Raw genomic sequence first — 144,179 nt, 5'->3', positions numbered from 1 at the left:
GGAAGAAGGGGTGGATGAGAGCAACTTGTTCCAACAGCCATGAAGATGGTAGAAAAAGGCACTGTGGAGAGCTTAGGATTTGATTAGACAATGAAGAAGCCAAGGTCATCCACTGCATCCTGAGCCATCACTAATCATCTTGACCTTTGTGTTGTCACTGGACTTCAATGACTTTAGAAGAAGGAGTGAGGGCAACAGTTTTGTAAAACTCTGCCTCACTTAAATCCAATTCAAACCCGAGTCAATGTGTACTCAGTTGTGGGGATATGATGGAGAATTCCAAAGAAGTCCAAAAAATCAGTCTAGTTGGTGAATAATGTGGAGAACAACGAACTATACCAAGCCCCCTCCTTCAATAGAAAATGTGTTTTCTCTCCCTAAATCAATGTAAGCTCCATGAGGACAGCCACTGTTTCTGCATTTATATTCCCAAGATTTAGCACAGTGCCTGGCAAATAGTAGGTGCTTAATAAATGAGATTCCATCCACTTGTGAGTTAAGGAAATATTTTTCTGGTAGCCTTCTTGGTAGCTAGGGGCAGGTAGGTGGTGCAGTGGACAGAACACTGGGCCTTGGAGTCATGAAGAACTAAGTTCAAATCTGGCCTCAGACACTTATTGGCTGTGTAGTCCTAGACAAAACCCTTAACTTCTGTTTGCCTCAGTTTCCTCATCTATAAAATAGGGATAATAATGGCATCCACCCTCCAGATTTGTGAGGATATAATGAGGTAATATTTGCAAAATATTATTGCAAAAATTGCAAAAATCCTCTAGCGGGTCACTCCTTTCTAGTCATCATCTTTTAATATAGTCTTCAGAAAATGTAATATATGAAGTCCATAACGTTGAGTATGGCTGAGTTTATTTTCCCTGATAGATTTTGGAGCTAGTGAGCACCACAGGAGGTCTGGAAGTGCTTTTCTTTATGTAATAGAGCAGAATGGCTTATAAGGGGCTAGTCCTTAGAGCATGTTAGGATCTGCCCTTCATGATAGGCTATATAGAGCATGTGCATTATTCCCAACATGGATTGAACCCAACTCCTAGAGATGTGAGGAGCCTCCTTCTGGCCATTAGAGATGGATGATCTTGTACAAGGTAGTGAAGAGTTCTAAAAACCCACAATTCCATACCTTATAATACTAATTGGGACAATGATTTGTGTTACTCAAACCTCAGCTGTTTGACCTTGAACACGCCATTTAATTTCTTTGCCTCGGTTTCCTAATTTATAAAATAGGATAATAATAGTACCTATCTCCCAGGGTTGTTACAAGAATCAAATGAGTACTATTTATAAAGTGCTTAGCACAGTGCCTGGCATACAGTAAGTGCCATACAAATGTTAACTATTGTTATTATTATTACAAAAGAATTCGTGTGCTCCTATGTGAGCTCTTTTGGTACAAATGAGAAAAGTCACAGTGAGCCCTAAAGTTGAGGAGAGAGGCTGACCACTTCTCCCCCATATCCAGGTGCCAGGTATCCCTGAGTGCATGGTGCCCGTGTTTCTGTTGTATTCATTCTTTCCTGACCATAGGTGAATGAGATTCTTGAGATGGGAGAACATAGATGACCCATGAGACCAAGAAATTCATCAAAGCCATCCGAGGTTCTAACAGCAGCTGATGCCAAGCCCATTGAGGAGCCTGGGTAGCAGCTGAGTGACCCACTTGACCCAGCTCAGCAGTCGACTGACCCATCAGCTGAGATATCTCACCCCATAAGGAGGCAGCCCAGCTGAGCAAGGGAGTGACTCATCCATCACAAATGCCTCACCCCAAGTTGACTCAGTGGAGATTCTCTGAAGGGAGAAAGGGCTTCACAGGCCAGGAGTCATGAGTTATCCTGAGCTATGAAGTACCTCCATATTTTAAATATGAGCCTACTCTCTCCAGGAACTTTGTGTATGTACAGAGGGAGAATGTATTCTCTGCTCTGGGAGATTTTTGGTAACTTCTATTCTTGCTATATCTTCTAAGTGAATATCCTTTTGTAAAAGCTAAATGATGGCAACCAGTCTCTTGATACTATATGGTGGCTTGTGAACATCCTCCCAGGTTTATCCATACAGCCCTGAGGGGAGCTTTGGTTAGTCAACTCTGGGAACCCAACCTGCAAGTATGAGTGGTCATTGGAAGAGGGAGCCATGAGGGCATGTGTATGTATGTGACATTTACCATAACCCTGTGAGTTAGACAGTTTGGGTATTTGTTCCTATTTTAAAAAGGATGAAACTGATTGAAGAACTGACTGTCTATGTTTTGCCTCTCAAGAAGTGGGGGCAGCTGGGTGACTCAGTGGATTGAGAGTTAGGTCTAGAGGTGGGAGGTTCTGGGTTCAAATTTGACTCAGACATTTCCTAGCTGTGTGATCCTGCACATGTCACAACCCCCATTGCTTAGTCCTTACTGCTCTTCTGCCTTAGAATCAATAAAGTATTGATTCTAAGACAGAAGGTAAGGGTTTAAAAAGAAGATGTGGGACATCGACAGGGAGAAAGTAAAGTCATAATTAATACTTGATAAATGAGGCTTTGTCCTAAGGTGTTGATATAGGATGGAGACTGCTAGGGTGGAAATGCACTTTTCCCTCTAAAATAACTGTTTTACCTTTACCCTATAGTTTTCCGCTGTCCAGTGCTGACATTCTGTATAACTAACCCTGATCTCTACACTTTCCCAAAAAGGTTCTGTCACTGTAACAGCATGGTTTATCTCTCCTCCTAATCCCTGGGGTGAGAGTTCTCCTGTCCAGTGGTCGAAGGGGCCTTTCTCTGAGCTGCTTGTTCCTCCCTCAGGCCTCCTCATTTAATTGTTTCAGTCCCATGTAAAATATTCCTAATTAAGACTGATGGGAAAAGGTCCCTGAAAAGATGGATTAAACCCATGAAACATGGGAGAAGTTTTCTGACAGCAAAACCCACTTCCAGCATCCTAACCTTAAGCTTTGAATGGTTTTAGACCCTTCCCTTTCCCTAGCATGGATTCAAGCAAACCCTTCTTGCTTGAATCCAACTGAGTCAAGGCCAGGATTAAAAGCATTAAGGAAGAAAGAATAAAAGAAAACAAAATCAGGTACAAAGCTGAAGCCTTCTTCTTTAGACCTTGAGGTGATGTCTTGGGTAATCCTGTTTGGCTGTCTGTGTGCTTTAGGCCCCTGCTCCTTCCCCTTCCCCATTTACAACCTTCTAACCTAGAAAGTGAGAGGAACCTTCTTCCCTGCCTCCTATCACCTTTTTCAAGAGCAAAGGAGTATGGGGGCCACTAGGTAGCTCAGTGGATTGGGAGCCAGGCCCAAAGATGGGAGGTGCTGAGTTCAAATGTGACTTCAAATGTGACACTTCCTAGCTGGGTGACCCTGGACAAGTGACAACCCCCATTGCCTAGCCCTTACCATTCTTCTACCTTGGAACCAATAAACGGTATTAATTCTAAGATGAACAATAAGTTTTTTTTTTTTCAAAAGAACAAAGGAGTGAGTTAGAAAGTACCAGAAACCTTTATACCCATGAAGGAGTTGGTTTATATGTCCATCACTCCTGCAGACATATCCAGTCTCTTTTGGGGCAGAAAAAGGAAAAGAGAAGAACCAGAAAAAAGCTGCATTTTCTTCCAGAGGTGAATACCCCTAATTTCCCAATCTTATTGGTGTACTTAGTCTGGATTCTTTCATTTGACCTTGATTTCCAAGGTAAGAAAATATTTTTTCTTTGTTTTCTTTCTTTAAAAAATTGGCTGTTTGTTTCCTTTTCTAACAGGACTTTTGCCTAAACAAGGTCTGCCAAATCCAGTCCTGGTTATTTTTAGTCCTCTTGGCCTATGCGCACTGGAGAAGTGTGATCTTCATATGCACCCTTGCTACAGATGAACGTTTGATTGGCAAGCTCAGAAATGTTCATTGTGTTTAAATTATAAACTCCCTGCAAGCACAAGGAACCTTTTGTGGGCTTTTAAACTGCATGTCAATATGTGTTCTGGTAGAGCTCTAATTGCCTATTATTTCATAGGTTTCTGAATTAAATATTCATTCAACAAAAGCTGAAAATGGTATTAAATCTAAATATATAATACCTTAATATGCAAAAATTACTAACCAGTGTGTTAATGGACCTTTATCAATGTTCAGCTTATGAAAGCAGAGAGGATAATGAATCTTATGGCAGCTCTTTGTTTTTAGGCCATTTAAAAAAGATAGAATGATCCATATTTCCATAGAATAATGAATTTTTATGTAACAGAGGTAGTCAGTAACTGATAATGCAAAATTGAATAAAATCACTTTAATTCTGAGCATGGCTATGACTTTCCTAGGAAAGATGAGACTTTCCCCCATTTTTGTCAAGAATTAGGAGTAACCAGATATCTTGGAGTGTTTGGAGGGGGGTATTCCACTAAGCAGATTCTAGAAACAAAGCTGCTTGGTGCTCTTGGTGGAGAGGTTATGGTGGGGTGAAGACTAGATAAATCTCATCTGAGAGGCAGAATAGCTACTGATTCATTGAGCTACCCATTTCTGCTGTTGATTCTCAAGTAGAGAAGGATGAGTACAAATGAGAGGATCATAGGTTTTTTCCCCCAGTGAACAAATACTTATTTTTTTCTCACTTATACTTTTCTCTCTGCATTGGTAAAAAATTCTTCTAAGAAATATGCATAATCGAGAGAAATTCCCATGTTGATTATATATTTCTGTTGTTCATAACAATAGCCATTTCCCTATTGCCTTCCCATACTCCCTCTCCCCATCTTCAAAAAACCTTCACTAGATCCTTTCATCCCCACTAATTATTGTCCTATATCTCTCCTCCTTTTGGTGGTGGTGAACATTATTGTTGTTCATTTTATTTTTTTTTCTTATTCTTATTTCATTTTCTTATTCTTTCATCTTAGAATCAATACTGTGTATTGGTTCCAAGGCAGAACAGTGGTAAGGGCTAGGAAATGGGGGTTAAATGACTTGCCCAGGGTCACACAGCTAGGAAGTGTCTGATGTCAATTCTGAACCCAGGACCTCCCATCTCTAGCCCTGGCTCTCAATTCACTGAACTACCCACCATTCCTTTGTTTTTGAAGGGGAGTAATGACATTGTAAGTGATATCTTGACTTGCTCTTAAGTTGGATATATATTTACATCCATACACACTCTCTCACACACATATACACACAGGCATATATCAGCCTTTATCTTGAACCTTCTACTTTTCTGCCAAGAGGGAGGTAACCCTGTTTTATCACAGGTGCTCTAGAAAAGTGGCTGGTTCACAGTGGCTCTAGAAAATGGGCAAAGTTCTTAAGTCTTTAAGAATTACCTGGTTCCACTCACTTCTGTTCACATAGAATGTTTCTGTAGGTTCATACATTTTGAACTAGTAGGGATCTTAGTCACTTATTCACAGAAAAGGGAGATGAAACTGAGTTGAAGTGGCTAGTATATCCCAGAGCTGGGATTTGACTGACATAGATCATGTCAATGTCACCATTATCAACAATTTGGGTTTGGATTGTGAAATTTTGGAACTTAAAAAAGACCTTAGTGATTACCTAGTCCACCTTGCCTCCCCTTTAACAGTTTGGAAAACTGAAGCCCAGAGAGAGGGTTAATTGACTGGACTAAGGTTTTCAAGGGGCACTGGACAGAGTATTGAGCTTGGAGCCAAGAAAACTCAACTTTCTGAGTTTAAATACAGCCCCAGACATGTTCTAGCTGTGTGACCCTGGGCTGGTCACTTAACTCTATTCACCTCAGTTTCCTCACCTATAAAAAGAGCTGGAGAAGGAAATGGCAAACCACTCTAGTATTTCTGCTAAAAAAACTCCAAATGGGGTCATGAAGAGTCAGACATGACTGAAACAATGGAATATAAGGTCTTTAATGCCTCCCTTTCTTCACCCACCCCCTACCAATTGGTCTTTAAATACATGAGTTAACACTTTAAAAAATGGTTTCTTGAGGCTAAGAATTTATTTCCTTGGTGTGTGTGCCATGTGGGCTCATCTGTCTGTCCTTCTGCCTCTCTCTCTCTCTGGCCTATATTTACATTTCTATTCTCAAAGCACCTACTTATCAGGCATGAATTTTCTAGACAGTTTTTACCCAATTCCTTTCTCTTTCACTTCTATACTTATTCTGTACTAAGTCATGTGTATGTGGTGGCCAATACTTTAGGGAAGAAGCCCAGTGCCCTTTTAAATATATAGCTGACCCCTCCATTTTCTCATCTAAATTCCTTTTTTTAAGGTTCCAAGAAATTATGGTGATTAAATGCCAAAGAAGTCTAGAGCTAAATGATTGACTGGGAATCCATCAACCCCTTAGAATCTAAATTTCCTCTAACATTTATAGCAAAAAATTCCCATCACAGCAGAGGACCTCATTATACTTCCATTTTCTTTCTTTTTTCTTTTTGAACAGACCTGTGATTTTATTGGAGCAGGGAGTTCATAATGAGGGATTTCCTTTTCTGATGCAAGTAGTCACCTTCTGTGTCTGAGAGTGCTGGGCTAGATTAGTGGTGTCACACTCAAATAGAAATGGGGCCACTAAACCAGGCCACACGTGGGCGTGTTGCAGCCTCATGTTTGACAACTTTGGCCCAGAGTACTGAGAGGTGAAATGATTTACCCAGGGTCACACAGCCTATGTGTGTCAGAATGGGGGTCTCTTTGATTCCAAGCCCAGCCCTCTATCTACCACCTGGTCCCATTAGATTTCTATTTTCCAAATATCAATATTCTTGTCTTCATTCAAGGCAGATTCCTAGTGTGAAGTCATCAGCTAGCAAACTGATTTTCTCTGGTTTGGTAGGCAAAGGTAGATGGATTTAGCTCTTTTGTTTCTTAGACATTTTTGGTTTGTCAGAAAATCCAGGAAAGAAAGAGAAGTAGAAATAAATCTTCCATTTAGAAAGTAATTATCATTCTTCAGTTCCCTCTTTAAGAAAAAAGCTGTTTCTCTTGCTTTTCTTTTTTAAACCTTACATTTTTGTCTTAGTCTAAGGCAGAAGAGTGGTAAGGGCTAGGCAATGGGGGACAAGTGACTTGCCCAGGGTCACACAGCTGGGACGTATCTGAGACCAGCTTTGAACCTAGGACCTCCTGTCTCTAGGCCTGGATCTCAATCCACTGAACCACCTCACTGTTTCTGGGATTGAGTAATTTAAAAAATGATTCTGAGCTTCTCCCTATAACAAAGACCTTTCTTTGTATTCTTGTATTTTTGTATTCTTCTAGTGATTCATAGCAGAATTAATCTTGAGCTGAAAGGAACCTTGGAGGTTTTCAAATCTAACAACTTCATTTTATACACATGAGGAATCTGAGATCCAGAGAGATTAGGCAATTTGCCCCAGGTTACACAGGCAGTCAGTCAGTTGGTAGCAGATCTAGGAACCAAACCAAGATCATCTGACTCGAAATGCAGTATTTTTTCCCCTCAGGGTACTATTCTGCTGTTGTATGGTTCCAAGGTTTTCATGTAGTGCTGCAAAAGTCTGTACAATTACTTTCTCATTTCATCCTCAAAATAAACCAGGGAGGTAGATGCTATTATTAACCCTATTTACAGATGAAGAAACTGAGGCAAGAGCAGTTTAAGTGGCTTGTAAGATAGCTTATAAATATTAAGTCAGGGATTTTGACTCATCTTTTTGACTGTAAGTTCAATACTCTATTGTACTACCTAGATCCCCTTTCAGGAAGAATTTTGTAAGAGCTTAAATGATACTGAGCCATGCTGGGAAAAGAAGGCTAGTCAGGAAAAAAAACTGAACTCTATTGCTATCTTCTCCCTCAGGCAGTCTACTAGTATGTATTAAGCACTTATGTGCCAGGAGAAGTAGCTAGGTGACCTGGAATTGTTCAAATGAGTCCAAATCTGGCCGCAGACAGTTACAAGTTCTGTGATCCTGGATAAGTCACTTAGCTTTGCCTCAGTTTCCTCATCTGTAAAATGAGCTGGAGAAGGAAATGGCAAACCACTCCACTGTCTTTGCCAAGAAAACCCCAAAGAGGGGTCATGAAAAGTTGTACATGAGTAAAAAAATGACTAAATATTAAACAATAACAATAAATACATACATACTTATAAATAAATATATATACATACATATGTATATACATATACATATATATCTTTTGCCAAGAAAAATCCCAAAAGAGGTCATGAAGAATCAGTCATGATCCAAACAATCAAACAATGGCAGATAGACAGTGTCACCCGAGGAGCTTGTGCAAGGAATAGCAAGCTGGCCAATATCACTAGATTGCAGAGTATATATAGGACAATCAGGTATCAGAAGCCTGGAAGGGACCATGTTATAAAGGGCTTTGAAAGTCAAACAGAGGGTTTTTAATTTGATTCTAGAAGTAATAGGGAACCACTGAAATTTACTGAATAGAAGGATTAGGTTAGTCAGACAGACTCCTGCTTCAGGAAAATCATTTTGTTGGCTGAATGGAGGAGGATGGATTGGAGTGGGGAAAGATTTGAGATGGGGAGGCTAAGTAGCCAGCAATTGCAATAGTCCAGGCATGGGTTGATGGCAGTATCAGAAAAGAAAAAGGAGTATATATGAGATGCTATGAAGGTAAAATTGGCAGAACTTGACAAGAGATTGGAGATGGGGTGGTGAGGTGGTGGTAGTGAGGAAGAATGTGAATTGAGGATGATACCTAGGGTTAGGAGACTGGGAAGATAGGGGTGTCCTCAATAGAACCAAGGAAGTTAGGAAAAGGAGAGGGTTTGGGGGTAAGGGGAAGATTATGAGTTTAGTTTTGGACATATTCAGTTTAAGATACCTATGGGACTTTCTGTTTGGTTAATCTAATAAGTCACTGGGAGACTGTAGGTCAAGTTAGAGGGCAGGGCTGGATAAATAGGCATAAGAATCATCAGCTAGAGATGATGATCCATGAGAGCTGATGAAATCACAAGGAGAAGTAATGTTGAAGGAAAGAGAAGAGGTCTGAGGTCATAGCCTTGGGTGAATCTAGAGGAAGGACTGCAGCACTCTGGGTGGATTCTCTGTGAAGAAGGGCACCGATTGATGTTGAACTAATTCAGTCTTACAGGGAGAAGTCACTTTGATTAGTTTTGATATTCCAAATGTAGGGAATTCGACCAAATGCCCACTCATTTTGGCCCAATAAGGAGATAAATAGAAATGTTCTTTTTTAATGAGTTATTTTGAAGCATTCTTAGAACAGTGGTACCCCAACTTTTAAATTTTGAACACCCAATCAGTAAAACATGTGTGAGCAAGGCCTCTCCTATTTATAATTGTCATATATATATACATATACAAGTATGGACTTATGTATTTACATGTATGACATGTATATATGTCATAGATACACATGTGTATATTTTTTCTAGGAGGCAGCTAGGTGGCTCAATGGATAAAGCACTGAATTTGGAGTCAGGAAGTTATTCATCTGTTTCATTTGTGTCCCACTCTTTGTGAATCCATTCAGGTTTTTTTTTTTCAAAGATACTGGAGTGGGTTTCCATTGCCTTTTCTAGCTCATTTAACAGATAAAGAAAATGAAGCAAACAAGGTAAAATGACCTGCTCACACGGTAAGAGTCTTTGGCCAGATTTGAACTCATAAAAAGGAGTCTTCCTGACTCTAGATCTGGTACTCTATCCATTGTACCACCTAGCTGTCCGCAGAGTTGGGGAGAACTGAGTTTGAATCCAGCCTCAGGCACATTAATTATGTGACCCTGGGTAAGTCACTTAACCTCTGTTTGCCTTAATATACTGGAGAAGGAAATGGTAAACCACTCCAGTATCTTTGCCAAGGAAACCCATGCTTTTTATGTCTTCGCTTGGACTGTTCCCCACGTTGGAATGCCCTTCCTCCTCATTTCCATCTTTTGGAATCTGGTTTCCTTCAATGAGTACTTTCCATGAATTTTTCCTGATTCTCTAAGGTACTAGTACATTTTCCCTTAAATTATCTTATATAAGTTTTGTATGTAAAAGTGGGCATACATGTTATGTCTCCTGCCTAGATTGTAAGCTTCTTGAGGGCAGGAGCTGGTCCATTTTTGGATCTCTAGTGCTGAAAACAGTGCCTGGCACATGATAGGGTCATTGTGGATTGTCAGCTTTCATCAGACTAGACACTTGGTCTCTTCCCTTCTTCCTTCCTTCTCCTACCAGCCATCCTTGCTCCAGCATTAGGCTACTGCTACTGCCTCTGCCATCTCTGTTACTGAAAGCACTCAAAGTCAATACTTGTGGATGTCCTGGTCCCAGTTGTGCTACCTCATTCTAGAGCTGTCCTAGCTCTCCCCTCAGTTTTTTTAAGCCCTTACCTTCTGTCATAGAATCAATACTGTGTGTTCCTCAAGGTCACACAGCTAGGAAGTATATGAGGTTAGATTTGAACCTAGAAGCTCCTATCTCTGATCCTGGCTCTCAAGCCACTGAGTTACCCAGCTGTCCCCTTCCTTCAGCTTTTCCCTGCCCCTCTGAAGTCTGCCATAGCCCTCTCTCTTATTTCTAAAGAGGCCATAGCTTCTGGGGCCAAAATGTGACTTTCTTTGGAAATTTCTCCTTAAAAGGTCTTTGAGGATTCATACTGTTATTTTGTCTCAGAGGTATAAAATTGAATTTTATAACCAAGAGAGAACTAGATGGTACAATGGGTTGAACACTGAGTCTGGAGTCAGGAAGTCCTGAGTTCAAATTCAATCTCAGATATTTACTAGTTAGGTGACCCTGGGGAAATCACTTAACCTGCCTCACTTTCCTCAACTGTAAATCAGAGATAATAATACTCAAGTTTGTTGTGAGTATCAAATCACTCAGCACAGTGCTTGGCACATAGATATTTTCCCCCTTCCCAATCGATAAATATTTGTTAGTATATATGTTATATGTATATTTTTTACATGTTGATATAATTTTTGTTTTGTTTTGTTTTTTAAACCTTACCTTCTGTCTTAGAATTGATATTAAGAATCAATCCCAAGGTCAAAGAGTTGCAAGGGCTAGGCAATAGGGGTTAAGTGATTTGTCCAGGATCACATAGCTAGGAAGTTTGTGAGGCCAGAATTTCCACCTCCAGGTCTGGTTCTCTATCTACTGAGCCACCTAGCTGCCCTTGGTACATTTTAAAACTATCTTTTTCTGACATTTTTTGATCTCATATTTTCTCCTTCCCTCCCACCCCTCCAGTAGGTGTATAATAATTATTTCTTTCCCTCCTTCTTTCCTTCTCTCCCTCAAAGGAGTTTCATAGGGAAGGAAAAGCAGGTGGACTTCCCTGAGGGGCACCAGAAGCTGTTGCCTCTTTAAGTGATGGGAGGGAGGACTATAGCAATAGCTATCCATCTTAGAACAGTCTCTGCAAAAAATCAACATGCCCAATCCAGGTGGCTAGGAGCTCTTATTTTCTTTCCACATTGAGGGGAGGCAGGGAAGGGGATCATCTTTCATATCTCTGGGATGGGAACAGCCCACTCTGGAGGCCATCATTCTAGTCTAAACAAAGCTGTTTATCTTCATCTTTGGGGGCTATCACTGTCTTCTCCTTACCTTGCAAGAAGGTGATATAAGGTAAAGCCTGTAGACTATCCAGAGAAATACTACAGAAATAGATGTTATTTTTGTTTTGGAGCTATATAACTTTATCTGAAGGGTCCAGTCCTTTATAATCGCTCATTTAAAAAGGAAATTTGTGATTGCCATGACTACCATAGAGTGATGGGAAAAATATAACAAAACAAAATGTAAAAAAGCTCTTCAGTTGGAACATTTCAAAGAATATTGCTTAATGCAAGATTCAGATATTTAGAAGAAAGCAAATATTTCTTCACATGGTAGGCAAAAGCTGGTACATTTTATGTCTCACTAATTAGAGAATCTGGAAAAATGGGGTTTCAGTGAGGATGAGAAGGGTGTGAGTGGAGAGGAAGTGTGAAAACCTTGCACCCCTCCTTTTTGGTACCCTGGGACAGAGCCTCTGTTGGTTCTGAACTAGTGAAAGCAGTTTTTTTATATCATGACTGGGAGGATATGGAAAACCCTAAGATAATAGGTTATGAAGCACTTGACAAACAGATAAAGAGATAATTTGGAATATAGACAAAATTCAAATGGAATGGGATGTGGTTTATTTAAATGGATTTTTAGGGAAGATTCTGAAGTCCAGTGGCTAAATGAATGGTTTTCCTCACTGTCCTAATGGGTCTGAGTACCATGGTGGGTTGACTATTCAGTAGCTATAAAGTTTAAGTTCTGGGTCTAAGAAAAGATTTCAGGAAGGACCACTTTGTTTGATGATCTTTTCCCATCCTCTCTATTATCTACAGTGCAGGAGCTAAGGGTCTATATTTCAGCTTTCTAGCCTAAAGAGGCTGCAGAAAAAAGAACCTCGCATCCTTTTCATAAACTACAGCAAATTCTGTGAAATAGCTTCCTGAGAAACTCTTATACTCAAATATGAGTCAAGTGATGAATACTGGAATTGGAGAGAGCAAAAGGTGGACTTCTGACAAAATCATTTAACCTCTCAAGTCTTCATTTTCCAGATCCACAGAATTATGATATGTTATAGTCAAATGTTCTCTACCTCTAAAAGTCTTTAAAAACTCCTGGGAAAACTGGGTCAGGTTTTTTTTTAGTAATTTTTTGTTTTGGTGACGTTAAAAAGTGCAGAGATCCAAGTTTGCAAATACAGTCAGCATAGTTTGATGGGTCACTAGGGGCTAGGGTCAGCAAATTCTGACTGGGAGTTCAGATGCTAAGTGTACTGACTCTCAGAAGATGGGATGGGGGGTATAGTGATGTCAGATGTAGGTACCTCAATTACCTCAATTATTTGGGCTTGATGGACCAGGTCAGGACTAATGCTTCTTCAGCTTTGACTCCAGAACAGTTTGCCAAGTTAGGAGAAAGGGTCAGACTCTCAGTATTAGTAGGACCCTTCCACATCCCCTATTAAATTGTCCCTTTCTACCTTCATGAAATCAACTATTTTCAGGTTCTCTTTTTTTCCATTCTGTTCCCATACCTATTCCTCTCAGCTGTCTGTTAACTTTTATTATTGTTGAATTCTTTAAACATTGTGTCCAATCCTCCATGAAATCATTTTGGGGCTTTCTTGGCATAGATACCAGAGTGGTTTGCCATTTTCTTTTTAAGCTTATTTTACAGAGGAGTCTCTGAGGCAACAGTCAAGTGATTTACCCAGGGTCACACAGCTAATTTCTGAGGATGGATTTGAACTCATGAAGATGAATCTTCCTGATTCCAAGCCCAGTGTTCTATCCATTATGCCACCTAGCTGCCTTGGTTGTTAACTACTCCCTGATAATTGATAACTGAAATACTAGTTGATAACTAAAATGTTATCTGGTAACTGGTGCCTGCTTATAAAGACTTAAGTTATGCATCTTCCCATTAGTGTCTTCATTTAAAAGGGGACTTTTGAAGACCAAAAGGCTTTAAATGTAAAGGAATATATTTTTCATGGTAGAATGACAAGCATAAAGGTTGGCACTTTTGGGTCCTTCAGATAAATCATGTAGGTGGCCACCTACTCTGCCTACTTGTAAGACTAAGTATATGGTGTTCCATTACCAGAAGAAAGTGATTGATGTGGTGGCTTCCTGGAGGGGGGAAAATCATCCTTGACTCATCCCCATTTACCAGCCTAATGCATTTGGAGTTTATGGTGAAATCATTAGAGCTGGGGGAGGGGGGAGGCTGGGGGAAGGACTTGGCTCTGTTCCATCTGTCTCATTGGTCCACCTTTCTCACCCAGGAATGTTATCTAAAGGGATGCTATTGCCATTGTGTTTACAGCTGCAGCTGCTGCTTTCACTCCTCGTTCTTCCACACCCGCCCACTTTCATCCTGTTCTTTAAGGGAAGCATTTGCTTCCTTTTGGTGGTGGCTGCTCCCTTTCCTCTGCCATTACCTAAGCTGTACTTAGGGGGAGAGGTGGGGAAACTTCAGCACTGGGGCTGCATTTCAAGAATGCACTAACAGCAGATTCTTTTTTCCCCAGAGAAAATTTAACTGCGTCGATTTGGTGGGCAGAGAAGGGGACAGAAGGAGAACTAACTGCTTTTGATCGCTTTGGTCCTCTTTGTTGATGGGAGAAAGGTAACCTCTTCCTTGGGAGAGAGACAGCTGGTCAGAGCTTCCTGGTGCAGCTCAGCAGATGAGTGACAAGCCACTGACACGTATAGGGCACACTGCCCTCCCTAGGAACATTAGGACAGACGTGAAATTCTACCAAGGGGTTCTGAAGGTGGTTTGGGGTGACGGGCCACAGGGATGACGAATGAAACTTATGACAAAAAGCTTTTGTTTTATGAAAAAAAGTTTTAAAATTTTATTTTATTCGTGTATCTATTTTTTATCAAAAATATATTTTATTGAGACCTTTGGTGTTTACGTCTCAGTCGTTTCTCATCCACTTCTTCCATATTGAATCTTCTCTTAAGATAAAAAAAAATCCAATACAAAGATCATATCTGAGGGTAGTTAGGTGGCACACTGGATAGAGCACCAGACCTGGAGTCAGGAGGATCTGGATTCAAATAAGTTCCTGGCTGTGTGACCTTAGGCAAGCCACTTAACCCTCACTGTCTAGCTTTTGCTTTTTCGTCTTAGAGTTGTTACTAAAGCAGAAAGTAAAAGTTTTAAAAATCATATAGATAATATTCCATTCTAGCTATAATCCATTTTTATTCCATAAGGAAGTATGTTTCATTATCTCTTTTCCAAGGCATTTACTGGTTCTCCCTTTCAATTAGAATTCAAGTTCACTTTAAGGATCTGTTCATTTTCATTGTCATGGTCATGGTATAAATTGTTCTCTTCGTTTTCTTAGTTCTGATTTCTTTCAAGTCTCATATAAATTCCTACCTTCTGTAAGAAGTCTTTCCCAATCTGCCTTAATGCTACTACCTGCCCTCTGTTAATTATCTCCACTTTATCCTGTATAGAATTTGCTTGTGCCTAGTTTGCCTGTTGTCGCCCTCTTTAGATTGTAGACTCTTTTGATGGCAGGGACTGCCTTTTTGCCTTTCCTTGTACCCTCAGTGGTTAACATAATGTCTGACATAGAGTAGATGCTCAATACTTGACCTGACATAAAATCTTTTGATAGATCTCTGGATTTTTCACTATCATCATTTCTTATTGTATGATAATATTCCATTATTTTGATTTTCAATTGTAATTGTTGTTCAATTGTTTCAGTCATGTCTGATTCTTTGTGACCCCATTTAGAGTTTTCTTGGTAAAGATAATGGAGTGATTTGTTATTTCTTTCTCCAGGTCATTTGACAAATAAGGAAACTGAGGCAAACCAGATAAAGGGACTTGCCCAGGGTCACATAGCTAAGAAGAGTCTGAGGTTAGATTTGAACTCAGACAGATGAGTTTATTTATTTATCCATTTTTTATGAAAATGTTTTATTGAGACTTTTGATGCTTAGGTCTCAGTCACGAGTCTTCCTGAGTCTAAGTCCAGCACTCTATCTACCACATCACTTAGCTGCCCTCATTACTTTGATATATTAGTATATTTTTTCGTCACTCCCCTATTGATGTTTTGTTGCTATGAATATTTTGGTGCATATTTAACCTTTGTTTCTGTCTGTATGACCAGTTGTGAAATTGCTGGGTCAGAGTGTATAACAGTTTAGTTGTTCTTTTTGCATAATTCTGAATAGATACCCAGGATCCTTTGTCCCCTTCCCCCAGCAGGTCATGGTGAGTGTGAACTTCTTGTCAAGGATAGAGGTCTTTAGGTGGAGGAGTATGTGTGTGTATCAGGAAGAGTCTCTCATGAATTTTACATCTAGTCTTTCAGTGACCTCTTCTGCAAGGTTTCTGGAGAACAAAAGAATAAAGGAGTAGAAAGAAAATGATATCTCTCTCCCTCCCTCTCTCTCTCTCTCTCTCTCTCTCTCTCTCTCTCTCTCTCTCTCTCTCTCTGTGTATGTGTGGTGATGGTGATGGTGGCAAGGCATTTTGAATCCCTGAGGTTTTTCCCTTTTGATTTGGAAGGGAGAAAATAGGGAAAAGAGGGAGGATGGATCAATGAAGATGATAGGATCATGGATTTTCAGCTGAAAGAGACCTTTGGGACCATCTAATTCAACACTTGGAGAAGCTGAAAAAAATTAGAGAAAGATATTTATGTGAAGAAAGGAAAGGGATGAGGAGAAAACTCAATCACTGAATTAATAAGATTAATTCATTAACATAATAACCATAGAGGTTATCTACTCCACCTTCCTCCACTCATTTTATAGATGAGAAGATCGAGACACACAGAGTGGGAAAGAGAAACACTAGAGGGAGAAGAAAGAAGGAAGGGAGAGATGAAAAACAGCAATAGAGAGTCAGAGTCAGACAGCACTTCCACCATCTCTCAAGATCTGAGAAGCAGGGAACCATGGACCCCCCTGATAAGACAGAGAGGATCTCTTTCAGGGGAGTCCTCTCACTTGAAACTGATTAAAAAAATATACATCTGGGTGCTAACAGTTGCTCATCAAAGTATTTCTATTTTGCTTCCTTTCTAAAAAAAAAGTAATTCTGTAAGAGATGAATGGACCTCAGTGTACTAATGGTTATTCCCTGTGTTTCCTGGGTGGCTGTGATGACTCCAAAGAACAAAAGAATTCCCCAAAGAGTACTTGAGCCCACTATAGCATGAGAGTGTCTCTGACACAAGCATTACATCAAGGGGAGTATGAGGAAATAGAAGGAAAGGATTTACTCATCATATTTCTTTTCCTAAATTCCCCTAAATTCCTAAATTCCTAAATCTCCCCCCAAGTTGGCTGCTTGCTGTTCAGAAATCCCACATGGGAACTGTCGCTCAGTAAAAATAAGCAGATGCTGGGCCTAGAGAGTATTCCTCCTGAAAGCATCCAGAGGTCAAAAGCTTATAAAGAGGCTCAGAGAGAAAATGCATCCCTGAGTGCAGAGGGAGACCCTGCTGGGCTCTGAGACCCATCCCATCCTGGCAAGGGGGTGTCTCTGTCCTGTGTGTCTAGCCAGGTCCTCTCAGGGCAGTGGGGTTCTCACAGGGTCCTGAGTGCCTCTGGGCTGAAGGACACAAGTAGCCTTTGTCTCAGCGGGAGCCTGCCCGGCAGCAGGAGCAAGAAAGGAACCGTGTGACACATTGAGCTAAAATTATCTTGCCCTAATTTCTGCAGCTGAAAGAGACACACCAATGAAGGCCATGGGTATTAGCCTGTCATTCTACTGCTGCCCCTTGTCTGAGCCATTGTTTAGTCTTGGGCAGGATAGCCCAAGAGGGCCACTGCAGAGCCAGCAGCCTAGTTCCCAAATGCTGCAGGGACATTGACTTCTTACTCCATTGTGCCTTTTACCTGTCCTTCAGAACCCACATGGCCCTAGGTTCTGCCCTCCTATCCCATTGTTAGGTGGCGGGGATGAGCCACAAGGAGATGGGTGATGGCTGGGATGGAGAAGATATTCAGAAGGGACACAGGTGACCATTATCCCACTACTCTATATAGGTAAAGACAATGGAAGGAAATAGTCTGATGAGTAAAAGTTGAGGGGAAGAAATTGGGGCTAGTTTAGACTATCCTAGAGTATTGGGCATTTTTCTAGGCTAACCTGAATTTCTGGCTGTGAGTTCCTTGAGGGCAGGGAATGACTTTTGTCTCTTTTTGTATCTCAAGCACCTACCGTGGTATCTGGCATATAGTAGGCAATTAATAAATGTTTATTGATTGACTTTTTTTTTTGGTTGGCAAGGGAAAAGTACTAGCAGTGGGCAATGTGGTCAGTGGTCTAGCCACATAGAGCAGGCCAGAGAAATCCTCTGGATTTACTCTATGGAGGACAACTGACCCTGATTTAGAAGGATAGTGGTGCATCACTTCAAGAGAGTGAGGAGAAGAGTAGGATTGATAGGTCAAGTCCTCCAGGTTTCCTGCAAAAGGAGACTTCTGGCCGCACATAGGATTGTTGCACCTGTGGATCTTAACAGTTGGCTTTTAAATCCCAGTTCCAATTGGCACCAACCATACATTTTCATCTTTTTAGAAGCCTGGGAGAATCAAAATTTGGCTTTAGTGTCCAATGAGCAGGAGGCTGTGTCTCTTGGTATGGGGCCAGACCTAAATAAAATTGCAAAGTAGTTGAAGTTTGTCTTTGGTGCGTTAGACAACCTATTTTGCACCTTTTCCACTGCAGATATCCAGGTTCCTCATATTTTCCTTCCCCCCATCCAAATTATTTTCTGGAAAGAATATAAAACTTATTCATATTGAAGGGTAAACAGATGACAAGTTTCTAAGAGCAATTTGCATTTTAACCTGAAATTAAAAAAAAATACTTGGAATAGGGGCAGCTAAGTTGCTCAGTGGGTAGAGAGCCAGGTCTAGAGATGGGACATCTAAGGTTCAAATTTGGCCTCAGCCACTTCCTAGCTGTATGACCTTGGGCAAATCACTTAACTGCAATTGCCTAGCCCTTATCCTTAGTATTGATTCTAAGACAGAAGCTAAGTATAAAATAAATGAACTGGAATGAAAGAAATAAAACTCAGTCCTTCCTTGAGTTCCTGAAATATTACTTCCCCTGGCTTTCAGATTCATTCATTCATTCATTCATTCATTCAAGAAAGCAGTTTTTGTTCCTTCATTTTCAAAGTGGATTAATGTAAGAAGATAAAAAAAAAACCTGGAAAGATCTGTATGAACTGATGCAGAGTGAAGTAAGCAGAACTGGGAAAACATTATAGCTAGTAACGGAAATTTGATATGATGATCAACTATGAAAACTCTCAGCAATGCAATGGGACAATTCTGAAAGATTTATGATGGGAAATGCTTTCTTCCTCCAGAGGAAGAACTATTGAGTTGAATGGATGCATGTCAAAGCAGATTATCTTTCATATCAGTGTATTTGTGTTTTTATTTTGGGATTTTGGTTTTGTATGAGTGTGCTCTTAGAACAAAGACCAACATGGACATTTTTTTGGTAGGATAGTACATGCATGGCCCAGATCAAATTGCTTACCACTTCTGAATGGGAGGAGGGAAGGAGACAGTTTGGTTCTTATAATTTTGGAAAACATGTTGGAAATGATTATTACAGGTAAGTGGGATGATAAAGTATCTTTGAATCAGAGAGGACCAATGACATCATGGGGTGATATCTTGACATGCATGTGATTTGAATTTAAGTGAGGCAGAATTGCACAAAGTTTTCAGTCATATGGTGTCATGGAAAGAGCACTGAACGGGAGTTAGGAAGTTCTAGGTTTGAGATCCCATTTTGACTTAATAGTTGTGGGACATACTCTGGGCGAGTCATATAATATGGATAAGCTTCAATTGCCCTAATAGTAAAATAAAGACAACAAAAATTCACTTTCTACTGCATAGGGCATATTGTTGTATGAGTTAGATGAGATAATGTATGGAAAATGTTTTGCAAGTCTTAAGGTGCTATAGAAATGTCAGCAGTGGGTATTATTCATTAATATATTTGAAGCCATTAATTTGACACCTGCTTTATGTAAGGCACTGTGGAGGCAGTGAGTTTGCCCTTGCTGGAGCTCTCCCCAGGTTGGATGCTCATTTGGCAGGGATGTTGTAGGAGGAAATCTTTTCCAGGTTTGGGTTAGACTACATGGCCATCGATATCCATTCCTGCTCTAAATCAAGGATTCCATGAGCTCTGAAATTTTTTGATTCTACTTGGCAATGTGAAGGATTCATATATGAAGAAAATGCCTTGCTTTCAAGGACCTTATAATCTAATTAGGGAGATGACATGAACACAAGTTGCTGTAGTCTACTCTAGAAGATGATAAAAGAGAGATGATAATAGTAATAGACAGCATTTGGTAGTCAAAGGTCAAGTGACTTGCTCAGGGTCAAACATCTAGTAATTGTCTAAGGTTTGATTTGAATTCAAGGCTTTCTGACTCTAGGTTTGATGTTCTATCCATTACACCATCAAAATTATGTGAGAATTCAGAGAAGAAGTTATTTTAGTTTGAAAAATGTGTTCAGAGAAGGCTTCGTGGAGAAGAAGTTTAGTGTTGGAACCTGAAGGATGGATATGATTTTGATAAGTAAAAATGGATGGGCAGAACATTTCAGGAAGAGGGAAGCACATTAAAAAAAGGCAAGAAAGTACAGGGAATTCTTGGAAAAAAGCCTTGAAAGAGTAAATATTTAATTAGCAGCAGAAATGAATTTCAACGGAACATAAACAACATCATCCATGTGTTGGAATGAGAATAATATCTTTCCAAATCCCCTATAGGATAGCTCAGGGTTCAAACTCCTAACTCACTACTCTAGTAGGGAAGGCAGGCATTCCACTTTCTCTGTAGCTGGAGGGTGCTCCTGAATGGTTCTATAGTAGAAGACACCATTGAACAGCCTGATCTGGGTCTAGGATTGCCTGCCTCCATGGCTGCTATTCTCCCACTCCACATGGTTCCCAACTACCCCATCTCCATTCAGACTTCCACTTGATTTGCTTTGTTATCCATCCTTTGCCAAGTGGCTCTGAGTCACAATTTCTCAGTCTTCTTGGAAGAACCCTCCTAAATCTTCTCTGTCAATCTTATTTAGCTCCTCATACTTGGGAGTGAAGCTCCCTCCCCAAATCCCACAATTGCCCAAGGAGACTCTGTCTTTCCCTTTGGGAGAGGACAAGAAAGGGGGCAGCTAGGGAGCACAGTGGATAGAGCACCGGACTAGGAGTTGGAAGAACCTGGTTCAAATCTGGTCTCAGGCATTTCCTAGGTATGGGACCCTGGGCAAGACACTTAACCTCAGCTGCCTAGTCCTTATTGCTCTTCTACTTATTATTGATTCAAAGACAGAATTAAGGGTTTGAAAAAGAACACACACACACACACACACACACACACACACACACACACACACACACACACAGAGATCAATTCTGAACTCTGCCCGAAGAGCCTCTAGTGATAGGATAGCATGGTAGTAGATAAAGTATTTATTAAATGATTACTTTGTGCCAGCACTGAACTGAGTAATAATAGCATAATAATTGGAGTAAATTAACTTGTCCATGGCCTTGTCCTCAAGGAGCTTATATTCTAAGAAGGGAAAACAACACATAAAACAGCTGATGGAAAGGGTGGGGAATGGGCCTGAGCAAGGTCATAGTGAGGAAGTAGGAGGAGGGGGAGCCAAGATGGAGTTCAAATTTGGGGGGGTCTTGATGGTTGGAGAGTAGGGCTTTGGGGAGGAAACTTCCAGAAGGGACTTGGAGGCCTGACTCCAGGCAAGATGAAGCAAAAATCTCATCTTATTACAACCTAGAGATCTCCACGGTAGAATCACAGATTTTCAGAGCTAGAGGAAACTTTAGAGGTCAGGTAGCCCAGCTTCCTCATTTTACAGATGAAGAACTGAAGTCTAGAGAATTTAAGTGAATTTTCCAAGATAACACAGGTTACAGTAGAAAGTTTTAATCAGTGGGAGTAGAAACCAGTTGGCCTTACGCCCAGCTCAGTTCTTTTTCTGGAGTACCATCAATCATGGCTTGACTAAAGAGGTTGAACTTAATTGGTAGGCATTGGGGAACCACTGAAAACCTTTTTTTAAAAAAATAAATAGCTTATATTAATTTTTTATATTGCTTAGATTTCCCCCTCTATCTAGCCTCCTCCTCTCTCCCAGAGAGTCACTCCTTACAAAAAAAAATAATTTTAAAAAAAATCAGTAAAACTGACTAAAACAAGTCTACAGTTATATTCCATACCCATGAACAACAACTTTTGCAATGGTGGGTGGGGAGGTGGAGGGCATGTCTATATTTTCATATCATCATTGAAGATCTTTGATCAGAAAAGAAGGTTGTGATCAGCGCTATGAGTTAGGGAGACTGATCTGGCAAGAATGTGTGGGATGGTTTGGAGGATGAGCAGGGCAGATTGGAGATGGAGAGTCCAGTTAGGAAGTTGTTGCAGATCCCAGTTGTCCAGGCAAGACATAATGAAGGCTTAAAGTAGATGGTGGTAGGAATGGAAAACAAGGGATAGATCTGAGATGGCTTAGTTAGGACTGAGGATGGATCTGGAAAACCAAGTTATATGTTTTGTAGCTTCACTCTCATATCCCCGGGGTGGCGTGGGGTCAAGAGGTCAGGTGGTGTGCTGTTTGGGGGAATGTTGAATTTGGGAGAGTGGTCAGTGTCTGTGCACTCTGATTTATATTGTCTTGACTCTATGGTGCCTGTCTGACTTTCTAAAAGGACCATTCATTTTCATTTAAAGGTAATGAAACTATCAGCCTGTTGCATCTCTTTCTGAGTCAGGGGAAGGAGGAGTTATTTCTGGGAATGTGGAAAATCATTAGCTTAATTGGAAGGGCTTTAATCACTTCTTCAAATTCTACATTGTCTAAATGGGAAGTTCCAGGAACACACACACTACTGCTGCATACATTACTTGATTTTTTTCTTGTGTCCTCTACTTTCACAAGGAATAAGTATTTTTAATTCAAATTTTATTATTTCAATAAGCAAGCATTTGTCTTTTCTCCTTCCCTCTCATCTCCCCCCCCACCCCCAAAGAAAACCCTTGTAACAAATATGCATAGTCAAGCATAAAAAATTCCCATGCTGGCCATGTCCAAAAAAGAGTATTTAGGGCAGCTATATAGGCCATTGGATAGAGTTATAGGTCTAGAATTGGGAGAACCTGGGTTCAAATCTGGTCTCAGACACTTCCTAGCTGTTTAATTCTGGGCAAGTCATTTAATTCCAATTGCCTAGCCCTTACTGATTTTCTTCCTTGAAACTGATATTTGTCTTGATTCTAAAATAGAAGGCAAGGATTTAACCTGGTCTGCCCCCTCCCTAAACCACCTCAAATCCTAGAAATGTGTGTTCAGTTCTTCATGTTATATTACCTCTCATTCACCCACATTCCTTTGGAATCATGATGGGCCATTGCATTGAACAGTGTTCTTGAGTCTTTGAAGTTTTTTTTCTCATACAAACTAATGAAAAATGAAGTAAGCAGAACCGGGATAATATTCATTGTCTTTTGTACTATTGTAAAGATCATCAACTGTGAAAGACTTGGCTACTCTCATCAAGATGATGATCCAAGACAATTCCAAATAACTCATAATGAAAATGCCTATTTACCTCCAGAGATAGAACCGATGAACTCCTACAGATTGAAGTACATTTTTAAACTTTCTTTAATATTTTTCTTTTTATCTGTGCTTTCTTTTGCAAAATGGCTAATATGGAAATATGTTTTGCATGATTTCCCATGTACAACTGATAAGAAATTGCTTAACTTCTCCAAGAGGGAGTAGGGATGGAGAGAATTTGGAACTCAAAATGAAAAAAATTATTAAAAAATTTTAATGTAACTAGGAAATTATTTAATGAAATAAAGAAAATATATTAAAATAAAAAATAAGAAAAAATTGTCTGTCTTTATGATATTGCCACTGTATTGATTATTCTCATTCTGCTCACTTTATTCTGCAGGAGTACATGCAAGTATTCCCAGGTTTCTCTGCAACTCTCTCCTTTATCTTTTCTCATGCCATATTATAATCCTATGATGCAATTTATTTACCCATTCCCCAAGTGATGAGAAACCTCTTAGTTTCCAATTCTTTTCGTGACTTGAGTATTTAGAATCATACCATACCAAGTGCTGGGAGGACCTTCATTTGGTTCAATTCAATTTGATTCAATTCAATTTGATTCAACAAACATTTATTTTTCTCCATATGTCTATTAATTCTAATTTTTCTAAGATTTCATTCACTTCTTTTACCTCTTTCTTATTTATTTTTTGATTTGATTTATCTAAATTTGATAATGGTTGGTTTAAGTCTCCCACTAGTATGGTTTTATTGTCTATTTCTTCCTTCAATTCTCCTAGTTTCTCCATTAGAAATTTGGGTGCTATATTATTTGGTGCATACATGTTGATTAATGATATTTCCTCATTGTCTAGAGTCCCTTTTAACAAAATATAATTACCTTCCCTATCCCTTTTGATCAGGTCTATTTTTGCTTTGGCTTTATCAGATATCATGATTACCACTCCTGCCTTCTTTCTATCAGTTGAGGCCCAGAAGGTCTTACTCCATCCTTTAATTCTGACCTTGTGGGTGTCAACCCGCCTCATGTGTGTTTCTTGAAGACAACATATGGTAGGGTTTTGGATTCTAATCCATTCTGCTATTCGTCTACGTTTTATGGGTGAGTTCATCCCATTCACGTTCAAAGTTATGATTATCATTTGTGGACTCCCTGGCATTTTGATAGCCTTCCCTAATTCTAACCTTTTCTTCTTCGGCTCTACCTTTTAGTCCAGTGATTTACTTTGAATCAGTCCCCCTTGTCCCCTCCCTTGATGTTTCCCTTTTTAGTCCCTCCCTTTTTGTTCCCTCCCCCTCCCCCCTCTCTTTCCCTCCCTTTTTGTTCTCCCTCTCCCCCTCCCCCCCTTGGTTTTCCCTTCTCCCTACCCTTGTTGGGTAAGATAGAATTCAAGATCCCAATGGATCTGGATGTTTTTCCCTCTCAGAGTTGATTTCCCTGAGATTAAGGTTTAAGTAAAAAAAAAAACAAACCCTCTCTTCCTCTCCTTCTTATAGGAGTTTTCTTCCCCTCCCCTTCCCATGTGAATCTTTGTGTGAGAAAGATTATTCTATTTGGTCTTTCTTTACCCCCTATTTATACATTACATTTCCCCCACATATTAGTATACATAGATTGATATAAATGTAGTCCTTATAGAAGAGAGTTTGAGTAAAAGAAGAAGATAACATTTTCCCCCTTTCCTTAATATTTACCTTTTCAGGTATTCCTTGCTCTTTGATTTTCGGTATCAAACTTTCCACAGAGCTCTGGTCTTTTCTTTGCAAAAAGTTGGAAATCTTCTATATTGTTGAATGCCCATACTTTCCCTTGGAAGTATATAGTCAGTTTTGCTGGGTAGTTGATTCTTGGTTGGAGACCCAGCTCTCTTGCCTTTCTGAAGATCATGTTCCATGCCTTACGATCATTCAGAGTAGAACTTGCAAGGTCTTGTGTGACCCTGATTGGCATTCCTTTATATCTAAATTGTCTTTTTCTGGCTTCCTGTAGGATTTTTTCTTTTGTTTGATAGCTTTGGAATTTGGCAATTACATTCCTGGGAGTTGTCTTTTGAGGGTTTAGTGTAGAAGGTGTTCTGTGAGCTCTGTCAGTGGCTGTATTGCCCCCTTGTTCTAGAATCTCTGGGCAATTTTCTTTGATTATATCTTGTATCACCATGTCCAGTTTGGTGTTTATTTCTGGCTTTTCTGGGAGTCCAATTATTCTTAAATTATCTCTTCTCCCTCTATTTTCCAGATCTGTCACTTTGTCGGTGAGATATTTTATGTTCTCTTCTAATTTCTTGGCATTTTGGCTTTGCTTTATTAATTCTTGCTCTTTTACACGATCGTTGTCTTCCAGCTGCCTGATTCTGGCCTTTAAAGCCTGGTTTTCCTTTTCAGTTTCATCACACCGGTTTTGTAGATGCGTGAATTTCTTTTGCATTATTTCCAACTTTTCCTCCCAGAAGGCTTCCATCTTTTTGGTCATTTCTGATTCAAATTCTTCATAGGTTTGTGGAGAGTTTCCATTTCCTTTGGAAGATTTTGGAGCATTTTCTTGTGTATCATCTTCTATCTCCTCTGTATTTTGTATTTTGGCTCCATAGAATGTGTCCAAAGTTGCCCCTTTCTTCTTATTTTTCTTGGTATTTTGGGGCTTCTGTGCTTCTGTGGAGTTTGCCATCTCTGAATGTGGAGGATTAGCTTTTCTTATCTCTGTCTGGTGTTCAGAGGCTTTAGTCCTGGGCAGATTGTCGGTTCTATGAGGTTTCCCTGGGTTAAATTGAGTATGCCTCACTGGAACTGGAGTGGAAGGGTCGGACCAGGAGGCCACACTCTCCCCCAGCTCTCTGGGTCGGGTTGCTTTCCGGAAGTTGCCTTCAGAATAGCTGGCCGTGAGGCTGTTTCGTCGGCCTGCGGGGGGATGGGCTGCGGCTTCCCCGAGCTCCGAGGGCAGTGACTTTCACTGAGACTTGGATAGCAGGATCCAGCCCGTGAGGCTGTCTTGCCCGCCCTGAGGGTTGCTGTTGTTTCAGGTGACCCTGCTCTCTGCGGGGGGAGCTCCGAGGGCAGTGACTTTCACTGGGACTCGGATAGAAGGCCCTGAGGGTTGTTGTTCGGACGACCCTGCTCTCTGAGCGGTGCGGGGCTGCGGCTTCCTGGAGCCTTGGACTCTGCGCTCCTACCCCTTAGGTCCGAGTGATCACGGGTTCTGGCTTTTGAGGGGGGCCGTACCTTTTGATCTGGGTCCAGGTCCAGGAGGAGGGTTCCCAGGGTCTGTGCTGTTGATCGATTTGAATTTCGGCGCCGTAGGAGCTTATAGTTTGAGATCGGTAGGGAAGGGTTTTCTGGAGATCTGAACTTTAGCTTTCTCTAAGCCGCCATCTTGACCGGAAGTCTCAACAAACATTTATTAAGCACTTAGTACATTCAAGGCACTGTGCTAGGCATTGAGGTTCTGTAGACCAATCTTTATCCAATTTGTGGATCATATCCATGATATTTAGTAAAGATTGCCAGTGATGGGAAACTCACTAAGTTCTAAAGCTGCTGATTTGATTTTTGGGTAGCTCTTATTGTAAAGATGTTTTATCTTTCATTGGATGGTAAGGTTTAGTGAAGGTTTTTCAAGGTTGAAATCCAGTCCACATCTGTTGATCTTTTCCATAATGATTATGTGAAAAAAAATTTATCAAATACCTTGCTAAAATCTAAGTATCTATGGCATTCCCCAGTCTACCTGTCTTGTAAATAACCCTACCAAAAGAGGAAATTACTGTGATAGTTCAAGGTAGCTTGGGAGCAGTGAATATAGTAATGGACCTAGAGAATCAGGAAGATCTGAATTCAAATTTGACCTTGGACACTTAGCAGCATTTGACTCAGGGTCAGTCATTTGACGGCTGTCTGTCTCAGTTTCCTCATCTGAAAAATGGAGACAATAATAAAACCTATCTCCCAGGGTTGTTGTGAGGATCAAATGAGATAATTTTTAAGGCTTTTCTATGCTGTAAAGTGCTATCTCAATGCCAAACTAGTATTATTATATTATTATTAATGAATTCAGGGTGACTCTTCTTTCTTCTTAAATATTCATGAAATTTCCTTTAATAATCCTTTCTAAATTTTTGCCAGGATTAAATATTAAACCTACCTACCTATAATTTGAAGTATCCATTTCCTTTACCCTTTTGAAATTCAAGGTTATTTGCTCATCTTCATTCTTAAGGCATCTTTCTGTATTCCTCAAAGATTATCTATTCGGTGTCCATCAGTAACTTTTGCAAATTCTTTTAGTACCTTGGGATGTACAATTTGCAATATAAGTTTTAGGACAGTGCCACTGAGTAACAATCACTCAACATGCTTAAAAAAGAAAAGATAATTAAGGTCCCATTTGTATATGAGACTTATAATATAGATATTTTACTCATCTCCGATCTTTCATTTGTGAGCAAATCAAAAAGCCCTGGATTCCTGGCCATCTGTGACTTGGTTTGAGTCCTTCCAGTTCGAATATTCTGATGGTTGTGTTTCTTGCCTGTTAGGAACTGGTACTGTTTTGGGAATGATCTTCAATGTTAGTGTCTGACTAAGAAACTCTCCTGAGTTCACGATATTACTACTAAGATTGGAAGCATCCATTTCTACGTTGTTAGCTACTGGATTGTGCTCAGGAAAGAAAATAGAAAGCAGAAAGAGGTGGCTAAGGATTTAGTCTTGTGTAGGCAGCACATGTTTTCATTGCTATGCCCTTGTGGCCATCACTGATGTCAGAGGGGGTGGGAAGGAGAGAAACTCCTGCTTACCTTACTGGCAATCTGAAGGAGAAAGAAGTGTTGGAAGAATCTCAACAGAAATCAGATTGTTTCTCAGTCTCTCTGAGTAGATAGTTATACTCCACTCAGTGGACAGCTCTTTCTGGCTCCAACCAGTAATCTTTGATGCGATTCTTACAACATTGGTGGTCACCAGTAGCCCATTAGGACTTGCTGGATCATGTCAACAAAGAGTATGTATTTCCCTGGAATACACAGTTCACAAAGGGGAGTAGTATGAGATATGGCTGACAAATGAGGCTGGTGGGAACTAGGTTTTATTTCAACCTTTAGTTAATCAACAAGGGATTTTGAGTAGAAAAGATTGGGTCATCAAACCTGTGCCCGAGGAAGGTTACTTTGTCAGATGTGTAGTACAGGGATTAAAGAGAATACAGACTGGAAATTGGAAGATCAATTAGCAAACTATTATAGTAGTCTAGTCCAAACCAGCAAAGGAAATTAGAACTATGATAAGTGTCATAGATAAGTAAAAAGAATAAAAGGGAAGCATATAAGAGAGGTGATGGAGACTGAATTGTCAATACCTGCCAATTGATTGGATATGGATGATTAGAGAGGGGGAAGTGTCATGGATGTTGCCAAGGTTATGAATCTGAATTGTTTCTTGACCCTCCTTTCCTCCAGAGAGCTAAACAATAATAAAGTATTTCAGGGAACTAAACATTACTATTATTGCTCTGGCTATCTTCTATCTCTCTCCACCTTTCCTTCTCAATTCCTTTCCAGTTGTGGAACCATAATCAAAGTGCCTTGGTCTACACTCTGTGTCTCCACTCACTATCCCTGTGATATTCCTCCCCCCCCCCCCCACTCCTCTTTCTTGGTCACCACTTCCCTAAGATGCTATCTCTCTCAGAATAAAAGTTCTTTGAAAGGGAATGCTATTTTTGCTTTTGTTTTTTTTTATTTCCAGCATATTTTTGTAGTCTATTCTTTGTGATGTTCTAATTCTCTCCTCATTTTGAGTGCCATCATGTTCCTATCATAACCTTAGACCAAAGACAGAGAAGTAGGAAGTTGTGATAGTTTGAGAGAAGATGCTAAGCATAAGGAAAGCTTTGGCCTTCGTGATAAATCAGATCCAAGAAGATATGTACTTACTATGATATTACCACTTCTTTTGAAAAATTTAAAGTTTTTTTAGGTAATTGAGGTTGAGTGACCTGCTCAGGGTCACACAGGTAGGAAGTGTCTGAGGCCATACTTGAACTTGAATCTTCTCGAATCTAGGTAGGGTGCTCTGTCCAGTGTGCTTTCTAGTTGCCCCAGATATCACTATTTCTCAGTATCCAGGAAATGGCAAAAAGAGGATGAGAAGGGACTAATTATAAAGTAAGCACAGGGGTAAAAGGATAGTGTTATGGGAATCTCCTAGCTGTGTTCCATGTGCTAGCTTTGACCTTTTGACAATACTTTGGAGTTGCATCCCTTTTACTGACTTTTCTCAAATTAAAACCCTGTTCATCAACTTGAGAAGGTTAAAAATCCAGGATGAATCTCTAATGGCCTGAGGTGTTAAGGCAATGGACACCCATACTAAGTAGAGTGGATTGAAATGAAATATAACATTTCTCTTGGGTAGGCTGGGGGCACAGGGGTGGGGGCCTATTGACTGAAGAGAGCCTGGTACATTTTAAGTTATTTTCATTCTCCAATGATTAATGCTGTGATAAATTCAAACCAACACTATTAAGATGAAAGCCTTTCCATTCCATTACCATGAATTATTGAGTCCCCTGGGATATGGTTACACTAGATTTTATTTTCTAAAATGGAAACCTGTGAGGAGAATTCTGGGTACCAAGGTTATATTTACTGTTGTAGCAAGAAAGAAGCTTCTATTTTATGAGACTCTTTGGATCAAATGTTATCTGGGACACCAATCAAATCATAGATTTTTATTCTCTAGGAAAAGCCCAACATGTAAGCCTCACTTCCTCTAAACAATACTCTTGGTGCTCACCATAGTTGTGAGGTGGGTCCTAGTGTATGATCAAAGGATAGTAGTCACTAACCTTGTAGAACTCTAGGTTCCTCATTGGTAAAATGGTGATAAAAATACTTATATGGTCTTCTTCATAGGATTATTTTAGAGACATTTCTGGAGTTTGAGAAAATTGCAAGATGTAGGTAGGGTTGAGGATAGACTTATCTGAAATATGGCTGTCTAGGACATGGCTGTAAGAGCAAGGCAGAAGGAAAGAATGCTACTGTGCATGAGAGGAGGAAGCCATGAGGACTATCCCTACCACTCCTGCCATGGGAAGAGGTAACTTGAAAGCAAATCCAGAATAAGACCTCTGCCCTCACCGTTGCATTCAGGGGTGGGTTAGAGGAGGAGGAAGAATTCCAGGTTGTCACCATGAGGATAAGACAGTTTAGAAGGAGGGAAAGGGGGAAGAAGCACTTTGGGGACAGATGAAAACATACCTCGAGCATGGCACCATCCCACCTTGTGAAAAAGCTCTGGTTGCCCCAGTTTAGTTATGATTATGTTTTTTAAGTTTGATCTAAATTCATAGACATGTTATACTTGGTGCCTTTGATTAGTCATGTGGAAGATGTGTCTCAACTTGGTCACCTTGGGTTACAAATCCTCTGGGGAGAAAATAATGTCTACAGGCACCAGGGATACAAAGGAAAACTCTGGCAATTCTAGGGGCATCAAACACCTCTAAATTTGCTCTCTCCATCTGATATCCCAGACGGCAGTTGTAGATGCCAAGGAACAGGCTGAATGTTTTGACACATGTGCTTTTCATGTTTTTTTTCCTCTTGGCAGTTGGAGAAGCTAGTGTCCTTACCCAACAAAGGTCTCTCCTTTGGGTAAAAATGAATTAGCAAGTGATAGCTAAGTAGCACAGTGGACAGAGTTCTAGGTCTGGTGTCAGGAGGACCTGGGTTCAAATTTGACCTCAGACACTTCCTAACTGTATGACTCTGGGCAAGTCACTTAACCCCCATTGCCTAGTCCTGGTTGTACTTCTGCCTTAGAATTGATACTAAGACAGAAGGTAAGAGTTTGGAAAAAAAGATGAATTAGCATCCTCTTGTGAATAGATTCTTGACCACAGCAGCATTTCCTAAACAAATTTGGCAATAGAACATTCTGGGACTTGAAATCTCTCTCTCTCTCTCTCTCTCTCTCTCTCTCTCTCTCTCTCTCTCTCTATATATATATATATATATATATATATATATATACATATATATATATATATATATAAATACTTTGAATAGTAGGTATTGATTTGAATTTGATAGAAGGAATTTCCTAACCTGGGGGCTCTCTACTATTTTGTTGTTTAGTTGTTTTCAGTTGTTTCAAACTCCTTGTGACCCCCTTTGAGGTTTTCTTGACAAAAATACTTTAAGTGGCTTGTTATTTCCTTCTCCCAATGAGGAAACTGAGGCAAACAGGGGTAAGTAACTTGTCTCTGACAAGGGTCTGAGGTCAGATTGAACTCAGATCTTCCTGATTCCAGACCTGGCTATCTACTGTGCAACTTAGCTCTTTATTATACTCATGAAATAAGAGATTCAGTTTAGAAAAAAAGTGGGGGGAGGAGGTCATTGGAGAAAATTTGGAGGTTATTAGAGACAGAACAGAGGCAGAATAGAGGGTATTTTCATACCTCCCCAAATCACTGCATGTTTATACATATAAAATTTTATATTTAATAATTTAGAGGGAAAATATTAAAACTTTCTTATATGAGGCAGAACTCTAGAAGAGAATTTAGGAAGTCCTAGGCTATGGATTTCCTTTAGCCAAGCAGTTTTCAAACCTGAAATTAATGTGTGGAGGTAAATTAGGACATTAATTTATTTCCCTGACCTTGAGAAACAGATTAGCATATTAGAGTACTGGATTTGATTTCCAAAGACCTAGACTTGAAGTTTGCCTCAGGTGGGTCCAAGCTTTGTGATCAAAGGCTAGTCATTAACCTTGCAAAACTCCAGGTTCCTTATTGGTAAAATGGGGATAACAATACTTACATGATCTTCTTCATAGGATTGTTTTAGAGAAAATGCAAATTTTAATAAACACTTAATATGTGTGAGTAATTAGTATTCCTCTGTTTTTATCCTATTCTAGCTTTTTACATTTAAAATTGTATTTTTTTCAGTTTACAATCATTTATTTTTTTCTCTCTTACTCCTCCCCACTCTTCCCCTCCTCCCCAAGGGAAAACAACAAACACCCAAACTTTCATAACTGCATTGTCAAGAAAAAAATTTTTTTTCTAATTTCCCAAGTGACTCTTCCAAATCTTTTCATCTTTCCTCACACTCCCCATTGCATCTTCCTCAACTCTTTCAACTAATATAGTTACTTATTTAAGCAAAAACAAAACAAAACAAAACTAGGCTATTCACTGAGAACTTCCCCTTTCCTTCTCTGTCTCATTTCACATTATTCAGATGCCTTTCATCACTATCTCTTCCTTCACTCTTGTCTCACATGAAAACCTTTCTACTTGCAGAAATGATCCCATTCCATCCCACATTCTTCAGTAGATTTCTACCTCTATCACCCCTGTTTTCTCACTAATCTTCACTCTTTTTCTTTTTAAGGGTTGCTTTCTTTGCCCTTAAAATCATGTATATGGACAGTTCCAAAGGACTCATGATGAAAAATGCCAACTCCCTCCAGAGAAAGAAAACTGATGAAGTCTGAAAACAAGTTGAAGCATGCTTTTTGCGGTATATCTTCTTTCATAACATGACTGACTAATAGGGAAATATGTTTTTCATGGTTGCACATCTATACTATATCAAATTGCTTGCCTTCTCAATGAAGGGGGAGGTAGAGAATTAGGAACTCAAAAAATTTAAAAATGAATGTTTAAAAATGCAATTATATGGAATTGGAAAAAATAAAACATTACTTAAAAATCTTATGCCTACTCCATCCTCAAAAAACCCTCCTTAATCTATTCATAGCTGTTAACTATCATCCTATATTTCTGGCCCTCCTGTTTCCTGTTCTTTCAATCTTTTCTTTTCCTTTTTTGTTTAAACTCTAACTTTCTGTCTTAGAATAAATACTATATATTGTTCCAAGGCAGAAGAGCAGAAAGAGTTGGGCAGTGGGGATTAAATGACTTGCCTTGGGTCACATAGCCTTTTACTCTCTTCTCAATTCTCTGAAGGCTGGTTTTCAGCTTCCTCATTCAACTGAAATAGCTCTCCCCAAAGTTATCAAGGATCTCCTCATTGTTAAATCTAATGACCTTCTGTGTGACCTTGGAAAAGCCACTGAACTTCTGTTTGCCTCAGTTTCCTTATCTATAAAATCTGGATTATAATAGTACCTACCTTCCAGGGTTCTTGTGAGTATAAAATAAAATAATAATTGTCAGTTACTTAGCACAGTGACAGGTACATAGTAAGCGCTACATAAATGTTTGCTATTATTATCATTATCATGATTATTGTTACTGTTGTCATTATTGTTAGTGATTACTGCATTGATCAGTTTTTAGATCTTTTAAAACCATTTGTTTTTACAATGTTGTTATTATATACCTCATTCTCCTGATACTGTTCATTTTACTCTGCAACAATTTATAAAAGTCTTTCCAGGTTAATTTGAAATACTACCTTTTACCATTTTTAAAACATAAGAATATATTACATTATATTCATATACCATAATTTGTTCAACCAGTTTTCAACTGATAGGCACACTCTTAGTTTCTAGTGCTTTGCCACTTTGACAAGAGTTGCTATGGATATTTTTTACATATTGGTTTTCCTCCATTTTAAATTTCCAAAAATGCAATCACCTTATTAGTTGGAGTCAGTATTGTAGATCTAGCTTCTGTTCACATACCTTCTAATTTGCCTTCCTGGGAAGTTTGTGTCTGAACAAGTGACAACCCTAAACCAAACCCTCATATATACAAAAATGGGATAAAGTATATCTCCTCTACAAGGATGATATATCATATTTATTTTGTATCTCCTATAGTACCAAGTAGTTCCTGATAAATAATATGTATTTAATAAACATCCATTAAAGTTATTCATTCAGCAGTAGAATGTAAGTTCTTTGAGGACATAGTCTATCTTTTTAAAAACCCTTGCTTTCTGTCTTAGTATTAGTTCTAAGACAGAAGAGCAATAAGAGCTAAGTGATTGAAATGAAGTAATTTGCCTAGGGTCACATAGCTGGGTGTATGTGTATGTAAGTGTATGAGGCCAAATTTGAACCCAGGACATCTTGTTTCCTGGTGTAGCAAGTTCATTTTTCATAGACTCATAGATTTGCATCTGGGAAGAGACCTTAGAGATCACTTCATCCATCCTTTTCAATTTAGAAGTGTGGTTGGCTCTTTGTATCTCCAACACCTGGCACTTATTAAATGTTTGATGAATTGGATTAATTATAGGAATGAGTAAGTTTGCACATGGACTACAACATATTTTTATCTTCAAATGGTACATCTCCATATTTTGTATTACCCTGAAAAATTGTATCCACAGTAGCTCTTGTTTATCCTCTATGTAAAGTATATTGTCTTTCTTTATACTACCACTGTTTTTCTAGAATATGCCCTTATTCTTGCTCATATGGATGATTTTGGAAGCCTTCTAAAGTATCTTTCCACCTTCAATGTTTCCCTTTCTTTAATAATTTAAATGAGAAGCAGCTAGGTGGCTCAGTGGATTGAGAACCAGGTCTAAAGAAGGGGAGGTCCTGGCTTCAAAACTGGCCTAGGGTACAGTGTGACTCTGGGCAACTTACAATTCCCATTGCCTAGCCCTTAATGCTCTTCTGCTTTGGAACCAATACACCGTTCTAAGATGGAAGGTAAGGGTTTTTAAAAAAGGAATTTAGATGTTACACCAGTTAGCATATGTATATTTAATGTTGATATTAATTCATTGTCTATAGTACCTTTCAGCCAACTGTAGTTTCCTTGTTTGATTTTTAAAACTAGGTATCTTTTTGCTATTGCTTTTTTTGAGATCACTATTGCTAATTTTGCCTATTTTTTTACCTTCAAGGAAAGCATAATAGATTATACTTCTCTCTTACTTTTAATACTGTGTATATCTTTCTGATTCAGGTGTATTTTTGGTAAATAATATATTATTAGATACTGATTTCTAGTTATTGTCTTCCATTTTATGGGTGAGTTCTTTCTATTCACACCTACAGTTATAATTATTAATTATTTATTTCTCTTTTTTCTATTCTATTATACTTTTTTCCTCATTCTTTTCCACCCTACCCTTAAAAATGTGTTTGATTTCTGACTAATCTCTTCCTTTATCTACTCTCCTTATTTCCCTCTTTCCCTTAACCTATCTCCTTCCTTTTGGGTGAAATATTTCTGTACCTAAAACTGTGTATATGAGTATATGCATATTATTCATTCCTTTGACCAGTTTGGATGACAGTGAGGTTCAACTGTTGACTCTGCCCCCTCTCCTCTGCTCTTGGTATAGATCAGAGTTTTTAAATCTGTAGCCTCCAAAATTCCAAGAGGAATCCAAACAAGAACAAGATGTAATTGGGAAATATTAAACAAAACAAATGAAAATATAATATAATATAATGTTAATTTGTGATTTTCTAAGTCAATATGTGGCTGGTAGGGATCCACTTCCATTTGAGCTTGATACCAGTAGTACAAGACGTCTACTTGTGTACTGCAATAGTGTGAGATAATTTCCCTCATACTTTCTCTTCCTCCCTCCACCCACTCCCCATTTCCCTTCACATTTCATTCTTATTTTAATTTCACCAGAACATGAAAACCACTTGTAGACCCTATTTCTAATTATATTTCCTCTATGACTTTATTGTTCTTCTATAATTTATTTCTTTTCTAATTTTTCTTCAGTACTCTCATTTGTTGTTTTTTAAAAAATAATTATTTTAGCTTTTTTAAAAAACAAAACACTCTTATTTTATCTCTCCTTAGAATTCTGGTTTAACTTATGTCCAAGCTGCATTTATCTTAGAAGAATTGCTTATAGTTGTTTTGGAGCTATCTCTTCTTCTGGGTTTATGTCTTGATCCTCCCTATTATCAAAATATCTTTTTATGCTGTTTTTTTTCCCCTCCTCATTATTCTGATCTACTTCCAGATTTTATGTTAGGCTCAAGTCCTGCACTGTTCTGGTGGAAATATCTGAGATGAGCTTTTGTCCCCTCTGGTCCTTATTCTATTTTCTTGGGGTATTGAATATTTTCTTATTCCAGGATTTTAGTAATATCTAAGATTCAGGGACCTAAAAACTTTCAGTGTTTCCAAAGTGTTGTGATATGGGGCAAAACCGGATCATTGCTCTCCTTTTCTGAGCTCTGCAAGTTCCTGACCCAGGTTTGGGTCTGATCCATCTGTCTGTGGCCTTCTTCCTGTTTGGGAATGCCAACTGATTGCTGCTGGACTCAACTACTATCAAGCATTTGGTAATCTCTAAATGTTCATAGTGACCAAACTTCTGATTCCTCTTGACCTGCGATACTTGGGTTTCAGACTGAAGTGGACACTGGAGCTGAGCCCTACTTAGCTCCTAGGGTCATAACCACACTGTTGTTTCTTATTTCCAAATGTATTTCTCCTTCAGGACATAGGTGAATGCTCAGGACTATTCCTCATTTCCACTCCTGAGTGGAGGTCTCCTCCTTAGTTTGCCCTGGATTTGTGACCTGGACTTAGGTAGTGAATTGATAGAGCAGCCACTCCAGTTAGTACCTTTTCTGTACCCTGCACTGGAACAAGGGAGCTCCTGGGACCTCTTTCTGCCTGGATGGTTAACCTTGGTCTTCTTTCAGTGTCTGGTCACTGGGATGTTCATGTCTGCTCCTGGCCAAACCCCAGACATTCCTAATCAGTCACCCTGTGACAATTTGGGCTGGATAAAAGACTGGTGACTTAAATTTTTTTTCCTCATCAGGACTTGGTTTGGTGGTGCATTTTTTAGATCTCTGTGGAACTTGTTATCCTTCTTCTATGGAGGAACTTGTTATCCTTCTTCCCTTCATTTTACCATTTAGTGCATGGCATAGAGTAGGCACTTATAAATATTTGACCCTCTCCCTGCTCAATAAACTCCTGTGGTTCCTTATTGCTTCCAATCCCTATTGGCATTTAAAGTTTTTCACAACTTAGCCCTCTTTTATCTTTCCAGCCATCTTACACCTTATTCAACAAAATGGATTCTTTGATGCAGTGACAATAGCTTCATGGATGTTCTGTGAGTAAAATATTTCATTTCTTGGCTCCCAGAATTTTCTCTGACTGTCTGTATTCCCTGGAATGCTCTCCCTCTAAGTTCTGTCTAATTACTTCCCTGGCTTTCTTTAATTTCCAACTAAAACCCCATCTTTTTTTTAACCCCTACCTTCTGTCTTAGAATCAATATTATGTATAGATTCCAAAATAGAAGAGTGACAAGGTCTAGGCAATGGGGATTAAATGACTTGCCCCAGGTCACCAAGCTAGGAAGTGTCTGAAACCAGATTGGAACCCAGGATCTCTCCAGGCCCTCAATCCACTCAGCAAACTAGTTGCCTCTGTAAAATGCCATCTCTTACCAGAGTCTTTCCTAACTCCTATTAATTTTTGTGCCTTCTTTCTGTTTATTATTTCCTGTTTATCCTGTATGTAGTTCACTTTGTATATGTTTATTTGCATGCTGTAAGCTCCTTGAGGGCAAGGATGGTCTTTGGCTTCTTTATATTAAGTACTTAATAAATGCTTATTTGATTGATTGATTGAAAAGTGGGACCCAGAGTGAAGCAAGAATGGACTGAGCATCTCATGATTTGGTCATTTGGTCCAGAGATCCACCAATCATCTGGGGTGGAGGTAGATTCATAGTAAGAAGGCTGCTGGGATGTGGGGTAAGTGGAGAAGAATTTGGGGGCTAATTTCTTCAGGGGGAGGATGTGGGTTTGGATAGGGTGAAGGAGATGACACACTTGTTGCACTTGCCTTCTGGCCATCTTCACATCAATAGTTTCTAAAATGACTGATATTTTCTTAGGAAAATGTTTATTAATAATAAAACAGGACATTGCCTAATAGCTGTATAATTATTCTAGAGTGTCTGGTTTGAGCAAGAAATCAAGGCACAGGGCAGGGGGAGTATTTCTTTTCTCCTGGGTTCTACAGGGCACAGTAGGGATAGAAGAGTCAATTTGTTGACTTTTCCTGGGTTCTTTCTTCACTGCTCAATCCCCAAATAGGCGATCCATCTTCTACATTTCCTATATCCCTGGCAACATCAAGGACAGTGCCTAGAAAACAGCAGGCACTTAACAAATATGTGTTGATTTTATTTCATTTGGTTTGTAACTAAATCATAGACAGCCCTGGTGCAGGAGATAGAATTACACATAGCCCCTTAAGGCAGTTAATTTCCGTAGTTGACAGGGTTACTAGTTACCAGGAATAGAGAGGTCTGTCCTGCCCAGAAGTTTCTAGGTCAGTCGCTTACTTAGCCCATTCAAGGGATTTCTCTGCAGTTTCTATGGGAATCATTAGGACTGAGAATCTCTTTGGAGGGTGAAAGATTCCATTCAGATAGGGGATAAAACTTGGGAATTTCATGTAAATTACAGCCAGGCATAGATGTCTGGTATAATTTGGGAAAGGTTTTCCATTATCCCTGAGGCATAAGAACACCAAAAGTTTCAGGGTGGGATGGGATGGAGAGTCAGGATTTAGGAAAACATCCAAACCATGGTAACTTGCATCTATTGTCACCCAAAGGCAGGTAACTCAGGCTAATTAGGGGCCCCCAGGAATATGGGAGGGAGTTGTCAGCCCTGACTTCTATGTGATGTCGAGCTTTTGTTCTCCTCTGTCTCTTCCCACTCCTCAAGGCTACTCACCCTCCCTGTTCCCCATCCCTCCACCCCCTCCAGACAGGCACACTCAAAATGCCTTGTATGATTTCTAAATACAGAGGCCCTGCTGGGTCACCCCCATTCAGCTTAGGCTCCTGTTTCATTGCCTCTAATTCCAGGAGGAATAAAAAAGCACAGAGACCCTTGGGGAAAAAGGAGCTATTTTCCTAGTGTGAAAGAGCCTCCCAGCCCTGATCCGAGGGGGCTCATCATGATGAATGTGCAGGGGGAGGGGATTTATTTTTGAAACAAAGGAAGATAAATCCAAATTCACAAACCACAGCTCTTTTGAGGATGCTACATCTTCTGCTGTCTATTTCACTAATTTCAATTATTTAAGGCAATTTAATGCCTCCCAAATAAACAGCTTTTTTTTCCGGTTAGCAAAAGTGTTGTCAACACATAGAAGAGTCATATTCAGGCAGAGTGAAACTAGTAATTTTTGTGCTTTCAGGTAAGTGGTACCAAATGTGTCCAGGACAAGTGGTTGGAAACATATCTTAAATGATGGAGGTAGAAGGGGGTGGATAAGGAAATGCCCTGAGGAAAAGGGGAAGAAACACCATCTGGAAGCTTTCTATTTTAACTAATTATTTTTGCTAAATAGGTGCTAAGTTCAGTTGTTTATATATTGCTGAAAGCCTCCGAGTGTTATCAGCACCCTTTAAATGCCAGTGTCTTGAGGTAAAACCCCATATTATCCCTCCCTGGTTAAGGCTCAGCATGTCAGTAAACATTCAGAATCCAGTAAGCTCCTATCTTGCCTCCATGAACCCAACTTGATTCTGTCTCCATGAAGCCTTCTCTGATCTTTTAGCCTATAGTGACATTTCCCGTCACCCTTTCAAATTTCATGTAATAATTAGCACTTGGTTTTTATCAATTGATCAATATTTACTTTGTACTGTAATTATTTATGTTTAGGTCCTGTCTTCCTACTAGACAATTCCAAACTGAAAAGCTGCTCAAGGGTAGGTACTTTGATCCAAATGCAGCTTTACATGGAGCCCTGCATACTGTGGGCGCTTAATGAGCAGTTACCAACTGAATACATAAAATTATTCATGGAATTACAGAATCCGTTGCACACAGATTTATGTATACTGTCCTACTTTCTCATTTTCTATTCATGAAGTTGGCATTACTCCCAGAGCAAAATAGTATTAATGATGACAGTGTCTGATGAGAACTGGGATGAACCTTTTCTCATTTTTGGTTCTTGTCCAGAAAAATTTGAAACATTAAACAGGAGAGTTCTTTGGAAGTAAGCTCCCTTATCATGCAACATTTAAATAATCCTGATGAATTGTTTTCCTGAATGATAGAAATCTCTGCGAAAGGATAGGGATCAGCTTCCTTTCTTCAGAAGAAAAACATACTTGTGGAAACCTTTGGGAAGTTTAAGAAATTACCTTCTGATTTTTTTAAGGATGAATAATTTTCTTCAAAGGAATCCAAATGCTTACAAGGAAAAAAGAAGTCAATTTCTCAAAGATTACCATCCATTTGAAGACAAGAAGTTTAAGATAGCAACAGCATGGTACCCATGTCTTTGACGTCAGTTGAGCTCAGTTTAATAGATGGTCATAGTCTATGTGATTTTGAGCACCCAATGACATTTTCCCACCTCTTTACTTCCTGTTTTCTTTCTCTCATTTAGTGACCTGCTCATCCTGTAGGAAGATAGCTACCCTACTGGAGGGAGGGTAGGTAGAGCCTAAAGTTCTTTGCATCTTTTATTCATGTCTTTGCATAGTTTGTCACAGAGATCACCTTTTACCTGTTGACATAAGGATACTAATGGGACACATAAAATGTCTGTGTTTTATCCCTTGCTCTTGCCAATTCACCAGGCCATCTCCTTTTTCCTGTCATACATTTCTTGACATCTTTTACCTTATTTCTTTTTCAGAGTTCATTTTCTGTTAAATGATATAGTCTGCTTACATACATCCCTGTGCCTACCTCTTTCCCTCTGAGTGATCCTCATCTTGAATTCATAAGAAAACATGCCTTAATTTTGGGGACAGATTGGGAATCTCTAAAAAAAATAAAGTTTTATTATTTCTTGAAGACAGTCCATCTTCCTTTCCTATGCAAATCTGGGTCCAACTCTTCTTTTTCTTACTAGAAATAAAATGCAAGTTTTATTTATTCTAAGGAAATCTTTAATGGTTGTGCTTTTTAAAAAAGCAAATACTATCAAGTTAATATTAAGAAAAATATCTATGTATTTGCCATAATATACTTACAAGTGAAAAAATGTTAAAGTATAAATATAGATGTGGATATAACATAACAAAAGCAAAAAAAATATGCATGTGCGTATGAATGAGTTCATGTGGGGAGCCACGCTAGAAACAAGACTGTTCTGGTAGCTGACATTTTTCATAGCTTTTCCTTTTTATTTTTAAACATTATTGTTAGCAATCCTATTGTAATTTTACAATGTCTTATTATCCTTTGATATGTAATATTATGCTTGATAAATAAAAGGGAATTGGGAAAGAAGAAAAAAGTTTTATATGATACAGATATAAGTTGCATCACTTATACAGGTTATTGAGAAGCCAATACAGTAATAACTTGTATTGCTGTCATTTATCATCCAGGCAAGCACACATGGTAAACTTTGAGGTAGTCACATGTCTTAGTACTTCCGTACTATATGGGAACTATAATACTTAAAGCAGGGGGAGTATCAAGTATATTAATATATATATATATGTTTATAAAGTATAAAGTACTTTGCCCCTAACCTAGTTTAGTAGTAACATCAATAGCACAGTAGATGGCAACCCCAAGGTCCAGAGGGTGATGAATCTGGTAAGCTGAGGAGGCAAAGTTTCTGTTGAATTCTTTTTCTTTCTTTTCTTATTCTTTAAAATAAAAGCAATAACCATGAAGGACAGGAGAGGCAAGGAAAGGTAACTACAATTGTTGAGATTTGAATGGGACAACTGCGCTCTGGTCTTACCTTCAGGATGATGTGATGGGTGCATGCAGACTTGTACTCATTGAGGGTATATCAGAGTTTCTAGATCTAGATGAGGGTAGATCATAGTTTCTTGTAGCCAAGAGCCCAACTCTTTGTTCATTTGCAGTCTGTCTATCTGCCATCTGTCTAAAGATAGATAAATGGACTTTGAACAATGTTATCTCTCTTGTTATATTTTCTCAATGAATCTTGACTAATTTCTAATGAATAGAAAGGAAAAAAGAACTTGTTGGAAGAGAGCCTTTGGAAGGTGGAATTGTGCTGTACTATATTAAGTGTTTTCAGTTAAAAAACAGCAAGAGCAATGGGATATTGTATTCTCAACCTCTTCCTGTCAATTTCATATGGTCTAATGTGGAATATGAGTTATGAAAGTCTATTTATTCCTTAGTAATAACTTTAAAAAGCATGTCCTTGATGCATGTGGAAATTATTCTCATAATCATCACTTTATGTAGATGGAAAGGAGGCCAACAGGTCAATAGTTGCTGATGTCCTCTTTGCTGCCTCTTTTCAGTATTAGTTATGCCTGAGATTCTGTGCCTTTGGTATTTTTTGCTTGCTTAGATACTGTGAGAATTTACACCTTGATGTTCTCACAATTGTGTCACCTCTAGTACAGGTGTCTTTTAGGTATGAGACCACCATGAAAATAATCATGGTTTATACACAAATATAGGATTGTAGAGTCATAAATCTAGAATTGGAAGGGCCATCAGAGGCCATCTAGGCTAGATGATTACATGAAGAAACTGAGAACCACAGGGGTGAAATATCTTGAACCATGTCACAGGGAATGAAGAGGTGAAGAAAATCTACAAAGAATTCAATAACATTCTCTACATTATATAAACATACGTTTCAATAATTGGTAATATCAAAGCAAAGGTGGAAATAGGTGAAGATGATGAGGAATATATGAAAAATGTGGATCAGGAATAAGAGGGAGAGGCCAAAGACTAATATTACAAGTGTAGCTAGAAGTTTCATGCTTGTATACTTTCTTCAAGAACAAAATAAGTAAGCAGTTGACATGCTGAATACCAAAAAAGTCACAAAAAATGAAACTGATTGTATTTTAAGAGATAAGAAAGTATTCCTTATAAATGTGGGAGTTATGCTTGAATCAACTGTGTCCTGACTAATGGTTTGTTAGAGAAAAAAGTCAAAATTTGTAAAAAGCGAGTAGAAGAAAATGAGAAAGTTTTAGAGTACAATGACAATAATTCCATCCTGATCCAATCAAACAAGTTATTAATAATGAAAAATGGATTATGTATAGAAGAAAGGATATAAACACAGACTAAATATTTTTATAAGATATTTAATCAATGTAAATCAATTTCCATGAGAGGGAGACCAAAAAGAACCTAAAAATACATGTCAACAAATAATTTTCTTACTTGCTAATTTGGTTGTTTTCTCATCTTTTGCTTTGTTTTCTGTCATTTCTACCTTCTCTTATAAGTATATTCATAACTGTGATTTCAGAAGTGTGGTGGTTTTATTGTCCTCGCTGGGAGAAATACATTAAAAATCTTTTCCAATATTTTCCCTTTTTCTTCTGTATATTGTTCTCCTTCCATGTTCATTCTTAAATGCCCTTGTGATGACTTTGCTTGGTTAACTGTCTTGTCAAGATTTTTCTATAATTGGTTTTACATTTCATTTCTTCTCCCTGTTTCATGGGGGAGCAATACTACTCAATCTTCCATTATCTTTCTGCATAGGAGTTTATGAACAAGTTTATGTTCTAAATTGATTTTATATTCGACTCCCATATTTCTTTCTTGGCAAGTAAATGAAACATTTGCTGACTTTTTAGATTCCTTTAGTCTTTTTTTATCATTGTAGTTGATTTACATGAATTAAACTTCTGTATGAAATTATTGTAGTCTGTATCCATGTCCTTTCTTCTGTCCATATCCTGTTTTTATCATCAATAACTTATTTGATTAGGATAGTATGGAATTGATTTTACTTTGTACTTTATATCTATATCTATATTCTCATTTTTCTTTCTTCTAGTTCTGTACTAATTTTCATCTTTGCTCTAACAAGTCAGAGGTATATTTATACCCAAACAGCTAATTATGAAATAGTTATAACACCAATAACAGTCATTTCCTGTCTGTTAAAATGCAATCAATTTCATTTTTTGATACTACTTAGTGCTAGTCATGTCCTGTGCCTAATGAATCTGTAAGTCTGTAGTCTCTTTCATTTCTTATTCATGATTCATGTTTTCCAACATATTTCTCACCATCCTCCCCTATTCCAACCTTTGCACTGAAGTCATTGAATATCAGTGTATGTTGATTTAATTTGCAGGATCTAATTGAGTTCTTAGTAGAATTTCTCTACGTCTCTGCAACAGATGTTGGTGCATAAGCTGAAATTGTCTTCATGGTGTTCTTTTTGTAAATACTTAGACTAATGAGAGAGAAGGAAATGGCAAACCACTCCAGGATCTTTGCCAAGAAAACCCCAAATGGGGTCACAAAGAGTTGGGCATGATAGATAAAACTTCACCAAAAGATGATGAGAGGGAAAACTGCTTTGTAAACCTTCATGTGTTATCTCCAGTTTAACTGTTTTTACTACTATTATCAGTAGAACTGCAATACAGGATGCCCAAATATCCTGTGAAATGATGTTGCTGTTTTGGAGGATACAACTCAACTCTACCAACTCCTTTATTTGTTTCTCCAAAAGGAACCTGTGGGTTATCTCAACTGTAAAATGGGGATAATAGTAGCATCTATCTCTCAGGGTTGTTGTAAAGATCAAGTGAGATTATATTTGGAATGTACTTTAGCATAATACCTGGCACATAATAAGAGCTTAACAAATACATGTTTCCTTCCTCCCTTCCTTACTGTCTGCCTTAGTCACTCGGGGCTTAAATACTTCTAAGTTTTTGCTTTTGTTTTTAATTATATGCTTAGAATTGAAGAGGAGGAAGAGAATGGACTGGATATCCTTTAGGAAATTACAGAGCTCCTTTAAGAGGCAGAATGGTGAATAGAGAGCTGTCCTGGCAGTGTGGAAGACCTGAGTTCATGTTCTATACTCACTCATACTGGAAGTGTCACCTTGGGAGAATCACATAACTCTTAGCATTCTAGACAGTTCTGTCTAGTCCTGGTAGTGGGAGTATCCTCACTTGAGAGTTCCCTTTATCATTGAAATCCTAGGTCCACTCCCTTTCCCTTTAAGTGTCATAAGCTTCTCAGGAAAACAAAGGTCCATTTGTTTAATTCCAATATTCCATGAGTATTACTTTATAACTATAACACAGAATACAACATTCTCTAATTAACTGAAAATAAATGTCACATAGAAGGCAATTGGGAGGAGTTTGGTGGGATATGCAGGAATAACAGAGACATCATTATGGAAATGTATGACAGGAAAAGAATATGTGTTGGTCATGTAGAGATCAATCAATAATATTTTTAATTTTTAATTTAATTAAAATTTTTTTAATAATCCAAATTGTCTTCCTCCCTTCTCCCCACCCCCGTTCCTGGAGCTGGCAAGCAGTTCTATCTGAGTTAATATGTATTATCTTGTGAAAAGCATTCCCATATTGTTCATTTTTGTAAGTGAATAGTCTTATAAAACCAAAACCCCAAAACATAAACCCAAATAAACAAGTGAAAAATCATCTGCTTTCATCTGCATTCCAATTCCAGCAGTTCTTTCTCTGGAGGTGAATAGCATTCTTTGTCATAAGTCCCTCAGAATTGTCCTGGACTGTTGATCAAAAGTATTTTTAAAGCAGCTACTAAAAATAATATTTTTAAAGCTAGACACTAGGGACACAGATGCAAAAAAAAAAAAAAACGAAAAGAAAAGGAAAAAAAGAAATGATGGCCATCAAGGAATACGACAGCTGGAAGGAGAAATTGAGGAAGACCTTCCAACATGTTAAGTGAACCCTTTATGGGAACACATGTTTCCTAGAACTCAGGTCAACTTGATTCTAGGCTCAGAGAGCTTAACCACTGTGCTACCAAGCTGAGTAGGGACCTTGAAGTTACCTAAGTCACATCTGACATCACTTGTGGATTAGTTGTTATCTCCATGACTAGAGGGAACAACCAAATGGATGAGATCTGAAAAATATGAAGCCTTAAACTTCTATTAGTTAGAAAGATAATTTAATGTGCATATGAAAAGTTAACAAATACAAGATGTTAATATGAGGTAGAGTTTAATTTGTCCCAACAGTCAACTGAGATATAGCTTATTAATAGACCAATTTATTGGGAGATGGTGGGATGGAGAAGAATGAAACAAGGAAGCTAGTTTTTGAGTTAAAAAAAAAACCACCACCAATCCAATATGATAGAATTTTAGATATTCTCTAACTTAATTCTGCTTTACAGATGAAGAATCTCTAACCAGCAAGTTCAGGGGACTTGCCCAAGGTCACAGAGCTAGTCAGCAGCAGAAAGAGAACTATATTTGTCATTTAAGGCAACATCATTTTTAACTTGTCAGTGGAATTATTTTGTGCCTTCAGAATATTTTTCTCAAGAACTTCCTATTCTTCTTGGACTGACTTTGCCTGTAGAATTTTAGGTCACTGGATTCTACCTATCTTTCCTGTGAATGCTTCGACATCTGCTTTCTCAAAATAGATAGATATCCTGGAAAGACATATTTTCTTTTTACTCCCTGTTCATAGTTTCCCAATGTGGGCAGATTTTGAAAGTCTTTCTATAGGGAGCAGGTGGGGATAGGAGTTGGTGGGATGAAGATTGACAGGTAGGGAGTGGGGTGTGTGTATCTATAGATAAAATAGAAATCCTGTTGGTAGAGCATGAGATTTAAAGCAACAAAAGAGGGAAGAAAGAAGCAAATGAATTTATAAAGCACCTACTATGTACTGGGTACTGTGCCAATATTTCTGAGTATCATCTCCTTTGATCCTCACAACAACCCTGTGAGGCAGGCACAATAACCCCCATTTTATATTTGCAGAAACAGAGGTTGACAGAATGACTTGCCCAGGGTCACATAGCTAAGTATCTGAGCCAGGATTTGAACTCAGGTCAGTCTCAGAGAGCTTATTTACTGTGCTACCAAGCTGGATAGGCACCTTGAAGAAACTTGAGACCAACCCCCTAATTTTACAGATGAGAAAATTATAGCCCAGAGCTATCAATATCAATGCCCCCACATGACAAAAACAGTAAGTAGCAAAGCTAGGATTTGAACTAAGGTTTTCTGACCTCTAAGCCATTGTAGCTAGGTCTTAGTTAATGGGAATAATGAATCCTCTGAAGTGGTCACATATATTGGAATTTGTACTATTTGAGGTTATAATGATGTCATATATGGTAATTGGTTCTAGCTCTGTGGAAAGATGCAATGTGAATTTGAACACTATGACCACTTCAGGGAATTCCTTATTAGCTCTAGTTGTGAATCTAGCTTTATAATACTGAAAGGTACCAAAGATCATATTAACCTCCCTGCCCCTCCCTACCCCAGGATTGAATGGGAAGCCTAAAACCAGACTACTCTGCTCTCATGAAAAAAAAAAAAACCCAACAACAACAACAACAACAAAAACTTCTTCCTTCTCTTCTCTGCTGGGAAGGGGATGAACTCTGCTCCTTCCCTTCCATGGCTCTCCATTTTCTCCTGACTCTCTGCTCCTCTCCTTCATTGAGTCCTTAGCATTGCTAGTGTTCTCCAACACAAATGCAATTTAATAAAATAAACATTTATTAACTACCTACCAAGGGTAGAGAGATCTCTATGAGTCATTAAATGAGAAGTAAAATTAGACCATAATATGAAATTTACATTCTAGAAGGGGGATAAGGTATATATACAGATTGCTACAATAAGCAACAATTCATACCAAGTATATTAAAATGGTTAAGACAAAGTGCTGGGGAGAAAATTATTTATGACACGTGGCATTAGGGAAGGCTTCCTGAAGGAAATACCATTAGATTTGGGCTTTAAAGGATAGATAGGAATTTAATAGGCAAAAAGGGGGAGGAAGGACATTACAGGGATGAGGAAGAGCTTTGGCTAGTTTGGACAGATGATTACAACACAACCCATCTCTGGCTCCCCCATAGCTGGAATTACAAGCATTAGCTACTGGGTCTGGCCATTGCAGACTTTTAAATAGAGTGATGAGATCACATTTATGTATTAGAAAGACTTATCAAGAAGGAGTATGAAGGGTAGATTAGAGGCCTGTGAAGGGAGGTAGAGACACTTCTTAGAAGGCCATGACAGTAGTCCAGATTGCAGTCTGTGAGTACTTTAGTCAGCAGCAATTTAAGCTAATCAGTGACTGAGGGCCACTTGAACTACAAGTAGGAGGTATTATGAGGGGAGTAGAGTTTATTTCAGGACAAATGTGCATTTTCACAACCATTCTTGTCTTCTACGAAGCCCTGTGAAACTCAGGGCTATGCTAGTTTATCACTGCTGTGCCCTCGTTGTTTGTTATAGATTTGTGATTAGGAAACCATTGGGGCTTACCTTAGGATGTCAACCTCTAGAGGGTATAGACTTCTTCCCTATGGCAGCAATTCTGGCAGAGGTCCCTGAACCTCTCTGAGAACACTGTTCTGGCACTTTGTAGCACTTCCCTGGCCTGCAGAATGCAAAGGATTCCTTTCCTTGCTCCACTCTTATTGACCCTACACAATAGGATGGGGCTCCAGTCTCTCATGGAGCTCTACCTTCAGGATCCCTGTGCAATTCACCAGGACCCACTCCCTCACTCACTCCATCCAGGGTTCCATTACCATGGAGCTCCTCTCCTGGCTGCTTTCTTCCTCTTGGGTTCCCAACTGGGTATATTTGGGGAACCAATGATCTCCCTCCCTCATTTGGAAAATCCTCTGCATCATCCCTGCAGCTCCTCTACCTTACTCTGCTGCTGCCATAGTTGTGCCACTCTTTCAATACTCTGTGCCATCACTGGCTATTGCCACCCCTCCAGCTCTCACCATAGAGATTTCTAGTACTAGCTCCAAGTTCAGACCCTTAACACAGCTGGGTGATGGAAATGCACCTTCACTAAGAAAGTTTTCCAAAGGTATTCCCATTAGCTCTTACTAAAAGGAGTTGAACTTTGTTTCAATTTTTAAACTTCCTAAAGATGAGACTGTTGGATCAGAGACCTTGACCTAGAGAGGAAATTAATGATTCATCTCTTCTCAACCCCCATCTTTCTCTTTACTCTTTTTATTTTATTTTATTTTTTGCAGATGAGGGAAGTGGGGCTCATCCATGATGTGATTTTGCATAAGGTCAAACAGGTAACAAGTGGCCAAAACCAGTCAGGATTCAAACCTAAATCCTCTAATTCCAAATCTTCCCATTGAACCATGGTCCCTGGAGGAGGCTTTCCTAAAATGTATGGAAAAGAGAACTTCCTGGAAGTCTGCATCAGAGTTTTCCCTATATTTCCAGATTTCTTGTATTCTTTCTCCAGACAGGCTTTTATGACAGATCTAACTTCTTTTCATTAGAATCTCTTGAGACTTTTTTTTTCTGGAGCAGCTGCCTCTTTTGGTCTTCTCTGGCTAAACCTTGGGTTTCAGTTTTCCTTGTATAATGGGATGAGTGTCCAATGGGGCTCCAGTCTTTAGAGCATTCTGCAAATTTACCCTTCCTAGTGGGTTATATGCAGCATTCTCTGCCTAGTTCCAACTCCATATATAGAGGCATAGTGAGTCCCTTTATGGCCAAGAATGACTGGGCTAGGGCTTGGGATTATTGCTGTAAATTGAAGAGGAATTTTCTGATTGGCTGAAGAGGCAAAAATGAGTTTAAATACAAAAGAATCTGTACTCCTTTGTTGGACTTTTTCTGATTTTTTTCTCCCTAGAATTTGTAGAAGCAAGGAATGCTGGGAGCCAATGAGTAGCAGGAAAGGCAGCTGACCCCTTCCCCTCCTCCCTAGCCATCATGTGACCCTGGGTCCCTGGTGATTGGCTTTTGTGTAAGTGTCTGTTCTTTCTTGATCTTAGGTGAATGAGTATCCAGCAATGGATTTGACCACATTATGACATCAGCTTTGAAAGGTTGGAGGATCCAGAAAAGATTCTCTTGGCAATCAGCATTGATAGTGAAGACCACGGCATCTGGTGGCATCAGTAATTAAGCCCAATGAGGAACCAAGTGACTCGCTTGACTGAGCCTGGCAGTCCAATTGACCTGTCAGCTGAGATGCTAAAGGGCCAGCCCAGCTGAGCAAAGGGTGTTGCTAGCCCATTACCAATGCTTTGCTCCAAAGCTCCCCAAAGGGAGAAAAAGACCTCCATGGCCAAGAATATCATCCCCACATGTTCCCACATCTATACTTCAATATTTTTCAAGCTAAAGCCCATTCTTACTTGGGACCTTGTTTGTGCAGAGGAGAACAGTGCCCCATTTGGGGGAATGTTTTTTGTAACTTCTGTCCTTGATATACTTTCTCAATAAATGTCCATTAACAAAAAAACCCTTACCCTCTATATTAGAATCAAAACTAAGTATTAGTTTCAAGGCAGAAAAAGCAGTAAGGGGTAGGCAATTGGGATTAAGTGACTTGCCTAGGGTCACACAGCCAAACAGTATCCGAGGTCACATTTGAATCCAGGACCTCCTGTATCTAAATCCACTGAGGCACTTAGCTTCTCCAAATAAATGTCCCTTTCCAAAAACTCTAATTGTTTGCAACTGGTTGATATGGGAGGGAAGGAGGGGAATATGCAGGCTGGGGCTTTTGAGCAAAAGTATTAGAAATGGGATGGGGAAGTGGCTCAGTAGATGGAGAATCAGGCCTGGAGATAGGAGGTCCTGGATTCAAATCTGATCTCAGATACTTCCCAGTTGTGTGACCCTGAGCAAATCACTTAACTCTCATTGCCTAGCTTTTACCACTCTTCTGCTTGGAACCAGTGCACAAGATTGATTCTAAGATGGAAGGTAAGGGTTTAAAAAAAAGATACTCTGTCATCAGTTTGAGATGAGGGTCTGGAGGTCAGAAAAGAGGTTCAGACTAAAGAAATAGGTGGGAGTTAAATACAAATATTAGAAATGAATCCTGAGAAGAGTATCCTTTAGGGGCTTACTGGTTGGTGTTGAGTGTGAGCTGGGGAAGAATCCCAGGAGGGGTGTTATACTAATTTATTAGTAATTAAAAGCTCTAATTCAAATTATTAAGACAAATATATATTTATATAATGTATATGTATATATATATATATATATATCCCCCCATCCAAACACCCCTTCCCACTTCTCCTAAAGACCTGAGATGCTCAGGACCACACCAGCAAGCAAAGCAGTTGGAGGATCATGAGAGGAAGATGAGGTTCAGAGTTAGAAGATTTTTTTTTTCACAAATCACCTCTGCTACTTGTTATACGTGTGACCTTGGCAAGTCCCTTTAGGACTTTAGCTTCCTCCTCTGTAAAATGAAGGAATTAGATAATCTCTAAGATCATTGCCCAGCTCTAGGCCTTATGCTCCATTTGGTTGAGAGGTTTTTCATTTGCTATGCAGCAGTCCTGGAAGGGTAAGGGTGAGTAAGGGAAGGGAAGGATAGCCTTCCTACAGCTACTTTTCTAGTTGAAATCAGGCATGCAGGTAGACAGCTGCCATTGCAGAGAAATGCACGTTGGTTCTCCATACGTGTCATTAGAAAGGCTGACCGTAGCATCAGACAGGGTGCGAGGCCTCTCAAGGACTGGATTGGGCATTGGTCCAAGCCCCACACCAGGTTTTGCTCCTGACCATCCAAATGGAACGTTATAGACAGAAGGGTCACATGGCTGCATTCTTTCCCTACTCACCCCTCCCTTCCTTTCTCCCATCCTTGCCACCACATCCCCCACCGAACACAGATGGGGCAGATGGTAGGGGGGAGGGGGTCTGGGGGCCTGCCTGGAGCAGAGAGAGTATGAAATAACACTGAACAATTTATGCATTGCACAATTCCCTTTCTCATTTTTCTTCCCTTCCTGAGAAAGTTCTAATCTATACTTTCTTTAAGCTGAAGAAATACTCCACATGTCTAGACAAAAGTGGTCCTACTCATTCCGTTAATATTTCTTAAGTGCCTACTCCATGCAGTATATTTTGCTAAACAAGACTAGTATTTCTGTAGTCCTTTACATATATCATCTCATCCCTCTGTAAGTTGGTAATATTATTATCTCCATTTTACAAATGAGGAAATAAGCTCAAAAAAGTTAAGTTCTTTGCCCATAGTCTAATGTTAGAGAGTAGAAGAGGCAGATTTTGAACCAAATTCTTCCCATCTCCAGGTATAGGACTGTTCAATAGATATATAAATATCTCTATATAAAACAGTGTATAAAATCATGTAATTATAGATAACTATGAAGACTATAAGAACAACAGCTATGGAGAATAGGGGAGAAAACTAGAGAAAATTCAAAGCAAAATCAATAATGTTATGCCCCTTTCCCTCATTCTCTCATTAAGCCTGTTTCCATCCCCAGGCTTATTTATTTTGGGGTGATTCTCTCTCTCTCTCTCTCTCTCTCTCTCTCTCAGAGAGTATGTGTATGTTGACAGCAGAGCCTCCTTTCTCGTTCCTTTTTTTTCCTATTTTAGTTTTCTTTTCTCTGGATCTGTTCCTTCATTCCTCCACCTCCACCTTTGTCTCTCCCAGAAACCTGTGAATTCCAAAGAGCCTCCAGCCTCAGGCAGCTGCCAGGAGTGAGAGCAACAGAGCCTGTGCCATCCTGCATAAGTCTGTGTGTGCCTCCCCCAACTCTGTGTGCGTGTGTGCATCATCTGTAAGAGCTCCCCTCTCTCCCCCCTCCCCTCCACCTCCCATTCCTTTTCTTTTCATGAGATGCAGAGCTAGGAGAGGAGCGGGAACAGCATGTCTCTGCAGTTGTTCTAATCTGGAGACTCTTGTGGTCAGGTTGGCTGCCCCTCGGCTCTCCAATGTACCAAGAGGCAGCAGACTCTGTCATTCAGGGCCTCGTTGAGCCATGCCCAGACGGAGCCCATCCCAGCTGTGTTTCTCCTGCCGCACTGACCACTGCCAGACAGGTAAGGAAAGCATGGCAGCTTGCATCACAGGGACTCAGTCCTTAGGATCCAGCAGAGGCTCTGAGAGGGCAGGGCTGCAGGGTGTTCCCCGCTTCCTGCCCTTCCCCCCTCCCCCAAACCCCTCAGCTCCTCCGACCACCCCTTCGTAGCTGACCCGGACACTGAGCCTGGCTAGGAACAACAGGCCAGCTCAAGGGTGGAAAGGCTCTGCTGGAACTCTCATCAATTTCTTTAAGCTGCTTCTGTCAAGAGTCTGAAGGCTGTGTCCACTCTTCTTAATTAGCCAGCTCTAAGCTTCTAAGCTGCACATTGTCTCATCTTTACCTTCTTCCTTATACCAAGTGAAACTCTCCAGATTACCTGATGCCAGATTTCGTAGTCTCTCTCTCTCTCTCTCTCTCTCTCTCTCTCTCTCTCTCTCTCTCTCTCTCTCTCTCTCTCTCTCTCTCTCTCTCTCTCTCTCTCTCTCTCTCTCTCTCTCTCTCTCTCTCTCTCTCCTCTCTCTCCCTCTCTCTCTCCCCTCATCCCTTCCCACTATTGTTACGGTAATAATTTCAGACTGCTATCTTGAGACATGACATCTTCACTATTTTCAGATTCATTCATTCATTCATTCATTCATTCATTCAATCATTCATTTTGTTGTTGTTGTTTTAGCTGGATCATACTCGAATTGGTCTGCTTTGTTTTTAATTGGGAGGCAGGTCAGGTGATAAATGCTGCCTTAGGAGGGTTCCAATTTACAATGAGTTAGAGTGAGATAAAAATATGTTGGAGATGGCAGGTTCAAAACACTAGGCTTGGCACTTGCTAAATGAGTCCCTTCTAGGGTTGCCTAATGTGTGACTTTCTTTAGAAACAGTTCCCTCTCCTTGCTGTATAATTTGACACAATCTATTTTATCAGGCACTCTATAATAAACTCCCTGTGGCCCTGGCCTCCAGGAGTTTGAAGTCAAATGAAACAACATGGAAAGTCCATGTCATCCTTTTTGGGGGGTTATTTTGGGTTAGTTTGTTCTCATAGCCTTGGAAAACTTTAAGATTTTCTTGAGAGGGTCTGGAAAGTGGAGGAGTAAAAAAGTTGTTATTATGGGAATATAAATGCTTTAAAAAAGTTATAAAGGTTTAAAAAACCCAAAGTGGTATTATTATTGTTTTTATTATTATTGTTATTAGGATTATTTTGGAAGCCATGGCTTCACAACCAATAAAGAATGTATTTAGTGAATGCCTGCTACGTGTTCAGTTGCCTTTATGGAAGAAGTCTGTGTTGGGGAACAGAGGAGAGACATGCATTTTTGTGTTCAGATTTTCACAACGTCGCTAGACTGAGACAAAATAGAAGCTGTACTACTCTGTTTGAAATAGGTCCTGGATTGTGAGATCCTTTTGACATTCCTCTCAGTCTATATACTATGTAGGATGCAAATAGTATCTAAAAATTCTTCAACAGATCCCGTTATCCTTCTCATCTTAGTCCAGTTGAATAAAATATATTTGTGAATGAAGTAGTTTCTGCACGAGCCAGTTGACTCTGAGCTGAGGAAAACTATTCCTGACCATCCAAATGGGTTAGATTGCATCCATAAGTCTGAGCAGCAGCAGCTTCACAGATGTGAGGCAACCCCAGTGTTGGGTGGGGTGAAAAGGTGTAGATGGCTTACTAGGCATAGCCCATTCCTTCTTTGACACTTCAATGGATTCGCCATCTTGTTGATCTGTGTATTGCCTCCTCTCTATAACTTTGCAGATCACAACCTATCTAACTCCCTTTCATCCTATATAGCTTTTGTCCATCTCCTTTGGCAAAAGAGGGTATGCTCCAAGTGGTAGAGACTTTCTTCTAGTTCTCTTGACATTTTCATGAATACCAAAAGATTATATAGGCTTTTCATTAGTTATCCCTTGTTCCCATTATGAGACTGGTTCATTTTCTCCCCCACCCCAGACATGCCTCCTTCTTATGACATCCTTTCTGTCACTTCTACTGAATAATTCTTCATTGGCTGTGTTGTAGCCTCTCCATGTCCAACATGTACCTCTTCATTGCTTGTTGGGTGATCTCAACTTTAATTCTCTAGAAATAGTGTGGTCTTCCATGACTTGTAGACATACTGAATGAATATTGTTTTTTAAAAAGATGGGCCTTTGTTTCAGGGAAACAATTTGGGTTGTTAAAAATGATGGTACCATTTCCCAATATCAATAACCTTCTTTCTTCCTCCTGTTCAACTTTGGGCTCAGCTCATGGCCCATTTGCTGTGCCAATCTTAGATTTCTACAGGATGAACCACCAGTTCTATGGGTCATCCACTCAAATGCATATCATACTCTGGGGAATAGATATTCTTCATCCACTTCATTTTCAGATGTGGATGGTGAGGTCATACTTTTTTGAGTCCATCACTATTTCCTGGGGAAAATAATCCCAAATCAAAACAACTTGGAATTTATGTTTTATTGATGGTGAATTGGACTTGTATACAAAAGTCAGCACATTTCATTTTTTCCCACTATACTTTATTGTTTTTATTTTTGTTTCGTCTATGTACTTAAAGACTGATTAGTGGTTCCTGATGTGCCTAATTTAGACAAGTTCTTTGGATTCCTCTGTACTGGGGCTCCCCATTTCTGAGAATCATTTCTTGGCATCCCTCCTTGGTATCAGAATTTACAAGATGTCTATAAAGTGCCTGGAGCCCCTTAGGAATGGGGCCCAGAATGATCAGGGTATCTGAGAAGCTGTGACACTTTTTACAAATAGAACCCAGTGGGAACTTTTAGCCTTAGGCCTATATGAAAAAGAGAGGTCAGCGGGCCTGTGTCAGGCAGAATTTGTTCAGTCTCCCCTTCATTAGAGTGTACTCATACAACACTTCCTCCTGTCCCCAGTGAAGACAGAAGGGCATATTCAGCATCTACATAGAATTTCTCAGTCCTCTCCTTGGTTCCAGAAGGGACTTGTAAAAAGGGAAAATTCTACTTGGAGGGCTGTTTCCACAATGTCATCTCCAATGCTGCTGCTGCTGCTGCTGCTGCTGCCCCAGCCCCTTAGGTCTGGCTGCAATGGATTTTTCTTTTTGTATAATTCAAGAAGGCTGGTTGCACTGGGGCAGAGTAGAAATGAAGGAGATGTAGGGGGGAAGTATGCAAGCTTCCTGCTGGCAGTCATTAAAAAAAAAGGATTAGAATGAGCTCAACTTACAGGTGGGGGGCTGATAGGGGTGGGAGTAGGGTGGAATGGGTGGGAATTATGCTGGGTCTGCTAACTGCAGGCAGCTGTGGACCTCAGCAGTCAATGGCAAATCCTTTATTATTGTTTAAGGGCTGGGGGAAGAGATTCAAAACCAGTGCCCTGGCATTGAACAGTGGGAGCACAAAGTACCTCACTCTTACATCTTTGCCCTGAGCTTTTACCACTGGATCTTGGGCTCTGTTTCTGGCAGCATTCCACTCCCACTCACCAACACATACCCAGGGCGGGACCTCTGCCACTTCTGTCAAACCCTGCAGTACATACCTACTCCCCAATATTGCCCCCAAATGCATTTTCCTTGTTCTGCTCTCTGGGAAGTTATGGATGACATAGTAACCTTATTCATTTAGCCCCTAGCTATTCATAGCCCCTTTCTCTCCTTTTGCTCAGTAAGAATCCACCTGAACATCAGGGAACTATTTATTAAAAACTTTTGTGTTTAAGGTGGGACTCATGCTGAAGAAAAGCTAGGTATGGCTAGTGGGACTGGGAGAAGTGACTGTCTTCATTAAGGGTCTCTTGTTCCTAGGGCTGTGACCCTGTATTAGGTTCTGGGAATACAAAGAAACAAATACTCTCAGTCATATAATAATGGGGGAGAAGCCATGTACACATATACAAAAAGAAAAACCAAGTCATTTTTAGAAGGAGGGTTTGGGGAGAAGAGTCACTAATGGCTAGGGGGGTGAGGGGGATAAAGAAAAGCCTCATATAGGAGATCCCAACTGAGTTGAACTTTGAAAGGTGTGAGGTAGTCTGGTTGGAGGAGATGAAGAGGAATGTCATCCTTGAAGAATACTGCGTGAGGGACCAATACACCATAACCCTAGAAAGTTAAGTTGGAGCCAGGATATAAAGGGCATTAAAAGCCAAATAAGAGTTTATATTTAAGACCAAAGGCAAAAAAGGAGGCCAAATGTAGCTTCTTGAGCAGGGGAGAGATGTGATCACAACTAGGCTTTAGGAAAATCAGGTTTGGAGATGGTAGAGACTTGAAGAAGGGGAACCAAATGAAGATTTTTTGCAATGGTCCAGATAAGAGGTCATGAGGAATTAGGATGGTAGCCAAGAGAACGGAGAGAAGGTGATGGATGTGAATGATTTTGTAGAGACTTGCAAACTGATTGGATACAGAGGGTGGGAGAGAAATGAGTTGAGTGTGACTCCTAGGTTGAGGGCCTGGATGCTTTGGAAGGATGGGAATGCCCTAGATAGAAACAGTGAAGTTAGTAATGGGCATGGGTTTTGTTTTTGTTTGCCCAAGGGATCAAATGCCTATGGGAAATCAAGACTTTCTTGATGTCTCCCATTGGGTAAACTCAGAGCTCAAGAAATATTCTATTTTTAATTCCTTATTTGTAATTATATGGTAATTGCAATATTTCATAATAGGGTGTATATAGCACTTTGTGTTGATGTCAACTTCCTACTAGACTATACAGTCTTCAGTGGCAGAATCTAAGCTTTGGATGAGTGAGGGTGCTGTCTGACAACAGTAGACAGCTCAATTCTATAAATATTTGTTATGAATTAAGGCATTTGTTTTAGATCCGTGATACTTTGAGAGGTGTCCAGTCCTCAAAATGTTTGCAGTATAGAGGTGGTGGTAGGGGGGTTATTAGGATAACATTTTCAAGCTGAAAGAAATCTTAGTGGTTGGCCCCATGCATTTTATGGATGTAGAAATGGAGATCTAGAGAAATAACTTGCCCAAAGTCACACAATTTCTGAGCATAGAAATGGAATTTTGACTCCAACTCCTTTGTCTCCAGAGTTAGATCTCTTTTCATTGTACTATGTTGTCTTCTAGTGGAGGTAGCTAAAAATACTGTAAGATACTAACACAGATAGCAAAATATATGCAGTTGTAATTATTGTATAATTACAATGAGGGAGTTAAATTGAATCATAGTAATACTTTATTGAACATCTATTGTACACAGTGCTATACAAGATGGCGTATAAGGATAAATATGGACTTAACCTTTTGGATTCCAACCTTGTATTTTTCTGAAAATAGAGTTATTTACTATAGAAAAAAAGAAAGCCCCCCAAATTAAATAGGATCATGGAAGTCAGGTAGTCTTTTAAAGAGAGGAGAAACCAGATCCCCCCCCCCCCAAATACCAGGAGCAAATAAATCATCCTGTTTTTTATTTTAATCTTAAGAGAGGTTGTTTCTTAGTCCTCTCTAGCTCCTGAACATAAGGTAGGGGCATGAAATAAAATTTGCTTTCTCAATACCTGGGTCACATGTTCAAAAGGGGCTTTTGTACTTATCATACATTTTGATTACAATGATGGTTGGTCAGTTCACTATGTGGGCATTTCCCCAGAGACATTAAAACTTCCTGCTCCTCGTAGCTATTACAGAAAGCATAATGGATTTTGTCAACCCTAGGTCTTAGCACCAAAGTCTTTGGCAATTTCTGTCTTAGGGATGTTAGACACTGGTGATAGTAAGGATGTGGAAGCTCAGGACCCCAAGTTTTAGACTTGATTTTAATTCTAGAAGAAGGCTGGAGTGCTTCTTGCTCCCCACTTTTAGATTCTCCCCTTGTTGCCATACTGTTTTCCTTTTAAGTTCACTCCCATTCTCAGTAAATTATTTTTCTTTTAAGTTCACTCTGTTAAACATATATATATAAAGCCTCACCTCCTGTCTTAGAATAAATACTGTGGCAGTGGGGGTTAAGTGACTTGCCCAGGGTGATAAAGCTAGGAAGTGTCTGAGGTTGGATTTGAACCCAGGACTTTCCCATATTTAGGTTTGGTTGCCAATCCACTGAGTCACTCAGAAGCCCCTGGTAAAAATTTGTTATTGATATATACTGATTATGGTGGCTATTGTCCAGCTGTTATCCAGGCATCTTCTCTTATTTCTCAAGGCGTTCCCAAGGGTTTAATTATCATCCAAACACAGATGATTCCCAGGTTTGTATATCCAGTTCTAGACCACTTCTGAGCTCTAGTTTCATATCAATTGCTGCCCTTTGTACATTCCTAACTGGATATCCTGGAGATGCCTCAAACTCATGTCAAAAACAGAACATTTTTTTTTTTGTTTTCCCTCAACACTATTCCTTTACAAAACTTCACTGTTCCTATGGAAGGTTCTCCCATTATTCCAGTCTTCCAGATTTGTAACCTCTGCATTATGCTGGGCTCCTTACTCGCCATTACTTCATGTAGCCAATCAATTGCCAATTCTTGCAACTTTGTCTCCATAATATCTCTCCTATCTAATCCTTTCTCTAAGGTCCTAAAGTTACCACCTTAGTTCAAGCCATCATCACCTTTTATCTAGACCAAAGCTAAAAAATCAAATAGAAATATACCCTGGAAGCAGCATATGACTGAGGAAACCACAGAAGAACATTAGCAATTTTGTACAGGTATACGATCCACATTGTGACTTTCTTCATCACAATTTTGATATATCATGGACTGGCATAAGAAATTAAATAGGAATTTTGGGGGAGTTGTGTGGAAGCCACAGATGACATGCAAAGGCCAGCAGGTGACACAGGAAAAGTTTAGAAACTAATTTTTACTTTAAGTTGGCCTACAAATAGCCTATGACTAAATATTAACCTAAATTTTACAATTAGGTACTACAAGCACCCCATAAAAGAAAAAGAAAATAATTCAGATTTTTCTGGTATGAAGGGAGGGCCAGAATTTTTTGAAGGATTTTCCAGATTGTGAGAATCCCCTGCAAAGTGAAAAGGATACTGTATTGTGTTTTTATTTATTTTGTTAAGATTTTCTCTACTACATTTTAATCTATTTCTCTATTACATTTTAATCTAGTGCATACAGACTCTAGGCAGGAATTTTTAGGAGGGCAAGGAATTTGACAACTCTGACCTGCACTACTGTAATGGTCTTGTAATTGACCTTTCTGCCTCCAGTCTGATTCCCATTCCAATCCATCCTCCAAGAAATGGCCAAAATGAATCCCCTAAAGAACGGATCTGAACACATTACTTCCCTACTCAATAAATTCCAGTGGTCCGTGAAGTCCCTCTGCCCTATCTCTCTCTCTCTTGCCTTTAGGACAAATTGCTTCTCTGGAGGTTTTTTTTTCTTTTTCATCATTTGAAACCTGCCCCAACCTCTTTCTAGCCTTATTATACATTTTGTTTCCTTTCCCACACCCAGTCTGACTGCCTTTCTCTCTGTTCTTCTTCCCATTTTCATCCCCAAACTTAAATTGGATTTCCTCCTCACCTCCACCTTATGTTGTTGTTCAGTCATGCTCAACTAGTCAAGACCCTGTCTGGGTTTTTCTTGACAAAGATCCTGAAGGAGTTTGCCATTTCCTTCTCTAGCTCATTTTATAGATGAGGAAATAGACAAACAGGGTGACTTATCCAGTGTCACACAGCTAGTAAGTGTCAGAGGCCAGATTTAAACTCAGGAAGATGAGGTAAAACTTCCTGTCTCCAGGCCAGATACTTTATTCACTGTGCCACCTACCTGATTAATTGATTGAATTTAGACCTCATTTTCTGGTGCCCTGGAATCCATAGAGTTATGTTTTTTTTTTTCATTTAATTTTTCAGAATTAAAAGGAATAAGGCTGTTTTTTAAGGGAATAGATCCATGTTCAGGGACACAAGATTTGGTTTGAAAAGGATGGGGGCTATTAGCATCATGCATAATAGGAAGTCTGTAAATCTCCCTTAAGGCTCACTACCAAGTCCTGGGGAGTCCCTAAAGGACTGGAAGAGATGGTATTATTTATTGTGAAATAGCAATTTCTCTTGTAGGGCAAGATCAAAAGGTATCCCGAGTCATCTCTTCCCACTTAGTATACAGTCTTAGGAAGTAACTGGTAGTTTGGGTATGCTTCAGGAGGAGAACCACTACAAATCTATTGCACTGGCTCTGTCAAAATTGAAAACACTTTTATGGAAGGTACATTTAGTTTCTTGAAAGTCCATGGTTCCCCAACACTGGGTGAAAAAGGATTATGGTACTTCAGTTTGGAGCTGTGTTCCCAAGTCACTGATGATTTGTTTGAGTTCTCTTAGTAGCCAGCATTTGTATCTCTAAATAAACTCTGATTTGGAGCACAAGGATAACAGTGTGGCAACAATGACATTTTAATAATATTTTAGGTTTTAAAAGCATATGGACTTAGAAAGCTACAAACTAGTAGATACTGATGGAGTATTGTATTTTTATTGATTTTATTAAGAATTTCCCAATGACATTTTAATCTGATATACCAATAGCTCTATAATGTAGATAGTTTAAAAATTATACTTCAATGAAATGCAAGATTTCATTGGTTCAGATTCTCCTTCCAGCAAGTCTAAATTTTCATGTCTCTGTAGTTTGCATGAATCTCGGGTGACCCCCAATTTCTCAGCATCTGGTTAAAAATCATCATTAGCTGGTGATAATCCTCTCTGAATTTAGATATCACTTTGGGAAGCAGAAAGGTGTTCTGGAAAGAGTGCTAACTTTTGACTCAGCCACTTATTACTTTCATGATTTTGGGTAATTTATTTAACCTCTGTGTGTTTCTCTTCTAAAATGAAGGAGTTGGACAATGAAAGAATGAGTGAATGAATGAAAAGTCTTTATTAAGCATTTATTAGCTCCTCAACCTGTACTAAGTGTTGGGGTTATAAATACATGAGCAAAGGAAATCTCTGCCTTCATAGAAAGTACATTTTAACACATATAAAAGAGTGGTAGCCAGGGAGGGAAACTTGAAAGAGAAAGTTAGAGGGACAATACTTGAGAGACCATGGCAGAATAGATTGATACAACCCGTCCAGGAACAAGGGTAGAATTGATTTGATCATGCTTTTTAATTCCTGAACTGGGGTGAGTGGAGAAGAGGCAGAAAAGGGCTATGAGTCAGTTGACTTCTTCCATGAAGGAAGTAGACCGAGAAGGGGAAATAAAGTCAAACCTGCATTCATCTTTGAAATAGAGGTTTGGGAGAAACAGTCCCCACCAAGAGAGTAGGAACCCGAGAATAGAAATATCCTCAGTTATTGTTTCCGGTGAGGATGGCTAGTAGGTGAAGGATAGTAGAAGAGATTGTAGAAGAAGAGATGGATGACCACAGAGAATGGAATGAAATTCAGCCTGAGTTTCTTGAAATAATGATCCTTGGGAGAGACAATCTAATTAGGATAGTAGGACCCCAAGGGGGAAATTCTTTCAGGGATGTTTCTGATTTTTCACTAGGAATTTGGTAAAAACAGATGGAGGAGGTGGCTTTAAAGAAGGGACTGAGTGGGCTTTTGGGGACCTTATAACTCTAAATCTATGTTTTTATGCTCAAAGGCTTTTCAGCTTGTCAAGATCAAGTTTTCTCTCTGTTGGAATATACTTTAAGAATCCAAGGTCATCCATATTATGTATTTTACTGTACTAGAGTAAATGTTATTGCAATCACAAATATTTTAAAATTTCTCTTTAAAAATTACAGTTTTTTTAAACTAAGCCACAGGTCAGTAAATTAGTCCAAGGTTACACTGCTAGGAACTATGACATACATTCACATTGTTTGACTCTAATTTTAGTGTTTATTATATTGGAGATATCAAACACAAGGCTCATGGGTCACATGCAGCTCAGAATACTCCCAAGTGTGGCCTGAACTGGATTCAAATGTAATTGGGAAATATTTAATGACATAAATAAAATTCAGTAAAACATAAATAATATATGTACTTTTCTAAATCAACATGTGGCGTGCAGGGATCCTTATTATACAATGGTCTAGTAGCCGCCATTTCTATTTGAGTTTGACATAAGTAGTAGTATAGTGGGAATAAGCATGTTAACCCAGGACCTCCTTTCAGGCCTGATTTTTTATCAACTGAGCCAACTAGCTGCTCCCCAAACCCTCTTTACAATAACAACATAATAATAATGGCTGGCATTTATCTAGAATTTTAAGTGCTCTGTTTTCTCATTTGATAAATTCCCAGTAAGTGGTTATCCTGATTTTGCTCAAAATCTTCCAGGGAACTGAACATCGTTGCCTTAGTCAGCCAGTCAACAAGCATTTAAGTGTTTACTACATGAAAGGACTTGTGCTAAGTGTTGGGGATTCAAAGAAAGGCAAGAACACACTTCTGTCATCAATGTGTTGACATTCTAATGGAGGAGACAACATGCCGATAACTGCATACATATGAGAAGTAGAATGTAATCTCAGCAGACTAAGGAAAGACCTCCTTCAGAGGATGGAATTTAAGCTGAATCCTGAAGGAAGCCAGGGGCGCTAGGGTAATGGGGGGGGGGGAGCTGTCAGTGCCAATGCATGGAGTCAGGAGATGGAGAATCTTCAGTCAGTAACCATTTATTAGACATCTATATGCCAGGCACTGTACTAAACACTGGGAATCTTAGGGAGGACAAAAGAGTCCCTGCTCTTAAGGAACTAACTCATAGTCTGATGGGGCAGCCAACATGAAAGGAACTATATATAAATAAAACAGGAAATATTGGGAATAATTAACAGAGGCAAGGAAGGGACTAGCATTAAGGGGATCAGGGAAGGCTTCTTGTAAAAGGTGATATTTCAGCTGGAGTCTGAAGGAAACCAGGAAAGACAGGATGCAGAGATGAGGAGGGAGAACATTCCAGGCAGTAGGGACACTGTCAGTAAAAATGCCTGGAGTCTGGAGATGGAATGTCCTGTGCAGGAAAACATCACACAAATGTGTGCATGCATGTGTGTGTAGTAATGTATAACAAAACTAGAAAGTGAGGAGGAGGTCAGGTTATGAAGAGTTCTGAACAGCAAATAGAGGATTTTATATTTGATCTCGGAGGTGATAGTTTATTGAATGTAGGTGGGAGTGGGAGATGACATGATCACATTTGTGCTTTAGGAAGATTAATTTGGTAGCAGAGGAAGGAATAGAATGGGGAGAGATTTGAGGAAGGAAGATAAACAGCAGGCTATTGCAATAGTCTGGGTGTGAGGTTGTGGTCAAGGGCTTGCACTGGGAGTGTCAGTGTCAGAGGGTAGAATGGGATGGATAAGATATGAGAGTGTCTAACTGGAAAAAAATCCCCAACCCAAAACTACCCAAGTAGTAATAACAAAAGGTCTTTAATTGAGATAAGAAGATCAGAATCTGGGGTCCTTCACAGTACCAGAGTGGGGTATCCATGAAAGATAGAAGGAATAGGGCTTAAATACATTTGGGAGGCACTGTCTCAAGAAGGGGTTACATAAGTTTTTTTACATAATAACCAAAAGTCCATAGACTGTGAAAGGTGGCAATAGACAAAGATGGGGGAGACAGGAGGGTGGTATGATCCACATCAGTGGATTTGTGTCTCTGGGGCTGAGTGAGATCACCTGATGGTCAGCAGCAGCAAGATCAGCTGATGGTCAGCAGCAAGGGCAGATGATGGTCAGCTGCTGCATTTGCTAAAAGTAAAATTGACAGGACTTAGCAACAGACTCAATATGGTGGTAGTGAAGGGTTAAGGATGACTCCTAGGTATGGGTCTGGCATCAGGAACATGGCAGTAATAGGGAAGTTCAGAAACACGCTTCTGGAAAAAAAAGTTCAATTCTGTCTATGGGACATCCAGTTAGAGTTGTCTATATGCATTTGGAGATGCAAGAATGGAGGTCAACAGAGAGATTAGAGCTGGCTAAGTCCATCTGAGAATCACTGGCATAAGGATGATAATTGAAGCCAGGGGAACTGATGAGATCACCAAGTGAAAGCCTTTAGTGGAAGAAGAGAAGAAAGCCCAAGACACCATACTTTTGTGAGTTCTGTGCAAAGAACAGCAAATAGAGTAGAGTAGCTGGATCTTAAGAGTTCATGGAAGGGTATTAAGGTTAAGAAGCCTGGAAGTAGAAGGAAAGGCTAGGATTTTAGATTTTATTCTGAAGGTAATAGGGGAGGCATTTTCTTGACTAGTTTGATGACATGATCCTACCAATTTAGGTTACACTACTTAGTTAGCACTGGTGATATTGGTTTTTCCTCTTACCTATATGCCTGCTCCTTCTTTGTCTCCTTTGCTGGATCTTTATTCAGGTAACAGCCACTAGAATGTTTGTTCCCAGTGCTCTGCTCTGGGACCTCTTATTTTTTCCCTCTGTACTCTTTCACTTGGTGATCTGATCAGCTGCTATGGACTTTGGCAGATGATTCTCAGATCCATTAATCCAGCCCTTACCTCTTTCTGGATATCCATATACAAAGTAATGTCTATTGGTTATCTTGAATTGGATGTCTCATAGACATCTTAAACTAAACATATCCAAACTTGAATTCGTGATCTTTCCCTCCCAAGTCCTCCCCTAAATTTTCTATTACTATTGAGCACTCCATGATCTTCCCAGTCCTTCCAGTAATCTAGGTTTACAACCTAGAGGCCATTCTTGGCTCCTCATTATTTCTCACATCCCATATCCAATAAATTGCCATGTTCTGTTGAGTTTACCTTTGCCATATCTCTTGTATATACCTCCTTCTCTCCTTTGACATTACCAACTCTCTAAATAAGACTATCACATTACTCTTGGGGTATTGTGGCAGCCTTCTGTTTTGCTTGCTTGCCACAAGTCTCTCAATTCTGCTCTCAAAGTGATCTTCCTAAAGCATCAGTCTGACCATAGAGTAGTGATCAAAAAGCTCCAGGGGCTCCATATTATTGCCTCTGTGATCAAATAGAAAGTTCTATTTGGCTCTTCATGATCTGGTTCCAATCTTTTTTCTTCTTTCCTGGCCATTCCATGAATAAAACATCCCATCTCCCAACTGTGGACATTTTCATTGGTTGTTCTTGTGTCTGGAATACTCTCCCTTCTTGTTTCCACCTCCTGATTTCCCTGCCTTCTTTCAGGTCTCAGATAAAATCCAACCTTCTGGAAGAAGCCTTTCCCAATGCACCTTAATGTTAGTACCTTTCCTCTATTGATCATCTCCAACTTATCCTGCCTAGATATTGTTTATACATAGATTATACAGAGTTTGCATGCCTTCTCCCCCATTAGAGTCTGAGCTCATGACTCACAGTGACTTTTTTGCTTTTCTTTTTCTCTCTCTATTTAGTACAGTACCTAGCATATTTGAGAACTATATATTTCTGTATTTAAAATATTTGTTTGACATATCAAACCTAAATTTTTCTCTTTGCTATTTCCAACCATTGGGCCTAGTTCTACTATCTGGAGCTGATAACCCCTCCTTCATCCATATGACAGACCATTCTGAGAAGAAAACTACTATCTCCTCTAAGTCTTGATGAAACATTTTTTTCCTTCAGCCAATTATTATACAGCATACTTTCAAGGCCCTAATGTCCTTCAATCAGTCAATCAAAAGCTTTATTATCTCTCATATATTGTAAGCACTTAATGGACAGCAATTCATTAAGCACCTATTATTTGCTAACTTCTCAGGCCATAAGGATAAATGTAAAAGATTCCTTGTCCTCAAGGAATTTATAATCTAGCTGAGCTAAACAAACATATGTACACAGCTACATACAAAATACATAGATAACAAAGTAATTTTTGTAGGATAGGAATGATAATTTGTGGAGGGGCTCAAGAAAGGCTGCATGTAATATAGGTGGCATTTGAGACTGAACACTGAAGGAAACGAGTGAGTTGAAAAGGGAAGTAAGGAAGGACGAGTACAGAGGAGGTGGGCTCTATCCATCTTGTAAGATTTAAATTCATCTCTTTGTAATAGAAAAACAAGTAGTCGCTAGTCTCGAGAAGCTTCTAATGGAGAGAGCCTATATGGAGATTTTGGCCACAAGTCAGATGGAAAAGTCCTGTGGTCCTCAGGGTACAGAGGCAAAGCTGATGAAATGCCTCTTCTTTAATATCATTTCCACGGACAGAATCCTATCTGATCCTAAATAATTTAAAAACACCAAGGGCTTTGGTGGCAAGTATTTTCTTTGTAAACTCTGACCTTCTATCTTAGAATCAATACTGTGTATTGGTTCTAAGGCAGAAGAGCAGTAAGGGCTACACAACTGGGGTTAAGTGACTTGTCCAGGGTAATACAGCTAGGAAATGTCTGAGGCCAAATTTGAACTCAAGTTCTTCTGACTTCAGACCTGGCTCTCTATCTGTGAACCACCTAGCTGCCCCTTGGTAAGAATTTTCTTTTTGGGTCTTCAGGAGCCATAGGAGGAATATTGAGAGGATAAATTTGACAGGTCTATAGTGTATGTTAAAGACAATGATGTGTAAGAAAGATTATTTGAGGTGAGGTTGTTAAAAGTTTTAAATATCAAACTGAGGAGTTTATATTTGTTCCTAAAGAAAATAGGGAGTTATTGGAGTTTATTGAATATGGAAGTCATATGATCAGACTTTTGCTTTAGGAAAACCAGCTTTTTGGGGAATGGATTAAAGTGTGTGCTGGGGGCCATCAGTCTATGATGACTTGACAGAGTCATGTGTGGTAGCTGGGGAGACCACGGAGTGGTCCTTGGTGAGATGTTACTGCCCACTCTATCCCCCTTGCATGACCTCTTTCATCAATGTCCCTTACCTATGAATTGACATGATTATTATTCCCCCTAGTCTCAAAAGAAATAATGCAAGAGCAAAACACCTGTACCCGAATTCCCTAAAACATCACCAAAAGATCAGACCCTCAAACCCAATCCCAAAAGACTATCACGGGCTAACTTTTACTTAGGTACTTAACTCCCAGCAAAACTGCAGCCACAGGCCAAGCCCAAAACTTTCTCATGAAGCCAGCACACAAATCAGTCATAGAGGCCCATACAATATGTACAGGTTCAGTACAGGTACACTAAGCTTCAATGTGCCTCAGTGACTCAATTACACAAATCAGTAACTCAAACTCCCTAGTAAGCCACCTGTGACAAAATCATTTATCTTGTATTCTGTCTGTAATCACAATACAAAAATATAGAATGCTAATCAAGTGATTTTTAAAAAGTTAATGTATCACTTTTCCAATGATCTCTCTTTGATTTTGTATACCTGCATGCCAAGAAAATGGGTATAAAAATAAATCCTGGGCCTGGGAATGTCAGAGCAGCTAAGATGCAAAGCAGTCCCATGGCCATAATGATTAAGCTGTTTTCCGTTTGTTATTTATTTTATTATATTTATTTTGACTGATCGTTTGCCACCTGTTGGGAACCCTGGAGTCACAAGTGGGGCTGGACCCCAACTGTGGCAAGTAGGGAGAGACGAATCTGGGAGATCACTTAGAAGAGTTAATGAAGGTCTGTTTTATCTGGAACTGAACTCAATGTTTCAGTTATGGTCTGACCAAACACACATACATATACACATTTATATATATATATATGTATATATATACATATATATATACACCTTGTGCTCTCTCTATGTGTGTGTGTGTATACACACATATAGATATATATATAGTGCCTACCATGTTTTATATATATAGCTATATACATCTATATGAATATACATAGCATATGGTAGGCAGTATTCCTTTATCAGCTTCATAGTCCTGGGCACTCTAGACCTCTTAATGCTGTCCAAAATCACATTTACTTTTTGTAGATAATATGCCACACTGTTTTCTCAACTATAAAATGAGACAGAGATGGAAATATTAAATCACTCCAGTATCTTTGCCAAGAAAACCTCAAACAGGGTCATGAAGAGTCAGCCATGAGCAACCGACTGAACAACAACAATAAATTAGTGGATAAACACTTATTAAGTGCCTACTACATGCCAGGCACTGTGCTAAGTGATGGAGATACACAAAAAAGGCAGAAGACAGACAGTTCCTGCCTTCTGGGGGTTTATAATCCACTGGGGGAGACAACATATAAGTGTCTAAGAACAAATGAACTATAGACAATTAAATGAGAAATAATTAAAGAGGGAAAGCTCTGAAATTGAAGGGTTAGGAAAGACTTTCTGAGGAAGATGGATTTTAGATGAGACCTGAAGGAAGTAAGGGAAACCAGGAGGTAGAGATGATGAGGGAGAGCAATCCAGGAAGAGGCGATAGCCAAAGAAAATGCTCAGAGCTGAGAGATGGAGTGTTTTATTTATTAATGAAACCAGTTTCACTCAATCTAAGAGTCCATAGAGGAGAGTAAAGCATAAAATAACTGGAAAGGTAGTTGGGGAAGGGGGAGGAAAGTAGGTTATAAAAGGCTTTGGATAGCAAGCAGAGGATTTTGTATGTTCTTTCTCCTCTTTTTCAGTTTTCCTGGCTTTCTTTAAGACTTAATTCAAATTCCAACTTCTGGAAGATTTTCCGGCTCACTTCCTCACCAAATGCTAGTGCCTTTCTCTGAGATTACTACTTCTGGTAGTAATAATAAAACCATAATATCATGTATGTAATGCTTACTGTGTACCAGGCACTGTGCTAATCTCTTTACAAATATCTACTCATTTGGTCATATATTCTGTATCTATCTTAATTGTACCCAGTTGTTTACATATTTTCTCCCTAGCTGTACAAAACAAATAACAGTATTTGCATTTTAAAATATAAGGAACCTTTATCTAAAAATATCAAAACCATATAGACTCTGTGTGTGTGTGTGTGTGTGTGTGTGTACCAGATTTGGTTCTCTGGCCCTAGTTTGTTGACAACTGCCCTAAAATAGAGTTCCTTTGGACTAAGTGACCTGCACTCATTAAGGGTACCTTGGGACTCTTTTTTTTTTTTAATCTCCTTTTTTACTTTGAGTTTCAAATTCCCATGAGCTATTTTTGTTCTGTCCTTTATAGACCAAAGGTTGTCAACTTTGGTAGAAAAGACAGAAGCAAAATAAAAAACAATGAATAAGTCATCAGTTATCATCGTCCTGTCCAATCCGAGCAGTATTTCAGCCCTTCTTGGATCTTCAAGTCCTTAAAATAGCTAAAAATAAACTGACCAATCAACCACCTTAGAGAAAGTTGTCTGCCCTTAAGGGGCTTACTATCTATCGGGAGATCAATACCTGTGTGAGAGTGCAGTCAATATTAGGCCACAGTATGCAGCTGGGATATGAACTAGGAGATGCTCAGTGGATAAGGTTCTAAATGAAACATACCTCAAGCCTGTGGTTACTGGTCAAACCAGGGTTTTTTGTCAATGGATCAGAATCCACATTTGAATCCATAAATAAACAAATCTTCTGTGGCCAGAATAAATATGTCCTTTGATATACTGATTTAATTTTAGATTTTAACCTATGATTTCATCAGACAGGGAATCTCCTATAATTCCCATCAGCATCTGCATTTGCATGGGGACAATGAGAAGTTAAGTGACCTACCTGGGATCACATAGTAGATGGTGAATTCAAATCTTCCAGATTCCAAGCAGGCTCTTTATCTACAAATCCAGGATTGCTTCTCACTATAATATATTTATTACTGTTTTTAAAATCTTTTTTGATGTTGTTGAGATGAATAAAATATAAATACATTTGAAAACATTCCTGAATTCATAGAAACTTTTGATCATAATGCATTCTCTTTGAGGCAGCTAGGGAGTACAGTAGATAGAGTACTGGATCTGGGGTTAAGAAGAACTAAGTTCAAATATGGACTCAGGTGTGACTGTGGTCAAGTCACTTAACCTCAATTGCCTAGCCCTTTCTGCTCTTCTGTCTTAGAACTGATACTAAGAAGATAAGATGAAAAAAGACTAATACTTATGTTGCTTTTAAGATCAAATGAGATAATATCTATAATTGGCATGGTACCTAGTACATTGTAGACAATAAATGCTTGTTCCCTTTTCCTTCCTTTCCATCCCCAAATATATGATTAGTCCGGTCTCTATCATGTAGGGATGCACTTTGATATTAAAAAGGACCCATCATATTTGTAAAGATTGGGAATTCTGCCCTTGGCTACACACTATATTCTTGTCTTTCCATTCCAAATACTAATAATACTCCCAGGTAATGCCTATCTTATTGACCCATATTTCATCACTGATCCTGATAGATTAGGGAACAACTATAATCCCATGGCACTCACTTTGGGGAAGACAATATAGATTTCTTGTTTCTTATTTTTCCCAGACTTTTGAATAATTTGCTTTTACAGATGCAAGTTAGTGTAGGAAAGTTAGATACTGAAGCTTCCATCATTCAGTGCTAGGGCTACATTTAGGATTTCTCAAAAGAGGTATTTTATAGCATTGTAGGTTTAGAAGTGGAAAAGAATTTAGAGGCCATTGAGGTTAACTTCATTTTGCAGATGAATAAAGCAAAGCTCTGCGATCACTCAGCTAGGAAGTGTTTGATGCCCTATTTGATCTCAGGTCTTCCTGATGCCAAGTTCAGCACCCTCTCTACTCTGCCATGCTGCCCCATTTAAAGAGAAGTATAAAAGAGGAGAAGAGAGCAAGATAAAAGGGGGGAAAGAGAACAAGAAAAAAGATAACCAGGATGGGGGAACCATGGGGGGGGGGGGGAAGGATTGGGCGGGGAATGGGCAGCAGCCAAGGTAGGGAATCAAAGGCTAAGGGGAATAGAAAAAAAAGGAATTTATATAACCTCCTATTGTCCAAGTAGTTCCAAGGGCGGGACAAATGTGTTAACTTATAAATCTCTGCAACACCTCTGGTAGGCAGGTAGGTGGTAAAAATGAATCCTGAAATAATAAGGTTCTATTTATATAGAACCTTTCTCCAAGGAACTCAAATAGCTACACAGACATTATCCAATTAATCTGCACAACCTCCTTCTAAAGTAGGAAGGTACTGAGATGATAATCCCCATTTTACAGATGGAGCATTGGAGGACAAAAAGAATTTCACTGGAGCCAAAGCTGAGTGTCTTTTCTCTCACTCATACAGTGATGCACTCAATCAGGAAGCTTTCCAGGCTTCTCTGTGCTCCAGGTCTCACTGGTCCATTCTATGCCCATTGGCCTCATTTGCAAGTATAGTGCTGGGGTTGGAAGTGGAATTAGATGAGCTAAAAGCATGGGTCTGATTGTCTCCCTCCCCTGCTTAAGACACTTTAGTGACTATTTCTTTTAAGATAAAATGTAAATGGGGCAGCTAGGAATTTAGTGAGTTGAGACAGACCTAAAGCAGTCCTGGCTTCAAATCTGGCCTTCCACACTTCTGGGTAGCCTTGGGCAAGTCACTTAACCCCCATTGCCTAGCTCTTATTGCTCTTCTGCCTTGGGACCAACACTCAGTACTGATTCTAAAATGAAAGGTTAACAATTTAAAAAAAAGGATAAAATACAAACTCTTCATTTTGGCCTATTTCTTTTTGATATCTCCAACTGGATATACTTTAGACTTCTTAAACTCAACACGTCCAAAATCGAACTCATTTTTCTCTCTAAATCTTCCTTTCTTGCCTACTTTCTAGTTACTGGTAAGTACACCACCACATTTCCTATGCACTGGGGCTTGCAACCTCGGTGTCATCATTGACTCCTTGGTCACTCTCTCTCTCTCACTGCCCTGCATCCCAATTTGTTGACATGTTCTATCAATTTTACCTTTTGCAACACACACATGCACACACACACACACATTGATATAGCCGGTGCCTTAATACAAGGCCCCATCACACCACACTTGGACTATTGAAACAACTTTCTGGTTGATCTCCTTGCCTCAAATCTCTTCATCTAATTCCACTTCCAACCCCAGCACTATTCTTGCAAATGAGGCCAATGAGCATAGAATGGAATTCTTTCTTTTTAAAAATCTTTAACTTTCTAAAAACAACTCTAAGACATAAGGATAAGGGCTTGGTAATCAGGCTTAAATGACTTGCCCAAGATCACACAGTTGGAAGTATCTGAGACCAGATTTGAAAACAGCATCTCCCAACTTCAGACCTGGAACTCTTATCTATTGTGCTACCTAGCTGTCCCCACTCCAATCCATTCTTTACTCAGCTATCAAAGTGATCCTCCTAAAGTTCAGGTCTGACTTTGTCACTTCCTACTCAGTAAATTCCAGAGACTTCCTATTACCTCCAGGATCATATACGAAATCTTCTGTTACTGTTTTAAAATTCTTCATAACCTAGCCCCTTCCTACTTTCCCAGTGTTTTTATAACTCAACCCCTCCATATTTTCCACCATTCTGTAGTAACATCAGCCTCTTTGTTGATCCTGGAACAAGACACTCCATTTCCTGACCCTGGACATGTTCACTGATTGTCCCCCATGCCTGGAATGTCCCTCCTCATCTCTGCTTCCTGGTTTCCTTCAGGTCCTAGCTAAATCCCATCTTCTGCAGAAAACCTTTCCCAACCCCTCTTAATTCTAATGCTTTCCTTTTATCCATAATTTCCAAAGGACTCTTTCTAGATCTTGTTTGTATTTGCTTGTTTAGGTATTCTTTCTCCTCTTAGATTGGGAGCCCCTTGAGAGCAGGGATTGTTCTTTCCTTTCTCTGCATCCTTTGCTCTCCGCCTGGTAGATGCTTAATACATACTTAATGGCTTTGGTATTTAACACCCTTCCCATCTGGCTCCAGCCTGCCTCACCAGGCTGATTCCATATCACTCCTCCTCATCCACACTATATTCTGGTCAGACTGGCTTATTTGCTGCTTCTCGTCTGTGACATTTCATCTTTTCTCTTTCTATATTTGCACAGCCCGTTCCTTATGATTGAAATACTTGCTGGAAATCCTTAGCTCCCTGCAAAAACCCATTCAAATCCTCCATTCTCCCTGCTGTTAGGACCCTGTACTAAAATGACTTTGTATTTATTTTGAGTATCCTTATCAGTGCACATGCTATCTCACTTGTTACAGTGTAAGCTTGTTGAGGTCAGAGATATTTATATTTATATCTTTGTATCTTGCTGGCCAGGGTAGCCTGGCACTCTATCCACTGAGCCTGTCTCCAAGATAAACAAAGGATAAATGACTTGCCCAGGGTCATGCAGCTAATAAATATCTGAGGCTGGATTTAAATTTAGGTTGTCCTGACCCCAGGACTAATGCTATATCCACTAAGCTGCTTAACGGCCTCTGCCAGGCAAATAGTAGATGCTTAATGGATTTTTGGCACTAGGATTATAAAGACAAACTTGATAAGTCAAGAGTTTTTACAGGAATCTCCATTTTTGAGAAAATGATCCATTGTTTGTTCTCTAGGCTTTGACACCATACCTCAGTGGTCTTGTATTCCCCCTTTCCTGTTGGTGTTGCATTCTTCCTGGATCTTACATTTTGAGGAAGGGTCCAGGACAGCCATCCTTCATTCTTAGGGCTTTACCTTGGGCTTTCTCCCTTTTCAGCTCTTTTTTATATGTTTTCTTGCCCTGTTAGAATGTAAGCTACTTGAGGGCAGGAGCTGTTTCCTTTGCATGTAGTTGTATCCCCAACTTCAGCACAGTACTTGGCACATAGGAATTACTTGATAAATGCTCCTTGATTTACTAGACTCCGAATGAGATTAAGTACCAGATCTATAAGCTCATAGAGGTGGAATTCCCTGCTGTGTCTATTTTGATGCACTGTCATTGCGAATGAGACAGCTGGATTCTTGGGCTGAGGATGAGGAAACAGGAAAGTACGAAGTCTCTGAATGGTGAAGGGGAAGTACAGGCATTTTAGAGCAAACTCTTTTAGCCAAGTGACATCTTTCAGTCCTGTTCTTCCTTGTGTCCTGCTTGTCTCTGTGGTAACCCTAAAGCATCACTGTTTGTGTTGATTCATGTTTCTACTGTTACTAGGATTGCTAAGAAGTGGAGGTTGCTTTTAAAAGATTTGCAGAAGAGTGTTAGCAAACAGGACCAAATTGAAATCTAATATATAAATGACTGTTTTTATGAAAAGCTTTTAAATATTGTATAGTCCTGGGTGGTATGTTGGCTAAATAAATGCATGTGGGCCATTTTTGATGGACTTGTTCATAAATCTCTTACGTCACTATGGCTTTTTAAAATATTGCATTGTGATATCTAATTTGCTTGCTCTCTCATCCCTTTAATTACATTTTATATGTCTGTATTTGCATGTGTGTGTGTGTGTGTGTATCTTGTGTGACAGTGGCATGGGTTTTCTTTGATAAATTGAAGCCTTCTTTGCTAGAGATACCAGGAAAACTCTCTATCTGAAGGGCCTTTGGTATCTGAGTTATCTCAGATAATCAGCTGCAGACATTTACTTACTATCTTTTCTTTTTAACCCTTTACCTTTTGGGCTAGTATCAATTCTAAGGCAGAATTGCAGTAAGGGCTAGGCCCCTGGGGATAGTTAAATATTTTGCTCAGGGTAACACAGCTAAAAAGTGTCTGAGGTCATATTTGAACTCATTTCCTCCTGACTTCAGATCTCATGTTCTATCTGCTCTGCTCTCTAGCTGCTCCCAGACATTTATTTTTGATCTTGGCCCCAGAGAACTAGACTTTCTTGGCTACTATATCGAACTATTGACATCTTTTGATTCTATGGGCCCCCAAAACTCTAGCTCTGTTTCAGAACTGTATTCTGTGTCTTCCTTAGCTTGAATTGCTAAAATTGATTGTTTTGAACCCAGGTGGAAGACTTTACATTTGCCCTTTTAAAATTTCATCTTATTAGAGTTAAAGAGGCAGTATGGTAATAGTGTATAAAGAGCTGACCTCTGAGTCAGGAAGACCAGGGTTCAAATCCTTTCCCTGACATATACTGACTATATTGCCTTAGGCAAATGGCTTAACCTTTCAGTTCTCTGAGTAGTGACTGTAAGCTGGAAATCAAGTGCCAAACTCCACTGGTGTGGGGAATTTTCCTTCTGGGAGTTCCCCATATTGATGAAATCAAAGGTTCAAAAAATTTAATAAATAGCCATGGCACAACTGGTTAAGCAAATGAGAAAATTAAGGAAATTCAATGTAAAATCAGTTTTTCTCTTTGGAAACGAAAGTGGTTATGTTTTTATGTAAGACAAATTGTACATATTTTGGAACTCATATGGCACCGGGGAACCCTCATGTTTTGGTGACAATTCTACTCCTCTTTAGAAATGAAGTCAATAAATTTGCATTGATTTCCTACTAGACATATGTGCACATGGAATTCTATAGATCTACCCAGTAAAGCTTTGCTAATTCTATTCCTAAAATACTTCTTTATGGTCCATTCAAATACAATGACTTTTTTTTTAAATCAGAAAAAAATGTTTCCAATTCCATGTAAAAACAATTTTTAGCATTAATTTTCTTCTCTCCCTCCCTCTCTCCTGTCCCCCTTCCCTGAGGCAGTAATCAATGTGACATAGGTTATTCTATATATAATAATATAAAACATATTTCTATATTGGTCATTTTGTGGAAGAAGACAAATACCCCCTCCCCCCCAATATAAAATTATAAATAGTATGCTTTGATTTGCATTTAGACTTCATCAGTTCTTTCTCTCCAGGTAGATAGCATTTTTTTCATCTTCAGACCTTTGGAATTATCTTGGATCTTTGTATTACTGGGAATAACTGTCATTCATAGTTGATCATTGCACAATATACAATGACTTTTTAAGGTTAGTTGGTGTCCGCCTTTGCCTCAAGTCTCTCCTAACTCCGGTCCATTCTCTACTTAGTCAAACTGAGTTGCCTACCTCCTTTTCTTCTGTCATTCAGTAATCTCCTATGGCTCCCTATCGTGTCTAGGATCATATATAAAATCCTCTGGTGGACTTTTAATTCCCTTTATAACCAGGCCACCTCATACCTTTCCAGTGTTCTTAAACCTTACTCCCCTCCATGTAGATTACAATGCAATGTTACTAGTTTCCTTGCTGTTTTTTGAACATGACATTCCATTTTTCAGTTCCACACATTTTCATTGGCTGTCCCCCATCCTTGGAACACTTTCCCTTCTCCTTTGTGTCTTCTAGCTTACCTGGCTTCCTTCCAGCCTCACCTAAAGTCCCACCTTCTTCAGGAACCCTCTCTCTTCTTCCTTAATCTTAGTACTTTTCCTCTGAGACAACCTACCCAATCTATCAAATCTATATCTTGTTTGTACATAGTTGTTTGAATGTTATCTCCCTCCTTAGCCTGTAATCTCTTTGAGAGCTGGGACTGTATTATTATTATTTGCTTTATACACCTAGTAGGTAGCACAGAAGACACTTAATAAATGTTTGTGGATTAAGTTATTTGTCAAATTAATTGAGATGTTTAACCTTTCACCAGAAGATTTCGGTTTGAATTCCAGCTATAGTAAACTTAGATAAAATGTTTGACCTCTATTAGCCTCACTGTTCTTATCTATGAAATGGGACAAATAATTCTTATATTATTCATCTCATAGAGTTGTTTTGAGTAAAGTACTTTGGAAAGTTACTTTGTAAAGCTCAAAGTGTTTCAGAGGTGTAACTGGAAATTTTTTTCAGCTGGGGTAAAAACAGGGAGGGGTCTTATTAGTACAGAATTGAAAGGAGATAGGTAGGTTGGGCCTTCATCTCCACAAGGGCTGGGCGTTGGTGAAAGGTAGATGCTACAGAAGGACAATCAAGACTGGTTTGGGGGTGTAGAGCTGTGCTACGAGGTGGCTTAGGTAATGGAACCCTGGAGTTGGGAAGATGGAGAGGTGAGGTGTGGGGACATTAGAGTATCCTCCCTACCGTGTCAGTGCCCTGGGACAAAGTGCTGGGTTTCCCTTGCTAGTTCTAACTCCGCATGGGCATGCATTGTTATGACTGCCAGCAGCACAGAATAACAGCAGATTTCTAGGGATTTCATGTGATGGTGCCGAATGCTATATACGTATAACTACCTATAGCCACAAATTGACTGGTGGCGTTCTTTATTTGCAGCATAGCAAGGTACTTCTTCAGAGAATTTCCCTTTACAATTTGCATCTGTCAGGCTATTTTTTTCATAGTGTACAGTCTCAGGGCAATGATCCGAAGGCCTCAAATCTGCTGGGATATTCATTTAATTTTTTAGGAATTGACACTTGGCTAGCAATAAGGCAGAAAACCAGTGGCAGTGAGAAAGCAAAAACCTCATCCTGTGCCTCTAAGGCCCCATTGCTGAACTGAGTGGCACCATGGACATTATCAGAGCGAGACAATGAGTCACTGTAGAGACAGCAGCGGAATTTATATTTGTTCCCTGTCATCAGGCAGCAGGCGGGGAAGGCAGCATCACTCACTCCCCTGACAGAATGCAGGTTTGCACAAAGAATCCTGAGGTGAAAGGTGGGCTTCTTCCAAGTCCTCACAGCCACTTTTCCTTAGGGATTCCTCCTAGTTTTTGTAAGTTCCTTTTTGGTGCTTGCAGGTAGATGTGAACGCCAGACATCTTTTTTTTTTAGAGCAGATGTGGGCTTAATGCCAGAGAACCCAGGGAGAAAGCCAGACAGGGTGCAGATTTGACTTGCCCTATGAAGCGGGGTCTACCCAGAGCTCTTTCTGGGATGGACACAAAGGAGCCTCTGATTAGAAAATGGGGGAGATGTCTGAACTGAGCAGAACAAAGGGGAGACTCTCACCTTTCTGCAAAGGCAAATTGCAGGAGCCGGATGGAGGAAACTGCTAGGAGACGGCAGAGAAAGGGAGGTGATTTTTCACTGGGGAAAGATGCAGGTGGGAGCAGGGTGGAGGTGATAGATGAGCAGGCTTGGGCAGATAGAGAATATGGACATTGCTCATGAAAAGAAGAGCAGGGACATGACAGGGAGGCAGTGATGAGGAAAGGGGAATGCTTGTCTGTAGGGAGATGACTGAAATGGTACTCAGTGGGGATGCCTCAGGTCTGTGAGGTTTAGCTCTGCCGTGAGGCAGAGTAGCAACAGGAAGCCTCACCACCTCAGAAGGGAGTGGGGTTCGATGGGTAGCCTGTACCATAGCCTTCTCTCTCTCTCTCTGAATTGGCCTGATCATGTTAGACCTAAGAAAGCACCAGGCCGCCCCCTGCTCATTGGGAAGTTTGCCATGGCCCAGGTCCCTGCTGTCAGCAGCTGTCTGGGGCAAGAATTCTCTGATTCCTGATCCCAGAGAAGCTCTCCTCTGACTGCAGCAGAGCTCATTAAAGGCAGGCCGATTGGATGCTTGATTTCCAGTTAAGTCAGGGCTGAGGAGGGGGTGGGGCATGAGGAAAAAAATACTTCTTTCTGAAGTCCCCCTTCCCCTGTCCCCCCGCCCCCCCTCCACTCACACTCCACCCCTCAAAGTCTCCTGGCGCTGGGATGCACTTCCTTTTCATTTAACTGAAGCCCAAGGATTTGAGAATCAGGTTAGTAAGGAGGAAGAGTGCCAGGCAGGGCTCTGATCAGGTGGGCACCTTCTTCGTGCTTCCAATGAAAATGGGTGAGCAGACACCGCGTGGCAGAGCCTAGCCAAGCCACCTCCTGCTGGGTGTGGGATGCTTGAGTATTTACTGGATGTGACAAGCAGAGAGGGGAGCTTTCATCTATACTGCTCGCTGCCTGGCAAAAGTGGTGGGAGGTGTGTGTGTGTGTGTGTGTATGTGTGTGTGTGTGTGTGTGTGTGTGAGAGAGAGAGAGAGAGTGAGAGTGAGAGTGTGTGTGTGTGTGTGTGTGTGTGTGTGCACTCATCCATGAGCATGCGTTCTTCACCCCGCCAAGGATTTGACTGCTAAGAGATAGATTTGCTCTCTCCTCAGAGCTCCTTGACCAGCAGCCTCTCTGACCATCTGGTTGGCAAAGACCCACAGGCCATGAGGACAGGTCAAAGGCAGTGAGTATGGCTTTCCTTTCTTTCTCTTCAATCTTCTCCTTTATTTGGGTGCTTATGTGTGCAGAGTACATTATCCATATTTAACTAACCTATCTTTAACCTACCTCTCTGTGCATATTGATTGCTTTCTCCCTCATGGCTCTTAACCTCTCTCCACTGTCTAGTTTTGGTTCTTCTTTTTACGTTTAAGTCTTGATTTTCTTCCTTCTTGGCTGGGAGGGGGGCTCTCCTTTCCTCTCTATCCATCTCCTCACCCTGTGCTCTCCTATTGAATGTAGCAGTTGGCCTCCCTGGGGCAGCCACAAAGCTATGTTCCCTTTGGGGAACTAGCAAACACATCGCCTCCCATTTTGTAATATCCTAAGATTTGGGGGTAAACTTTGGGTGCCGGGATTTTAATGGCTGAACAAAATCACTGGTTTTGGAACTGGTAAGGGCAGTGAACACATCTTTGAAAGGAAGAGGGAGCTTGGGATATGGCAACCTATGGATTCCCACTGAATGGGATCCGATGCTGGGTTTATCAAGGGAGCAAATCGTTGTCTTGCTTGGGACAGAAGATCTGGGGAGAGATGGAGAGGGTAAGTTAGGGTGATATAACAATGTCTGACAGCAGGCAGCCACAAGACCCAGGGAAGAGAATCTGCTGGAGATATGAGTCATTTTTGGGCCGGGGTGTGTGTGTGTGTGTGTGTGTGTGTGTGTGTGTATGTATGTCCGGGAACTGTAGGGGAAATGGAAAAGAGATGAGGTTGAGGTAGGAGATGCCTTGTCAGGTATGGGCAAGTGCCCTTGCCTGCTCTCTTTGGTTTATAAGGGAGTAGGGGCTGAGCAGGGCAGCACAGAGCTTCTAGCTGTCACTGTGACAGCTAGATAGGAAACCTTGGGTACTCTAGCCATGTGTCTTTCCCTTACACATTGTCTCTACTCTGGTCAAGAAGAAGACTAGGGCCCAAAGGGCTAGAAGCATTGATTTCCATGGCTCCCCTTTTAGCTTGAAACTACTATTTTAACTGAGATTGGGAAAATGTATTCTCTGACTTCTCACACAATTCCCCAGTTTCCTGGAGGAGAGAATTTTTAAAATTATAAAATCTCGAGACGCTTCTTTTGGCCATTTCTGTGATTGCATTGCTATAGGAAAAACCTACCTCTACCTTCTCTGTAACTTAAGGTGTTAGGGATGCCAAGGGAAAAAGAGGTTAAATAATTTGCTTAAGTTCACACAGATATGTGTATATATGAGGTGAGACTTCTCTATGCCTTCTGCCGTCCCACCTCTTAAAATGCCAATTAGTTAACATATATATTTTAAAATCTCTGTATTTATTGGTGGTGGTCCTCTGAGGAACTTTTTATGGGTAGGATGCCCTGTCTAAAACTTTTTTTCTTCCTTCTCGTCTTCTCTCCAGTTATCTTTGTGGAAGTAGAGGGGCAAAAATATACCAGGAGGGTCCTTGCTGAGCAGTTCGGAAGGAAGGAAATATAAGTCAGTTGTTCTTAATACACACTTAGCTCAATATTCTCTCCCTTCTGATCAGAAACAGTCAGGGAAACATGAGATTAGGGGAAGTCAATATGACAGTCTCTCTGCTGATACAGGTAGGATTTGTATACACATACAGAGTCGAGGGGCACCTTTCTCAAGTCCTCAGCAAGGTTTTAAAGTTTCATTCCACTGCATAAAAAGATTATATCTCCTCTGCACTGAAAGATTTTATTTCCTCTGCATCAAAAAGGCTCCCATTTCCCCATTAATCTTCCCTAAAACACATATAACATCTCAAAATTGGTACCTATGAACCACAGAAAGCAGAATTTTCTGGCCATAAAAAATGAGCATTAAGAAATGTCCCTTGTTGAGCCCCCTCTTGCGCTGTGCTCTAGACCTTTGCCTACCTGCCTATCCTTAGTCCCAGCTCTGTTTGTAGCCCTGCAAAGGAGAAAGCTAGTGGGTTGCTAGCACCTGACAAGACTTCCTTGGAGTTTTTCCAACCTTCTTCCCACTCACTCCTCCCTGGGCCATGTTCTCCCATCATAGACAAACTTGGAGAGGGTGGTATAAAACAGAATGCCATCCAAGCACACCATTTTGGATCTATTGGCAGGTACGATGGGGAAAGGGTCATCCAGGCATCATTAGTATGGACTCTCATCCATTAGTCACTTCAGTTTTGCCCTTGGAGAGAAGAGAGAACAGTTTTGGGGACTGCTAGCTCAGTCCTTCCCTTGGGCCATGTGTCCCACTTTCCTCTAAATGATGGCCTGCAATTTGGGAAATAGGAGCTCTGGGCTAATCTTAAGCAATCTGAGTCCACTCCATTCATTTTGGACAGAACAACCCAAGGTGGGAGCCAATGGAGAAAAGAGGGTCACTTGGCTGAGGATACATTGACTCTCCATGCCCAAAGCCAACCTGATTGGAGATGGAGTAAGGGGTTTTGAGAGGGCCAAGGCCCCCTCTTTTACCTAGGATTCTTTGATTTTAGGTGAGAGGACGTGAAAGGGTAAACCCATCCTCCCCGCAGTCTTACCTCCTGCCTTGAAGGCCCTGCAAGCCAGCCAATTAAAGGGTTGCCCGTAGCCGGATGCCTGTATGGCGGCCTTACTGATGCCTCGGAGGTAACTGAACCATGATATGTATTTTTTCCTACCTCCTTTCCTTTCTTCCTTGCTTCTCGCTATCCCTTGCGCTTTCTGCCCCACTCAAGCTTTCTCTGCTCATTGTGCCTTCCCTCCCCGCCGCCCCAATCTTGCATTGCTTTGCCTTGTATGTCCCCTAATGGGGTTGTGATTTTATACAATGTCCTCTGCTTCAATTGGGAGATTCTTTAGTTCTAAACTTTGTGGCTGTCAGGCATACTCCCATCATGTAGATGATGGGCAGGTGTGAGGATGGAAGCCCAAGGAACTGTTATTTGTTCTTATTACTTTTTTGCTTTTTAGCTAATTGGAAGCTTTACATGGTGTTTGCCAGGACAGCTGTTTCAGGGAAGAGAATAAGTTTATTTTTTCTAAGCCCTTCAGGCTACAAACCAAATCCTGATCTTTGGCCCTTGATTTTTCCATTATTTCCAATTTCTTCCACCTGAACTAAGCAGGTCAGCTACAACCTGAGGCTTGACCTAGCCTAGAAAGAAAATAAAACTTGTTCATTCTCAGAGTATCATCAGGGAAAGTTGCTTCCTAAGGCCCCAGAGTAGTCTCTGACACAGGTACTATTATACCCTGTAGGGCCTTGCCAATTAGCCCATGTAGATTTATTTGCAAATTATGATTAACTCAAATTCCGATGGTGCCCTCTCCTTTCTTTCTGAGATAGATAGTAGCAGATGTATATCCATTTTACAGAGGAGGAAAATGAGACATAGTGAGGTGGTCACACAGTTCAGAAATAGCAGATGTGGGATTCAAACCAAGGGTTTTTCTCTGAACTCAAGTCCAAGACTACTTTTCATCTTAGAATCATTGGAAATACTTCCAAGGGAAGAGTTATTCAACTTCATGGTATGCTTTTAAGATTCTGAAGCTCAGAGCGGTATGGCGATGTATGGAAGACCAGGCTCCAGGTCTGTGGAGTGACTTGTGACAGCCCCCACACTCTTGCCTTTACTTGGACTCACTAAATCTGATGACCATAATTAGTCATTTAGAATGTTTTGTTACCCACCCGGGATTCATACTGCCAAAGATCCCAGCCATCTGTAACAGCAAGTGGCTACGCCCTGGCACTAGCCATTGGAGGGGAGAGAACTGTTGTAGTCAATATTTTATAGAGCTATGAAAGAGATGGCTTAGTAATGGGAACTGAGGGAAATGGTAGGAAGATAGGACATGCAGACCCAATTGTCTATTGGAGGTTGAGCCTTAATGGAGACACAAATGTTTTGGATCTCTACTGGTTTTGAAGAGATGGAATGTAGCATAGAAACGTGCTTCTATTGTAACTGGCCTCCCTTGGATGGAATAAAGTGGACCAGGGCTAGAGAAGGTCTTCCTGGGCCAGAGGTGGGAAGTCATTGGGACCAATAGGAAGGGAAGAGAAGGTTTGAAAGACTACTGTTACAGAACTTCCCCTGATCTCCAGGTTGGTTGCTTTGCAAGTAAGGAAATGTGCATATCCCTTTCCTGATAAATGGAACAAAAATTCTGAATATATGAAAGTAAGCTTGAGATTTTGTCTCTTCAGGGTGATATGAATGGCCCATTCTAATGAGAATCTTTCCTATCCTATTTGGCTTTCCAGTCTTATAGTAATGTATAACAGCTCAGTTAGTGACCAGAAGGTGCTGATGTCTCCAGCAGGGAAGGACAATGAGCACACTTATTGATTATATTATATTATAATGAATAATAAGAGCTCATATTTATGTAGTGCTTTAAAGTTCACCAAACCCTTTATCTAATCTCATTTGAACCTCACAAAAACCCTGTGGGAGAAGGTGCTGTTATTATCTCCATTTTACAAATAAGCAAACTGAGGCTCAAGGAAGTTCAGATTTTCTAAGGGTCACACACCCACAAGTATCATAGTCAAGATTTGAACCCAGGTCCTCCTAACTGTGAATCCAACATTCTAGTAATTATACTAATCTGCCTTTAGCTTCAGCTTTGATGTGCCCTGTATTTTGATCACGAGTACCCTCAAACACTCAAATGAATCTGTGATTTCATTGATGTGACTATTTCCTCCAGCGATGTGGATCATAACTCACCCATGCCTCCCCATCATTTGTGAGTCTTATCTGTGCCATCCCATTAGTTCATCATAGAGATTCCACCCAATGTGCCCGGTATCTTCCTTGAGGTCTCCTATCAACCCAAAGATAACAATGAAGCATGTGAGCTGCCCATCAGTTAACATATATGAAAATATTGGTCAAGGCTGGGTCTTTGCAAACAAATGCAAGTGATGGGTGAGTTGTTGAGATTAAAATGTGTTGCCGTTTTGATTTGCCCCAAGTGATGTTAATGAAGGCAGAGAGCTTACTTAATGAAATGATTGGAATTGACAGTGCAAGTGTAAATAGGATGCCAACTGATGAATGCATCATTATTTCTCCCCTCCTCACTCCAACCTCCTTGGTTTGAAGTTCTAGCATAAGGAGGAGAGGTTGGTCTGAGGAGGGATTTCAATAATTAGCCCCATTCCCAGTCATAATCACAGAGGACTTCCTCATTCTGCTCAACTCCACATGCCATCTTAAGTCCTCATTGCTGTGATCTGGCTTTCCAGTACAGACAGTGGTAATCGATAAGGCTTGATCTTGCCCTTCAAATGCTGATGCCCTTCCTTGGGCTTTGTGGGCCTTTTTACAGTGAGGAACAGTTGCTTGCTCTGACCTTCCATTGGGATGGAAAGATGCAGGTTGTTATTTTGACATCACTGTAGCTCCTTTCCCAATGGGGAAACCTGATTTAGAAAGTCTTCCAAGCTAATGACCTTCATTGACTGACTTACCACCAATTTGCTGTGGAAGCTTTAAAAAGCACTAGACCTCCAGGGGAAAGGTACCTGTTATGTATTCAGGTAGTCAGATAATGCTGCTGCTGAGCTTTCTGGTTCTTTCCTTCCCTTTTGCTCATGAAATCTCCAGGGTGGTTGGGTGAGCCAGTGAGCTTCTCAATGCTTTGTGTGTGCACACCTAGGCACCCTTTCTGTTGATCACCATTTTTTATTACAGTTTCTCTCTTCCTTCTGCTCCTGTTGTTGGTTGCAGGAACAAAGGGATGAGGACTCGTCTGGGATGCCTATCTCACAAATCAGATTCATGTAGTGATTTCACAGCTATTCTTCCTGACAAGCCGAACAGAGCTCTCAAGTGAGTATGGACATCCAGCCTCATGTCAGTCACTCAGTCGTTAGAGTTCCCTGGATGCCCACTGGGTAGATGAGCTCCAGCTAGGCTCCCTATACAGGTTACCCTAGAATTGTGGTAGTTCCAAAAAACAGTTAAAGGATATGTGACTTTGTTAATCAATTTGCTTTATAGCAACTCATTTGTGCAGTGCTTTCTGTATAATAAAGGACTTTAAGAAACATCTCATTTGATCCTCTCCCAAACTTGGTGAGAAAGGTACTAAAATAATGTAAACCCCATTTTATGAGTGAATTAACTGACTCAGAGATAGCTGGGTTTCCCAGTGGATAGAGCACTGGACCTGGAGTCAGGAAGACCTGAGTTCAAAACCTGCCTTAGACACTTGACTAGGTATGTGACCCTAGGCAAGTCATTTAACCTCTGTCTGCCTCAATTTCCTCAGCTATTAAATGGAGGTAATAATTGCTCTCACCTCCTAGGGTTATTGTGAGGATCAAATGGAGCAATATTTGTAAGGTTTTTTGCTAGCTGTTATTATTAAGGGACTTGCCCAAGGTCACACAGCTATAAGTTGTTAAACCAAGACTGAAATACAGGTCTTTGTACTCCAGGTCTGTGTTTTTTTTTTTTTTACAATGCCGCATTGCCTCTGAACAGTTATGAAAGGAACATTTATCTTTCTCAGAAACGGATGAAAATCTTATATTTGGTCACTTTCCCCTCCAGGAGTAATGCTTGAGGAAAGAGAATCTTTTTATGGTCCCCTTCTTGTTAGAATTAAATCTGAGCCCTGGGCTTTGAAACCAAGAAACTGAAACTTGCTTAAAATATTAAGCTAAATAAACAAATAATAAAAGTTAAATTAATTAATTCAACACACCCTCAGTGTTGAAAGTGCTTCTTGATTTTTCCTGATACCTCAGAGGGACCAGTGGAGTACTTCAGCTAGCCTCCTGTTGTCCCTTACTCTGATCAGCCCATCCTTTCTTTCAGTCATACAGTTTCCTTGATGACATCCTTGGCTTATCTTCTTCAGGGTTCCTCCTTGGCTATATGTTACAGTCTACTCAGACTCACCATGAGCAGATTCTTCATTGTCTCTATCATTGATTTAAAAGTACTCATGTCTTCAGGGGGAAATTTTGTAAGACTTATAGGTTTTAGTACATGTCTCCTTCAGTTCTCTTAAAGCACTGGGCTGGCAAAAAAGGAGCATTTCTAGTAATTAATTCAAGTTGTCCTTCCCTGAAGCTCTTACTGAAATCTCAGCCTGGCGTAGGGGCATGTATCTGATTACTAGAAGAAAATGTGATTAGGGCATAAGCTCTGGAAGGTCCTATCCAACTGAAGAGGCATTGAGTATGGGTCCTCCAATAAATTGCTCTAGGCTTCATTTTACAGAGTTCAGAAAGGGTTATTGACAAGTTGCTCAAAGAAGGATGAATTTGAAGGTCTTGGGGACAGTCATTATAGGGATTGGACCTGTGGCTTCAGTATCCTCCCAGGGAAGGAAGTTCCTTCAACCCAATGTGGGTTGGCATATTCTCCCCAATTTATAGTCTTAGAGAAACACCTAGAACACTGAGAGAGAAAGTAATTTCCCAGGGTTTGGTCAGCTAGTATGTGTTAGAGGCAGAATTTGAACTCCTATCTTCCTGGCTCCCAAGACAGCTTTCAAAAAAAAAATCTCCCAAAATGGAGAGGGGTTTTAATCTCTCTCAGAGGAAATAAAGTCATGAATTCTTAACTTAATTTAGTTGATTAATTAATTTATTTCAAGCTCCCATTTTGTATTATTTTGTATGAACCAAAGGGGATGAGAGGATTAGACTTTGTGGATGGCATTCAGGAATATAATTTCTTCTGTTACAGGAGGCTGTCCACAGAAGAAGCTACGAGGTGGGCAGATTCGTTTGATGTGCTCCTCTCCCATAAGTGTGAGTAGACCCCAGCTCTTCTGATTCTGAAGCTCAGATACAGTTTTCATAAGAATATAAGATCTAGTGTCCTCAATGAACCTTGATAGCAACTTTTCAGGGGAGGGATTTTACTGATACTTTAGATTTGGGGAGGGGGTTAAATGGTCAAGAGTTCTTGGCTTCAACTCCTAGTTATTGTGAATAAATCTAAATGACATTCCTCCCAAGTCCTCAGGACTCCTTAGTGAGATCATTTATAAAATAGGCATTATACAAATGGCATAGAATACTACAATTGATGCTTGAGGGGATAAAGTGAGGGAAAGCTGTGCTTTGGAATAGTCTTAAGTCTACCCTTAGTTTTGTTGTTGTGTGTTGTTCATTTGTCTTTGATTCATTGTGACCTCATTTTGGATTTTCTTGGCAAAATACTGGAGCAATTTGCCATTTCCTCCTCTGGATCATTCATAGATGAGGAAACTGAGGCAAACAGGGTTAAGAGACTTGCCCAGGGTCACATAAGTAAGAAGTGTCTGAAGTCAGATTTGAGCTCAGGAAGATCAATTTTCCTCATTCCAAGCCTGGTACTCTATCTACTGTGCCAACTAGCTGCCCCCTCAGTTTCATAAACTATATCAAAATTAAACTTTGCTTTTCTCTTCTTCAAGGCAATGGAATTCAATGAGCATTTATTACATGCCTTCTGGGTGCAAAAAGAGAGAAATAGCTTTAGAATCAGAAAGAGAAGTGTTCAACTCTGTCCTCTACCATGGCATGTGACCCTGGACAAGTTACTGAGCTCTCAGTATCTCAGGCAATTTTCTAAAGTGCTTATAAGGTGCTAATTAAATGAGCTAATATACATAAAGTCCTTAACACAGTGCCTAGCACAAAGTAGTTGCTTAATGAATTCTTATTTCATCCATCCATCCATCCATCCATCCAATGTTCATTGATAGCAGAAGTTCCTCCTTGGGACCTTTCTAAACTGATGAAGTCACATGTCTGGTCTCCTCTTTCCCTGAAAGTGCTGGGCACTTCTGACCTCAGGGACCTTATTTTATTTCTATTATTTCTATTATTTTTTTCTATTATTTCTTGTTTCTATTATTCTTGTGCTTGCCATACCCACCACTTTTCCTACAGAGCCAAAAGAGACATATAAAAGAGGCAAAAATGGGATATGGCATAGTAGTGGGATTGTAATGGCCAGGACGGAAGATGACCATAGTCATTGCCATTGGTGGTGAGCCATTCTGGTTCCATTTTTCCTGTTCTCATCTTTCGCTCTGACCATTTCTCTCTATTTTCTAAGACTAATAGTTTACAAAGTATGCTGAGTCTTTTGATGGTAGAAGGTTATATAATTAGTATTATCTTTAAAAATTATTTGACCTTGTTGAATAGACCTAATTTCCAAGAAACGATTTACAAGGACAAATTAAGCAAATGGAAATGTACTACCATATGACAAGTCAGGCAAATGCCATGAAATCCTATGGGAGGAACATTCATATTTCTAACAATTGTACTTAGAAGAAATAATGTAAGGTAAAAACAGTTTTTGTTGGAGACAGGTGTCGCAAAAGCAGCAAGTTTATCCTGTAAAAGTTGGTAGAGTAACTGCCAAATAGGACTTCAGCTTTGACAGTTACTCCTACTTTTTTGAGAGGCTACATTATCTGGAGTCTCATTAGGGCTAAAGCAAGTGTCATTATCAATTTTCCTCTTCTTTCCCCCTTGGAATGGATTTGTTTCAAGGTCATATTGAAACTTGGTTTCTGTTGCTGCCTCCAGAGTTGACTCACTGGGTTTGTGCCCCTGAGGCTGTTTTCTCGTTGGTGAAATGAAGATAAAAATACTTCTTTCCTGTCTCATAGGTGGTATGAATAATTGAGAGTGTCTTCAGATGGGTTTGAGTTCCTCTATATGGAAACAAGTTGATGTTAGGTGAAGGTATTATGTATTTAATACAAAATAGTATACATAAATAAGATGAACCATCTTGAACTTCAGATGGATTGAATTTCTTGCCCAGATCAAAGGGCTGATGAATTTAGTCATAGGACCTTTGTTAGACCTTGGTACTATAAGGGAACTGGTGGTAGAAAGACTTTTATTTCTATTGTTTCCATCAATGATATCAGATTATAAATCTTACAGCACGAGTTTCATTTTTCAGAAATGAAATAAGAAAGAGAAATCCTTGTGTATTGGATAGAAAGCCAGACATTATTGAATATTTTTGTAAAGATTTTTCATTTTACCAATTACATGTAACAATTCTCTACGAAAGTTTTCTCAAGTTATATAATCCAAATTGTTTCCCCCTTCCCTTTCCAAAGATGGTAAGCAATTTGATCTGAGTTATACCTGTATTATCATATTTTTATAAGAGAATAATCATATAAAACCAAAAACCCCAATAAACTTAAGTGAAAATAGTATGCTTTGATCTGCAGTCCAACTACAATTCTTCCTCTGGAAGTGATGAGAAATTTTTTTTTTGGTCATAAATCCTTCAGAATTGTCTGCTATCATATTGTCGAGAATAGCTAAGTCTTTCCCAGTTGATAATTCCACCATATTGGAAAACCAGACTTTAAAACATGGGTTCAAGTGCCACCTATGACACATACTGACTATGTGGCCCATGTAGATTCAACCTCTTAGTATTCTCTGACAACTCTAAGACTATATCTTGGTAAGGAAGTTTCCTCACAAAGAGTTTCTTATGTCAATAAAATAATTATCACATCTGGTCCTTTTCCTATTCCACTTCCAAAATGAAAAGGTGAAATAGGCTTTCTTACAGTTGGAAGACTCATTTAAAGTTAAGAAAACAAACACATTTTTATTAATACCATGTTATCCTTTTGTGTGTCTGATTTCTTACTGCCTAAGCAATTTTGGCTAGATTCTTATTAATCTCCTCTGTTTCCTCATCTGTAAAATGAAGGGGTTGGACTAGATGATCTCTGAAGTCCCTTCCAGCTTTAAATATCAGATCCTAAGATATTTTATTTTTTCATTTTTGTGTGGAAATGAAAATCTATAATCTCTTTGAGAAAAGGGAGAACTCTCCTTGAAACCTTGGCAGAAATTCAGAGGCTTTGCAGGTCTATTTTTCAAAGCTTTGACTAGAGCTGACTTCTCAGGTACCTTCTGAGTGTGATTTTATAGGGGTCCAGCATGAGGTCTAAGGAGATGTCAGAGCCTACTTCAACCTTGAAGGGTGTTGACAACACTTTAAAAAATCTAATTAATTTGGGTTAGGATGGTGACTTAATTAGTGCTGATTAAGTTTTTCCAAGGGGACCTCGGATGCCATAGTCTCTTAGGAGGGACAGGCTAGCCCTTGATCAGAAGTGTGCAAGGCTTTCAATTAAGACAACAAAATATGTCCTAAAAATGAAGAAAAGGAGAATAAATTGAATGGTCGGGCCCCAGAGGAATGTATTGAGGTTCTGTGAGCCATTCCTTGGTAATTCTCTATAGCTGGGGAAGACTAAAAGAAATACATAGTTTCTGAGTTTTCTTGTCTTGGTAACACCAAATGATTATATTTTACTTCTGCTCTTCTCTCAGCCCCTGCCTCAGAACAAAACAGAGAATGGTAAAATATTAGAGCTAGAAAGGATCTTAGAGCTTATCTAGTCCAGGGGTTCTCAAAGTTTTTGGTCCCAGGACCCCTTTATATGTTAAAAAATTATCAAGATTTTCCTGACCCCCTAAGAGTTTTTGTTTATGTGGATTACATCTGTAAATATTTACTTTACTAGAAATTAAAACATCTTGATACTATTATGAAAATATTTTGACTTTGTGGACTATGGAAGGGTTTTAGGAACCTTCATGAGTCCCTAGATTATAGTTTAAGAACTTTTGATCTAGTCCAATGCCCTCTCTTAACCAAAGATGAAACAGGCTATGTGGATTAAAGTTGTACTGGCAGGTAGCCCACCCATCTCTATCACCTCATTCTCCCCTCACATCTCATCATCTCCTGTTATTTTAAATACATAAACCAGGAGTGAATCTGTCATTAGACTATTGCAATTGGATTCAGTGTTATCCGTTTTTACTGAGATTCTACCACTGCTTAGATGACTTGGACAAGTTATTGGACCTCTCAGTCTCTGTTTCATTTTAAAATGAGAAAGGGGGATGATTGTCATACTATGCCTCTGGAGAAGATGGAGTGTTATGGATTAGAAAATAGTATAAGCAGATGAATTCAAAACAGAAAAGAACACCAGGGCTCAAAGAGTATAACAGTTAAATTAGTCTCTAGTAATAAAAATATTATATTTTAGAGGTTTATTAAAGATTATTAGAATTAAGAAATGAAGAAATACAAAATAAGAAAAGCACGTGCAACCTACTCACTACATCTTGCCTGCCCGGTAGAGAGACGCATGTGCTTAGAAGTGGTAGCAGAGAGCCCAAGTCAGTTTAAATACGAATTTTGTTCTTGGCCCAGGTGGGGATCTCAGGTGAGATTATAAGTGTCAAGGACTTCTGGGGATTGAAGTTTGGGGTTCAAATCTCCATTTTTATAAGAGTCATTTTCATTTGTTCTAAGCCAGCACAGCAAGAAGTCATTGTACAGTAGTCCAGGGGTCTTTGCTTGACTTGTGCTGCTTAAATATTTTTACCAATGACTTGGATAAAGTCATAGATGATATGCTTATCAGATCTGCAGACAACTCAAAGCTGAGAAGGATAGCTAATATACTGCATAACATAGAATCCAAAAGTATCTCAACAGGCTGAAGCATTGGACTCCATCTAAGAGGATGAAATTTAATAGGGATAAATGTCTAGTTTTATACTTGGGTACAAATAGTCTATGTCACAACTATAGGAGATGGATAACAATAGTTTTGAAGAGTACTTGGGGAGCCCAGTGCAACATCAATATAAAGTAAAAAAAAAACAACCTAATGTGATCTTAGGCTAAATTAAGTGGTGCTTAACTTTCAGGAATAGGGAGTTAGTCTCACACACAGCTCTGCCCTCGTCAGATCCCATTGGAAGTACCGTGTTCTGTCCTGAGTACCATAGGTTAAGAAAGACATTGACAAGCTAGAGAGTGTTTAGAGGAGGGCAACTAGGATGGCTAATGGCTTAATAATAAAAATTATATAATTTTTAAAATAAGTATTTATTAAACTACTATGTGCCTGGCATTGTGCTGAGCACTTTACAAATAGTATCTTATTTGATTCTGAATTGGATATGAAGATCATTTGAAGGAATGAGGCATGTTTAGCCTACATACTAATGGAGGACATAACAACCATGTTCAGGAATTTGAAATATCGTGGAGGGATTAGACCTGTTCAGTTTGGTCCCAGAAGGAAGAACCAAGAGCAGTGGGTAGAAGTTGCAAAGAGGCCAGTTTTAGGCTTGATGTCAACAAAAACTCCTAATGAAGTTGTCTCAAAGTGGAACAGGTGGTAGCTCAGATGGGTTTTCCCTCCTCAGAAGTTTCCAATTAGAGACTGTATGACTTCTTTTTTACAGATGTTGTTATGATGATTCCTTTGATGTATAGATTGGACCAGGTGGCTATTGAGACCCCTTCCAACTCTTAGATTTTGTGATTCTGTGACTTGATGATCTTTTCTTTTTTCTTAAACAAACAAACCTAAACCCCCTTACTTTCCATCTCAGAATTACTACTGTGTACTGGTCACAAGGCAGAAGAGTGGTAAGGGCTAGGCAATGGGGTTTAATTGACTTGCCCAAGATCACACAACTAGGAAGTGTCTGAGGCCAAGTTTGAACCCAGGGCCTCCCATTCTAGGCCTGGCTCTCAATCCAATGAGCTACCTAGCTGCTCCCTGGATGATCTTTTCTAAGGTCCCTTCCAGCTTAAATATTCTGTTATATTATGATTTTGTGATACCTACATCCTCATGTGCCAGACTCATTGTTCTGTCTTCAGGAATCTTGGACTGAGCAATAGTCAGTCCCCTCCAGGGGGAAGTTTAATTCAGTCCAGTTGCTTACAGGGTTCTCAAAAAATGTTTCAAAGCTGAGATGTGGAAAGGTGTCCTGAAGGAGGGTGGGAGCTCCATGTCAGCACAATCTTCTTGGGTACTATTCAATTGGAAGATTTAATTGATTTATATCCTATGATAAAATAAACCCTCTGTGATTTCTAAAACATTAGGACTAAGAGGATTGAAAAATGGAATGATGTTTGAGACCAGTTTTATTAAAAATAGACATGGATTTTTCTTTTTAAAATGCAGTTGAGGGGCAACTGGGTGGCTCAGTGGATTGAGAGCCAGGCCCAGAGACAGGAGGTCCTAGTTTTAAATCTGGCCTCGGATACTTCCTAGATGTGTGACCTTGGGCAAGTCAATTGACCCCTATTGCTTAGCCCTTACCACTCTTTTGCCTTAAGAACCAATACACAGTATTTCTTCTAAGACTGAAGGTAAGGGTTTAAAAAAAAGCAGTTGAAAATATTAGTATGGAACCAGTGGTGGTGGTGGTATTGATTTCCTCTTCCTAAGGAGGAGGGAATAGACCCTTTTCTTTTTTAGTGATAGAGACTAGATCCTCTAGGATGAAGAAACTCCTTCTACCCATGTAGGTTGGTACCTTTGCAACTTCCTAGAGAACTGAGAAGTGAGATGATTTGCTCTGGGTCACCCATCCAAGAGGTATCTGAGATAGGGCTTGAACCTAGGTCTTGTTAACTCTCAAACCAGCTTTCTCTCTACCTAAACCATAACCTGCCTCTCTTTTTTTACCCAAAACTAATAATGAGGTGCCAACTGGAAAGGATGCTGTGGAGTGCTGAAGCTATATTTCTTCCCAGGGGGCTCTATTTCTTTAGTCTGGACCTCTCTTCTGAACTCCAGACCCTTATCTCAAACTGATGACAGAGCATCTTTTTTTAAAAACCATTACCTTTAGTCTTAGAATCAATATTGTGTATAGGTTCTAAGGGAGCAGAGTGGTAAGAGCTAGGCAATGGGGTTAAGTGATTTGCCCAGGGTCACACAGCTGGAAAGTGTTTGAGGCCAGATTTGAACCCAGGACCTCCCATATCAAGGCCTGACTCTCAGTTTACTGAGCTACCATGTAGCTCCCCCCAGGGTATCTTTACTTGAATATGAACATGGTCTATTATTCAGTAGACAGGGAAATGACTTGACTGTGCTGTCATTTGGCATCTTTTTCTCTTTTCAGTCTAGTGAGGAGTTAGTTTTGATTTCTTCAGGATTGGAGCTCAGAACTTTTGCTTAAGGGCATGTGTGTGTGCACATGTTTGTGCATGCACATGTACATACCTGTGTGTGTGTGTGTCTGCACTGGAGGGGAGAGACTATGTCTACGTGCATATGTCTGCATGGAATGTGCTTCTGCATTGGAGGAGAGGGGGTGCTTGTGTTTGTGTGTGGGTGTGCCTATAATGTATATGGACATTTTTCTGCCCCAACATCTCTCACCTCGGTCTGTGAGCTTGATGGAAATTCTATGTGACAGAATGCTGGAGGACAGGCATGCAGGCATCTTTAGCTTGTAGTCCTCACGAGGTTTAGGCACATGGCTTGTCATTTGTTTCCAGTAGGCTAGCCTCTAACTCTGCTTACCTCTCAGATGTTCCCCCCACATCCCCAAGGAAATAAGGACAGAGATCCATGTGAGTTGCAACGTGGTGATTATTTTCTTCCCTGCCCTCCCTCCCTTGACTTCCATTACGCAGGACTTCCATACTTGGATGACACTTATCACTCTTCACATATCTCTGTCCTCCTCCCATTTGAGTTCTGTGCTGGCCTGTTTTTGCTTCAACCAGAAAACGCTGAATCACTGGAATGTTACAGACCAAAGACCCTGTGCTTTTCCTGGTGCCCATCTCCAACAAACACAAACCAATTCACAGACATTATTTAAAAAAGAATAATGCCCTTAGTAAATGCTCATCTTATGATATAGCTTTAGAGTTCAAATATGGCTTTAGATACTAGCTGGGTAAGTCATTCAATCCTTACCTGTAAAATACGGAGAAGGAAATGGCAAACGACTACAATATCTCTGCCAAGAAAATTCTAAATGGGGTCACGAAGAATTGGACACAACTAAAGGGAGAAATCTGGACCCTGGCAAAGGACAAAAATAATAGAATGCCCATTTTATAGTTGGGGAAAATTGAAGTACAGAGAGGTCAGGTGATTTGCCCAAAGGTCCACTGGCAAAGTGATGAGGGCTTCTTGAGTCCCAAAGTAAATGCAACCATCATCATTATCAATGTGGGGGTAACTTGTGTTCATTATATACCATGCTTTAAAGGTTTATGAAGAAGCAGCTAGGTGGCTCACTGGATCTCTATCTCTATCTAAGCCAAGCTTAGAGATCAGAGACTGGGGTCAAATCTGACCTCAGACACTTCTTAGTTGTGTGACCCTGGGCAAGTCACTTAACCCCTATTGCCTAGGCTTTACTGCTCTTTTGCCTTGGAACCAATGTGGGGTATTGGTTCTAAGACAAGATAAGTTTAAAAAAAAAAAGCTCAGTTTGGGATATTTGAGTTTTGAGGGAAATGAGGGTGGAGGGACCATGTTCATATCCAAGTAAAGCTGTTCTAGGGCCTTGTTGGCGAAGCTGTGGCACATATGCACAGCTGGCTCTCCAGGAGCTGCTCCATTCCCCTTCTTCCCAGCAACCAAGGACATTTTTTGCATGCCCACGCCTCTGTCCTACTGAACAAAGCAAGCACTTTCTCCCTCAACTCTCTCCAGTGTTCTCAGACAGTTTTAATTGGCCCTCTGGGCACTCAAACTAGGAAAAGGTTGCTAACCCTGCTTTAGGGGCAGCTGGGTGACTCAGTGGATTGAGAGCCAGGTCTAGAGACCAGAGGTCCTGGGTTCAAATCTGGCCTCAGACACTTTCTAGCTGTGTGACTCTGGGTAAGTCACTTAATCCCCATTGCCTAGCCCTTACCACTCTTCTGCCTTGAAACCAATATAAAGTATTGATTATAAGACAGAAGGTAAGGGTTAAAAAAATTACTCTGTCATCAGTTTGAGATGAGGGTCTGGAGTTCAGAAGAGAGGGCCAGACTAAAGAAAGAGATCTCTGAGTCATCCTTTAGAGATGATTGTTGAAGTTTTGGAAGAAAATGAGATTGCCAAGTGAAAGAATCTAGAAAGAGAGAACTAATTCACTTATGTATATACACTCTCTGTATATAACATTCAGAACCATAAGTAGGGCAAAGGAACTATGCCCTTAGGCATAGAAATGTAACAGCAGAAATGTTTAACATAACCTCTGTTGGCTGGTCTGCAAACTACTCCTTCCTAATTAGGACTATGACACCTAGTTATGAAGAATCATTATTCAATGGGAAGCTCTCAGATTCCTGGTGGTGTTAATAACAGCTCTCTTTGAACCACCATAACGTTTACTACTTAATTAAACCTATCTTAATTACTTGTATTATTTTTATATCATGAATCATGGATTTATTTGTTTTCCTTACTCCAGGTGTCAAAATGACTAGTTATGGTTTCTCTCTCTCTCTCTCTCTCTCTCTCTCTCTCTCTCTCTCTCTCTCTCTCTCTCTCTCTCTCTCTCTCTCTCTCTCTCTCTCTCTCTCTCTCTCTCACTTTCTGTCTTAGTAACAACTTTCGAGACAGAAGGAAAAGGCATAGGAGTTAAATGACTTGCCCAGGGGCACACAGCTGGGAAGTGTCTGAGATTAGATTTGAACCCAGGTCTTTCTGACCCCAGGGCTGGTCCTCTATCTACTGTGTCACCTAACTCCTCCCCCTCTTCCCAGTTATGGTTCTTGTAATATTATTTTGGAAGAGCATAGAATTATGAGAGCAGGGACGTCTATCTCTAGCATTTAGAACAGAGCCTGGTGCATATTAGGTATTTTATAAATGCTTCTTCTTTGACTCTCTAGAAGGCTTCTCACTAGAGAAATATTTTTCCCTTTCCTTTCTCCCATCACTTTAATAGTGCAGGTTTTCCAAATTAAATCCAAAAGTTTGGGAGAAGTTAGATTTCCTTCATGGATGTTCTACCTCTGTTGACAGTGATATGCTTCCTTCCTTCCTTCTTTTCTTCCTGACCTGACATCTTAGAATCAATACTGTGTATTGGTTCTGGGGCAGAGGACTGGTAGGGGTTAGGCAATGGGGGTTAAGTGACTTGCCCAGGGTCATACAATTAGGAAGTATCTGAGGCCAAATATGAACCCAGGACTTCCCATCTCTAGACCTGGCTCTCAATCCACTGAACAACCAAGCTACTCCTTTTATTTTTTTAAAGATATTTTATTTTGATCCAGGATAATTCTGAGGAACTTATGAAAAAGAACATTATCCACATCCAGAGAAAGAGCTGTGGGAGTAGAAACACAGAAGAAAAACAACTGCTTGATCACATGGTTTGATGGGGATATGATTGGGGACATAGACTCTAAATGATCATCCTAATGCCAATAATAATATAGAAATAGGTCTTGATCAATGACACATGTAAAACCCAGTGGAATTGCTTGTCAGCTCCTGGAGGGGAGAGGGAAAGAACATGAATCATGTAACCATGGAAAAATATTATTAATTAATTAAATTAAAAATTAAAAATGGAAAAAAGATATTTTGTTTTATCAATTACCAAAAGTTTTCTGACGTTATAAGATCCAAATTATCTCCCTCCTTCCCTTTCCTCCCCCTTTCTGGAAATGGTTAGCAATTTTATCTGGGTCATACATGTATTATCATGCAAAACATATTTCCATCTTGTTCATTGTGTAAGAGAATACTCTTATAAAATCAACCTCCCAAATAAAAATACCAAGTAAACTAAAGTGAAAAATAGTGTGCTTTGATCCAGAAGCCCATTTCTTTTCTTTTAAACCCTTATTTTCTGTCCTAGTAATAACTCTTAAGAGAAAAGGAAAAAGGCTAGGCAAATGGGGTTAAAAGACTTGCCCAGGTTCACACAACTAGGAAATGTCTGAATTCATATTTGAACCCAGATCCTCTAAACTCCAGACTTGGTGCTCTATCCACTGTGCTTCTTGGTTGCCCCTTGGAACTTATAGTCTTAGAGAATTGCCAAAGGTACTGAGAAGTCCAATGACTTTTCCACAAAGTCAGAACTCAAACCCAGATCTTCCTCTCTCTCCCTTTAGCTGTATTGCTTCTCACTTATCAATATGAAGATTCAAAATTAGTCCCTGTTGCTACAGAGCAATACTTGCTACAGAGTGAGCCTATTCAGCCACTTTCCTATAAGTGAAAGTTTGGTTTTGTTACTGTTTCACAAATGTAGCCTTCTCCTTTTGGCTGGGAGCTTGCTGGAGATCCAGGACCAGGAGCTGGAAGCTTTGCTCTCTTTCTTCTATCTCCTTGGCTTTCATCCTATCCCAGAGGAAGATAAGCTGGGGGACCTTAGGCAGCTGTAGTTTACAGGGCTGTTCCCTGCTCCTCAGTAGCCACATTCAGGCTTCACTCCCTCAGTGACTTTGTTTCTCTCCTTTGAGCCTCTTTGCTCACATACAAATAGAAGGTCTGAACTAAATGACTTGGAAGGTCCATTTATGGTTCTGTGGCACAAAAAAAAGTGCCTTTGTCAATTTATGTCTTATTCACAGGTGTGTGTGTGTGTGTGTGTGTGTGTGTGTGTGCGCACGTGCGTGCGTGTGATGGGTACATGCATATAACAGCTTAGATTATCAGTCCTTTAGAGAATTTTCTCTAAATGGGCAGGGAAAAAATTTTTTTAATTAGTACCTCAGGCACTGATTATTAAAGGTGCCTTCACAGTGCTCAAGAAAATAACTTGTGAGGCAGCTAGGTGGCACAGTGTCAAGCCTGCAATCAGGAAGACCTGGGTTCAAATCTGGACTCAGAAACTTCTAAGATGTGTTACCTGGGATAAGTCACTTAACATCGATTGGTAGTCCTTCTTAGAGTTGTTACTATTTTACTAAGAAAGTAAGGATTAAAAAAAATTATGTTGGAGGTAGCTGGGTGGCTCAGGCCCAGAGATGGGAGGTTCTAGATTCAAATCTGGTCTCAGACACTTCCTAGCTGTGTGGCTCTGGGCAAGTCACTTGACCCCCATTGCCTAGCCCTTACCACTCTTCTGCCTTGGAACCAATACACAGTATTGATTCTAGGATAGAAGGTAAGGGTTTAAAAATATTTTACATATATATATATATATTAATTTGTTCTCTCAAGTATCCTGTGCCCAGTATACAAAGTGATTCAAAGTCAGCCTTAGTCTAGTCGCTGTCCCAGGCATCACAAAGTCCAGATTTGGGGGGTGAAACTGTCCAAATGGTTTTGTAAGATTGCCTTTCTCCCATGATCTCAACACCATGTTAATCTTCTGACCTTGGTGCCTGCCATATAGTGTGGCACCTTGGCTTGGGTCCATGCATTCTGTCCAACATCTTACTGCACTTGTCTAAGGTGTTAGGACTTTATTTGCCTGATGCCCATCAAGGACCAAGACTAATGGCAGGCAAGGAAGGCATTTAGTCTATGTGCAGGAGTGGGCACCCAATGAAGAAACTTCTATATGTGTGTTATAAATATACAAACATACACACATGGACACATACATGCATATATATATTTCAAATGTATATACAGTATATATGGAAGCTCGGTGGCACAGTGGATAGAGTACCAGACTTTCATCAGGAAGGCTTGTCTTTCTGAGTTCAGACCAGCTTCTCTCCCTCTGGAATCTTTTAAAAAGTTTTTCTTTAAAACAAAAAAACCAAAACAATCTTATTTTCTGTTTCAGGAACAACTCTAAAACAGAAGAGCAAACAAGGTTAAATGACTTGTTCAGGGTCACAAAGGTAGGGAATGTTTGAGGCAGATTTGAACCCAGGACCTGTTAACTCTAGGGCTGGTGCTCCATCCATTGTGCCTAGCCTTCTGGAGTTTTTAGCTACTCATTATCAACCTCTTTTCATTGTCAGGCTCTTTCCCTTCCTTCCAGATGTAACCACCATTCATGGGGACCCAGTTTTTTTTCTCTTATGCAAGTGCCAGAAAGGAAGAAAGTGGTCAAAAGGGTGCTGCCAGCATCATATGCCACTGATATTGATGCAATCTTGGGGACCTTGCAAATCCTGCAGATTATTAAGGATTTAGCATCTTCCCCTTCTTCCTGCTAATTCGAGATACTATCCTTTGCCTATTGCTGCTAGAGTGAAATCCATGCAGGGCAATATGCATTTTTTGATTTCCTTCAAGTCTCAGCTCAGATGTACCTTTCCTGAATCCCCAAGTTGCCGGTGCTTTCCTCTTTCAAATTGCTTTCTCTCTCTTCTGAATGTTTCTGACACATATGTTATCTTTTCCCCTAAAATGTAATGATAACAATAATAACTGACATTTATATAGCATTTACTGTGTGCCAGACACTTTGCCAACTGCTTTATAATGATCTCAACTCATCCTGCTTTGAGGTAGGTGCTATTTTTATCCCTATTTTACAGATGAGGAAACTGAGGCAAACAGAGGTAAAGTGACTTAACCAGAGCTGCATAGCTATAATAAGTGTCTGAGGTCAAATTTGAACTCAGGTCTCCCTGACTCCAGGCTCAGCACTTACTCCATGTTGAGTTCAATACCTAGCTTCTTAGAAGCAAGTCCTTGAGGACTGGGACTATTTTGCCTTTCTTTGTATTCCCATGTTTGTTGTTTGATGAATTGTTCCTTGTAGCTATACTTAGATATCGACCTGGAAAGATTGTTTGCTAAAATCTGAAAGGAACAGACCCTCCAAGAAGTACTGTCTTCTTAGAGAGTAATTCAACTCATAATCAAAAGGTATTTAGAAGGTGCTTTTGCTAGGCACAGAGGATTCTGAATCCAAAAAAGTCTCTCCCTTCGAGGAGCTTACATTCTGCAGAGGGGCTATAACTTGTACATTGACAAGAAACTATAAAATCTATGCAAAATAAATGTAAATAATTTTAGCAGGGGAGGAAGTGATATTGGCTGTGAGTTGAGTCCCAAAAGGTTATGCTTTTGAACAAAAAGATTTATTTTTTCTCAAAGGGAGGGACCCTAAAGCAAATATATACTAACAGCCTTCCAGCCTTTTCTTTAAAAACCTCCAGTTATGGGAAACTCACTTCTTCCTGGAGAAACTTATTACAGTTTTAGACAGCTGTCATTTTTGGCAAATCTTTCTTTGTGCTGAGCTAAAATCTATTTTTCAGTGATGTAAATGTACTTCCTGGTTCTGCCCTTTTGGGCCAACCTCAAAATCTTTTGTCTCTTCCTTATGACAGTCCTTAATAGGTATATCATGTAGAGATTATATGAAGAAACTTTGTTCCAGAGATGAGAGGTAACTTCCTCAGGGCCACACAACAGAGCAAAGATCATGACTCAGGTCTGGTGTGGCAAAACCTGGACATAAGGTCTGGAGGATGTCTTTTATGTGACTACCAGTCTCCCTTCTCCACCTGTCCAGAGGACATCTCACCAGGATTGATCCTTGGCTGGTTCCTGTCCTTCTATAGAGCTTGCTGGTATCTTGTCTTTTGGGCAAGTTTTATAGATGATAGGATGGCAGGACAGAAATGCCCTCTTTCCTTGACTTGCTCCTCATGTCTCCTCAAGTATCCAAAGTTAAAATTCTTCTATAACAAAGGTCTATTGCATTTGAAATTATTAATTGGTTTGCTTCTGTGGAAATCAGCAAGTCTCCCAAAGAAACTTAGACAATCTGGGACAAGTTTTTCCTCTTTTCTAAACCCTTTATAACATGGTGTCTTACTTCATAATTCAACCTCGACTGCCTGCTCCAAAGTAAACAATGATTTATCTCTCTCCTAAGATGAACCCCTTACTTGCCACCTTAGGATCAATAAATAAATCATATAAATACATGAATAAAATCAGTGCAAGAGAATTAGAATTGTACGTAGGAAGCAGGCAATAAAGAACAGTGTATACTGTGTGGTTCCTGTCTACACTCTCCCCAACATACTGACATTACTGGATTACCTTTAGAGTACTGCACTGTCCACTTCATCCAGTCCATCTTCTCCTTTAGGTGTCTTAGGGATTTGAGTACTAGATTTGGTAAAGAAGAACTGAGTCTGAATTCTGCCCAGGACACTAGCTCTATGATCCTAAGAAACTTTTCTACCTCAGTTTTCTCACTTTCAAAATGGGAATAACATGCATCTATCACATGGGGCTATTCTGAAACTCACAGTTAAATAAGATATTATTTGTAAAGCACTTAACACCTTGCAGGTGCCTAATAAATGCTTATTTCCTCTCCTTCCTAAAGAAAGCTGATGGAGTAGTAGATGGAGTTCTGGGCCTGGAATAAAATCTGAAATCAGGAACTTAATAACTGTGTAACCCTGGGCAAGTCACGAAATCTCTGCCTCAGTTTCCTCTACAGTAAAATAGGGGTAACAATAGCATTTACCTCTCAGGGTTATTGTGAGAATCAAGTGAGATAATATTTGTAAAACATGCTTAGCAATTTTGCTTGTAGGAGCAATATAAATGCTTATTCCCCTACTCTTTGTTTTCAAGTGGGATAATTTATTTGAAGCATTTTGCAAAACTAAAACTCCATATAATTAGCAGTTATTATCATTCTCTTCCTATTATTCATTTCATTGATGCCATAACTTTAAAAAATTAATTTTTTTGCCAGATTGTTTATTGGTACAATTACCCATAATCATTTTCTGACAGCAGGTAATATGATATATATATATATAATATGATATTGTTTGTACATGTGTTATTATACAGTACATATTTCCATGTTCATCATGATGCGAAAGAAGACATATGTTGCTTACACAAGATAAAAATTCACGGAGGAAATGAAGTGAAGAATGGCATACTTCAATTTGCATTTAGATTCCATCAGTTCCTTCCATGGCAGTGCATAGCCTTTTCCAGCACGAGTGCCTTTGAGTTGGCCTGGATTCTTGCATTGCTAATAATAGTTAAATCATTCACAGTTGATCATCACACTTTAATGCTGTTACTATGTACTATGTTCTCCTGGTTCTGCTCACTTCATTTTTCACCATTTCCATATAAGTCTTTCCAGGCTTTTTGTGATCATCTTGTTTGCCATTTCTTATGACACCACAGTATTCCATTACAGTCACATTCTACAACTTGTTTATTCATTCCTCAATTGGTGGACAATTCTTCAGTTTCCAGTTCTTTGCTGCCACAAAAAGAGCTGCTCTGAATATTTTGTACAAGTAGGGCCTCTTCCCCTATCTTTGATCTCTTTGGTATATAGATCCAGTAGTGGCATTTCTGGGTCAAGGAGTGTACCCAGTTTTATGGCCCTTTGGGCATGGTTCTAAATTGCTCTCCAGAATGGTTATATCATTTTACAGCTCCACCAACAGTATATTGGCGTCCCAATTTTTACACATTCCCTCCAACACTTATAATTTTTCTTTTTTTTTTTTATCACATTAGCCAGTCTGATAGGTATGAGGCAATATCTTGGAGTTGTTTTAATGTGCATTTTTCTACTTAATAGTGATATGGAGACTTTTTCTTCCCTTGAAGTTTCTTGTTTTTTATATGCAATCTCCTAACACCTACCATTTCCATTTTTTTTATACCTTGCAATCCCTACCACACATTCTTGGATCCAGTGACACTGGCTTCCTTGCTGTTCCTTGAATGCCACTCCATCTCTGGGCTCTGGACCATTTCTCTGGCTCTCTCCTATGCCTGGAATGCTCTACCTCCTTATCTCAGCCTCCTGGCTTCCCTGGATTTCTTCAAGAATCAGTCAAAATTCCACCTTCTACAAGCTTTTCTCAATCCTTCTTAATTTGAATGTCTTTTTTCTGTTGACTATTTCCTATATATCTCAGAGATGGCTTGTTTGTACATAGTTGTTTACATGTTATTTTCTCTGTTAGACTGTGAGCTCCTTGAGAGCTGGAGCTTTTTACCATTTTTTTTATTCTCAGCACTTAACACACTGCTCGGTTACTTAGTAGGTGCTTAACAAATGTTTACTGCCTCCTTACTGACTGACTGGATATCAGTCAATAAACAATTATTATGTGTTTGCTGTGTGTAGTTACTACAGCTCCAAGACCAATATAGTCTCTTTCCTTAAGGAGCCTAATGATGGGAGAAATGATATCAGTAACTGTTCATATAAGATATACATCCAGTAGTTAATTTCCTTTTTGTGTGCTACTTATTTTTAATTCTTTGGAGACCGCTGTAATCTGTGACTTGCTGACAAGCAGCAACTCAAGTAAAATATTAGTATTGAAAACAGATTTTTGTTTCTATGGGGAAGTTTGAGGCCATTCAAGGAGCTTTGCAATTTCCTGTTCTCTTGTTCCTTTTCAACTCTGGCCCTAGCTTCCTAATCTAAGAGGGTACAAGAACTTGCCTGCAAGAAAACCTAGGCAGGGAACCCCAGGGACAGAGTTTCTTACGCCGAGTAAACTTGAAGGAGAGAGAGAAGAGATGATGACTTTCCTGGCTGTGAGCCTGCCTGCCTGTGTGCCTCCTCCTCCCACCCTAAATTGCCTTCAAACTCAGTCAAGTTTATTTTAGCTGCTGGGCACGTGTGATTGAACATGTCGATTCCATGCACATTTGAGGGATTCTGCTCAGGTCCTAGGGGGAAGCCAGCATTTTCAGACTTATCCAAAGGCTGTCGGGGTGCTATGCACCCTCCTGATGATGGGGTCTGGGCCAGGTGGCAGGGCCTCAGAATTAGGAGACAGACAGGCATCCTGGCAAAGAGAGCACAGCATATGCAAAGCATATTAGGTCAATGATGTTAGTAAATCTCACAAAGCTTCTGCGAGAGGGTTGCTGGGAGAGCACTTCTCTGGCTCCAGCCAAGCACAGTAAATGGACTTTCAGAAGCAAAATTGTTTTTGGAAGAGAAGGGGGGAGGTTATTGGCTAAGGGGATGGGGGAAGGAGGTGACAATCTGGGGGAGGAGGGAGGGAAGAAAAAAGGGCAAAGGTTGGAAGGGAAAAAAAGGGAGCAGAGAAAACAGATTAGGAGGCAGTGAGAGAAGAGCAGGTGAAAAGACTGCTGGGAGGAGGTAGGAGGTGGATATGGAGGGGGAAGAAAAGATGTGAGTGGGAAGAGAAGAGTGCCTGACTGGGGTCTCATCTAATTAATTTGCCAGCATGTATAAAAACAGAAAATGTAGGGAACAAATTCAGAGCTGGGGGTGGGGGGGGGAAGGGAGCTATCCTTTGAAGACCCTGGGGCTTCCATCTGCTCCTAGAATCTGGGAGGTGGGGCATCTTTCTCACCAGGCCTTTGGAAGGCCTGACAGCTCTGTTCCCATGGTCATTGTTAGTTCATGGATGACCCTTCTGTTTGTGCTGGGTGACCCCTTCTCCTCCCCAGCTTTTGGAGCTGGTACACAGAATATGAAAAGAAGGAATGGATGGGGTGGGATTGGAGCAGGGTAGGAAGGGGGCAGGAAGAAGAGTGATGGAGAGAAAGGGATGCCAGACAGAAGCCAGGTGTACATTCTCTGCAGCTCTTTATGAGCTCTGTAAAGGCATCCCAGTCACAATCTGTTCCCTAACCAGCTGTCAATTGTTGCAGGTCAAAGATGCATCCAGGGAAGGGACTTAGGAGGGGTAACCCTTTCCTTCCCACTTTCTTTAGCTCTTAAATTCCTTACAGCTACATAAAACATTTCTGATTTCTTCTCATTCCCATTGAGGCCCTACTATGTACTAGATGCCTATTATGTACACTGTACAGGGGTAACTAGGTGGTATAGTGAATAGAGTGCCAGCCCTGGAGTAGGAGGACCTGAGTTCAAATCCAGCCTCAGATTGAGATTTGGGTGAATTTCCTGTGAATTGAGGTAATTTTCTATGTACCAAGAATTATCTACCTATTCAGAGAATTGTCTCAATTCTCTAAATTCATCATCCATAGAAAAGGTAGTGACTGATAAGCATCAAGCTTGTGAGCAGAATGGTTTCTGGGATTGTGGATGGCTTCCTATGTTTGGATAAAATGTAGGTAATACTTAATGCTTGCTGTTTTCTAACTGTTTGACTCTGGGGAAGTCACTTAACCCTGTTTGCCTCAGTTTCCTCATCTATAAAATGAATTGGAATGGCAAACCACTCTAGTATCTTTGCCAGGAAAACTGCCAAATATGGGGTCAGGAATAGTCAGACGCAACTAATCAACTAAACAACAAAACTATACTAAGACCTGGGAATATGACAACAAAACTATACTAAGACCTGGGAATATATCCCTGTCCTCAAGGAGATCCTTGTCTAATAGGGATGACAACCTGCAGATTATGATAAAATAACTAATTATATTCAGGATTAATTGGACATAATCAACCAAGGGAGATAGCCTTCCTCTTTCTAGTTTCCCCTCTCCAATCCACCCAGTCATGCCTAAAAGCATAGGTCCCACCCTAATGACTGCACATATGAAAACCTTTAGTAATTCTCTATTGCCTCTAGGATAAAAGACAAATTCTTCTGCCTGATGTTAAAGGTCTCCCTGTAGTTTGCCCTCTACTTGTCCTGTCGGCCTCATTTCATACTGTTTTCCTTTGTGAATTCTTCTTTCTAGCCAAACTGACTTATTGATTATTCTCTAAACTGGATATTACTTCTCTCTCCTTCAGTTTATCCTCAAAGGCCATTCCTCCTGCCTGGAATCAGTCAGCCAGCTAGTCAACAAGCAATAAAGGACTATGCCAGGCTCTGGGGGATAGAAAGAAAGGCTAAAACAGTCCCTGCCCTTGGGGAGCTTACATTCTAATGAGGAAAACATGGAAATAATTAATGAAAATAATGTCAAAGAGGAAGGATAGTACCTAGGGGGATTGGGAAAATCCTTCCTATAGAAGACAAGGTTTAAGCAGAATCTTGAAGGAAGCCAGGGAAACTGAGAAGCTGCGTTCTGAGGGGATAGAAAATTCTGAGTTTGGGGGACATCCAGTACAAAGGTATGGAATTAGGAGATGGAGGGTGGTGTTTGAGGAATGCCAAATAGGCTAGTGTTATTTGGAGAATTCCAGATTTCTTTCTTTTTCTTTTTCAAATCCTTACCTCCTATTTTACTATCAATTTGAAGAGAGAAGGGTAGGGCCTAGGCACATGAGGTTAAGTGACTTGACCAGTGTCACAGAGCTAGGAAGTATCTGAAGTTAGATTTGAACCCAGGTCCCCCTAACTCTTAGCTTGGTGCTCTATCTACTGTGCCACCTGGCTGCCCCTGGATTTCTTTTAAGGTTCAGTTCAGATACTGCTCTTGATTCCTCCTCTTTCCAGGTTAATGCTTCCTTTTACCTCATTAATTTATTTGGGCACTTGTTTTGTGTTCTCAAGAGAATGTATATTCCCTGAGAGCAGGGATTGCTCTGATTTTTGTCTTTCTGCAGCACTTTTATAGTGTCTTGCTCACAACAGCTGCATATTAACAACAGTTAGCATTTACCTAGTGCTTACCATGTGCCAGGCTTTAATTAAATTAATCACTTGTATTAATTGCTTTTCAAATATTTTTCAATTTTTAAAAATCTCAAAATTTAATTTTTCAAATAATTTTTCATACATAATCCCATTTGTTTCTCATATCAATCCTGGGAAGTGGATGCTATTATTACCTCATTTTACAGATGAGGAAATTGAGCCAAACAGAGAAGTGACTTTTCAGGTTCACTTAGCTTGTTAAATGCCTGAGGTAGGTTTGCACTCCAGGCTCTGTACTCTATTGAATTTAATTAAATTGGGCAGCTAGTTAGCACAGTGAATAGAACACCAGGTTTTAGAGCCAGGAAGACTTGGGTTCAATTTTGGCCTCAGATATTTCCTAGCTGCATGACCCTGGGCAAATCAGTTAGCCCCAGCTGTCTAGCTCTTGCTGCTCTTATGGCTTAGAACAGATACTTCGATGGAAGGTAAGGGTTTAAAAAAATTAATTAAATGCAATTTCTGCCCAGAATAAATCAAGTCAACAAGCACTGATTAAATGCTTACTAGGTGCCAAGAGTGGTGCTAGAGAAAGGTACTGCTGTCACTAGAGAGACTGTGGAGGGCCCTGGGGTTGAATCTATCTGAAAGTGTGAAGGAATTTTGACAGGGTTTCTTCAGGCTTTTTGATTGCATATTTAGTTAAGCTCTCTCTGTGCCTGGGTTGGAAAATGTGATGACTGTAGCTATAGCCATCTTGAGAGTTGTGTGAATTTTTGGTGAATTGAGGCAATTTTCTAAGTACTAGGAATTATCTAGCTATTTGGATAATTGTCTCAATTCTCTAACGTCATCATCCACAGAAGAGAGAGCAGTGACTGATAAATGCTAGACTTGTGAGCAGGATGGTCTCTGGGATTGTAGATGGCTCCCTGTATTGTGGATGACAGCAGGTAATACTCAGTGCTTGAAGTCTTGATCATTCACCACCATTTTGCAGACAGGGATAACCTACAACATAGGGAAGATAAATGACTTGCTGGAATTGTTCCAGGAATGGAGAAAAGAACAGAACTCTGATTTTCATTCAGCTGCTCTAATTCCAGCTATCCTCTTTGGCTACAAGCCTGGTGTAACTATCTGACTTGAAGGGGATATGAGTTGATGGCCTATCTGCTGAGAGGGGATAAGGAGTCCTTGGCAAAACACCACACAAATTGCAAGTTGCAATGTACAGGAAAGCAAGAGCCAGTGATTTCTAGCTTTTAGAACATGTTTTCCATCCCTGGTGGGGCCAGATTTAATAAATTAGAGCCAGAGAATTCTCCCAGTTCTAGCATCCTCACCAACATGCCCTGCTGGCACCCACAGGGGAAGTGGTATCAATTGTACAAATGGCATCTTTGATAACCCCTCAGACATTTTTAAGTTCATTCCCACTGAGTTATCCTCAGTTGCTCACTCAAGTGAAATCATTCTATAAGGGTCTCAGTTCTGTGCCAGTTAAAGAGCTTGTAGTGCAGCTGAAGAGACGAAGTTGCCCTTTGGTCTGCCTTGGGAGGTACTGGGTTCCCCCTTATCTGAGGCCTTCAAGTTAAAGGCTGGGTGATCACTTGTCCAGTTTGTGTAGAGGGGTTCCTAATCATGTAACTCTGGGCCATCTTTTAATTTAAGATTTGGTCAGAAAAGTGGAGAACAAAGGATTTATAAGCAAGTGCTGGCTCAAAAAATAATGGGAATTTGGAAGAGAGCAGTCATAAAAGGCTTCATGGAGGGATCAGGTAGGATTTGACTTTGGAGGATGGGGGGATCTAGATAGGCTGAGGGGATCTAGTGAGGGTGAGGAAGATGGAATGAACAAAGGGGCGAAGGCAAGACTGAGTCTGTCATGTGTATTGAATGTGATAAGAAAGGAGGCTACCTACTGGACAGCTCTGAGAGAGAAAGTGGGGCCATTTGATGGAAGGCTTTGAATAATAGACAAAAATTTGGGTATGGCAGGACATGGAGCCATTAGAAGTTCTTGAACTGAGACTCAATTCAAATGATATTTAAGCAAAATTAGTGCTATACAGGACAGATTGGATAGGGAGAAGTAGAAGTAGGGGAAACCAATAATACTGTTAGCTAACATTTATATAGCACTTACTGAGTTTTAAATATAATATATATATGTATATAAAACATTTATATAAGCACTGTAATAAGTGCTTTACAATTATCTCATTTGATCCTCACAACAACCCTGGGAGGTGTTTTTATTATTCCCATTTTACAGATGAGGAAACACATAGAGGTTTTTTTGGTGACATGCATAGGGGTCACACAGCTAGTAGTATCTGTGGCTGGATTTGAACTCAGGTCTTCCTGACTGAAAGACCCACACTCTATCAAATGTGCCACCTAGGGGAAAGACTATTATACTAATAAAGTATAAGGTGATGAACTTCAGATAAAAGTGATAATAATGGTCTAACTTAATTCTCTATGCTAAAGACTGTCAGAAAAGTCTTTGTCAGTAGGGAGGGGAATGTTCAAGCTTCCTTGTCATACAGTTTCTTTGCCAGGCTGCTAATTAGCCATTTTTACATTTTATCACCAGGTAACTTAGTTTGATCTTTCTGCTGCTGTTCTCCTCTCTTCAAGTTATAGAAACTGTTCCACACCCTGCTACCCGGCATTCTCAGACTTTTTGATGCTTACAAGTCCATGCTAGAGGATCAAATACACAGGAGGACAGGGACAGGCAAAGGCCCTGGTACAAACCTAGCAAGATGACTCCCTTTATGGGGTCTGGTGACTCCTATTATTATTATGCCAGGGTAGGTAGGAAGGAAGGAAACAAGCATTTATTACATACCTACTCCACTAAGCACTTTATAGATATCTCATTTAATCCTAACAATAGCCATGTGAGGTAGGTGCTCTTCTTAGCCCCATTTTACAGTTGAGGAAACTGAGGCAAATAGGTAAGCTTCTGAATCAGGAACTGAACTCATGTCTTCTGGCTCTGAGACCCATTAAGTCTTCTCTTCCACTCTTGACTGAAATCACAACTTTCTTGTCTGGAGTTTGGAAACCACGAAGACTTCCAGCCAGAAGCCACCCTTCTATCTAGTGTGGTTGTGTAATCAACATTTTTCTGGTTCAGCAACCAACTGATGGGAGAATGTGGTGAGGGACTGAACTCACTAATAAGTGATACAGAGATGGAAGCAGGTAGAGCATATCTGCCTAGGCTTAAGTTGCCATGTGGTCCTCTCAGGGCAGGAAGAGAATATCCATACTGGGAGGGAGGAAAGGGGAGGACAGAAAAGAGGAGGAGAAAGAAAAGGAGGAAAGGGAAAGAGAATATCCATACTGGGAGGGAGGAAAGGGGAGGACAGAAAAGAGGAGGAGAAAGAAAAGGAGGAAAGGGGAAGGAAAGGGATGGCCTTTAACTGAGGAAAGAGATAAAGAGAAGATAAATGAGAAGAAGGGATAAAATTGAAAAGACTGAAAAGCATCAACTAGACTTGGAAACTGACTAGCTATGGGAGAGAATGGGGATCAAGTCAAGGCTGGAATGTATGGTGGAATGATGGACCTCTCAGAATTCTGATCCCAATTCTGCCACTGAACTGATGTGACTTTGGGCCATGTAGACTCTGTCACCTTTCTGGGCCTTTAGGTAATAGGTGGGAGTTGTTGGACTGGCTGATCTCTGAAGTCCCTGTCAGCGGTAAAATGTTGTGATTATAAGAATGGTTGTGTAAGTGACAGGAATAGGGGGAAATGAGGTTACTGGTAGAAACTATATAATTTACTTCAGACCTTCCTGGCTCTTCTGCCTTCAGGCAACACAGCCCTGTGCCAGCTTCTATTACATCTCACATCCAATTCCCCGTGAGTTTCTGCTGGAATAAATCCTGAGAGTCTGAACTCTTAGAACGGTATGGTGGGTGAGATGATTTGCCATTTAGAACCAGTTACGTTATTGTTTAGTTGTTTTTAGCTATGCCTGACTCTCTGTGACCGCATTTGGGGTTTTATTGGCAAAGATACTGGAGTGGTTTGCTATTTCCTTCTCTAGCTAATTTTACAGATAAGGAAACTGAGATAAGAAGGGTGACTTGTCCAAGGTCACACAACAACTATGTGTCTGAGGTCAGATTTCTACTCAGAATTAAATTTAGGAAGATGAGTTTTTCTGACTCCAGGCCTGGCACTTTATTCACTATGCCACCAAGTTGCCCCCCTCCCCAAGTTGTTCAGTTAGTGTCCAAATCTTAACTCCATTTGAGGTTTTCTTGGCAAAGATACTGGAGTGGTTTTGCCATTTCCTTCTTCAGCTCATTTTATAGGCAAGGAAATTGAGGCAAACAAGATAAAATAACTTGTCCAGGGTCACACAACTGGTACATCTCTAATGCCAGATGGAAACTCAGGAAGATGAGTGTTCCTGATTCCAAGCCCAGTGCTCTAACCATTTCACTACCTAACTTTCCAGATCTGCACAATTCTTATTGCTTTATGCCTCATATAAAAATACTTTGTAGACTATCAAGTATTATATAAATTTGGGTTCCTATCATCCTACTTTTATCATATGGATTTCGTGCTTATCCTCAGGGACTATGGGGAAAGTGAAAAGACTACTCAATTTGGGATGTCAGGATGTTGGTTTGACTCCTGACTCTAATTGCTTATGTGATCTTGGACAGGTCACCTAGCTTCTCTGGGCCTCAGTTTCCTCACTTATAAAATAAGGGCATTGGACTAGATAGTCTCTAAGTTTTGAATCTGTGATCTCATTTTTTTCTTCAGCAAAAACCTTATGAGGTACATGGAAATGTGTTCAGAAATTCTTACAAGTACAAAGTGGGATCTTCTTTTCTTTCCATGGTCTATGGTCGCATTCACTCATCAAACATTTGATAAGTGCATACCATGCTCCAGGCAACAGGGATACAAGTACAATAAATAAAACAATCTTCCCTCACAAAGAACTTACATTTTGGTATTATCTTAGTAGACTTAAAATACCAGGGATCAGTGGATCTTTTTTTGGAGGGGGTCTAAATTTTCTAAACTGAACTTTCACTTTTGTATGGAAATTCCCTCTACTTGATGGTAATTTATTGTCAAGGACAAGAAGTGTCTGCAGTACTAAGAGTGAGCCTTCTCATCAGCGGTGCTAGGGTGCTCACCCATTTCTGGTGTCCACCTGTCACTGGAATCTTACCTATGGCTTCAAGAAGCTGTTATAGCCTGGTAAAATCATCTTAGCCAATGGGTTAAACCAGGTCAAGAGTAGTTGACAGGCTTTTGGTGATCTGGGGAGGGGGTGACTACCCCAAGCATGTGATGACCTTTTCTGGCTAAAAGGGCAGAAGAGAACAAATTTATTCCAATGGCTATGAAGGTGTCTCAGACAAGCATTGTGGAGGTGTGGAGTAGTTAGAGCTTAGTCAGATATTGAAGATGCCAAGGTTACCCACTGTGTCCTGGGCTGTCACCAGTCAGTCATCCTGCCTTTTGTCTGAACACTGGACTTAAATGACTCTGGAAGAGAGTGAAGCTGATGACTTTGTGCATTTCTGCCTCACTGAAATCCAATTCGTGTGTAAGCCAAGACTCCACTCATTGGGATGTCATTGGTCTTCCAAAAAGAAGGATTAATAACAACACGAGGTTAAATAATTTGCCCACATGCACACAGTGAGTTTGTGTCTGAGACAGGATGTGAATCCAGCTCTTTGTGGCTGACCTCTAACCACTGTGCCATACCTTTCATCGGGGATCATGAATAGTAAATTATGGTTTGTTGCTTATGATGCTGTTGATACAACATTTGCCCCCAATAATATTACAAGTTTTTTCAGAGAGGTGCTCAGTAAGGGAGAGATCCCAAAAGAAAGTATAACTAGGAGGGTGAAGTGTGGGGTGAAAAGGACTTTTTTGCCTACCATAATCTTCCTAAAATGTCACCCTGCACACACACACACACACATTGTTATTGATGGAGGAAGACAATATTGTTCATCTGCTTTTAGTAGGGAAGCCCTTTGGTTTGTTCACCCATAAAGGAGAGGGGTTTACACTATACCATGCACACTCTACCCTGGCTCCCCTAAGAGCTCTTCATATACTTTTGAAGGATAGCTGTTGAAGGTTGGGCACCCAGTGGGTGGCCTAGGAACAGAGAGGGGCTAAATGTTCATATTGGGAATGACCCCATGATCTCACCCTTCTGAATATCATGCTCTTGCCAACTAAACCAAAATACAAAGTGCATAGGTTGTTAGGGGATAGATAGCCAGGAGCTATTATTATTATTATTTTCTATTAAATTTTATTTTTTAATTACATGCAGAAGTTTTTGACAATTGCTTTCTGACACTTTGTGATTCAGCTTCTCTTTGTCTCTTCCCTCCCCAAAGCTGTAAATAGTCATTTAAGTTATACCAATGCCTTCATCCAGCACATATTTCCATATTCGCCATATTGTGACCAAAGGCACATATCACATATACAATAAAAAGCTCATCAAGGAAATAAAGTGAAGGATGACGTACTTTGATCTGCAATCATTCCAACAGTTCTTTCTTTGACTTATTTTTTAATCATGAGTCACTTGGGGTTATCTTGGAATCTTTCTTTGCTGATAATAGTTTAGTCTTTCACAGGAGATCATCATACAATATTCCTGTTACCGTATACAGTGTTCTTCCAGGAGCCTATTATTGACTAATTATTAACTAACCCCAAAGCTAACCCTTGAGCTATTCCTATGCTACTCTTTGTATCATTCACCTGATTTGGGGTTGGAGGTAAGATTCACATCCAAGTACATTTCTGGCTTTAGATCTATGGAAATCTTTTAAGCAGAGATTTTTTAATTGTTTTGTGTGTTATAGACCTCTATGGCAGCCTGGTGAAGTCAATGGACTTATCAGACTAATGCTTTTAAAATGTATGAAGTAAAATACATATGATTACAAAGAAAACCAATAATATTGAAATTTAGTTTTCAAAATATTAAAAAAAAGTTCATAGACCCCCAGATTGAGAATATCTGTTTTAGGGGGTAAAGAGATTGGATATTTAGAACTATGCAAACCTCTAGGAACCATTCCTATCCATTCTTCTAGTAGTCTAACTTCCCCTTTCCACCCCGCCTCTCTCATGACAGATGGAGTGGCAGCATTCCGTGCTTTTCTGAAGACTGAGTTCAGTGAGGAAAACTTGGAATTCTGGCTAGCCTGTGAGGAGTTCAAGAAGACTCGGTCAACCACTAAGCTGGTTTCCAAGGCCCATAGGATCTTTGAGGAATTTGTAGACGTGCAGGCCCCTCGAGAGGTACGTTGGTGGCAAGCATCTTGTTGTCTAGGAGATTTCTACTCATTTAGGCTGTATATGGTGGAACATGCCAGCATTCTCTCTGATGGTTTGTTCCAAGAAGAAATCTATTTGTCCTGAGTTGAGCCTTACCAACTCCATCTGTTTATAACTGTTGCTAACCACTAAAATGGTACCTATGGTGGCAAAGGCTTAGAAATTCAAGGAGAGGAGCAAGAGATAGATAGATTGGTAGGTAGATAGATAGAGAGATAGATAGAGAGATAGAGAGATAGATAGACAGATAAATGGATAGAAGGATGGATAGATAGACAGACATATAGACAGACAGACATATAGATAGACAGATAGATGGGTGGATAGATAGATAGGTAGACAGATAGAAAGAAAGATAGACAGACAGATATAGATGGATAGACAGACAGGCAAATAGACAAATGGATAGATGGATGGATAGATAGACAGACAGGTAGATAGATGGATAGACAGACAGATAGATAGAAAGACAGATAAAACATTGATAGAGCATTTACTGCAGTTTAAGTATTGGGCATATAAATACATGCAATCCAGATAGTTCTGTCCTCAAGAAGCTTATATTCTAAGGAGGAATGACAATACATAAAGGGGAAATTGGGAAAAAAGAATGGTACGTGGGTGTGAATAGAGAGGTCTGAAATTACCACAGAGGTCTAGAAGTGAGCCAAAAAAGGCCCAAATTGGCCAATCAAAGTTCAAGATGGTTTCAGAGGATGGATTCCAATTTTCTCATCAGAAGGAAGTGGTGATCATGGTTCTAATAGACTGAAGATGGCTTAGCTGAAGGTACATACTAAGTGATGTGTTGGGAAAGAACTGTGTTGATGTAAGGCCCTTGTTTGCAGATAAATCAAAAGGGATTGTTTCAAGTTTTAAATGAGATTTCTTAGGGAGAAGAGAGAAACCTGGGAGAATTAAACCATTGTATGTGGGAGGAAAGGAAGGGAACAAGCATTTATTAAGCACCAGCTATGTGACAGGCACTGTGCTAAGGGCTTTATAAATATTAGCTCATATATGATGCATGACAATAAGATGAAGTGACTTGTCCAGGGTCACATAGGTAGGAAGTGTCTCAGGCCAGATTTGAACTCAGTATGGAAGGGGGAACCTGTGGAAGGGGAAATGGGATCTTCATCAGATGTGTTTATTTTGCACTTAAGAAAGGATAAAGGAGGGAGCAGCTAGGTGTCCCAATGGATAGAGCACCAGACCTGGATTTGGGAGGACCTGATTTCAAATCTGACCTCAGATATTTCCTAGCCCTGTGACCCTGGGAAAGTCATTTGACCCTGTTTGTCTACCCCTTGCCATTCTTGCTTTATAACTGATACTAGGACAGAAGGTAAAGGTTCAAAAAAAAAAAAAGAAAAGAAAAGATAAGCCACTGTTTCAGGAATGTCTGCTGAAGGGTGAGAAGTAAAAACTTATCACTGAATTAGATTTGGTTTGGAAAGAGCTCTAATGGGGAGTTAAGTGACTTGCATTCTAACCTCAGTCCTACCATTAACATTGCATAGCATATTAGACCTGAAGGGACCTTAGAAATAACCTAATTCAATTCCTCCTCAGTTTATAATTACTCACGTCTGAACAAATCACTCCATTTCTTTGTTCTTTTGTTTCTTCAACTGTCAAGTGGGGGTAACTTCCCTTCTTACCTCACAGCATAAAGATCTAACCCAATCACCTATGGGAAATTGTTTTGAAAAGCAGAAAGTTTTATAGAGGTACAGCATGGTTTTGGGAAGAAGAATTTGAACCCAGGAACACCTGGGTTCAAATCCTGTCTCTGAGACATACTGTGGGCAAATCTCACTATCTCAGGCAACTCTTTAAGACAAAGTTACACAAGAATTGCTGATCCACTTTCCATAAAAGGAATTTCTACATGGAGAGTTTTCTACACGGGATCTGGATTTCTTTCTTCTAATGTAACATCTACTTTCCACCATTTATTGTTCAGTCATGCCTGACTTCCCATGACTCCATTTAGGGTTTTCTTTTTTCTTTTTCTTTTTTTTTTAATTGAAAATTTTACTTAATTGATTTAGAATATTTTTCCATGATTACACAGTTCATGTTCTTTCCCTCCCCTCCTCCCACCCCCTCTCACAGCCAACACTCAATTCCACTGGGTTTTATGTGTGTCATTGAGCCAGACCTATTTCCATATTATTGATACTTGTAGTAGGGTGATCGTTTAGAGTCTGCATCCCCAATCATATCCATTGGGATTTTCTTGGCAAAGATACTGGAGGGGTTTGCCATTTCCAACTCCAGCTCATTTTACAGATGAGCAAACTGAGGCAAACAGGGTGATCACACAGCTAGTATAAATGTCTGAGGCTGATTTTGAACTCAAGTCTTCTCGACTCCAGGTCCTACACTTTCCACTGTGCTACCTAGCTGTCCCCCCACTCTCTGCACACAGCTAAACAAAATAAAATAAGGAGCTATGCAAATAAAACTTGTTTGTTCTAATTAATATTGGTACCCGAATCAACAAATTCAAGCCAAGCCCCGGCTCCCTGGGCTTCTAGCCTCCTCGTGACTTTGCTCTCTGTTTATGTCTCCAGGTGAACATAGACTTCCAAACTCGAGAAGAAACGAGGAAGAACATGCAAGAGCCTTCCTTAACCTGCTTTGACCAAGCCCAGGGGAAAGTGCACAGCCTCATGGAGAAAGACTCTTACCCCCGGTTCCTGAGGTCCAAAATGTACTTAGATCTGCTGACTCAAAGTCAAAGGAGGCTCAGTTAGAGCCGAGATGGGGACCCATGGAAATCACAGGCTTTCCCCTTCCCCCAGCTGCCAAGACCATATTCCAGTGTGAACCGTCATCAGTGTTTAACCGCAGTGGAGTTTGGGGTGGGAGGCTGGGGTGTGAGAAAGAGACGGAAGTGAGAAAGAGACACTTCCACTGGGGGACCCAGCTGCCGGCTCGAGGACTTTTATTCCATTTGCCTGGTTGTGTTTGTGTGTTGGCTAGTGGTAGCACCTCACCACTGTCACCCTTCTCTGGGGCAGCAAAGGGCCCTTCATAACTCCTTGGGTCATTTCTGCTGAGAAGGTAGGTTTGCTCTGCTGGGCTAATCTGTAAATAACGCAAAAGCAATTCACACCCTGGTCCCCTTTCCCGGCCACCGCATTTTATCCTCTGACTCCCTGACAGTCCTCCATCTTTGAGAGGAAGGAAGGGAGGAATAACCATGGGTCTCTCTGCTTTGACTTGGCATTTAGAAACTTTGCTAGTCCTGGGTATCTGGGTCTCATTGCACAAGAAGGGAGATTCCCAAGAATCCCTGGTTAAGCAGATCTGCCAGTCACCAGAGATGGAAGGGAACAAACATTTATCAAGCACCTACTATGTGCCAGGCGCTTTCTAATTTGCTATCTCATTTGATAATATCTCATTTTATATCTATCTATCTCTATATAGCGCTTGATTTCAAAAGGGACCCAATTAGTATTCCTTTCATTTCCATTGGCCACCATTCAGTGGGGAAAGAGTGAGGGTGGGGTGGGGAGGTGGGGCCATTGAGACAAGCTGTAGTCATTGCCCATCCTAAATTAGGAGGCTCATAGACTCTCTCTGTAGCATTCTGGTGAAGGTATATAAGGGGAGATAGAGTTCTGGGCTATGGTCAGACTCATTTTCTGCCTTAGAAGCAGAGGGTTTTCTCTTTGAGTCTGTTTTCTAAATGGGATCTCCTGGTAGAGGTGGGTGGTCATCATTGGTGTATTGCCTGAGAAGACAGGGAGGAGGATGTAGCTGAGAAGCCCAATCTTCAAGTCTGTCCAACATTGTCCAGAGGCGGAGTGACTGACAGAAGTAACAATAGACTTTTGGGTAGTGGACAACTTTCTAACCTGCCGCCCCATTCCCCTGTGACATCAGATGTCCCTGCACTGGCCTCCCAGAATAGTTCAGCTTGCTAAGAGGAAAATTAATCCACAGCACTCAGCCAGCTCTCAGCATGCCTACCACAGATCCTGTTGTCCTCCTAGTTGAGCCTCGAAGGGAGGACATACAATTATGATGGGAGGGAGAATTAGGCATCAAAGTCAGAGATCTTGGGAGATCATATTTTCCTCAAAAGATCTCTCTAAAATAATACCATCCTAAAGAACCACCAGCTTCACCTTTTGGTGATGGTCATGGTATCAAAGATGGAATGCAGGGTTGTAAAGATAATGGGGAATTGCTGGTTTGAGAGACCAATGGAGCTGTGCCAGAAAGGTTTATCCACTAATGATTATTTTTGAAAGTGTGCCAAGGAAGTTCTTTCTGGGAGGAAGCAGCATCCAGTCTCAACTACCTAGAGTCAAGCTGATTTGGATACAAGTTTGTGGTCCCAAGGAGAGAAGCTTGATTTAATTGAGGCAGGACAGGGTACATATCAGGTGATTAGCCTTGGGTAGGGTCCCAGTGTAGATTATTCACTAATGACGGTAAGGAGTTATTGGAATAATCTTATCCCTGTCCCAGGAGTCTAAAAACCTGAGTTCTAGTCCATTTCTGCCACAAATTTGTGTGTGACTCTGGACAAGTCACCATACTTTCTCTGGATATTGGTTTCCTAATCTATAAAATGAGGAAAGTGGAGGGAGGGTTTAGAGTCTTATTAAAGACCTTCCCAGCTTCTAGGAATTTGATCTTTTATGATGCCCTCTAGCCTCCACGGTCCTAGGCATTTGAAAGATGGCATTGGGATTGCTCTAAGAAAGAATATTATGCAGGGGAATTGAGTTTGGCACCTGAGCTCCGAGGGCTGGTGATGCTCAGGAACCAAGCACAAGCACCAACCCCCTTTGATGAGGGGGGTAATGGCACCTTCACCATTTAAGTGTATTGTCAAGTAGTGTCCACATTTCATGCTGTCCTGTGTGTAACCCCCCCCCCCCGCCTGTCCTCCATTTGCCTGTGGGTGGGGGCAGTCTCTGCTTATCCTCATTCTGATTTTTTACCTAGTCTCTGATTGTCGTCAAGGGTCCTTGCACTGCCAAGGGTATGTGTTTCTCTGTGTGTGTTGTTGTCAGTGTGTCTGTATGCAGTAGCATCATAGTGGAGTGGGGGGCAGGTTCTCCCCATCTCTTTGGGGCTGTAACTGGGGAGATACCAGGAATTCCATTCCCAAGAGCTCTGGAGTCTGGAAATGGAGGTTTCTTAGTAGAACAGGCAGTTTCTCCCCTTCCCCGCCCCCAACCCCATGCCAACCCTCCCTCCTTCTTGAACCTACAGGAAACCAGTTTCAGCTGAAGCTGCCAGAATGAATTTAATGAGGTTGCTCTCTCTAACACAGGGTAAAAACTTTAAACCACTGTTTACATAGGAAATTTGCATCGATGGCCAGCTTTCCTGCCAAATTTCAGGCACATCCAAATGGAAACCACACAGATTTCTCAAGACTCCTGGAAAATTTAAAGGGCCTGGTGACCACCTACCTGGGTGGTAATGGGGCAAGGGTGGGAAGGGAGGGAGGACTCTAAAAAGAGCCTGGGCTGTGTCTTCGGTTCAGAATTCTAGTTTCTTCCGATTATTGGGATGAGGTCTGCAGGTGTGGGTGGTGCCTTGGCAAGCTGGCCATTTCGCCCCCCCCCCCCACCACACCAGAAGGAGGTGTGAAGGACCAAGCCTTGGGATTTTAAGGCTTGCAGCTAAGGGAGGGTGTATGTGAGTGGGTGTGTCCCTTCGTGTACAGTAGGTATATTTAGAGTGCTTGGGTATCATATGTGTGACAGCTGAGAGCATCACTTTATAGGGGTGAGGCCCTATCTCTATAGGGCAGACCCTTTATATCCTGATTCTCCCCAGAGGTTCAGAATTGTCTTTCTTGCTGCCCACTCTGGGCACTTTGATTAAGCCAAACCCCGATCATTATTATTATTATTATTATTGTCTGTAATGAAAAAAGAGAAATGTTTACAGCATCAAAAGCAATATCCAAACATACCTCACTCCTTCTCCCTTGTTTCTCTCCCCGACCACTCTCCTGTCCCTCTCCGCTTTCCTCCTTTCTCCTCCTCTCCCCCAAGTAGCCTCACTTGTCCCTCTGATGACCTGAGGAACAGTTTCTTCCATGTAACTTCTTCCTTCCCTTGCAGCGCTGCTGGGGCTTCTGCTATTGTCTGCCTTCTAGGCATGGTGCTTGCTTTGGTCCAGAAATATGCACAGAGGATGGAATAAAAGCCAGAGCAGGGTGGGTAGCACCGAGATTCCCCAACCACCTTCTTCCTTTGGCCTTTGGGGCTGCCTTGAAGTTTGCTGCTGCTCTGAGCAAACTAAAAATAAGAACAAATGCAAACCATGGCCCAGCTGATTGGAAACTTCTATCTCTCTGTTATGGCATGGATGCCATAACCCTTCTTCATTGGCACTGGTGGAGTAAGGAGTGAGGGGGCGCGTGCAGAACTGGGCTGCTGAAAAGAAGGCTAGAGATTGGTGAGGATCAATCTGTAGGAGAGTCCAAAGAATGCATGAGAGTAGGCAGGATTCTGTACTCCAACCTTGAATTCTATCCAATCTAACAAGCATTTATGAAAGCACTGACCACGTGCCGGGTGCTGTACGAGGTGTGAGGGAAATAGAACAGAGGCGAAAATACATTTTGCTCTGATTACTCTACTGGACTGTCCTAAACTTTACAATCCTGAGTAGTTGCCTATAAATCCTCACCATCCCACCTTGCTCCTTCAGGCAAGTTTACTTCCCAATGGTCCATGCTTCATACACTGCCTTGATTGGTGAATCCAGGCAATGGCAAATAGAGGGGTGCAAGGAAAATCCTTTCTGAACTGATTTTTTGCAAAGCCTTCCTGGACCTTTTATCACAGTGCTTCCTCCTGATTCATCTGCCCCATGGACACTATCTTATTTTAGCTGCCCAGACAAAAGGCCTGGGTCTTTCTTTTGTTCCAGCCTTTGGGTTTGGGTTGTGCCTATGACCTCAAGACCTTATCATAAGGTTGGGTGAGAACTCAAGTAAATGAGTGAGGCATGTTTTGACAGTGGTTCTAGTGAGAAGAATCTCACCATTCTCCCTAGGGATGTCACATGCTGTGGCTCTCATGGTCTTCTAGCTACCTTTGGGGCAACCTCTTGATGGCTTTGCCTATTCTGTCAGCTGCAAGCCACTTTCCACTCAAGTTTCTCTATTTTTAAATCATGCTGAAGTGAGGCAATCGACCTTTGAGTTTGTCCACTGGAGAGGCAGTCATCCAATTCCCAGCTAACTTTACTCTCTGGTGCTCTCCACAGAATTTGCTGCTCCAGATTAAACCAAAGCAGTGAAACTGATGCCTTCCCAGGCTGTAGAAGGCCCAGCATTTGGGGGTTAGCATGTAGTCCTTAAGTGGGGCTTCTTGCTTTACCTGGACTGTGTCCTATAATTCTCTAGACTGGAAGCTGGAGTACTAGGACCCCAAAGCTATGGAAATTAGGTTGTGTTGAGGGGGAGCAGGATGAGTTTAATTTTCCTAGGAGTTGAGAGAGGTGAAGATGTGGGTGGAAAGAGGAGAGAAGGAGAGAGGTGAAATGAAAGGAGCAGAGGAAAGGATACCATTTGTCTTCCTTCTCTCCTTCCTTTTTTCTTCCTTCCTTTCTTCCTTCCTCCCTCTCTCCCTTCCTTCTTTCCCTTTCTCCCTTCTTCCCTTCTTCTTTTCTTTATTTCTTTCTCTCTCCCCCCTTCCCTTTTGTTGCTTCCCCTTCCCTTCTCTTTCCCCCTCCTTCTCTTCTTCCTCTCTCTTTCTCTCCCTCCTCCTCTCTCCCTCTCCTTCTGAAATGGAGCTAGCTTTAATAGGCAATGAGAAGGGGGGAAAATGAGCAGGGTATGGGAAAGACTGAACCTTGTGTCCCAGAACCCTTTTATTCCCATCTGTGAGCACTTTCAAGCAGAGCTAGAAAAAGATTCTGGGTTATCCATTCTATGAGGTGTTTAAATCTGCCAAGTGTTATCCCTCCTTGAATCTGTGGCTCTCAACAGTATTAGAAAGCAGAGATGGCAGGCTCAGGCTCATCATTGGCATTAATACGGTGTCCAAATAAGGTGGAATCCAAATGTGGAAATCTCTGTCTTCCTACTCTTGTGACTTTTGAGGACTCCTCATGATGGTGTGTAGTAGGTGAAGAAGGGAGATATGGGGGAATTCTAGTTTAGAGATAAGCTGTTTTCTTATTGGACCCTTGACCTAAACAAGTTGGAGGGGTCTGCATTTTTTCCACAGGCTATTCCCATCTTGCTTCTGATTCCCTCTTTGCTCCTTGGGGTCCTTTTCCTTCTTCCAGGTGCAGAGAAGGTGGTTGGGTTTGGAGTGTACACCAGCCCCTTTGGCACTTCATGCCCTTGGAACATACTTCATGTACCTAACAGATCTATGGCAGCTCATCTGCCACATAAGTTGCTTGGCGGAGTCCTCACCGACTTGTTTCATTACTGTGTAAAGTGGAATACTGTCATTCACCTTTACTATAAACAATGCTGTGAGAATATAATAAACTCCAATTGAACAACCCAGCCTTGCTGATCCTTTTTGGGCCCACGTGGCTTGCTGGCTGACTGTGAGGAACCTCTTCAGGTAGCATGTGGGTTCCTGCAGTAATGGCACGTGCTGGCGCTCTGGATGGGTCTACTTGGGCAGATGGGTATTGTGAAAAGGACATGGACTGGGGTGTGGTAGCACATGTCTATAATCCCAGCTTCCTGGGAGACAGATTGGTGGGAGTTCTGAAGCTAGAGTGAGTTAAGTCCATTTAGTGTTTATACTAAGTTAATATGATGAGCTTCTGGGAATGGGGGAGAGAGGAGTACCAGACTAACCTAAGGAGGGGTAAACCGTCCCAGATTGGAAATGGAACAGATGACAAGTCCTTTGTCAATCAGAATGAGGGGGCTGTTAGTAGCCCCTGTACCTCCAGTCTGAATGAGATAGAAAGACCTAGTCAGAAAGAAAAAGACATAGTCATATATAAACTGGTTTAATGGTTTGGGGAGAGAGTGGGATATAAGTGGTAGTGATGAGTAAAGATCCATTGCTTAAAGTAATGGGAGGAAGGGAAGCGAGGTGACTCAGTGGATAGAGAATCAGGCTTGAATTCAAGAGGACCTGGGTTCAAATTTGACCTTAGACACTTCCTAGCTGGGTAACTCTGGACAAGTTGTTCAACTCCATTTGCCTAGCCCTTCTCCTTCTGTCTTAGAATTGTTACTGAGAAGGTATGGGGGGAGGTGGACATAGGTCCAGTGGAGAAAGCCAGGAACTGGGTTCAAAACTGGCCTCAGATACTCCCTAGCTGTGTGACTATAGGCAAGTCATTCAACCCCCAATGCCTAGCCCTTACTTCTCTTCTGCTTTGGAACCAATCGATTCTAAGACAGAAGGTAAGGGCTTTAAAAAGAAGAGTTGTTACTAGGATGGAAAGAAAGGGTTTTAAAAAAATAAAGCAATCAAAGAGAGGGAAGAATATTTGTATATTGTTTTCATTTGGAGAAATAAGAATTGTATGGTTGATTTCCTTTGTGGGTAGGTCTTGCTTTATGCAATTGGTGTTTATCCCAAACTATGTCAGTCAACAAATACCTGCTATGCATAAGGCATTGGAGGAGGTGGAAGGGGTCACAAAGAAGTATAAAATAATCATATAAGTAATAAATGACAGTAATACGTCTTCAAATTAGGAAATACAACCTATATAGTAAAAGATTTTTAATTTAGGCAAATACTTTAAAATGTACCTGAGAAGTAAATTCTCTTTGTAAAATGAAAACAATCTTTTAAATTTCAAATAATCACCTTATTCCTCTTTCTCTCTACTTTTATTTTCTCTTTGGATATTTATACTCTGATTCCCCCCCCCCTTAATGCGGGGAGACTCCATGTGAAAGTAACAACTGAAAAATGCCAGTAAGTATTTCAGATCTCACTGAAAAAAGGGTGGCATGGTAGGTAGCTTGTCTCATCTGTCCCTGCCTTTCTACCCACTAATTCAAGCGTCATGCCTCATGCCTCTTATTTCATCCTAGGACAGTGATGGTGACCCTATGGTATGGGTGCCAAAGATGGCACACAGAGTGTTCTCTGTGGGCATGTTACCTCCCCTACCCCCAAGTTCATTACTAGAAAGGCAGAGGGACTCAGGTGGAGCTGCTCCCCTCTCCCTCTCCATATGCCTGATGACATTTTTCACATCCTCTGCCCCTCTGCACAGCAGCCCAATGGGAACACTTTTTCTCCCCCCACCTTGTGAGGTAAGGGGGGCCTGGGCATGCCCAACACTCAGTGGGGGGAAGGGGCATGGCACAAGGTCTGGGGGGATGGGTTGGGGGAGGGGCCCAGCACTCTATCTCTAAAAAGTTCACCATCACTCTCTTAAGGAGATGTTTTTCTCAGTATTTCCTTCTATAGGTCTCTAAGAGAAACTGAAGCCATAGAGAACATAGATAAAGATATAAATAGGCAGAAGATACACTTATTCAATGAGGAAAGGTAGAGTGGTATTATGTAAAAAAGAAATCCAATAATCTAATCTCCAAGTTAGGAAGACCTGAAATCAAGTCCTACCACTGATACACACAGACTGTGTGACCCAGCCAAGTCAACTGCTTCATGCAACTCTCCAAGATTATAAGTTTCCTAATAATGACCTCTACTCAAGTCAAGGGAATTTCCTTCATCTAAAGCTCCTTAAATCAGTGATGTCATAGATCCAGACCAAAAAAATAAACCAGTCTCATGAATCATTATGGCAGAGAAAATTCATCGCAGGGTGGTCAATGGTAAAGAACCTCTTTATATTGAGTTGGTATGACCTAGAAATAAAGTTTGGTTTACCACCCCAAATTAAAGCCTTTCCTGATTGGTAGAACCTGCCAAGTCTTGTCCACTTTGGAAGAGCCTTGAAAAACTGTAAAGGCATGATGAGATATGAATAATAGGACCTTGGTGGAAGTGACCAACTATATAGCCTTCATATGGAATGTGGCATAAAAAGCAAAGCTCCCTGAAACTACCATATTTCATTACTTCCTCTGAGTCCCCAACATCCAAATGTATATATATATGTGTGTGTGTGTGTGTGTGTGTATGTATACCTGCTGCCTTTACTACCTCACTACTCATTCATTCATTCATTCATTCATTCAATTCATTTAGGAAACATTTACTAAGTATTTCTTCTATTCAAGGCACTCTTCCACCTCTTGAAATCTGATTTCAGTTCTTACCACTCTAGTGAAAACGATCCCTTCAAAGACAAAGTCAATAATGACTTCTATATTCAAGGTCGAAGGCAATCCCCTCCTGCTCCCCTTGAATCCCCCCTCTTTTTGGTTCCATTCTCATTCTTCTTTACCTCACTAATGTATTTGTTGATTGGTTCTCTCTTGATACCCTATCTACCTCTGGTTTCCATTAGTCTACATTTTCATAGTTACTTCTTTTAGTTTTAATTTAAATTGAAAGCTTTTGTTTTATCTCACCTTCATAGGTGAAAATATCCCCTTCACTTTCCTACTTAGTGACAATAACAAAGAATGAAGCATCAAGGTTCAACAAAAGAGGGGCGGCTCAGTGGTTCAATGGATAGAGAGGCAGATCTAGGGACAGGAGGGATTAGGTTCAAATCCGACTGCAGGTGCTTCCTAGCTGTATGATCCTGGGTAAGTCACTTAACTCCAATTGCTTAGCCTTTATCACTCTTCTGCTTGGAATTGATACTTGTATTGATTCTAAGACAGAAGGTAAGGGTGAAATACATGAATAAAAAGATTGAACAAAATAATCATTTTGGCAAAACAACATGTTTCACATGTATAATTACCCACCTCTGCAAAGGAAGGAAGCAAATTTTCTCATCCATTCTTCATTATAATAACCCAATAGTCAATTTCCTGTCATTATTGTTTTTCTTTCTGGGTACCTTGGTGTAGTCATTGTGTGTATGTTGTTTTCTTGGTGTGTTACATGGTGCACACTTATAGCTGATTTACCATAACATATGCTCACGAACTATGGAAACATGAATTATACTTATCCTTTACAATATTTGTAATCAGATTTTATTAGTTAAAACATGCAAACAATATGAACAACACTCCTGTAAGAACAAACCACCAACTGAATCTTATAGATTCCAGAAAGCATTTTTCATACTGGTCCTTGGAAGTTTCCCCTGCTCAGCCAGACATGGTGTGTCTCCATCTGACAAATCTGTTCAATCAGCACTGACCTTGAGGGAACATGGGCATGTTCAAGTCTCCAATGTAGAGGGATGTAGGAACTTGTCCTAGTCAAGGTCATAGAGCAGACCAAAGGCTGCTACTGAGCCACACAGCTGCCCTATTGTCCTTTCTTCTTATCATTTAGTAACATTCTATCACATTCAGGGACCACTTCCTCCCCCCAAACCCTTACTTCAGTCTTAGAATCAATATTGGTTCCAAGGCAGAAGAATGGTAAGGGCTAGGCAATGGAGGTTAAGTGACTTGCCCAGGGTCACACAGCTATGGAGTGTCTGAGACCACATTTGAACCTAGGACCTAGAGCTACCCAGTTGCCCCCACAGGGACCACTTTTTAAAAGGTTTTTCCCAATTGATGACCATCTACTTTGTTGGACAGGTAAGTTTTGACATTGGGTAATGCTTGGGGTATATGTCCTAGGAAGGCAAGCCTCAATGAGATCCTATAGTGAAGGACTCTGGGAGGTGTAGGGACATGATGAGGTTGCTGAGTACCTGGTGGAGTGGGTACAAAGAAGACTAAGGGTGCCAAATGTCTCTTAATTCCACCTAATTTTAGCACCACCTGCTGTTCCTCAGTTGGGGGCAGAAGGAGAGGAAGGTGATGTCAGGAAAGACAAATATTTGCCTCTCTATAGGGCCCTTAATTACTTCTCCATCAACAAAAGGATAATTAGGACCAGATGGGGGAGGGAAACCAGTAATTAAGATAACTACATTCATTGGACAGTTAGTCTGCTTTGGGGTTAATCCCATCTATTAGAAGTGCGACAAATCTCTGTGTTCAATTCTTCATTCTTTTCCTACATTTCACCCTGACTTTCTCCCTTGGGCAGCTGTGACCGCTGTCCCAAGGTTAGGGAGATGCAAAGGCCATTGGCCTAGGAGCCAGGAATGTCTCTTCTGGCTGGGTCTCCATTATTTCTCACCCTGGCAGTCTAGAACCCAGGCAAACCTTTTCCCCTCCTGGAGTTGCTGCAAAGTACAGAGCTTTTCACTTTTGCCCCTGGATCAAGTCCCGCAAACTACACCTAAGAGAAGCAAGAATACCAGAGGTTGGGCTGGGGAGATGGCCATGGTGCTGGAGGATTCCTTAGCCCACAGATCCCAAGAGCCTGCTGGAAAATAAGTCCTTCGATGGTGATCCAATTGACTGGGGTCGATAAATCAAGAGACAAGGCTAGAAGTTAAAAAGCTTCCTTCATTAGCATCTGTAAGTAGTTGCCAAGAGGCTAAAGCATCTTCACACGAATGCAGAATGGATGGAGGCACACAGTGTCACATAGCTAGGAAGTGGCTGACGCCAGATTTGAACTTAGGGTCTTACTGACTCCAGATCCAGCCTTCTCCACTGAGCCTCATAGGGTTTTTCACAGCTTCAGAAGCCTCTCAGGGGAGGCTGTTCAGCCACTTTTCTTATTCTGAGGCAGAGTTGGGGTAGGTTGTTTGTTAGGGGGCTTGGGAGTTGAGTGGACATGGGAGAGTGCAGAATGTCTTAACTTTGTCACCCAAGATCAAGTCTGTTCCAATAGAGGTGATTACTCTCTCCTGATCATTTCAGTGGGATAGGAAGCTATTAGTTAAACCTAATATCTGGGTGGGACCACGAAGGAAACTTCCCTTTTGAGATAGAATTGACAGAACTCTTCAGGCTCTATTTCTTTGACTGCTAAAGTTACTGTTAAAGTTTCTGGGGAGATGTGTCTCCCGAACTCATAGTACACCCATTTCCTCTATAAGAGGGAGGGTGACACCATCCAGATGGGAAAGAACCAGCCTCTGGAACACTGTGGATAATGGGGAGAAGCTCAAGTCAAAATTTCTCTTTTACACAATTCTTCTTACTAAGTAGGGTTAAGTAGAGCCAGCTAAGTGACTCAGTGGATAGAGTTGCGAGCCTGGAGGCAGGAAGACCTCAAGTTCAAATTTGGCCTCAGATGCTTCCTAGCTATATGACCTTCAATAAGTCATTCAATTTCTGATTGCCTGATAAAAATGATCCACTGGGGAAAGAAATGGCAAACCACTCCAGTATCCTTGCCTAGAAAACCCCACAAATAGCCATGGTCCACAGGGACGTGAAGAATCAGACTCAATTGAATAACGACTAGGAGTTAAATTGCTATTTCTATGCTTCCATACTGAAAGTATCAATCCTATAAATTTAACAACCCTAGGACAAATTGATGATTGCTCTGCCTTAGTTAAATTTCTGATAAAACAAGAAGATTCCATTGGATAGAAGATCCCTTCCTCTAAAAGTTCATGACATTTTATGATGAGTTACTGCTCTTCCACTGATCTTGAAATATATCACTTACCCTCTCCCAACATGTCCAGGAGGCAGAGGTCAACTTTGCTTTCTTTCAGTCAGAATGGCATGTTGTATAGCATTTAGAGCAGTGTAATTAGAGCACCTAGGAAAACACCCCTGTGACCATTGTCTCACCAGGCTGACCTTGCCTTGTCAATATGGCTGCTTCTCCAGTTCCAGCGGATCTGAAATTCTTCCTTTATCATCACTGTAGCTGCCTCAGGCAAATATTTGATTTTCTTTTTTAAAAAAGCCGTCTTTGTTTCCATATTACAAACATTTCCAGATTACCCATATGCCCTGTTAGAGATCTTTTGTAGCAAAGTAAACCAATTAAGCAAAGCTAACAACACAGCAATATCACCTAAAAATGTGTGCACTATTCCCCCTCTGTAGCTACCCACCTCTCTATTTTATTAGTGTGTTTTTTTTTAGCAGAAATTTTCTTTCTTTCCCACCCCATTGGAAAAAAGAATAGAAAAATCAATTCCTTCTAAACATATTCATAATCAAACAAAACAAATTCCCTCATTGTTTATATATATAACATACATATTTTTTATATATTTATATGTCTCATTTCATACCCTAAATCTATCACTTTCACATCTTATGATATAATCCAGACTTAAATCCACTGGAAAGTTGCTAAAAATGGCAACAGCTAGAAGCAGTTATGGTATAAAGTCTACCAAAAATCAGATTAATCAAAGATCTTTGCATGCCTAGCAAGAGTGAATTCCTACAAAGTATTATGGGTCATTTTTTTTTGTTCTTACCCTTTACAGTATTTCAACATTGGTATCGATCACTTGATAGAAACCATTTGGGAGGCTAGCTGGTGCAGAGGCCAGACACCAAGTTAAGAAGACTTATTTTCATGGGTTTAAATACAGCTTGACACTCATTAATTGTGTGACTCTGGTCAAGTCACTGAACCTTCTTTTTGCCTCAGTTTCTTCATCTGTAAAATGAGCTAAAGAACAAAATGGCAAACCACTCCAGTATCTTTTCCAAGAAAACCCCAAATAGGGTCATTAAACTGAAACAACTGAACAACAACATTGCTGGTGATTTTGTTTTGATTTTACCCTTTATGCTATTTCAACATTAGTATTGATTATTTGCCTGATGTTTTTCAAGCCTAGAAAGAACAGATAGAAAGGGAAAACAAGGTCCCCAAGAGGTAGAGGCCATCGTGAAGATCGGAGTCCAAGGTCATTGGCCATGCAATTCTCATGAACTTTAGACTCCAAACATTTGTTTTGGGTCCCAAGTTGAAGTTCCAGCTCAGTCATTTATCATCCACATGATCTGTAGGCAAGTTACTCAACTTCTCTTGGACTCAGGATCTTCATCTGTAAAATGGGGGTAATAATAGCACCTACCTTCTAGGGTTGTTGTGAAGATTAAAGGAGATAATTCTAAAGCACTTAGCACAGTGCCTGGCACATAGCAAGCACCAAATAAATGCTAGCCATTATAATTATTTAAGCATCTTGTTCAAGGTCAAATAACTAGTATGTAGCAGAATTGTGCTGTTGATTTTTCCTTGGAACTCTAGCAATATGATTTTTTAACTAAACATATTAAGGGCAGGCTATCCTTACATTTATTCATTCAAATTTCTTTTGATGTTGTTCAGATGTTTTAAGTTATATCTAGCTCTTTGTGACCCCATTTGGGTTTTCTTCACAAAGATTCTGGAGTAGTTTGTCATTTTCTTCTCCAATTAATTCTACAGATGAGGAAAAGGAGGCAGATAGCATTAAGTGACTTGCCCAGGGTCACACAGCTAGTAAGTGTTTGAGGTCAGATTTGAACTCAGGAAGAACAGTCTTCCTGACTTCAGGCCTGGCATTCTATCACTGGGCCACCTAGCTGCCAATATTTATCAAATGCCAAATGTGCAAAGGTAGTATGTAAGTGCTGGTTGCAAAAAGATTACTTCTCTCAGCTATGGAAAGGGAAAGGGAGCCTCTGATTGCTGAAAGGGATTAGGCAACTAAAGAGATAAACCTGCCCATTACCAAACTCAAGGATTAGCTCTGCTTTTTTGGTGCCTAATGATCTAGACTTACATAGATTGCTTGCTTCTGATACAGAATTTTAGCCCTGACAGTCAAAAGGCAAACAAATGAACTTAGGAGTTTGTTATTGAAGCTTCCCAAGAAAGTCCAACCACCCTCTAATCTTAGCCCCTTTCCATGCCCTAAAACCAACTGAGCAGTCAAACAATATGCCTTTATCTAAAACATCCCCAAGGATTTCAAGGATGAAACTGATTCCTAGAGGGGAGAAAAAGCAGTAAAAAGAAATATTTGAGAATTTAGTCAATATAGAAGACTCTGTCACACAGCCCAAACTCACCCACCGGGATTGCTGCACAGATTCTGTTTTGGTGAACCGCTGGATGTGGAGGGAACATCCAGAACAGTGGCCAGATTGAGGAACCTGGACCACTTTTTCCTGTTGTACTCAGGAATAGTCACCACTGAGAAAAGGCTACTTTGGCCATGCCTCCATATTAGGATGTAATGATTTTAATCCTGTGCTTTTAAAAATGAAATGTTCAGGGGTTTCCACTAAGTGCTTTATCTGATTAGACCTGGTCAATAGTGTTTTAGTGTTGTTTCTCAGTTCGACTCAACTTAGCTAAAAGCTCCTGACCTGCCAGGTGCTGGGAGAGAGGAGAGATGAAAATTTTAGACAAGATATCAGTCCTTATCCTTAGGCCTATGGTCCCTGCTTTCATGAAGCTTTTAGAAAGAGAAGATTTGTTCTTTTTCATCTCCTCCTCCCCTCTTCCTTAGCCCTTTCCTCCCCTTATCCCTCATTCTCCTCTTCCTCATCATAATCATTGTTGTTGCTTTTGCTATTGAAGCCCTGGCAATTTTATTTGGGAAATGAAGCTCTGGGTCTTCAGAAAATAGGAGGGAAAATGGAGAGAAGGACATAAGGGACAAATGACCTTTCAGAGAAGTACAAAATCAGAGAAATGGGACAGATGTCAGAGGTCAATTACAACCATATACCACCACTTCTTCAGTCAAATGATGGACATCTCTTCATTTTCCAATTCTTTGCCACTCACAGAGCTGCTTTAAATATTTTTGTACAAGCCAGATCTTTGTGTTGTTTGTCTTTTAGGAATGGTTCCAAATTATTCTCCAGAATGCATCGGTTATATCAGTTCACAGCTCTGCCAATTTTGTATTAGTGTCACATTTTTTCCACATCTCCTCCAATGTTTATCATTTTCTTTTTTGTCATATTAGCTAGACCACTAGGTGTGAGGTGTTTATTTTTCTCTAATTTTTTTTGTCGGAGTTTGCATTTTTCTAGTTAATCGTGATTTGGACATTTTTTTTTCATGTCTAAAGATAGTTTTTATTTCCTTTTTAACCTTCATTGCATCAGTTTTATTTGAGTAAACTCTTTTTTAATTTAATGTAGTCAAAGTTATCTATTTTACCTCTCATAATGTTCTATATGTCTTGTTTGGACATAAATTCTTCCTTTATCCATAGATCTGACAGGTAAACTATTTTACATACACCTCTAATTTCTTTGTTGTTTCACCCTTTATTTCTAAATCTTGCATCCATTTTGACTTTACTTTGTGTGAGTGTAAGCAACAATGGAGTCAAGAAGTCTGAATGTCTTAGAGTTTGTCTTTTTTATATTGAAAAATATTATTGAGCTTTAATACTTTTGCCCTGATGACTCCTCTCTGCCCACTGACTAGAGCAACCATCCCATGGGGAAAAATGCTTTCGTTCTTGACTTCTCTAAGGAACCAAGTAAGAAATCTTGCACTCAGATCCTTCTCTTCCCCCTCCACATTTGGTAGTTAGGTGATGAAAAGGAGAAGAAATGTCTTCAGGGATAAAGAAATTAGGGAAAATGTATGGTATGGCATGAGGTGTTGGTCTGGCCTAGTTTCTGCTATACTGTTTTCCAGCTTTCCAAGAAAGTTTTTTCAAGTAATGAGTTTTTTCAAAAGCTTGAATCTTTCAGTTCGTCAAACACTAGGTTACTGTGGCCATTTTCTACTGTGTATTGAGTGCCTAATCTATTCCACTGATCCATTACTTTATTTCTTAGCCAGTACCAGATTGTTTTGATGGTTGCTGTTTTATAATATAGTTTGAGATCTGGTAAAGCTAAGCCACCTTCCTTCATATTTTTTCTTTAATTGCCTTGATATTTTTGGCCTTTTGTTCTTCCAGATGAATTTCATTATTTTTTCCCAGCTCTATGAAATAACTTTTAGGTAGTTTTATTGGCATGGCACTGAATAGATAAGTTATTGGTTCAGCCTATCCATGATCTAAAAAATCAAATTGTTTATACAAACAGTATTTATTTATTACATAAATAAAATCCAATAAAATCTGGTTTTACTTGTGAGAAAAGTATTTTGTAGTCATGATCATATACTTCCTAGGTTTGTCTTGGCAGGTGGACTCCCAGGCATTTTAAATAGGATTTCTCTTTCTCTTGTTGTTGGGCTTTATTAGTAATATAGAGTAATACTAATGATTGCAATTTTGCAATTGCAAAGTTGTTAATTATTTCAATTATTTGTGTTGCTTCTCTAGGATTTTTTAAGTATACAGTCATATCATCTGCAAAGAATGGCAGATTTATTTCTTGTCTAGTCTAATTCGTCAATTTTTTTCTTGTCTTATTGGTATAGCTAGTATTTCTAGTACAATATTAATATTAGTGATGATAATGGGCAACCTTGTTTTACCTCTGATCTAAATGGGAAGGCTTCTAGTTTAACTTCATTGCAGATAATATTTTCTGATGGTTTTAGATAGAAGCTATTTATTATTTTGAAGAATGTTCCATTTATTCTAATGTTCTCTAATGTTTAAATAGGAATGGGTGTTAAATTATGTCAAAAGCTTTTTTTGTATCTATTGAGATAATTGTATGGTTTCTATTGGTTTTGTTATTGATATGGTCACTTATGCTATTGATTTTTCTAATGTTAAACCATTCCTGTATTCCTGATATTGGTTCTACTGTATGATCCCTGTATATATTAATCTCCTTGCTAGTATTTTATTTAAAATTTTTGCATCAGGATTCAGTAGGGAGATTGGTCTATAGTTTTCTTTCTATTTTTGTTCTTCTTTGCTTAGGGATCAGCACCATATTTATGTCAGAAAAGGAAGTTTGGTAGAATTCCTTCCTCAGCTATTTTTCCAAATAGTTTATGTAGTTTTTGAATGAATAATTCTTTTAAGTTTTGGTAAAATTCTCTTATAAATCCATCTGGTCCTGGTATTTTTTTTTCTTAGGGAATTCACTGATGACTTGTTCATTTTTTTCCCCCTGAGATATGGTTGTTTAATTATTCAATTTCCTCTTTTAATCTGGGCAATTTATATCCCATGATCTTTAAATGCCTGAAAACAGGTTTGTTTCTTCCTTCCTTCCTTTTTCTTTCTTCATTTCTTTCTCTTTCTTTCCTCTGTTCTTTCTTTATTTCTCTTTCTTTCTCTCCTTCTCTTTCTCTCTCTATTTCTCTCTCTCTTTCTCTCTCTTTCTTTCTTTCTCATCTTTCTCTCTATTTCTTTTCTCTCTCCTTCTTCTTTCTTTCTTCTCTCTTTGTTTCTCTCTCTTTCTTTCCTTCTTTCCTTCTTCTTCTTTCCTTCTTTCCTTCCTTGCTTTCTTCCTTCTTTCCTTTCTTTCTTTCTTTCTTCTTTCTTTATCTTTCTTTCTTTCTTTCTTTCTTTCTTTCTTCTTTCTTTCTTTCTTTCTTTCTTTCTTTTCTTTCTTTCTTTTTCTTTCTTTCTTCTTTCTTTCTTTCTTTCTCTTTCTATCTTTCTTTCTTTCTTTCCTTTCTCTTCTCTCTCTCTCTTTCTTTCTTTCTTTCTTTCTTTCTTTCTTTCTTTCTTTCTTTCTTTCTTTCTTTCTTTCTTTCTTTCTTCTCTTTCTTCTCTTTCTTTCTTCTTCTTTCTGTTCTTTCTTTCTTTCTTTCTCTTCTTTCTTTCTTTCTTTCTTTCTTTCTTTCTTTCTTTCTTTCTTTCTTTCTCTTCTTTCTTTCTCCAGCTAAAAATTTGGAGTTCCCTCAATTCAGTTTCATATGGCATGGTCTTCAGACCCCTTACCCATCTTGGGTGTCCACTTTTTAATGAAAAAAAAAATTGATTTTTCTCCCAAGTAACAAACATTTATTTTCTCTTTCCCACACTTATCCTCTTGTAGAAGAAAAAAACCCTCATAATAAATATGCATAGTCAAGCAAAAATATATTACTATATTGAACACATTACCAAAAAGTGTATTATTCTGAATATCTGGAGGTGGAAATTGTTAATCATCAGACCTATAGAATTAATGATTATTTCTTGCCCACGGTCTGAGTACAATCCTTTCAAATTGTTCATATTTAAAGTATTGTTATTATAGTATCATTTGTCCCCACTGGTTCTAGTTACTTCACTCTCCATCAGTTTATACAAGTCCCAGGCTTCTCTGAAACTATCTCTTTTTGTTCCCTTCATGGTTCTTACAGCACAGGGATGGTGCACTATTACATTTGTAATACTATAATTTGTTTAAACCATTCCCCACTGATGAATGCTCCCTCAGGATCCAGTTCTTAGCTATCATAGAAAGAGCTGTTAACACTTTCTTTGTATATATAGGACATTTCCCCCCTTTCTTTAATCTCTTTTGGGGTATAGATCTAGTAGTATTTGCTATCACTGGCTCAAAGGGTATGCACAGTTTAGTCACTTTTTGACTCTTTCATTTTGGATGAATTTCAGAGCAGTAATCCCCCCAGACAATGGAAGTTTTCTGTTTGCAGAAAAGACACGGAGGGAGGGGAAGTCTGGGAGAAGAATCTGGGCACCGTGGGACATTTTTTCCACTTGGTCACAGGCAAATAGCCATTAAGCAGGAGTTCTGGTGAGAAACTTGTCTCACACACAAGGAAACATTCTCACACAGAGGGGGCTGCAGCTGGACCTGCCCCTGAAGTCTTTGAAACAATCTCTCTCTGTCAAGGGAGCAGCTGTAGGCCACCTGCTCGCCCAGGCGAGGCTAAAACCCTGCTTTGGCAGAGGTGGATGGAGCTGGAGACTATTACATAATTGGCTTGCTCTTTGGCCGAGAGTAATTGGACGCAATGGTGTGTTCAGTCAGTGTGCCACCTGTCCCAGCCCATTAGCAAAGCAAGGTGTGCCTTGGGGAGGACTCAGCCTGAGGGAGCCAGATCTGGACAGGCTCCTCTCATGAGATCGTTCTCACAGTCTGCACAGCCATCCAAGATCCAAAGTCTTTCCCAGTGAGCACTCTCCAACAACCAGACATCGGCTTGTCCTGCTTCTCTATGCCCTGAAATAAATGTGTCAAGTCCTTTTACCTCCATAGACTGTGACTGTTCCCCAACCTGGAGAGATCCCTCCATTCTCAGGTTAGAACGTCTCATGTAGCAAATTCCCGAGATACTAGGCTACTAGCGAGAGTTTCTGGGGCACAGGATGAGGATGAGGGTGGATGGAATGCATTTATTATGCATCAACTTGGGTGATAGGTGATTTACAAATATTATTTCATTTGATTCTCACAACAGCCCTGAGAAGTAGTTTCTATTATTATACCTTTTTTAAGTTGAGGAAACTGAGGCACACAAAGCTTAAATGATGTGTCCAGGGTCATATACCAGATTTGAATTTGGATCTTTCTGACTCTAAGCCCAGCACTTTGTCCATTGTGCCATCTAACTGCCTCTGCTTGGGGCAGTTTACTTCTATTTTTTTCCCCACTATTGAGAAAGTAGAAAAATGCAGGCTGGACATGCCATGGAGCCCTGGGCAAATGCCAATTACCTTGTCGTGATGACTGAAAACAAGAAGTGGCATAAATATCACCCAGGACTTGGATGACTGGGAAAGAATGAGATCAGGTCTTATAGGAAGAATGAGAGAAAAGAGATGGGCATTGGCAACTAGGTACTACACTGGATAGATTGCTAGGTCTGGAGTTGGGAGGACCTGGGTTCAAATATGACCTCAAAGACTTCTTAGCTGTATGACCCTGGTTACTTCTCTTAATCCTAGTTGCCTAGCCCTTACCACTCTTCTGCCATAATGGTGATATCGAGTATCAATTCTAAGATGACAGAAGATAAGAGTTAAAAAAAAAAGAAATGGGCAGCTCCAGCATGATATTGATATATTCAGTGTAAAAAGAAGCAGGAAGATCTTCAGCTCACTTTATGCATGTATCATCCATAGAAGATTTATGAAAAGGCATGAATGAGAATCACACAAGAGAGGAAGTGATACAAGATTTATAATCTGTACTAGTGGAGGAAATAGCTACATTACTGGGGTCACGCTTTCATTAATGTCAGTGGATAAATTATATCTCATTTCCCCAACTGGTTTATAAGAATTTAGAAGGGAAGGACAGGATCTCCTTTATTTTTGCACCTTCTGTTGCATTCAGTATAGTATTCCTCACTTAGTGAGTGAGTGCTCAATAAACCATACACAGAGGCTAGATTACCAGCCATGGATTCAGGAAGACTTGTGTTCAAGTCCTGTCTCAGACACTTAGAAGCTAGCTGACTTTAGACACGTCACTTAGTCACTCTGAGTCTGTTTCCTTTTCTTTAAAATGAGAACTTAAAAAACTCCAATAGTTTATTTTTTATCAATTAACTTTTGTGTTGATATCCCCTAGATCAGTGATGTCAAACTCAAAATAAACAGGTAAATAAAGGTCCTTGTGGGCCATATATTAACTTAGAAAATAACATAGTAATATTATCTATAGTTTATTTATTTTATTAAACATTTCCCAATTATATATTTTTCTTTTTAAAATTCTTACCTTCCATCTTTGTATCAGTAGTATATACTGGTTCCAAGGCAGGAGAATGGTAAGGGCTGGGTGAGGAGGGCTAAATGACTTGCCCAGTGTCACCCAGCTAGGAATTATATGAGGTCAGATTTGAACACAGGACCTCCTATCCCTAAGCCTGGCTCTCAGTCCACTGAGCCACCCAACTGTTCCCAAACCAATTTCATTTTAACCTGGTTGTGGTGGTATGGGGAGTATTGCTGGGAACATGTTTGATGTCTCTGCCCTAGATGATCTTTTCCCCTTCCCTGATCCAGAGAGTAAAATGGGGATATAAACACCCATAGGACTTGCATCACAGGGTTATTTTGAGCCTCAAATAAGATAATCAATGCAAAATGCTTGGCAAACTTTAAATCACTCTGTAAATGCCAGTTACTGCTAATTGACTTGAAATAACATTGGGCTGCTCTTCTCACTACATATTTCCAAAGCTCAAAGTGTTCAGGTGGTTGGTGGTGTTTTGTTTTGTTTTTTCCATTAATGGAAACAAATTGGGATTGATCTAGCTACATTCTCTTATTCTATCTCCTAATGGTGGGAATCCTAAGACCTGGGTTTGAATCCTGACTCTATCATCTCCTAGCTATATGACCTTGGTTGATCTATTTTATTTCTCTGCACCTCATTTTCTTCATCTGTCAAATAAAAGGGGAAGTTCAAGTTCCTAACTAGCTTCTACACTCTGGTTTTATACTCAGCCACCAGGCGCTATTGTAGGGTGGAGTGTAGTCTGCCTCCCTGTCAAAAAATCCAAGTTAAAAGCCAAAAAAGGCCTCAGGCCATGATCAGAACCTCCAAGGCACTTGGAGATGGGATTTTATGACCTGTAATTAGTTACATATAAATAGATCCATGCATCCTATAATGCAAGGAGGGGTATGAGTCAGGTGAACAGCTGGCCGGCTAACAGCATAGCTGCCTGGTCATTCTAATTTTAATTTCAATAACCATCTGCCCTGTCACTGACTTCCCAAGGCAGCAGTCTTGGCCTCCCTGTTGCATGTGCCTGAAGCCTGGCATCTTAGTACAAGATGATTAATGAGCTCTGTGGGTGGCCTTACACCTAGTCAGTAGGAGGGAGGCAAGGAGGATGCTCCAGGGCAGAAATAGGGGTTGACTTGACAAGAGAGGCCCAGTAGGGAGTGGGGTTGGGGCTGGAGCCAAGAGCTTCTGCATTCATTTCAGAATTCCTGTCACTGTAGGGATGGGGAGGGAGAGGAAGATGGGCCTGAATTTGAGAAACACTTATCAGCTTCCAGCAGAAGAGCCACTCAGAATTGGGAAAACAGCTTGTCAGGAGACAGTCAGAACAAGGAGTCTCAGTTGGCACAGACTCCTAGACCAGGGGCCAATCCAGACAAAAGTGTCAAAGAGGCAAAATTTCTCTTTTAGTGTTCTTTCCTGCTCCCTCATGGATGAAATGGCTTTTGTTTTGTGTCTGGTGGTGGGAAATGCATGGTCCTTGTTGCCATAATTGTATGTATAGATTGTCTTTTGAAAAATCTGTAACTATTTTCCTGGCGGGAAGGAAAATGTATGGTGACACACTAATTATTGGTGGAATTACTAGTTACTAAAGTGACCTTATCGGAGAAAAACATTGCTACCATGGATGTATCTCAGTGGTTGGAAGGACTGGATCTTGAACCAGATGGTAGGAGCTGGGTTCAGTAGGGCGAGGCCTTTTAGGAAGAAGGGGAATTGGAAGTGTCTGAAACTCTTGAACCAAAATATGTTGGCATTGACCAGGAACTGAGTGCGTGATTTTATGCAGATTCATTGCTAAGTTAATAGTTTTGAATGAGAACAGGCTCATATTTACTCATTAAAGGATATAACTTCATAGATTTTGAGCTGGAAAGGATGATAAATAGAGAAACAGATATTTAGGTAGAGAGACAAACAAATAGGTAGATTGGTAGGAAGAAAGAAAGAAAGAAAGAAAGAAAGAAAGAAAGAAAGAAAGAAAGAAAGAAAGAAAGAAAGAAAGAAAGGAAGGAAGGAAGGAAGGAAGGAAGGAAGGAAGGAAGGAAGGAAGGGAAAGAAAGAAAGGAAGAGAAAGAAAGAAAAGAAGAGAAAAGGAAAGAAAAGGAAAATAGAAAGAAAGAAAAGAAAAAAGAAAAGAAGGAACAAAGAAAGAAAGGAAGGAAAAAGGAAAGAAAGAAAATTAAAAAAGAAAATAAAAAAGAAAGAAGAGAAGAAAGACAGATATATGAACACAGATAGAAAGACAGACACAGGTAGAAAGAAAGAAAAATAGATGAGATAGGTAGGTAGATAGGCAGGCAGAAGGAAAGATATACATATATACATAGATATACAGATTGATACATAGATTAAATATTTATTTTTTTCTTAAACATCAGATACAGTTCAGCCCTGGGAATACAAAGAAACAAGATAGTCCTTTCCTTCAAGGAGCAAACATTTTAATGGGGGAAGATAACACATAAATAAGAATAGAAAGAGGGTTAAGTAGGGGAATAGCACAGGCCAAGGTGGGGAAATGATGGGGAAATACCCTGGAAGCCACTAAGATAAGATTAAAACTTACTTCTCAGAGCTAGAGATCCAGAAAGAGAATCCAAAACTGGGGATCCAGAGCTGGAGTCCAAGTTCAGAGCTGGGGTAGCTGACAACGGTCAGAATACAGACCCATGTATAGAAAACACTGAGAGATCATCTAATAAAATTCCCTCAATTTGACTGATGGGGAACCTTAAGATTAGCAAGGTGAGCCTAAGGCCACCCATTCACTGAATCAATTAAACAATCAACATGCATTTATTTTTTCCTCCCTTTAGCTGCTAGTACCTTTCCCTCTAAGGAAACTTTGTATGGATTTTATGTCTTCCATGCACTTCCATGCACCAAGTTCCCCCTCAACAGAATGGAAACTCCTTAAGATCAGGGACTGCTGTAATTTTTTGTTTGTTTTGCTGTATTTCACAGCACAGCTGTCCCTATATCATATACCTAATATAATATGATATGATATGGTATAATATATGATATAATATGATATAATATAATAAATATAATATAATATAATAAATCTAATCTAATCTAATATCCATGTTGATTGATTAAGGGCCTACTATGGACCAGGTACTGTGTTAGGTGCTAGAACTGTGAAGACAAAAATGATATAATCCCTGCCCCCAAGAGTCTTATGTTCTATGAGGAGATAAACATACACCTATTAAAAATATGAGTGAGTGTGTGCATGTGTGTGTGCATGTGTGTGCGTGTGTGCATGTGTGTGCCTGTGTGCATGTGTGTGTGTGTGTGTGTGTGTGTATGTATGTAGAAGGAGGCACTTGTCATTGGGAGAATCAAGACATTCCTCAGTTAGCAAGTAGCAGAACTGGGATTTGAACTCAAGCTTGTCACCTCTAGATAGGGTGCCATTTGCTTCTTTAGGCATATATCAGTCATGCATGGCCATAGTAGGAGATTCTGGGATAGGAATCCTAGTTTGGCATCCCTCAAACTCTCTGGAAGATGTTTTATTGTATTTCTTCTAGTTGTTGGTTTTACCCATTTCCTTAATTGCTAGTAAATTTTTTTTTTAATTCCTTTATGACTTGAGTCTGCAAAGGGCATTTTGAGTATCCATATGGAGAAGTGAGAGTGAGAGAGAAAGAGAAAATAGAGGCATGGAAGTAAGGTAGATCCTTTAAAGATTTGGAGACAGCTTCTAGATAGCCTGATGAGATTTAGGAGCCAAAATTCTTTGTTCTTCCAGGCTTGGAACTGGAAGATTTATTTTTTCTGGTAAACCAATGATAGGATGACTCCTTTTCTGGCTCTTTCCCAGGTCTGTTCCTGTAGGTGTCCTGAAGGTCCAAGCCAGTCCAGGATATCCTAACAGTCTGTTGCTAAGGCCAGAAGCTAAGAAGACAGGATATGGGAAGGGTGGAGCCGAAGGTAGAAAGAGCTATAGGATTTCTGAGATTCTGGGGTGCAGTACTTGGGCAAGACCAAAGAAGGTTCTCTGTGGTAGTGGTATTACAGGGTTGGTACAACCCCCCACAACTGTTTCTCCCTCTGTATTCCATAATATTTTAATGTGAGGAAGATTGAGTTAAAATGAATGTTTAGGGCAATCTCAAAGAAGAAAAGAGGTCATAAGATCATAGGATTACAGAATTCAAGTTGGAAGGAACTTGAGTGGCCATCTTAGGTCTGCCACCTACTATCTATGTGATCTTAGACTACTTACTTAACTTTTCTGGACCTCAGTTCCCTAACTATAAAATGATGGGATTGGACTAGATCAGAGGTGCCAAATACCCAGCCAGAACCATTAAAATGTAATTAGGAAATAAATATCAATATAAATAAAATGTAATAAAAACATAAATTACATTTTAATTAATATTATATTTTCTAATTAATAATGTTTTTATAAGTCTATACATCACTTGCAGGGACCCTTTTTTATGTATGACTTAGTGATATTTATCTATTTGAATCTGACACCATTGGATTAAATTACCTCTGCAGTCCCTTTCAGCTCTAGATTTATGCACTAATTGTTTTAATCTAACCCTCTTATTTTAAAAATTGGCAAACTGAGGCTCAGAAAGGTTAAAAGATTTGTGCAGTCATACAAGGGTTTAAAAAAAATCTTATCTTCTGTCTTGGAATTAATACTACATATTGGTTCCAAGGCAAAAGAGCAATAAACACTGGGAAATTGAGGTTGTGATGCCTAGGAAGTGTCTGAGTCCAGATTTGAACCCAAGACCTCCTATCTCTAGGTCTGATTTTCTATTTGCTGCCCCATACAAGGAAACATGATTTTGACTTGGTTATGATGTTGCTTTATAATAATGGTTCAAATTTGTATAGGATTCTCAGTTTACAAAGGGAAACTTTGCATAGATGATCTTATTGGGTCTTCAGAAATACCCTGTAATGTTGATACTACAGATATTTAGAAGATTTTCTGACTGCTACCAGAGCCAAGAAATGTATGCACCATATAAGTTTTCAATTTCCTTTTTCAAATATGGAAATGGAGCACTTAAACACTGTGGAGCAGGTGACGTTTGTTTTGTTGGTCTATAATCTCCATGTTATGGTCTATTTCCCGCTGCTTTAACCATCCTTCTTTATTCATACACAAGTATAAATGTCAAGTTTAATTTAATTCTGCTTATATTTATTGGGCCCTAACTGGGTACAAGGCCTTGCAAGGGATACAGTGAGGTTCCCCTCCCTTGATGGGGTACTTAGCATCTCTAACAACTGACATTTATGTAGTGGCTTTAATTTGAGTATTATTTAATTATAATACTTAATATATAATATTATATAAAATACACACCATTAATACATATCAATAT

At 40.1% G+C, this 144,179-nt stretch overlaps 1 protein-coding gene across 9 annotated transcripts; it reads left to right on the top strand.

Moving 5' to 3' along the window:
- The first annotated feature begins 52,390 nt into the window (after window positions 1-52,390).
- RGS8 (regulator of G protein signaling 8) lies at window positions 52,391-123,887 on the top strand. 9 transcript variants are annotated; one of them, XM_056815621.1, is made up of 7 exons: window positions 52,862-52,905; window positions 79,712-79,785; window positions 82,275-82,407; window positions 85,506-85,607; window positions 87,480-87,544; window positions 115,171-115,337; window positions 117,956-123,887. In XM_056815621.1, the coding sequence occupies exons 3-7, from the start codon at window positions 82,382-82,384 to the stop codon at window positions 118,136-118,138; spliced, it is 543 nt and encodes a 180-aa protein (XP_056671599.1). In that variant the 5' UTR covers window positions 52,862-52,905; window positions 79,712-79,785; window positions 82,275-82,381; the 3' UTR covers window positions 118,139-123,887. The 9 variants fall into 9 exon arrangements, with proteins under 9 accessions (XP_007480987.1, XP_056671599.1, XP_056671604.1 ...); XM_056815623.1 differs by lacking the exon at window positions 52,862-52,905 and adding an exon at window positions 79,302-79,321; XM_056815622.1 differs by lacking the exon at window positions 52,862-52,905 and adding an exon at window positions 79,475-79,533.
- The last annotated feature ends 20,292 nt before the right edge of the window (window positions 123,888-144,179 follow it).

The sequence above is a fragment of the Monodelphis domestica genome, chromosome 2, assembly GCF_027887165.1.
Source record: "Monodelphis domestica isolate mMonDom1 chromosome 2, mMonDom1.pri, whole genome shotgun sequence".
Lineage (NCBI taxonomy): Eukaryota > Metazoa > Chordata > Mammalia > Didelphimorphia > Didelphidae > Monodelphis > Monodelphis domestica.
This window is presented reverse-complemented; position numbering and strand designations above follow the sequence as displayed.

Excerpts from the sequence above, each read along its gene's own strand:
- RGS8 (XM_056815620.1), top strand. The coding sequence starts at position 79,178 with ATGAGGAAAAAAATACTTCTTTCTGAAGTCCCCCTTCCCCTGTCCCCC. Across the intron at positions 85,608-87,479 it reads AAGCCGAACAGAGCTCTCAA|GAGGCTGTCCACAGAAGAAG; the intron begins GTGAGTATGGAC and ends CTTCTGTTACAG. Across the intron at positions 87,545-115,170 it reads TGTGCTCCTCTCCCATAAGT|ATGGAGTGGCAGCATTCCGT; the intron begins GTGAGTAGACCC and ends CTCTCATGACAG.